The following is a 144,179-nucleotide window of genomic DNA, read 5'->3' as shown; positions in this document are numbered from 1 at the left end:
CTCATCAACCCAGCTGGGTCCCATGGTGCTGCTCAGTTCCAACAGGGAAGTGAAGGCAGAAAGTGGAGGACTGGTTGACAGCAGGAGCCATAAATCCTCCCCGAAGGTCTGTCCTCTAGCCTAAGACCCCAAAGTTCCAAAGCAGGGGCCTGACCCCAGCTGCTCTCTGCCTAGTGGCCAACCCTCCAGGCACCCTGCAGTATTCAGGGCTTAGATCTGAGCCAAGATTACAGCAGCAGGGGACCAAGCTGCTCCAGCAGGAGGGCAGGCATGAAAGCCTGAGGCGCTGGGTCCCCAAGAGCTGCCTGACCCCACAGGCATTGGTTGGGCACCCTCTCCCCTCATGACTCGACAGCTCACTTCTGGAGGTGCTCCCTTCTTTGGGTTCCATCCAGGCAGTGAGCCCTTTAGTGTTTGGGCTCACTTCCCAGGGCCAACTCAGTCCTGAGCTGGGCAAAGGGAAGAGGACGTCCTGGGCCCCAATCCCTTGTGGGGCCCTACCTGGCAAATCCAGACAGCCAGCTCCTTGCAACCAGCTCCCCAGACCTGTGCCTGGCTGCCTGCGTGCTGAATAGGCAGCAGAGTCCCCCAGGATTCAAAACTGTGTATCAGGGGTCAGCACGGGCTGTACCAAGTGCTGGCGCATGTAGGGGAGACCCCAGCAGGACAACAGGCAGGGAACTGAAAGGGCTCAGGCGGCCCCGAGAATGAAGAAAGAACAGCATTGGGAGGTCTGTGAAACTCCAAAACTAAAGACGTTCTTAACTTCTCTGGTTCTAGTAAACAGCCAAAAGTGGGGCCCCAGGGGAGAAGGGTGGCACAGGCTGTGATGGGCAGGGCAGACTAGGAGGGAAGGGCTAAGGTTCTAAAAAACATCACTGGCCTGGGAAGCAGCAGAGTAGGGGAGCCCCTATCTTCACACCCAGCAGCTCTTATTTTGCTCGCACTGTCTTCTGTGCCCCACAGTGGGTGCCCTCCCAAAACGGGGCCTCCTCTTCTGGAAGAGGCGGGAGCCTGGAAGGCGTGGGCAAACTCTGAGCTAAGCTGAGCCAAATTGAGCTCAGGCTCCACGCCAGCCCCAGACCAGGCGTTGGCAGGGTGGCAGGGTCAGAGAGCAGAGGTTTGCAGAAGTGGGGTAAGAAGGGAAGGACATGATTTTGACTCAGTTCCCACTTACTAACAAGCCTCTACCTTTTGGGGCTACTATCCATTCTGCAATGGGGCGATAGGTGCGGGCCTGTCGGAAGGTTGACAGAGATAGTGCTGCCAGGGTTCCCAGAGAGAGAACATCATCTGCGAGGATGGTCTCCGAGGCCCCTCAAACTTCCCATATAAAGTCCCAGCCACTGGAAGTGGGGGGGGGGGTGTGGGGGGGGTCTCAGATCTAATCCAGGCCAAGGCAATGAGCAATGAGCAGAGCAGAGAAGAGACGAGAACCTAACAGGAGGCAATTGCTGTCTCTTTTTGTTTTTTGGGTTTTATTTTTTGGTTTTGGGGCCACACCTGGCAGTGCTCAGGGGTTACTCCTGACTTTGTGCTCAGAAATCGCTCCTGGCAGGCTCGGGGACTATATGGGATGCTGGGATTTGAACCACTGTTGGTCCTGGGTTAGCTGCTTGCAAGGCAAACACCCTGTCTCTTACTGGAAGACAGCAAAGATCTCGCCACAGGGTGTATGTAAGGTGTATCTAAGATCTGTTAGAACGAGAACCTGATTCTCAGGTGCAACTTCCCCCACACTCCCCAGACATCAGGCCCCTAGGCTGCTGAGGAGGGATTCAGAATTCGGCAGGTGCTGACTCAAAGGTCTTCAACCACCACTTCCAACAGGAGAAGGCTAAGAGCCCTCAGCAATATTGGGTGCACAAGAAAGTCAGAGCAAACAGAACACCGCCACCCCCTTAGCAAGCCTTCCCAGGCCCTCACTGGACAGGATTGTGAGAGTTCAGCTATGATCTCCACAAAGACTGAGCAGGATCGAGAAGATCCAACTGTGGGCTGGTCCCCTCTCTGCTGACTGCTGGAAGTTGCCAGTTATAGCAACACATATAAACACACGCTTACATGCATATTCACATATATACTTGCATACATTTGGGCTGTCACATTCACATTCTCACACTCACTTTCATTTTAATAAAATGTTAATTCAATGAGTTACTGTTACAATGCTTTTCATGATTGGGTTTCAGTCATACAGTGTCCAACACCCATCCCTTCTTCACCAGTGTACATTTCCCACCCCCAATGTCCCTAGTTTCCCTGCCCTCCCATCCTCCCCCCCCCTGCCTGCCTCTATGGAAAACATTATTTTGTTGTTGGTTTTGGTTTTTGGGTCACACCCGGTCGCACTCAAGAGTTATTCCTGGCTCTGCACACTCAGAAATTACTCCTGGCAGGCTCAGGGGAACCATATGGAATGCCAGGAATCAAACCAGGGTGTATCAAAGGTTGGCTGCGTGCAAGGCAAATGCCCTACCGCTGTGATATTGCTCCGGCCCAGAAAACATTTTTCTTTCCTCTGTCTCTCTGTATTCCTTGTACTTATTTTAGACACTGTGGTTTACAATATTGACATACTTTCACACTCATATTCATTTTTGTTTGTTTGATTTTTGGGTCGCACCTGGCAGCACTCAGGGGGTTACTCCTGGTTCTACGGTCAGAAACCGCTCCTGGCAGGCTCAGGGGACCATACAGGATGCCGGGATTCAAACCACCATTCTTCTGCATGCAAAGCATATACCCTACCTCCATGCTATCTCTCCAGCCCATACTCATATATTCATATATACACTTTCATACACACATATATTCACATATGTATACTCTCAAATTCTTATTTACAGTCACACCCATATTCTCACTCATAATATTTCTCTCTGATTCTGTGTTTGTGTGTGTGTGAGAGAGTGTGTGTGTGAGAGAGAGAGAGAGAGAGAGAGAGAGAGAGAGAGAGAGAGAGAGAGAGAGAGATACCCTTCAGCCACTCCCCCCAACTCTAAAACCTATAAAACCAGGCATCTAGTCTGTTCATTTCTCTCCCTGCTAAGAGCTCCAGCAGATAGGGTGCTGGTCAGAGTTTTGAGTCACCATATCAAATACTTTCCCCCTCAAGGTGTACAGATCTTAGCTCCCTCAGTTTTTAGATCCTCTGGCTGACACTCTCCTGAGAAAAAGAATTTGGCGGAGTGCAGACCTTTGTCGCAGCATCTTCAGTGGCCTGAGCCTAGACAGTAGATGGATCACCCCCTATATGACCATAGGCTTGTGGGGAGCCCCAAAGCAGGGGTGAGACTTCCCTTAATCACAGGACCTAGGGGGCTCTCGCACACCCCACCTGCAAGCCCAGATCCAGCCCTCCAGGAGACACGCACATCACACTGCCTGCTCCAAATGGTGCAGCAGTTCCTACCAGTGTGGCAGCCAAACAAAGTGGCTGGAGCACATGCGACCCGCAGTAGCCCCAGTCTGACTCAGGCTGGCCCAAGGACAGCCCAGACTTCTGAGCGAGGACAGAGAAAACCAAAAGCAGGCAAACAGCAGCTGGCAAAGTCAGTGGGGCTCCCATGCTCAACTACCACTGGATGTACCCCACTGTCAAGATTCCAATGAAGATACTGCAAACCTGGGGTCCCTGGAGGAACAAGCTCCAACCTGTTAGGGAAAGACATTGCCACCAGCGAAGCAACTCATAACTGCCACCCCACTCCCATGCACACATCCCCCCATTCCTTCACACATGCCAAGAGTCCCCAGCACCATGCAATAAAAACAACACATGTGCAAAAACGCAACGCTGTCACAATGCACTTCCACCCACTTCACTTCTCCTGTGTGTGTTTGTGCGTGGGTGCATTCCCACCAAAGAGAGAGACCTAGCCCCTCCACCCTGCAACCAAGCCCTCTACCCCTATCAAGCCGATAGCCTCTTCCACCAAGGAAGCTGGGCTTTAGGGTGCAAAGGGTGCAGGCAAAGCCCCCACTTGCAGTCCCCCCCAGTGAACCAGTGACCCCGGTTTGAGAGAGCACAGCAGAGGGGGAGCAAAAGCACTCACTCATTGGCACTGCAGAGGCGGCCTGCAGGGTGGCTCGCTTCTTAAAGGGACCAAACTTGGCCTTGGGCTGGCCTGGCCCAGAGGAGGAATAGGATGCCATGGGGCCGGCTGGGGATGTCGGAGCTGCAGCAGCAGGGCCAGGCACGGCCACAGCTACATCCAAAGCCACATACACATCACATCCAAGTCACATCACATTCAGGTCCACATCCCACATCCACGGCCACGGCCACGTCCACTCCAGCTCTGCATCCGCTCCGCCCCTAACGGGATTGACTGCTGCAGGAAGCGTCGCCCGCCCGGCGGAAGCTGCCCGGGCCCCGATGCCTGCCTCCTGCCGTTGCCCAGGCAACAAGGGCGGTGAGGCCTCCATCCCCGCCCCAAAACCCTGCTCTGCCCTCCCCACCATCCGGGGTGACGCGCCTGCGGCTGTCTAGGCCGGAGGGAGGGAGAGACAACAATGTGGGAGAGTCCCAACAAAAATCTAAATTAAATTAAATTAAAATTAAAATAAAAACTGCATTCCCCCAGGGCTGCCCCCCTCACCCCTACACCCTCAAGGCTCCAGGGCACTGGAGAGAGAGGCAAAGTCCACACCCGCAGCTGGCTGGCTAGCCCAGGAAAAAACAATCCATCCGTTGCAGCCAACATGCAGGCTCCCCCAAACTCAGAACACGTGTCCCTGGGGCCAGCAGGGGTCGAACCCGTGGAGAGCCAGAGAGAGACCCCCTCCTCCTTAGGCTCTCCCCCACATCCCATCCCCAGCCCCTGGGGTGCCCCAAGGTGGAACTGAGAATCCCAGGCCGCAGGGAGGAGCCTTGGGGAAATTCCACTGTCCTATAGAGACCAGGAGAGAGGTCCCTGAGTCAGGGGCCACGTTGTGAGGGGGCTGGGGCCTGGAACCCCACGAATGCATGGCCCCCCCCACCAACTGCTTTAGATCTGCAGAACCCCCAGGCCTCTCCCCAGGCTCCACACCTCTCTCTGCACAGACTTACCTGAGTTCATGCTGCCAGAGGCCTGAAGGTCTGGACCAGGGAGGGGCCTGGCTAGGCTGTGCACAGCAGCTCGGGCTCCTCTCAAGTCTCTCTAGGGGTTCGGGATGGCACCCCAGGAGCTGCAAGGGCTGGAGAGGCCAAGCAACAAGTGGCACCCCACCTACAGCTCTTGCTCGCCAGCGCCTAGGAACTTCTGTCCTAGGCCCCGCCAGATCCCGGGAGGCCACGCCCACGCCAGGCCACGCCCATTCGGGACCACGCCCACGCCAGGCCACGTCCACGAGAGGCCACGTCGGCGATAGGCCACGCCCACTCGAGGGCCAGCCCACACCGCTTTCCACTCCACTGGGCGCCACGTGGGCGCCAGCAGCAGCTCTCATGGCCCTGGGGCCACCCGGGAAGGCAACACCTGGGAGGGTGGGTGTGTGCTTCCAGGAACCTGTGCAGGTCACGAATGGGTCACCCAGCTCGTCCCTTCCTCAAAGATATGACAGTGCAGATCAAGAGTTAAGCACCTATGCATGGCTACTGAAAGTTTTTATTGTCCCTAGATTAACTTTTTTTTATTATTATTCATTTTTATTGTGGCCCAAGTGAATTGCAAATCTTTCACAGTAATACTGAAGGTTCATAGTGACAATGCATCAGGGGCATTCCCACCACCAGGGTTGTCTTCCCTCCTCCACATTATTGTCCCTAGATTCACTTTTTTTTTATTATTATTATTAATTTTTATTGTGGCCCAAGTGAATTGCAAATCTTTCACAGTAATGTGTAAGGTGCATAGTGACAATGCATCAGTGTCCCAACCTCCACCAGTGTTGTCCAACCTCCACCCCTAAGTCTGCTCCCCTCCTAGAAGTGTGCACTGCAGTTCTTTCTGGCTCTCCAGCCCACATTTATTTCTATATTTGTTGGGGAAGAGCTCAGGCTCTGCAGCCAGAATTTGTCGGGTTCACATCCTGACTCCCACCCACCTCCTTCCTGAGTGACCTTGGGGAAAATGACTCTGACCTCACTGCACTCCCCCTGGAGCATGTCTCCCCAGGTCCTAGCTTGTCTGGTGGGTGTTAAAATCAAGTTGGCATGACTTAAGCGCTTGAAACAGTCGCTGGCCTGGAACTTTATTTATTTATTATTTTTAATTTATTTAAAGAAAATGCATCACGGGGCCGGGCGGTGGCGCTCGAGGTAAGGTGCCTGCCTTACCTGCGCTAGCCTAGGAGACGGACCGCGGTTCGATCCCCCGGCGTCCCATATGGTCCCCCAAGCCAGGAGCGACTTCTGAGCGCATAGCCAGGAGTAACCCCTGAGCGTCACCGGGTGTGGCCCAAAAACCAAAAAAAAAAAAAAAAAAGAAAATGCATCACATAGTTGACATAACGGATCATAATACATTTGTTTTAGGAAGACCAAAAGCGACATGATTTTAAAAGAGACAGAAAATTGGAAGAAAAACTAAAGAGATGGTGGGGCCGGAGAGAAAGCATGGAGGTAGGGTGTTTGCCTTGCATGCAGAAGAACGGTGTTTCAAATCCCGGTATCCCATATGGTCCCCTGATCCTGCCAAGAGCGATTTCTGAACATAGAGCCAGGAGGTATCCCTGAGCACTGCCAGATGTGACCCTAAAACCAAAAATAAATAAATAAATAAATAAATAAATAAATAAATAAAAACTAAAGAGATGGAAGAGAAAGGAATGAAGAAAAAGTTCAGTAGCAAGTATATTTTTGAAAATTATTGAATCACCAATGAACTCATTAAAGCACTAGCAGAAGGGTGGGAGAGAGAGCATGGAGGTAGGGTGTTTGCCTTGCATGCAGAAGGACGGTGGTTCAAATCCCAGCATCCCATATGGTCCCCCGTGCCTGCCAGAAGCAATTTCTGAGTGTAAAGCCAGAAGGAACCCCTGAGTGCTGCCAGGTGTGACCCAAAAAAAACAGGAAAAAAAAAAGGCACTAGTAGAAAGTTTAGTAAACTCTTTTTTCTTTTTTTTTAAAGGATAAGAGTTAAAAAAAAATACAGTAATAACGGTGTGAGAGTGGCAATTGTTGTTTGAGGCCTGGAACTTTTAGCATTGTGGCCTTGGTTCGTGTCCACACCCTCAGCCAAGATGTGGGTTTGGACTCTGAGGAATTCACAAACAGCACCTAAATAGTACCTCTATTTCTATGGGGCTGAAACAGAAATACCTAAAGGGAACTTGAGGGAAGTGCCTAAGTACTAGCAGTAGTTCTTTTCCTGTTTCCTATCTTAAGGGAGCCCTTTGTTCTCCCCACCACCCAAGGATACTGTTTCAGTACTAAACTGTTTTGTTTATCCAACCTCTCCCAACTCACCAACTCTATCTAAATCATATCCTTCCTAAACTACCTCCCCCAACGCAGGTTTTGAACCCTAAACTCTATATCTGCATCTGTTGCCTCCAGTGATCTGGGCCTGCTGCTCCCTCACCGTGGAAACTAAAAGCCCTGGTCTCTTTGAAGGGAGGAGAGGCATTTTATCTTACAAAGAATCAATATAACTTAAAAGAAAACAAGGAGACAGAGTGAGGGTTCAGAGAGATTAGCACAGCCGTAGGGCGGTAAGGCATTTGCCTTGCACTCAACAGCAATCCAGGACAGATGGTGGTCCGAATCCCTGCATTCCATATGGTCCCCCATGCCTGCCAGGAGCAATTTCTGGAAATTGCTACCCTCCCAAAAAAAAAAAAAAAAGGAAAGAAAGAAAGAAAGAAAACAAGGAGAGGGAATAGAAAAACAATACAGCAGGTAAGCCTTGCACACAGCCCACTCAGATTCAATTCCTGGCATTTCATATGATCCCCTGAACCCACCAGAAGTAAACCCTAAGCATAGCCAGGTCTGGCCTTAAGCCCTGCTCCCAATTAAATTAGCAAAGATTACAAGAGAAAAAAATAAATGCTAGCAGGCATTACTACATCCGTGTAGTGTGCGAGAGCATAAAACCTACTGGTTGGCATCACCCTTGATATCATTATTATTCTGGAATTACTTAAGTGAACTACATATATTCAAAAGTCTTTCAAGGGTTTGTAATATTTGACTCAGTAATTCCACTTACAGGAAATTTTATTGGGGGGGGCTTTTGGGGGAGATATACCAGTAGCTCTCAGGGGCTAGTCTTGGCTCTGTTCAAAAATCGCTCCTGGCAGGTTCAGGGGACCATATGGGATACCTGAAATCGAACCACCGTCAGTCCTGGGTTTGCCTCTTGCAAGGAAAACGCCCTACCGCTTTGCTATCTCTCCGGTCCCAAAAAACTGAGTTTTTTAAAAGAGCTACATGGGGCAGAGAGATAGTACTAGTATTAAGTTGCATGTATGCAGTCAACCAAGGTTTGATACACACACACACACACACACACACACACACACACACACACACACATACTCCCAGGCACTGCTGAGAGCAGGCCCTCAGCACTGTCAAGTGTGATCCAAAAACCCAAAGAAAAAAGAAAATAACTGCCCAGAGAGATAGTACTTGTATTAAGGTGCATGCATACAGTCAATTACAGAAAAATTTGTTATTTAGTGATGCAAGATAGTTTTTATTAAACAAAACTTGTTTAGAGGGACCAGAGAGATAGCACAGTGTTGGGGCGATTGCCTTGCATGTGGTGGACCCAGGACGAGCCTGGTTCGATTCCTGGCATTCCATATGGTCCCCTGAGTTTGCCAGGAGCAATTTCTGAGCACAGAGCCAGAAGTGACCTCTCAGCACTGGTGGGTGTGGCCCTAAAACCAATCAATTAATAAGTAAATAAATAAACTGCTTTAAAAAACTTGTTTAGAAAGTTGGGAGAGGCCCGGAGAGATAGCACAGCGGTGTTTGCCTTGCAAGCAGCTGATCCAGGACCTAAGGTGGTTGGTTCGAATCCCGGTGTCCCATATGCTCCCCCGTGCCTGCCAGAAGCTATTTCTGAGCAAATAGCCAGGAGTAACTCCTGAGCACTGCTGGGTGTGGCCCAAAAACCAAAAACAAAAAAAAAAAAAGTTGTGAGAGGAAAAAGAGGCGGCAAAACCATGTCCAAGGGAGAACAGAGACTTCACCAGGGTGGAAATAGCAAGCGAGAAAATAGGCATGCAAGGCACATGTTCAAGGGAGAATAAAAGAATAAGACTTGTAGAAAAATAAGAAAAATTGTTTTTAGGGTTGGTTTGGGTGGTTGGGTATTTATTTTTTATTTTAGGGCCACAGCTTGGGACTCTAAGGGTTATTTTTACTCATGGCTTTGCATTCAGAAATTACTTCTGGCAGACCCAGGGAACCATATGGAATGCGAGGGATCGAATCCAGATCAGCTGTGTGCAAAGCAAATGCCCTACTCGCTGTGCTATCGCACATTTTTAATAAAATGAAAGTGTTTATAATATAAAGTTAAGTGAAAAATGTATGTAAAATCTGTACATATATTATGGCCATATTGTGTGACATATTTTTAGAAAAAACACTGGTGGGGCCAAAGCGAACCGAAGTGGTGCCTTGCATGCTGCTGGCCAGAGACCGACATCCCTGATCTAGTTCCATCCTGGGCATCCCAAGCCTGCCAAGAACAATTTCTGAGCACAGGGCAGGAGTAATCCATGGATGTGGCCCAAAAACAAACAAAAAAAGGGAAGAAGGAAGGAAGGAAGGAAGGAAGGAAGGAAGGAAGGAAGGAAGGAAGGAAGGAAGGAAGGAAGGAAGGAAGGAAGGAAGGAAGAGAAAGAAAGAAAGAAAGAAAGAAAGAAAGAAAGAAAGAAAGAAAACACTCCTAAAATGGTGGGATTGTGCCTTTATTTTTTCTTTGTCCTTATTTTAAAAATTGTCTACAATTCACATTTATTACTTTTGTACTCTAGGGAAGAAAGTCTGTAATAATCTGTAATAGCTCGCACTCCCACCCACAACAAGACTTCCCCAGGTCTTAATTCCAGACTAAATTGGTCCTTGGGTCCTTTAGGCTTTGATTTGCATGTGTTTTGGGGAGGGGTTAGGTCACACGCAGTGATGGTCAGGGTATTCTCCTGGCTCTCATTCAGTTTACTCCTGGGACTTGTTTGGGCGACCATATGGGATGCTGGAGATAAAACTGGGGTTTTCGAGGCTGGAGTGATAGCACAGCAGTATCTTGCATGTGGACAGACCTGGGTTCAATCCACAGCATCCCATATGGTCCCCCGAGCCTGCCAGGAGAGATTTCTGAGCACAGAGTCAGGAGTAATCCCTGAGTGCTGCCAGGTGTGGCCCAAAAAAAAAAAAACAAAAATAAAAAATGAACTGGGGTTTGCATGTGCAAAGTACGGGTTTTAATTCTGTACTATCTCTTTTTCCACCCCACACCCCTTTTGAGGTCACTGGACTCTCAACAAGAAATAATAAAATAAATCTCAAATTTAAAAACCAAACTCAGGACTGGAGAGATAATACAAAGAGTAGGGCTCTTATCCTTAGATTAGCTAATCCAGGTTTGATTCCTGATGCTATATATGGTCCCCTAAGTCTACCAGGAGTGATCCCTGACTGCAGAGTCAGGAGTGACCTCAAAACAATAAATCAATCAATCAATCATAAATAAATAGCACCAGAGCTAAAGAGATAGTACAGGGATTAAGGTGTGTGTTTGTCTTGCATCCCACTGACGTTGGTTAGAACCTCAGCACACTTGGCCCCCAAGTGCTACCAGGGGTCCCTCTTGAACAGAGAGGCAAGAGTAATCTCTGAGCACTGAAGGAAGGAGTCCAAACCTCACTATCCAAAATTTAAACACAATGTAATCATATAAAATGAGATATAAATTCAGGGCCAGAGTGATAGCACAGTGGTAGGACATTTGTCTTGTACACTGCCAACCCAGGATGGACCCGGGTTTGATTCCTGGCATTTCATATGGTCCCCCGAGCCTGCCAGGAGCGATTTCTGAGCACAGAGCCAGGAGTAACTTCTGAATGCTGCCAGGTGTGGCCTAAAAACCAAATATATACATATATATATAAAATTATGATAAGATGCAAATTTTGGAGCTGAAGAGAGAAGGGTTAAAAAGCTTGCCTGGTGGTGCCACCTACCCTGGTGATTCTATTCCTACCCAGCATCATATATGGTCCCCAAGCACCACCACAAGTAAGCCCTAAGCATAGAATCAGGCATAGCTCCTGAGCACCACTGGGTCTTGGGCCCCTCAAAATTATGTAAACTTTTACATCAATTCCAGGAGTAGTGTTACGCAGTGGGCCTGCCTTGGTCCTATCTACTACCAATAAATCCATTGAACTAGTCAATAGGTGACAAGCCCTGCCCTCCCTACCCAGGCAAAGCAGTTCATAATGGTTTCATGCTCATTGTTAGTCCCATCTGAAACACCTGCACCCTGCCACACTCCTCTTTAGCATGTTGTTCTTACTAAAAACATCTGCTCTGAGGGGCCGGAGAGATAGCACAGCAGTAGGGCCTTTGCCTTGCATACAGCCAACCAAGGACCAAAAGTGGTTTGATTCCCGGTTTCCCAGGTGAGCCTGCCACCTACCAGGGGTCGATTTCTGAACCAAGAGCCAGGAGTAACCCCTGAGCACTCCTGGGTGTGACTCAAAAACCAAATTAAAAAAAATTTTTTAATACACAAAACATCTGCTCTGACTTTTTGTTTGTTTGTTTGGGTGATGCTCAGGGATTACTCCTGGCTCTGCACCCAGAAATTATTTCTAGTGTTCTCGGGGAAACATATGGGATATCAGGAATTGTAAAATGACACTCAGTTATTAACCCAAAACAGAGGCGTTCCTTCATCTTCTCCTCTAGCTTCACCTTCTGCAGTAGGCTGCTGAGGTTGTCTAGGACAGAAAGGCTTTGATTCTTGGACTAGAATCTGGGTGGGGAAACCCGCTCATTTCCCTGCTGTTAGTCCCCCTCAAAGGAATGCCTTTGGGGGTGTTAATAGTTGGGTGTCATCATTTTTTGGTTTTGGTTTTGGTTTTTGGGCCACACCCAGCAGTGCCCAGGGGTTACTCCTGGCTCTCTGCTCAGAAACCGCTCCTGGCAGGCTCAGGGGACCATATGGGATGCTGGGATTTGAACCACCGTTGGTCCTGGGTCGGCTGCTTGCAAGGAAAACACCCTACCGCTGTGCTATCTCTCCGGTCCCATCTGGGTATCATCCTACAGGAAATCAAACTTGGGTAGACCATGTGCCAGGCACTTACTATCCTTCTACTATTGCTATATGCCCTATCCTCTGTACTATCACTTTGACTCCCCCCCCCAAGTCTCTTCCTATTACTGCTAAGCATGTGTCCCCCCACCCAGCTATGCACCCTAGCAGAAATTTCACGGGGTGGTGACATTTTCTACATAAATCGAGTTTGAGAAATAAAGTGAATCATTCCCTGTTCTTTCGTTTTTCATTTCATGAGACACCTGAGTGTTGTCTTTGAGCTCCTAGAATCCTCTTATCACTCAACATAATTTCCTCACTTCCTAGGCTCTTCTGTATGATTTCTTCACCAGCATCCCTGACCCCCTGCTCTCTGTACCCCTTCTCCACTGAGTTCACTGAGGACAGCTCTCTTGCTTCTGACCTGCAATCACCCTCAAATCACTCACTGAAGATCCTTAGCCAAGGAAAAAACCCCAAACCAAACCCTTTCCCTAGATCCTTCTATAATCAAGCTGATCGTGTATTTCTTTTCTGTGGTGCTGCGGTGGGATGAACCTGTGGGAGAGATTGAACCCAAGCCCTCCCACATTCAAGGAACTGCTCTCCCACTGAGCCACATCCCAGAAATCCTTTTAGTTGTTTCTTAGCTTGTTCTAGCAGCCAATCTAGAGCCAACCCCAGCTAAGCAATGTTCATGCTGTCATAACACAGCTGTATCCATTTATACTTGGTTACACCTCCTCTGAGGATTTTAGACAAATTCTTAATCAGTATTCAGTGCCCCTGGCTGGCTAGCCCATTTTTTTCCTTTCCTATCTTCATCTCTTCATCCCTCCCTACATCTTTCAAGCCTTCATTCCAGTCCCTTTTCACCAGTCCTCCCAACAAACAACATCTCACCTCCACTGTGCTCCTGCCTTGCCAAAGCTCTCTACTTTATTTCTTTTATTTTTTAAACTTTATTGATTGATTGATTGGTTTTTGGATCACACCCAGTGGTGCTCAGAGGTTACTCCTATATTTGCACTCAGAAATCGCCCCTGATTGGTTGGGGGACCATATGGGATTAAGGGAATCGAACTGGGTCTGTCCTGGGTTGGCCACATGCAAGGCAAATGCCCTACCGCTGTGCTATCTCTGCAGACCTCTACTAACCCTCTACTCCTATTTCTATCATGGTTCTATTTCTCTGTTGAAAGTGTTGAAAAGTGTTGAAAGTGATGCATTTTATTTTTACTTGAAAGGGAGTGTCTTTGAACCATACCCAGTGATATTTGGGGGCTATTCCTGGCTCGGGATCACTTCAGTAATGCTTGGGAAACTGAAGTGCAACAGGACTTACTGCATGCTAAGCAAGTACCTTAACCCCTGTACTCTCAGGCCTGCCAAGAATCTGCACACTTGTGATGGCGCCTTCCTTTCTTCTGCTATAGGATGCATTAGCCTGACAGTTCTTATCTATCTCGGGTGGAGGTTAAGTTTGAAACAGCCCTGAATTTTCTGGCACCAGCACTCTGTTCCTATAACTGTTTCTCTGTGAATTTATTCCACCTCTTCCTTGGGAGTGAGATAATTTGTCATTCTTCACATCTTCCACACCACCACCATCTCCAATTCTATCTGGCACAAGCTTGTACCTACTACCTGTACCTATTACCACCACCAATGGGTGTAAGACAAATCCGAGGTGTTCCTGTTAAGTCAGGCAAGGGGCCAAACTGGTCAGGCAATGATGAGCTGCTTTTTCCTACATACAATCATTTGGCTTGGAAAACAGAACACCTGAGAGCTGGCTAACTCAGGGACCCATTTTTTTTTATTAACATGAAGCTTACTTTTCTGTGCTTCACTCATATCTAAAGTGAGAAATAAGTATGAGTCTAGGGGTTAGTAGCTGGAGACTATAAACTGACTTAAGATCTCTCAATTCTCAGATGGTTTCAATGGGCAAGATGCAGAATGGCCTACCTTCACTGGTAGCCATTCCAAGAGACTGGCCTTTCAACATACTTGACTTAAAGGACTGTTTTTATAATATTTCTATACATCCAAAAGACAGAAAAAGATTTGCCTTTTCAGTTCCTTCTCTTAATAACAGGGCTCCTATGCAGTGATTTTAATGGATGGTTTTGCCTCAGGACATGGCAAATTCACCCACTATGTGTCAATATTTTGTTGATGCAGTTTTACATCCAGCTTGTAAAAAGTTTTCCCAGGTATATTTGGTGCATTACATGGATGACATTTTACTGTCAGCTGCTTGCAGGATGCTTGTTTAACAATAGCCACAGGGAAAAAAATCCAGAATTTACCTCCATTTTAACACTTGAGCTTTGTATTGGAGTGCGTGTATTCAAGCACATCCCCAGAAAATTTCTATTTATCAGAAAAATCTAAGGACTCTTAGTGACTTTCAAAAACTCTTAGGTGCTATAAATTGGATCTGTCTCTCCCTTGGGATTCCAAACTCAGAGCTCACCAATTTATTTAATACTTTAGAAGGAAATATGGATTTAAATAGCTCCAAGTGTTTAACACAAAAGGCCCAACAGGAATTAGATTTTTTGTATGAACCGACTCCAAAAGACCTATCTTTCCAGGTTCATACCTGGTGAGAAGGTGTGGCTTTTAATTTTCGCAACGTCTTATTCCTTTATGGGTACTATTGCTCAGCTGTCTGGGCCTCTAGAATGGGTTTACTTACACAACAATCAACCTTGAATGTTTGTGCTCTACTTGGAATTGATCTCCGTACTTATCTTCAAGGCATGGCTCAGAGCAATTTCCTTGTTAGGTTTTGATTCTGAAATAATAGTCCTGCCTATTCCAAAAAGGAATAACCTCTCAGTGAGCCCCTTCAACAAGTGCTATCTAATTTTTCAGGAGAAGATTCCTCCCATTATCCTGCTGGAAATTTCTGGGACTTCTTTAAGAGGACACATTTTGTGATCTCATCTTTTATCCACTCCTCCCCTATACCTGATGCCCTCGCTTTACATTGATGGATTCAAGATTTGCTGCAGCAATTAAAGCCCCTCTGCAAAAATATTCTGAGCCAATATTATTGGCTATTATTATTATTATATTTTTTATTCTTTTATTTTAATCTTTATTTTTTTAAACCATGAAGCCTTTTTTCAGCAAAGTTCCCCTCCATCGATGTTGATTATTCCAAGGAAGTAGAAAACTTTCACCTGACATGCCGGCTTTATATTTTGAAGTGCTTTGACCCATTCCACATGGGTCAGTTTTTCTATGAATCAATCCTTTTGTCCGTCTGTGTGTGTGGTGGTGGTACCTCTATGCTTAATGTTTAGCCATATTATACATAATGTCTGTTTATATTGTAGTTAGCCCTTCTTTCTTGGATATGGCCATTTCTTTTCCCCGGAAAAAGGTCATGCCACCACTGGCACAGAAGTCAAACTGGTGCCTATGGTACCGCTCCAGTTTGTAGGATCTATACAAATCAGCCCAGCTGAACTTGCTTCAGACTGCCCACTGTGTGGAATGCGCTACTCAGGCAGCACCATTGGCATGTAAACTGCTCATGATCCTCTTCAATGGTTCATCCAACATGAAGGTCTGCTCTCTGTCATCACTGTGGCTGCTGCTGCTGCTGTCGGAGTCACTCGAGTCTTTTAACTGCGGGTCATCCTCAAAGAAGAAGGCAGGCACACTGCTGTTGCTGATATGTTCTTAGTAATGAATTTCTACCACTTCATTTCACCATAGACTGTTACTCACAACTACTTTCAGCTATTGAGAGATAGATCCTCGGATCCAGGATGTTTCCTGATCTGTGAATGCTATTTTCCAGACTCCACAAGACTGCGTTGCTGACTGCAGTTGGGATCTGGAATTTATCTACTCTCCTCAGACTATCTCAAAAGACTTAGGGAATATGTATAACCTCTTTTTACACTTCCTTTTTGTTGTTATTGTTGTTTTTGTTTTTGGGTCACACCAGGCAGTGCTCAGGGGTTATTCCTGGCTCTGTGCTCAGAAATTGCCTCTGGCAGACACAGGGAACCATATGGGATGCAGGGATTCAAACCACTGTCTGTCCTGAATCAGCTGTGTGAAAGGCAAACACCTTACCACTGTGCTATCTTTCCAGCCCCGTCTTTGTACACTTCTTAAGTGTATTTCTTTAACATGTATATGCTCTATGGTGTATTATGCTTTCCCTTTTTATTTAGATTTGCTAGTAGAAATTCTTAGAAGAGAGTAGAGCTAGTACTCATGTATTCTTTGTGCTTTTGATAGAACCAGGATAGGAACTGTTGGTTTATTATTTTCCCCTTAGGCTGCAATAATATCCTATGGCACCATTTCTTTTGCATAGGAGCATTAAAATTGGAAAATATTAGAAATTAAGAGGAGTTATTGTCCATTAGGGATGATGACTCAATAATTTCTTGTTACAGAGGGCCTTCCACTCTGAACATTTGCCTTGGTGACTTGACTTGGACATCAACCTTGGGTTCAGCATGGTTCACTGCTTCTACACCAGGAATCAACCATCTACCAGTACAGACTGGATCTGTACCAACTGGCCCCAGTCTGGTCTCTCTTCTCATTACCTAAAAAGTTCTGGAAATAGGACTCTCTCCCAACCCTGAAGAGGAAAGGGACAGATCCCCTTTTAAGACACTCCTACAGCTCAAAGTCAGCTTTTGGCTCATCATTTTGATTTGAACTTTGCATCTTTACATTGGCCAAGCCCAAATAACCCTGATGTTACAGGGAAGACCATAAAGGCAGGTTGGCCTAGGAAAATTGGAGATTGTCTAGGAATGAATGGAACTGTTTTACTTGCTCCAGAATGAGCTAACCCACTAACCTAGAGCGAAAACTGTGTTTTAAGAAAACCTTTCCTGGGACCTTGAAGAAAGACTATGGAGTTAGACAAATCAGTGTCTGATGCCTTCAGATGGTCCTAAGGCAGGATGCTTCATGGATAAAGATATCATTTTGTTTTTGTTTTTGGGTCCCACCTAGCAGCGCTTAGGGGTTACCCTGGCTCTATTCTCAGAAATCGCTCCTGGCAGGCTCGGGACCATATGGGATGCCAGGATTCAAACTACCATCCTTCTGCATGTAAGGCAAACGCTTTACCTCCATGCTATCTCTCCGGCCCCCAAGGATACCATTTTTAGGCCAAAAATTTTCTTCATATTTTCCCAACTTTTGCTATGCCTATGAAAAATATTGCCAATCTTTATCTCTTTATCTTTAGAGGCATATGCCATAATCTTAGAATAATGGATGTGAATTATTTTGGGATTTTTTGTTGTGTTTTTTTTTGGTTTTGGTTTTTGGTTTTTGGGCCACACCCATTTGACGCTCAGGGGTTACTCCTGGCTATGCGCTCAGAAAGCGCTCCTGGCTTGGGGGACCATATGGGACGCCGGGGGATCGAACCTTGGTCTGTCCTACGCTAGCACTTGCAAGGCAGACACCTTACCTCTAGCGCCACCTTCCCGGCCCCGAATTATTTTGTTTTTCAATAAAGTCAATTAGGGGGAGATGTTGGTTTATTGGTCCTACCCTAATCAATATTCATACTCCACCCTAGGGTATGATCTGGCAATGGAATAATGGGTTATTCCCTATTTGGTATTCTTTCCCATCCTAGGGTGTGGCCTAATTCTTGTTGATAAAAGCAGGGGTCTGAGGAAGGCAAAGGCTCATTCTTTGGTCTTCTTCCACTGAGCTGCATTCCTTCTTAGGAGCAGAAGGCTTGGGTGGTTAAATTCCTTGCTTGATTGCTGGATTTCCTGAACCTGTTCTTGTACCTTTTTACTGTGTGAATTATTTCCTGTGTTGACATTTGCTCCCAGACCTGTGTCTCACCAGATCCTCATTTTGGTGAGGGCTTCACTAGCTTCTGATTTTCACTAACACTTTGCATGTAGCCATCCTGTTTCCCTCCCCAGTATCAGGTAAGGTCTCCTGAGCCCCATCAGGAATATTTCTGAGCACAGAGCAAGAAAGAAGCCCTGAGGATTGCAAGGCATGGCCCCCAAAGTAAGAAAATAAAAATAAAATGAGAAAAGCAGGGCTGAGGATGTAGCACAGAGGTACTTGCCTTGCATATATGAGGAAGTTCTAAGTACCAGCCACTACAAACAATTTAAAAAAAAAGTTTGGGGGCCAGAGAGATAGTATAGAGATTAAGGTACCTGCCATGCATGTGCTGACCCTGGTTGAATTCTGGGCACCTCATATGGTTCCAGACAGTGGTCACTCCTGAGTACAGAGCCAGACTAGCCCATTGAGCACTGCTAGGTATGACTCTAAAATCTAATTAATAAATATGAAGTGAGAAAAGTCCCTAACTGGCCTACCTAGTTAACCAGGACACAGAATTTAATTATAACAATAAAGTAGAAAAGCTGCAAGAAAGGCCCTGGAGCTCAGGCTGAGGCAGGAGGCCCCTGGCATGACATGGCATAGCAAAGGGACTCAAGCAAACAGGCCACGCAAGGGCCAGAAGTTCCTCATTTCCTTTGTTATGAAAATGAGGTCAGAGAGCTCAGACAGAGGAGAAACAGCATTGAAGTTTGCAGAGTTGGCAGCTGAACAAAGGAAGCAGCTCAAAGGCAGCTGGTCCATGACAGGTCAGTGGTTCTTGTACCTTGTGCAAGAGCAAATGCCTCTGGGACTGAGCTGGAACATCTGCTGTCTTTCTTTGTGGTGGCATCTCTCAGTGATAGTTTCTCTACAGCACTTGGTCTGCCCCTTGACTAAGTTTAGGACCCAGAACTAGTGACTTCACGACCCTCAAATCTCAGTTATCTGCTGTGTAAGTTGGAAACAAGAACATTATCCTAGAATTATTGTGAGAAACAACCGTTAACACGTTGTCTGGCTTCTAGCTTATTCAACTGTGATGTGACACCCCCTCTAACTGAAGATAAGGGGGGTATCAAGAAAAATTGGATAACAGCAAAATATTTTCTGAATATAAAACAACCAGATATTTATTTAGGTTTTTGGGCCACATCCAGCAGTGGTCAGGAGTTACTCCTGGCTCTAAGCTCAGAAAACACTCCTGGCAGGCTCAGGGGTCCATATGGAATGCCAAGAATCAAACCCTGGGTCAGTCCCAGGTCAACTGTGTGCAAGACAAAAACCCCTACCACTGTGCTGTCTCTCCAGCCCTACAACAACCAAATTTAACTCAAAACCAGTGTGCCCTGAATCCAAGTTAATTTTGGCAGTGCTCATCCATGTTGCATTTCTGGGGTCGTGTGGGGGAGAAAGAGGGTCATGAGTGGGAAAGTGGAGCAGCACTGCTTGGTTCGGCCCAATCTCTGGCAGCCTCCTTTGCTCTGAAGGGCTCGTGTGGCTCCAACCCCAGTTCCACATACAGTGGTGAGGCAAGGACAGGGCTAGTGAGCTAGAGTTACCCAGATTCCAGAATAGGCTTAGTGGCTGACATTCACTTGTGTTTGCAAAGATCCATAAGACTTTGGATCTGGGAAACACTATCACTGGCAGCTACCTGCTTTTTTATCCACTCTGAGATGCTGAGGCCCCTGATTTCATAGCCAGGTCTCACTGAGATACAGAAGGCTCAGGAAAGAGTCAGAGTAACAGCATAGCTGAGACTACCTGAGAGGTGGAAGACCTAGGTATTCTCCACACCCACTTCTCAGTTTTGATGCCCCCCCCCCCCTGCACAATTCCAGTTCTATAGCCTCTCTGTGAACATAGTTGCATCCCTTCTTGGACTATGCCTAGACTCACCTGCAGTGTGGGTTCGATTTTTCTTTTCCAGTTTTGTCCCACATCTGGTAATCTCTCCCAACAGTACTCAAGGGAACTATGCAGCATTGGGAATTGAACCCTGATCTTCCTGAGGCAAAGCTTGTGCTCCAGCCCTGTTGACCATCACTCTAGCCCTCAACTGAAGACATTTGGAAATCTTCATGCCTAGCCAGAACTCCAGAATCAATTAAATCAGCTTGGTTTGGTTCTTTATATTTGGGGGGATTGTTTTGAGGGGGAGCACACCTGGATGTGCTCAGGGTTACTCCTGGCTCTGCACTCAGAAATCATTCTTGGCAGGTTAGGAGGACCATATGGGATGCCCAGAACTGAAACCAGATCAGCCATGTGCAAGGCAAACATCCTACCAGCTGTACTATGGCTCTGGTTTGTTTAAAATGCTGCAGGTGTGGGCCAGAGCAAGAGGAGAGTTGGTAGGGTGTTAAATCTTACATGCAGCTGATCTGGGTTTGATTCCAACACCCCATATGGTCTAGTTTCCAAATAGGAGCAGTTTGGTGTAAGAACAGTCCAAACTGCAGCAAGGTATTAACTGCCTGCTAAGTGCTTTTTACTCAGTGGAGTAGCTGGGCTGCCTCTGACTCTAGAGGGGCCTCTCTTCCCTCTCATACCCCTTTTCCCTCTTTCACCAGCCCTTTATGAATGATCCACTATGGCACCACAAGGGTGAGATAACTCAGAGCTGAGCCCTGACCTTCCAGGAAAGGAGCTAACTACCTATAGAGAATAGGTTTGTATCACCAAGTGCCCTGGGTAAGGCCAAGGCTAACAGCATGAAAGCTAAACACTCAGTGCTTTTGTTTGTTTGTTTTGTTTTTGTTTTTGTGTTACACCCAGGGGTTACTCCTGACTCTGTGCTCAGAAATCTCTACTGGCACACTCAGGGGACCATATAGGATGCCCAGATTTGAATCATCGTCCTTCTGCATGCAAGGCAAACACCCTGCCTCCATGCTATCTCTCTGGCCCCTGCTCAGTGCTTGTTTTGAAGCTGTTGGAGAAAACAGTTCTAATGTTCATAAGAAAGGGTGTTGTGGGGCCGGAGAGATAGCATGGAGGTAAGGCGTTTGCCTTTCATGCAGGAGGTCATCGGTTCGAATCCCGGCGCCCCATATGGTCCCCTGTGCCTGCCAGGAGCAATTTCTGAGCCTGGAGCCAGGAATAACCCCTGAGCACTGCCAGGTGTGACCCAAAAACCAAAAAAAAAAAAAGAAAGGGTGTTGTATATGAAAATATTTCCATAAGATTATCCTTTGCCTGTTGTCCCACCTTGACCTTCCAGGTGGGGCGCTGTTGAGAGCCAAATAAATAGCTTGGGTGCCAGGCGTTCAGGGTCTTTTGCCAGAGTGGGCTGGCTGGCTCGAGGTGTGTTTTGGAGCTAGCAGCAGGCTGACAAAGGAGTCTCTTCGCCCAACCTTTTATTCCTTAACCCTCCTGTCTGTGTGGATTATTTGCTGCGGATAAATATTACCAAGATTTCCCCCCCAAAAGGGGGCAAGAGGATGGGAATCAACTTCTTATTCTGAGAGCTCTTTGTGGATTCTCAAACAACCAAAAATGAAGTAAACGGGACCCAACAAAAGGGCACCCTCACCCCAAACAAAATCTCCCCTTGCCTGGGACCTGGGCTATACCAGAGGTAAGGGGCTTACCGTGCATGCAGGATGCCCCAGTTCCATTTCATGCATTCATACTCTGTCCCAGATTATCATGGGTGCAGCCCTGGAGTGTCCCCAGCACCTCAGGACAGCAGGGTAATCCTAGTTGCACTGTATCCTTGGGTCCTTGCGTTAACCCTATGACCCTTTATAAGGCTGTCCCAGCCACCCCCCAAATAAAATCAATTTCCCTGCCAAGACAGGCCTAGAGTAATGGAGAGTATATAGTGAAGGCTCAAGCCATCACAACCCAGTCTCTGAGACATCCTCAGCTGTGAGCACTGGGGCAGCTTCCTGTCTGGCTCCAAGGCTGCAGAAATTGAGCTCTGGGAGGACTCTGGGAAGGATGGGAGCGGGGGGGGGGGGGGGGGGGAGGGTTGTCTTATTCCAAGATCTCAAGATCTCAGGAACCCTCAGCCTCTCCAGCATCCAGCAGACCTTCCCTGAGCTCCAAGAGCACCACATCTCTCTGCCCTTTGTTATTCTGAGCTCTTAATGGGCTTGACCCATCCCAGGCTGCCAATCCCACACTAAGCAGGTCTTCTGCGGTGGGGAGCCTAGAGTTTGAGATTAGAAAGGAGCTGGATCCTGATTTACTCTTTTCTTGTCTTCCCTCTTCCCAGGTAAGAAACCCAGCAGGAGACGCTGAAGGCTGGAGGCAGAAGATGGGCAGTGGAGCCAGCGCCGAAGACAAGGAGCTGGCTAAGAGGTCCAAGGAACTGGAACGGAGGCTGCAGGAGGACGCAGCCCAGGAAGCCAAGACGGTCAAGTTGCTGTTGTTGGGTGAGTGCTGGGAAGGGGTACCTGAGATGAGGACCAGCACCTAGCACTCATCTTGAGGAGGAGGGATCCTGAGATGTGGGGATCAGAAGCTCATAGGCTGAGCCCCATGTCCCAGGAAGATGTGGGGTAGCATGGTCTCTAGTACTGTGAGGAATCAACAAGGACTCACCTCTGTTTAGACTTCACTAAACCTAACATCTTCTCTTTGGCCAGACAGCTGTGGAGAGCAAGACTGGTGAACCTGGATGTGCCAGCACTCTCCCACCTAGAATCTGTGGGGGTCAAGTACAGAGACTAGAACTAGCCCTTCCTTCCCTACCTGGCTGTGTCTTGCATTCCTCCCCCATTCCATAAGACATCCTTTAAAACATGAGTCAGGGTGATAACTCAGGTGGTAAAGCACATGGCTAGCAAGTGTGAAGCTCTGGGTTCAATCCCCAACACTGCGTGGCCCCCTGAGCAAATCAGGTATGGCCCCTATCAAAAAATTGTGAGTTGGGAGAGACAAATGATGTCTAGAAATGCTGGAATTCCTGCTTTGTATGCAGGAGTTCTTCATTCCACCCCCAGCAGAGCTAGGACTAGGCCCTGAGCATCATTAAGAACTCCATTCTCCTCCCAAGATTTTTTTTGAAAGTTCTTATCTTTTTTTATAATTTTTATTGTGACCAAAAGTGAATAAGAAATCTTTCACAGTAATATTTAAGGTACATAGTGTCAATGAATCAGGGCCATTGCCACCATCAGGGCTGTCCTCCCTCCACCCCTTTTCCCAACCTCCCAGGATTTTTTGTTTGTTTATGGGCCACACCTGGTGATGGCTCAGGGCTTATTCCTGGCTATGTGCCCAGGGATCACTCCTGGTGGGACTTGAGGGACCATATGGGATGCCAGAGGTCAAAGTCAGCAAGTGTTGGGTCAATATAGCCTTACCTGCTGTACTAGCACTCTGATTTCCCAAAATATTTTCTTGGTTTTGGGGTCACAGCTGGTTGCACTCAGGGTTTACTCTTGGCTTTGTGCTTAAGAATTATTCCTGTGGGGCTTGGGTCCATATTGGGTCCCAGGGAGTGAATCCAGATTGATCATGTGTAAGGAAAGCATGCTACCTGTGTACCAAGTACCAGCTCTCCAATCCTCCTCTTCAACATTTTTTGGGGGGTTTGGAGGCCACACCTGGCTATGATCAGGGCTTATTCCTAGCTAACGCAGGCATTACACCTAGTAGGCTCAGGGACCATATAGGGTGCTGTGTGAAGCCAGATCAGTCATCTGCAAGGCAAATGTACTATTGCTCTGCCTCACCTCCACCATATATATAGTTTTAAATTTTATTCATATTTTTTTCAACTAGGGAGTCCTAAGTGGGGAGAAATGGGACCTTTTGGGAGGAGTTTATGTCTCCAAGTGGTACCATTTCCAGAAATTCTTAGTCAACCAATTTAGCATTTCAATGCCAGGGCCAAATAGTACTGAGGATGGAACCCGGATCAGCAGCATGGAAGGATTTCACTGTAACCCCTCATTTCTTCAGTTGCATCCTTCAGCAGCCTTTTTCAGGGTCTCTTCTTCTTTGTGTGTGTGTTTTTGTTTGTTTATTTGTTTTACATTTTTAAATTTCAGGGTCTCTTCTAATGCCCTGACAGATGGCAGTTCAACGCCTGAGCACCAAAACTAATCATTGATCTGTGCTGGGAAAAGCTAAGCTCCTCAGTGGGTCTGTCAGAGAAACCCCCTGTTGCTGCAAATAGAACCAAGATTATAGTGTTCAAGGCCTCCTTACCGCTCTGCAGAGGAAAACATGGGGGTCCAAGGGTGGCTCTGGATCGATGAAGTCCCTAAGGCCCCTCCTCTCCAGTGGGAGTAGCACACTCAAAAAGAGCATGAATGTTGTGCCCAGGCTCCATAGAGCACAGGAGGCTATGGAAGGGAGAAGAAAGCAAGGCCGCCAGATAAGCTTTTCGACCTAAGCAGCTTTCTTTCTCAATCTGGATAAGCAGCTCAAGAAGTGAGGCACAGGCTGACCAGGAAGGGCTGGAGGCATCAGGACATGATGCCTGGGGAGCAGGTTAGTGGGCCATAAAAGGTCTGGAGGATTGTTTTTGTTTTTGAGGGGGTGGAAGGTTTAGGTTTCTGGACCATACCCAGTTTACTTTATGCCCTGGGCTCTATGCCCAGTAATCACTGCTGGTGGGGCTTGGGAGAGACACCAATTAAGATGTGGTTATTCTTTCTCGAGGGAGATCACACGCATACACAAAGACACAATGACAGACACAGGCACAGACAAGAGTGGGAAAAGGATTCCAGATCCAAATCCGTTTATTGAAACTCAAAGCCCCGATTATATACTTTTGGGGGGCACAGCTCCGCTCGTAAATATGTTGATAGGGGACAGATACATTGAACAGGCCAGATTGTCCAGATAACAGGTGGACAGATAACAGATAACTTCTCATCGGCAAGTGGGACGGAATGTACAGATCATGAGATCCATCTCCATCAGGCCAGGGTGCACTGATAATGGAACCCATCTTGGGCAGGTCGGAATGTACAGATAACGGGGGCCTCATAATTTAGACTCAGTTTTCCAGGACCAAAATTCTGTGCCTTCTTTGTTTCTGTACAAGCCTTAAATCTTAAATGTTTACATTTATTTCTTAAGACCATCTGCTTTTAGTACAGCTCTCTGTTGTTGCGGAGACCTGCTTTTAGCAAAGTTCTGTGTTTGTCACAAGGTCCTGCTTTTTAGCTAAGTTTTCTGCCCGTTATAAGGGCTTCCGTCAGGGTTTTTTGTCTCCAAGTGGTGCCACTCCCAGGAATTCTTGGTCAACCAATTTAGCATTTCAATGCCAGGGCCAAATAGTACTGGGGGTGGAACCCAGATTAGCAGCATGGAAAGATTTTACTGTAACCCCTCATTTCTTCAGCTGCATCCTTCGGCAGTCTTTTTGTTTTGTTTTTGTTTGTTTGTTTTTACATTTTTAAATTTCAGAGTCTCTTCTAATGCCCTGACAGATGGCAGTTCAATGCCTGAGCACCCAAGCTAATCACTGATCAAAATATATAGCACCAGGAATTGAACCCAGGTTGGCCATGGATAAGGCTGTGCTTAACCTCTGTACTATCTCTCTGGCCCCTGGTGGAGGGTCTTGAATGAGGATCAACAGATCAGAGAGAATATTGAGACATAAGCAGAAGTAAGATAATAGAAAAGCACTTTTAGTGACCCTGGGGTTCGCTCAGGTCCTTACCCAAGGCCACTCTCTGAGTATAAATGGGAGAAGGAGTCAGAAGACTTCCCCTGAACAGAAATGACTGCCAAGGAGATTTTTGTCTCCCTGGGGCAGATATTTGAGGACACCCCCTCATCTTCTTTTTGTTGCTGCTATTTTTGCAGTGATGAGAGTAGTTGATCTGGTTGTACTGCCCACACACATTTGGCTCTACCTGGAGCTTACACCTTTTGTTGCAGGGCCAAAGTCCTAAACAGTAGAGCTGTTAGCACCAAGGCCCCAACTCATAGCCTTGTGCTCCAAGTCTGTCCTTTTAGCTATTGAACCATCATCTCCTGGGGCTCTGGGAAACATTCTTAGCTAGAACTGGGGAGTGGAAGGCTACTGGTCTTTAGTAGGTAGAGATCAGGAGTGAAGGTAAACACTCTACAATGCACAGAACAAACCTCCAGAAACAAGAATACCCAGTATTACAGGCAGGGGAGCTTGCTCTGAATTCAGACTGGCTATCAAGCAAGACTGGCAGAAATGTAGGGCAGGGACCCACTTGTCCCTATGGAGTTTTCTTTCTCCCCCAGCACGTCCAAGCCAGCACTGGCTGGGTGGCCTCAGACCACCTGCTGTGGGCGTGGCACATGACTGCATATGAGAACCATGCAAAGTTGCAAATTTCTCCCCACAGGTGCAGGTGAGTCAGGAAAAAGCACCATCGTCAAACAGATGAAGTGAGTAGGAACAAAGTTCCAGAGGACAGGGGGGTGGGGGAGGTGGAAGATGGCATGGGGCCAGGAGGAGGGTAGAGGCTCTTTGGTGGTAATGAAATCAGACATGAAGACTATAATGGACCTGGTGCCTAATGTCCCTCATCTGCCTGCTTCTTGCCTCTCATTCCTCACTCGGGACAGCAGTAGAAATCACAATCATGTTGTTTTTCCCTGTTATTTGCTTCTCCTTTTTTGAGGTATACCTGGGGGTGGCTCCCACAGAGCTTTGAGGGACCAAACTTGAGCCTCCTGCATGCAAAGCTATGCCTCTCAGCCTGTTGAGCTTTTTCTAACCCAGATTCCCTGGGCCCACGGGGCAAGCTGAGGTCTGGTCTGTCCTTCCTCACAGGATCATTCACCAGGATGGCTACACACCAGAAGAATGCTTGGAGTACAAGGCCATCATCTACGGCAATGTGTTGCAGTCCATCCTGGCTATTATCCGGGCCATGACCACACTAGGCATCGACTATGATGATCTGAGCCATGTGGTATGTAGCTAAAGCATATGAGGGAGTGTGGAAGTAAGAGTGATGAGATGTGGGCAGGTGGCAACAAATCATGAAGAATCCAGAGCAATAGTATACTGGGTAGGACACTTGCCTTGCATGTAGACAACCTGAGCTGGTTTTTAGAGCCCCATATGATCCCCCCAAGCCATGTCAGGAGTGATCTGAGTTTAGAGCCAGGAATAAGTCTGGTCACTGTTGGGTGTTGTTCAAAACAAACAAACAAAACAAAACAAAACAAAAACAACAAGCAAGTCCTGATGAAAGAAGGTCAAATAGAGTGTGAGCTTCTAATCATCTTTTTTTTTGCTTTTGTTTTTATTTTTGGGTCACACCCAGTGGTGCTCAGGGGTTACTCATGGCTCTGCATTCAGATATTGCCCCTGGCAGGCACGGGGGACCATATGGGATGCTGGGATTCGAACCACTGTTCATCCTGGATTGGCTGCATGCAAGGCAAATGCCCTACCGCTGTGCTATCTCTCCGTCCCCTTCTAATCTTGATCATTCCTTAATCAATTCTTTCTATGATAGTGTTTGTAAAATTTGCTCTTTCTGGGACTGGTAAGGTGCTTGCAAAAGCCTTAGTTATAGCATTAAATAATTCATATATTCAAATAACTGGAAGAACAAAGGGATTGAGCTCCTGTCTTCCATCCTTGTCTATTTCATGAACAATATGCCCTCTTACTTTTTTTCTTAATTGTGAGGACCATAGTCAGCAATATTCAGGGAATCATGGAGTGCTGGGGACTGGGGCTGGGCCTTCTTCATGCAAGATATGTGCTCTACCACTAGAATCCCATTTCAGATCTCTAAATGTAGCCTTTGTTTATTTGTTTGGGGGCTACACCTGACTGTGAACGGACCTATTCTTAAAACTGTGTTCAGGGCTCATTCCTGGCAGTGCTAGTGATTGATCCAAGATGAGCTACATGCGCTTTCACCCCTGTATAATCTCTCCAACATGCAACAAAGTCTTTAAATTTAACACCATTGTTCCCACAGCAAAAGAACCCTCTTCTTGTGGTGTTAGACTTTGGGGTGAAAAGTAACATGGAGGAATTCCTCCCAGAACCTCAGCTAGCCTTGAGCCAACCCAAGGCTGGCTCTGTTGCCTTTCTCTGCCTCTCAGAGTATACTAAAAGCTTGCATACATAGGGTCTTGCTGGAGTCTACTACTCCCTCTGGCTGTGGTGGCAATGCAGACTGTTTCACTCTTGAAGTCTTCCCAGAATCCCTCCAGGATGGCCATGAGTCAGGTGTCATTTTCAACTAGGTTTCTATTCTGCAGGATGATGGGCGGCAACTCAATAACCTGGCAGACTCCATTGAGGAGGGTACCATGCCCCCTGAACTGGTGGAAATCATCAAAAGGCTCTGGAAGGATGGAGGGGTGCAAGCCTGCTTTGACAGAGCTGTAGAGTACCAGCTCAATGACTCAGCGTCCTAGTAAGTCTCTGAAGAGGACAGGGGTCGGGTGAGGTACATAAACTGAAAGAATTGAATATCTCAAACAAGGTACTCAAGAACATGCATTATCCCAGCTTGCATCAGGCTCAAGGGGATGGAAAGGTCATTACTTTCATTCATTATTTTGATTCTACATATAGCATTGAGACTCCAGGGTAGAGTTTGAAAGGCTCTAATGGTATAAACTAATGGTGCTCCTTCAGATGTTTGGCACCATTTGTAGGACAGACAGTCTTGGGCACGTTTCACGAGAACTAAAAAGTACCAGTGATATGAAAAGCTAGCGTGTGTGTGATGGTATAGAATTTCCATTCATTTGATCACAGTATTCACAAGAGAAGTAATTCTAATACACAGTAGCAGAAATGGGGCTTTGAATGTGTGGCTTTTATTTTACCTCAAACTAAATGGAAGATATGGGGTAATAAAATCTATCCCTACCCTTCAAAAATAAATAAAATGGCTGGGGCAAAAGAGTGGGTTTCAAGGGTTGATTAAGGCACTTGCTTTTCTGTGGTTGAAACCAGTTTGACCCCTGGCATCATGTGTGGTCCCTTGAGCACCATCAAGAGTCATCCCTAGGGCTGGTGAGGTGGCGCTAGAGGTAAGGTGTCTGTCTTGCAAGTGCTAGCCAAGGAAAGACCGAGGTTCGATCCCCCAACGTCCCATATGGTCCCCCAAGCCAGGGGTGATTTCTGAGCGCTTAGCCAGGAGTAACCCCTGAGCATCAAACGGGTGTGGCCCAGAAAAAAAAAAAAGAGTCATCCCTTAGCACAGAACCAAAAGTGAGGTGGAAGAATTACTGCCAGGTATTGCATCCAAATACCCCAAAATTAAATTAAGTGTCGGGGCCCGCAAGATGGAGCCCCAAGGACTGAACTGTTGGATAGGGCTTGAGTGGTTCTCTACTGTGCTTTGAAATCAATGCCCTTACTTTTCCCTTTCAATTTTTATTGAACCACCATGAATTACAAAGTCACAAGGTAATTCATGATTGAGTTTCAGACATACCATGTTCCCACTTCCCTTCACCATTCTCCACTTCCCACAACCAATGTCCCCAGTTCCCCACTTTTAAATTTTTATTGAATCACAGTTAATTTAATTCAATGACTTATGACAGGGACATTTGCTACAGTTCCCTTCTTTCCCTAATGCTTCACTGAAGCCTACGGAAGAGCCCCCTCCATCTCAAGTAGGAACTGATCTGATTATAAGCCCTAATCCCCATCCTCTGAGCCTGGCATGGAGCCACTTCCAGAACCAGGAGAAACCAGGTAGCCCTGCCCATGGCCCCTATCCTCAGACCTGCTCTTAGGTCTGACTTTCCTGCTGGTAACCTAGGCTCACTCAAGCTACTAACAAGTCTTATTTTTGGGGGGGTTGGGGGGTTGGGGCCATACCCGGTGATGCACAGGGGTTACTCCTGGCTATGTGCTCAGAAATCACTCCTGGCTTGGGGGACATTTGGGACGCTGGGGGATTGAACCTTAGTCCGTCCTAGGCTAACACAGGCAAGGCAGATGCCTTACCGCTTGCGTCACCGCTCTGGCCCCTAACATGTCTACTTTCTTCTAAGAGAGTGCAATAGAAGCCTTTGCTGGTTACTCATTCTCCCTTTCCCCTTCTCTCTTTTTTTGCTGTGATGACCAAGAGTTACACACATGGTCATGTTGTTCCCTTGGGCTGTGTACTTACTTGTTAGAGTGCTTGTAATTTGAGTTGTGGTGCTTGCATATTTGGTTGCAGGGCACCAGAGAACTCATACCTTGTGGCACCAGGGATAACAAACAGCAGTGCCACCAGGATTGCATTTAGCATTTGAAGCAGTAACAGGGACAGAATTCAGTCTGTGTCGCAAAGTGCTATATGGCACCTTCCATAGCTTCTTCAGTCAGGGGTGAAAGTAGGAAACAGAAAGCTGCCGGGGTAAATAAGGGAATCTGGTCGGGAATTAGAGAAAAATCAGCTTTATATAACTGGTTCCCCATGGGCCCAGAGTGATGGTGCAGAGGTAGGTCATTTGCATTGCATGAGACTGACCTAGGATGGACCACAGTTTGATCCCCCAGTGACCCATATGGTCCCCAAGCCAGGAGCAATTTCTGAGCACAGAGCCAGGAGTAATCCCTGAGCGTCACTGGGTGTGGCCCCAAAACCTAAAACAAAAACAAAACAAAACAAAAAAACTGGTTCCTCAAAGGAGACAGAGTTTACTAATCCTATCTCAATCAGCAGAGTTTAACCAACCTGTGATAAAGTCATCATTATTATCCTTGGAACACTGATAAAAAAATATTAAGATCCTGAGTGTTGCCAGAAATGTCAAATCATTTGAGATAATTTGCACCAAGGAAGACAGCATATTTTATTAAATCCCATTTAGGACAAAAAGCTGAGGTTCATTCAACAGAGTCCATTAATTTGTGATAAATGGCAAAAAGGCTACATTGGAATTGAGATCTATTTGACCAGAGTTAAGCCTTTTTTTTTTTAAATCCAGCACAATGCCTTCTGGAAAAGCTCTTGACTTTATTCTTTATCTGTAAAATGCAACATGAGGAACCAGAGCAACAGCACTATGGTAGGGTGTTTACCTTGCATGTGGCCAACTCGTGTTCGATCCTTGGCATCCCATATAGTCCCCAAAGTCTGCCAGGAGTAATTTCTGAGTAACAAACACCATTGGGTGTGGCCCAAACACCCTAATAAATAAAATACAACATGAAACTTGAAGGCTCATGATTAAATGAGAATCCACATGTGAAATCATGGACACAGAAGCCACTTGTGCTATTTTCTTCTCCTCTCGGTCATCTCACTTCATGTTTGCCTTCTTTTTTCCAAAATAAAAATCATTAAATAGGGCCGGGCGGTGGCGCTGGAGGTAAGGTGCCTGCCTTGCCTGCGCTAGCCTAGGACAGACTGCGGTTCGATCCCCCGGTGTCCCATATGGTCCCCCAAGAAGCCAGGAGCAACTTCTGAGCGCAGAGCCAGGAGTAACCCCTGAGCGGCACAGGGTGTGGCCCAAAAAACAAAACAAAAAAAAAAATCATTAAATAGATAAAAAAGAGAGAATGGTATTGCAAATGGCCTACCGTCTACAGCTAGCTACTCTTGTTTCATTTTATTTCATTCCTCCACTGGATTCATATGGAGCGGATTCCAGACATACTATTTCATCCTGAAATTTTTATTATACATCTCTAAAAAAGATGAACTCTTAGGAAATAACATCATCACAGCTAAATATTTAAGTATGCCTTCATGCCATTAAACATCCAAGTCAGTGTTCAAATATTCCCAGTTATCTCAATGCTTTTACACCCCCTCAACACAATCCAGGATACAGATAAGGCTCATGCATTGCAGAACCTGTGTTTTTGTTTTTAGTTTCTGAGCCATACCACTATTGGTGGTGATTGGAGATTGCCAGGGACTGAACCCAAATCAGATATTTGCAGGCAAGCTCCTACCTGCTATTGCTCCAGTCTCCTCTCATATCACTCTCATATTACTTTCTTTTCTTTTTTTGGGGGGAGGGGGGTCACACCCGGCAGTGATCAGGGGTTACTCCTGGCTCTACGCTCAGAAATTGCTCCTGGCAGGCTCGGAGGGCCGTATGGGATGCCAGGATTCGAACCACCGTCCTAAGGCATGCAAGGCAAACGCCTTACCTCCATGCTATCTCTCCGACCCCTCATATTACTTCCTTTTTTTTTTTTTTTTTTTTTTGGTTTTTGGGCCACACCCGGCAGTGCTCAGGGGTTACTCCTGGCTGTCTGCTCAGAAATAGCTCCTGGCAGGCACGGGGGAACCATATGGGACACCGGAATTCGAACCAACCACCTTTGGTCCTGGATCGGCTGCTTGCAAGGCAAATGCCACTGTGCTATCTCTCCGGGCCCATATTACTTTCAATCTACCTACTCCAGCTCCTTTTCATTGTGGTGCTGGTAAGGAGACCAATACTACCTGGATGGAACTGAGAATCAAAACTATTTTTGTTGTTGTTGTTGTTTGTTGTTGTTTTTGGGTCACACCTACAGCGCTCATGGATTAGTCTTGGCTATGCACTCAGAAATCACTCCTGGCAGGCTCAGGGGACCATCTGGGATGCTGGGAATCGAACTAGAGTCTGTCTGGGGTTGGCCACATACAAGGCAAACGCCCTACCGCTGTGCTATCTTTCTGGCCCCTGCCTGAATCTTTTGCCACCTATTTAAGCTACCAAGCTACATTCACAGTACACCCACAGCTGGGTGGGTGGGGTTGTTGAACAAACAATAATAACAACAAACTCAATAACAAAAATAATAACAACAGGGCTGGAGAGATGATAGCATGGAGGTAAGGCATTTGCCTGATATGCAGAAGGACGATGGTTCGAATCCCAGCATCCCATATAGTCACCTGAGCCTTCCAGGAGTGATTTTTGAGCATAAAGCCAGGAGTAACCCCTGAGCGCCACCAGATGTGACCCAAAACGCAAAAAAAAAAAATAATAACAATAAAAATAAAAAATCTTTTAACCAAGGTGTTTAAATAAAATATTATTAAAAAATTAAAAAAAATCTTTGTAGTCAGGAAAATTCTGAGGAAAAATGACTGAGTTGGGGCCAGAGCAATAGGAAACAGATAGGGTGCTTGCTTTATCCTATGTCATGGGGCTGACTTAGGTTTGAGCCCCAGCATCCCATCTGGCCCTCCTAGAACTGCCTAGAAATAATTCATAACCACAGAAGTAGGAGTAACCTTTGAGCATTGGAGAGTGTGGCTCAAAACCAAAACAGAAAATGACTGACTTGATTTAAATGAGACAAATCCCCCTGCATCCAGTGAGGGTGTCCACTAGTCCACTTTCACTTTATCCTATGAGGACAAAAGTTAGGGTTTGAGGGGCCGGGCGGTGGCGCTAGAGGTAAGGTGCCTGCCTTGCCTGCACTAGCCTTGGACGGACCGCGGTTCGATCCCCTGGTGACCCATATGGTCCCCCTAGCCAGGAGCAACTTCTGAGCGCATAGCCAGGAGTAACCCCTGAGCGTCACCGGGTGTGGCCCAATAAACCAAAAAAAAAAAAAGAAAAAAAAAGTTAGGGTTTGAAGAAAAAAATTCTTGTTCTTGGGCCGGAGCAGTGGTGCAAGTGATAGGTCATTGTGATAGCATGATAGCTATCATGTGATATCTTGATAGATATCAAGTGATAGCATGCGCTAGCCTAGAATGGACCATGGTTCGATCCCATGGCATCCCACATGATTCATCAAGCCAGGAGCAATTTCTGAGCATATATCCAGGAGTAACCCCAGGTGTGGCTCCAAAACAAAACAAAACAAAATCCTTGTTCAATCTATCCCCAAATTCACTGTATGTAAAAGGGCCTTTAACTCCTTGGGCTTTGGCTGAACAGTTCAGTCATTGATGTCCCTTACCTTCCTCCAGCTACCTGAACCAACTAGACCGCATCACCGCTCCCAGCTACATCCCCAATGAGCAAGACGTGCTGCGCTCCAGAGTCAAGACCACAGGCATCATTGAGACCAAGTTTTCTGTGAAAGACTTAAACTTCAGGTCAGTACCTGGTTCCCTTGGGAACACACACACAACATCCCCCAAAAGGACCTGGATGGGCTTTGGCACCCTCAGAGACACCCCATCTGAATGACAGTCTTTGTTTATCCTCTCCCCGAACACCCAAGCGCTAGGCCCTGCCAGCCTCAGTGGTAAGCACCCAATATTAGGGGCCTCCCTGTGAGAGCAGCTGCTTCTTCCCAGGATGTTTGATGTAGGAGGGCAGCGGTCGGAGCGGAAGAAGTGGATCCACTGCTTTGAGGGGGTCACCTGTATCATCTTCTGTGCAGCTCTCAGCGCTTATGACATGGTGCTAGTGGAGGATGACGAAGTGGTGAGTGACCTCTGCGCAAGAGCTCTAGCTTTTTCTCCAAGTTATGTGTCTCCTTACACACCAATTTGGTAGCTGTCAGCTCCCAGTAAGACACTGAGTCTCTCACCTCATTTCCTTCAGGTGGCCTCCCCTGTCTTATAGCTTAGCCATCTAGTCTCATATCATGGTTTCCCATCCCATTTCTATGTGTAGCGCCCTTAGAGTATCTTGGGGTCCATTTGCCCCTTGGCAGAGAAATGCTCTTGGATCCAACCAATCAGTATCTCAGACATACAATTCTTCAGAAACCTCTTTGTCAGACTCAACACATGCACTTTAGAGCTTTGGGTTTACTGAGCGTGACCTTGGTCTGAGAGTAGACAGTCAAATAGCATTTGGACTATATAAAACACCCAAGGAATATAGTACTAAAGGGACTATTAACTCTCTTCAGCAAAGCATCTAAACCTAGTTCCCTCCTTTAAGTTGCCTTTAGGAGACCAGGGGAGAAATGGCACCAAGAAAACAACACACATCATTGGTTACGTGATGCAACATCAGAGGGCTGAACTACTAACCTCATTTGGTAGCCTAAATATGAAATGTGAAGCAGCAGGACTGAGAGATGGGCAAGTTGGGGTTCTCATGTGCCACTCAAGCTGGCAGCTGGACAGTTCCCTGGGGTCAGTCTCTGAAGTCTGATTCTTTTAAGCCCAGTTCCATAGACAAAAGCTCTATAAGAAAATATTCATGCCCAGCAAGATACCTTAAGTCTGATTGATACCAAAGACATGGAAAACTAATATTACCTATCAGCTCCCTAATGGGGTTAGTCTTGGCTCTGGTCTTAGAAACCACACCTAGCAGGCTTGGGGGACCATATGGAATGTCAGGGATTAAATCCCGGTTGACCATGTTGCAAGGCAAATGCCCTACCCACTGTACTATCTCTCTGGCCCACGGGGTCTAGTTTCTGATGCAAAAATCTTGTGTCCTTTATTACTTGCTCCAGCTCTTCCTTCTCTTTAATAATACAAATTCACGGGGCCGGAGAGATAGCATGGAGGTAAGGCAGAAGGATGGTGGTTCGAATCCGGGCATTCCATATCTATCTACCTTGCCCATGCTACCCTAGGATAGACCATGGTTCGACCCCCCAGTGTCCCATATGGTCCCCCAAGCCAGGAGCGATTTCTGAGCGTAAAGCCAGGAGTAACCACTGAGCACAGCCGGGTGTGACCCAAAAAGCCAAAACAAAACAAAAAACAAACAAATTCACATGATCTTGTTTAAAAATAAAACTAGAGAGATGGGGCATACCCAGCTGTATTAAGGTTTTTTTCCCCCTGGGCTCTACATTTAGGGATCATTTCTGGTAGTGCTCAGGGGATCATGTGGAGAGCTAGGAATTTAACCTGGGTAAGTCGCATGCTAGAAAATTATCTTTCTGGACAGACCAACATTTTCATTTGAGTTGTTTTGGGAATCATACCTGGCAGCTCTCAGGGGACTATATGTGGTGCCGGATGGAGGGATGGAAGGAAGCAATATATATGCCTTGACCAACTAGTTAATACTCTCGACCCCTAGGGTCTTTTTTTTTTTGACTTTTCGGCCACACCCGGTGATGCTCAGGGGTTATTCCTGGCTATGTGCTCAGAAATTGCTCCTGGCTTGGGGGACCATATGGGACACTGGGGGATTGAATCATGGTCTATCCTAGGGTAGCGTGGGCAAGGTAGATAGATGCCTTACTGCTTGCAACACTGCTCTGGCCCCAAGGGGTATTTTTTGGGGGGATCACACCCGGCAACACTCAGGGGTTACTCCTAGCTCTACGCTCAGAAATCACTCCTGGCAGGTTCAGGGGACCATACGGGATGCAGGGATTTGAACCACCAACATTCTGCATGCAAGGCAAATGCCCTACCTCCATGCTATCTCTCCAGCCCTTAGGGGTATTATTTTTAAGTGAAGTGAGATACTTTTTTGAATGAAACTTATCTAGAAATATGTAAGGGAAAAGCATGGAAATATATGCGTAAGAGTATAAAGGCTTCTCCAGAGTGGAAAAAGCAGAGACAAGAGATAAGTGACAGAGGTAAGTATTAAAAGGAGAACCCAGGTTTGAAGAGGCCCCTAGACTACTTTATTTTTTTTTAATTTTTTAACTTTATTTATTTTATTATTATTATTATTTTTTTTTTTTTTTGGTTTTTGGGTCACACCCGGCGGTGCTCAAGGGTTACTCCTGGCTGTCTGCTCAGAAATAGCTCCTGGCAGGCACGGGGGACCATATGGAACACCGGGATTGACCCAACCACCTTTGATCCTGGATCGGCTGCTTGCAAGGCAAACACTGCTGTGCTATCTCTCCGGGCCCAAACTTTATTTATTGATTTGTTGTTGGGCCACACCCAGCGGCGCTCAGGGGTTACTCCTGGATCTGCACTCAGAAATTGCCCCTGCAGGCTGGGGGACCATATGGGATGCCCCCGGAATCGAACTGGGTCCCTCTTGGTTGGCCACATGCAAAGCAAACACCCTACTGCTCTCCTATCTCTCCACTCCACCCAGAGTACTTTTTTTTGTTTGTTTGTGTGTGTGTGTGTGTGTGTGTGTTTTTTTGGGGGGGGGTTCCACCCGGTAGCACTCAGGGGTTACTCCTGGCTCTACACTCAGAAATTGCTCCTGGCAGGCTCAGGGGACCATATGGGATGCCGGGATTCTAACCACCGTTCTTCTGCACACGAAGCAAATGCTCTACCTCCATGCTATCTCTCTGGCCCCTAGAGTACTTTTTAATACTTGCTAGTGATTGTCTAAAAGGCTCTCCATTTTCTTTGCCCTTTTTTGTCTGCCACATGCAAAGCCCTATTCACATTATACTATTGCTACAGCCCCCTATATCTTTTTTTAATTTTGGTTTTAGGGCCATTCCTGGCAATGTGCAGGGGTTACTCCTGGCTCTGTGCTCAGAAATTACTCCTGGCAGTGTTGGGGAACCATATGAGATGTTGGAATCAAACCCGGGTCAGCAAGGCAAATGCTCTACTTGCTGCCCTATCGCTCTGGTTCCTAAATCTTCTATTTTTGGGCCAGAGAGATAGCACAGCAGTAGGGCATTTGCCTTGCATGCAGAAGGATGGTGGTTCAAATCCCAGCATCACATATGGTCCCCTGAGTCTGCCAGGGCAATTTCTGAGCATAGAGTCAGGAATAGTCCCTGAGCACTGCTGGTGTAACCCCAAACCCAAAAATAATAAGCAAATCTTCTTCTTTTTTTTTTTTTTTTTGGTTTTTGGGTCACACCCGGCAGCACTCAGGAGTTACTCCTGGCTCTATGCTGAGAAATTGCTCCTGAGAAATCGTTTGCAAGGCAAACGCCCTACACCTCCATGCTATCTCTCCAGCCCCAAATCCTCTATTTTTAAATCTGAAGCTTTTGAGGTTTTAAAACCCTTTAAAAGGTTTTTGTAGGAAAAGGAGCAATGAAAAGAAGACTACATAAATTAGACTGTATCTTTTTTACTTGGTGAAAAGACACCAGAAGTCAGCTAACAGCATACTTCCAGTTCCTAACATCCTAGTCCTAGAAACAGGTCGGGCTACAGACGGAGCATGTCCGGATGCTCCCTGTGTCTTACCAATTCTCACCTGCTCAAAGTGGCCAGGAAAGGAGATGAGACAGTGCACATACTTGTGAGGAGGCACTGGGAGTCCCTGGAAGGCCAAGAATCTGTACTATGTTCCTGCAGAAACTGCAATCCCAGACTAATAGGAGCTTTCCAAAGCTGTCCCAGGAGGATGCAAGCTAACCCAGGTTGTTTCAATCCTGGATCAACTGCACTCGTGGCTGTCAAAGCTCTTACCTGCATTACAATTTTTATTCACCTCTATGTCTGCCACCATGCTGCATACATGATCTCATTAGACTTTCAGGGTAACCAGCTGTGACAGAGAAAAGACTCAGAAAGGCTCCCTAAGTTCTCCCCAGTTTCAAAGCTCTGCTAGAAAGATTAGAGGAAGTCAGATCTCTTGGGCACTATGCCAGCACACTAAAGAAGAGCTCACTTTTGTCCTATCTTTCTACATCTGGAACACTAGGCTTTCCACTGAGAACAAGGGCAGGGGGCAGGTATGTGTCACCACCAGCTCCAACTGATGTCTCTCATTTCCTCTGCTAGAATCGAATGCATGAGTCCTTGCACCTGTTCAACAGCATATGCAACCACAAGTTCTTTGCAGCTACTTCCATCGTCCTTTTTCTCAACAAGAAGGACCTCTTTGAGGAGAAGATCAAGAAAGCTCATCTCAGCATTTGTTTTCCAGAGTACGAGGGTAAGTTCTCTTCAGAGTAACTGGTGATGATCTCATGTCCTCTGGAAAGGAGGTATCAAGGAATTTGTCTTTTGGAAGAAAGTTGGGCCTTGGGCATTGGATTGTAATCCAGCTTTCCCTAAAACAAAGTAATCTTTTTTTTTTTTTTTTTGGTTTTTGGGCCATACCTGTTGATGCTCAGGGGTTACTCCTGGCTATGCGCTCAGAAATCACTCCTGGCTTGGGGGGCGCTTGCAAGGTAGACACCCTACCTCTTTTGTTACCTCTCCAGCCCAACAAAGCAATCTTTAAATGTAGGAATGTCCCTGATAGACCAAGAAAACCAAGGGTGGAGATGTAGAAATGCCTCCTTCCTCAAGTTTTGTGCCCAAGTGAGAAATGATTGGGATATTAGAGGAGGAAACCCTCTTTTATAAAATTAGGTTCCCTAGTACAGCTAACACTGAAGATCAAGCCAGACACCTAAAAAACACAGTAACTAAGAAGGGTTGATTTATCACACTTCTTCCCCATTTTTCTGGAAAAACAGGAAACAACTCTTACGAAGATGCAGGGAATTATATCAAGACTCAGTTCCTTGACCTCAACATGAGAAAAGACGTCAAAGAAATCTACAGCCACATGACTTGTGCTACAGACACACAGAATGTCAAATTTGTGTTTGATGCAGTTACAGATATCATCATCAAAGAAAACCTCAAGGACTGTGGACTCTTCTAATCGGCCCCATTTCACAAGAATACGATCAATAAGGCTTGAAATCCTTGTGATTCCAAGCAGAAAATTACAAATCAATACACTGTGAAGAATGAATCCCTTCTCCTATGAGTGACTACTAGAGGGCCTCGCGTTCACAAACAGGGTTAGCATATACTACGTTAGGAGTGCAAAACCTGGAGGTGGAGAGAAAGGACAGAGGGTAGGGCACTTGCCTTGCACACAGCCACCTGGGCAAGATCCCTGGCACTGCAGATGGTTCCCAAGCCCTGCCAGTAGTGATCCCTGAGCACAGAACCAGGAGTAAGCCCTGTGCCTGAGGTATAGCTCCCCAAAACAAAAAAGAGCGCAAAGCTAAGAGTTAAAAAACCCTGGGGCCGGGCCCGGAGAGATAGCACAGTGACATTTGCCTTGCAAGCAGCCTATCCAGGACCTAAGGTGGTTGGTTCGAATCCCGGTGCCCCATTATGGTTCCCCGTGCCTGCCAGGAGCTATTTCTGAGCAGATAGCCAGGAGTAACCCCTGAGCACTGCCAGGTGTGACCCAAAAACCAAAAAAAACAACAAAACAAAACAAAACAACAACAACAACAAAACCAACAAAAAACAAAAATCCTGGGGCAGAGAGATAGCATGGAGGTAAGTTGTTTGCCTTTCATGCAGAAGGTCATTGGTTCAAATACCGGCATCCCATAAGGTCCTCCGAGCCTGCCAGGAGCGATTTTTGAGCATGGAGCCAGGAGTAACCCCTGAGCACTGCTGGGTGTGACTCCAAAACAAAACAAACAAACAAACAAACAAACAAAGTTAAAGAACCCAAGAGTGGGGGTCAGAGCAATAGCACAAGAGGTAGGGCATTTTGTGGATTCAATTCCTAGCATCCCTTATGGTCCTCCAGACTTCCAGGAGTAATTTCTGAGAGCAAAGCCAGAAGTAACCCCTAAGCATTATTGGGTGTGAGCCCCCCCCCAATAAAAAACCAAGGCGCTTGGGTCCAGAGCGATAGCATAGCAGGGAGGGCATTTGCCTTGCACGTGGCCAACCCAGGTTTGATCCCTGCCTCATATGGCCCCCTGAGCACTGCTAGGAATGACCCCTTAGCGGCACCAAATGTGGCCCAAAAACCAAAACCAAAACCAAAAATCCAATGGTTCCAAAACTGCCTCTATGACCTACACATAAAAATGTGAATACGGGGGTGGAGAGGAGACGAAAAAAATGTGAATACATCGTTTTTTGGTGCCTCAAATTCTTTAACTGTAAAATAAAAATAACTTCTACTTTTTTTTTTTTTTTTGGTTTTTCGGGCCACAGCCATTTGATGCTCAGGGGTTACTCCTGGCCAAGCGCTCAGAAATTGCCCCTGGCTTGGGGGGACCATATGGGACACCGGGGGATGGAACCACGGTCCTTCCTTGGCTAGCGCTTGCAAGGCAGACACCTTGCCTCTAGCGCCACCTCGCCAGCCACAAAAATAACTTCTTTACAGGGTTGGGTTTGTTTTTTTTTTTCCTTTTGGTTTTCAGGTCACACTCGGCGGCACTTAGTGGTTACTCCTGGCTCTGCTTTCAGGAATTGCTCCTGTCAAACATGGGGACCATATGGGGATGCCGGGATTCGAACCACCATTGGTCCTGGGTTGGCTGCTTGCCAGGCAAACGCCCTACCACTGTGCTATCTCACTGGCTCCTACAGGGTTGTTTTGATGATCCCAAACATAACTGAAAGGAGGGCACATAGAAGTCGTGTGGTTAGTCAGTGGAATAATAATATCTAAACACAAAAGCTGCCATTTATTAAATTCAATACCTGGTATTTAGCAAACTACTACAAGCAAAAACAGTACTCTTCCTACAGTTTGCAAAAAATAAAAATAAAACCTCAATAAGCTTACGACTTTTTTTTATAACAGACCTATGAGCCTTAGCTCAGCAATGTGGCTATCGGGCTAAGATGTGGGTTTGTCATTTCTAAAGCATATATCCAAATAAAACACATTAAAAAAAATTTTTTTTTGGTTTCAGGGCTACACCTGGCAGTGCTTAACGGTCATTGCTGTCAGTGCTCAGTGTACCAAATGCAGTGCTGAAGATCAACTTGAATGGGTCATTTTCATTGGGGGGTGTAGTTGGCCCACCCACACAGTGCCAAAGGCTTACTCTTGGCTCTGAGGGATCACTCCTGCTGGGGCTGGGAACCATATTGCAGTGCCAGCGTTTGAACCAGGTCCAGGGGTCTAACTCAGGTCAAGTGTGTGCAAGGCAAACATCTTACCCACTGAACTATCTCTCAGGCCCCGAGGAAATCTGCCACATTCAAGACAAGAGCATTTCTTATCCCATGTACTGTTTTTAGCCATCCAATAGGATCTTTACTTTATTGGGGGTGGGAGAACTGGACCATAGCCAGCACTTCTCTGGGGCCATTCCTGAGGACACTCATCTTTTCTCTTTTTTGGGGGGGGCTACAGCCAATGCTCAGTTCTGTGCACTGGAATCACTCCTGGCAGGCTTGTGGGATGCCATGGATCAAACCAAGGTCGGCTACGAGCACAATATTGTACTATTGCTTGTCCCATGGGCACTCATCTTTATTAAGCATAGATTAATCCCTCTTTCTCCCCAGTAATTATTTCTCAGATATAGAGGATATTTTCTGAATAAACTTGGATGACACCAACATACTCATACTAGCAATATTCGTGATTTTATTGCTGCCAAGTCTCTTGCAGATTTTTAGAACAAGCAGGTAATTTTAATGTTCTCATTTCCATTGCCACGTTTTTTTCAGGAGCAACAACATAAAAGGCAGCTGATCTTCCCTGAGGCACTGCAAATCTTTGCAGCTGGGTTCTTGTGACGCTTGGCTGAAAACATCTCCCTGAAGAGGCCAAGTAAATTATTCCTTTGAAACGCCTTTAAGGGAAAATAAGAGCTTGCGTTTTTCCTGACAGGAGGTGATGAAGTCAAGTATAGACTTAGCATTTCCAACTACCAGTGAGGAAAAGCTCTTGGCATCCACGATCTAGTATCTAAAAGCAAGCATCAATTAAAATGAAAATCTGCTCTTTGCCAGAAACACACATTCACACTTAGGCTGCTACTGGCAATATTGATGCTCGAGAGCCATATGAGCTAAAATATAGTGAAGGAGAATCTGCAACTGCTAAAATTGGATTCATTTAAAAGTCATTCCAATTCCATGAAAAGAAATCAACTTAGGAGAATTGCCAGAAAAATAAGGAAACCACTCTTCCTACTGGAGATGGAAAAATAAAGCCTGCATGAGCTATTCAGGGACTCTCCTCAATGGCATGTTTTAATCACCACTATCGAATTCACTTGAATCCAAATGACACACTGAGTCCCTCAGGCATGTTGGTGAAACCCATAGATCTCTTAGCATATTTAAAAATGCATAAAATCCAAGATTGAGGGAGCCAGAGAGGTGGCGCTAGAGATAAGCCTCTGCCTTGCAAGTGCTAGCCTAGGATGGACAGTAGTTAGATTCCCTGGCGTCCCATATGGTCCCCCTAAGCCAGGGGTGATTTCTGAGCGAATAGCCAGGAGTAACCCTTGAGCATCAAACGGGTGTGCCCCCCCCCAAAAAAAAAAAAAGTCCAGGAATGACAAAGGAAACTATCATACTGACTGTAGCTCTGCCTTTAGAAGATTTCATTTGCTTGGGGCCACATCAGGCAGTCAGTGCTTAGGGGTCACTGAATATACTTGTCAAGTTCATTTCTTAGCCTCCTATTCTCCCTTTCAAACCAAATTCCTGTGGGTTTTTTTGTTTGTTTGTTTTGGTTTGGCTCTGTGCTCAGAAATCACTCCTGGCAGGCTTGGGGAACCATATGAGATGCCGGGAATGTTACCGCAGCGTCCTGGGTCAGCAGCATGCCAGGTAAACACTCTACAGCTGTGCTACCTCCAGTCCCACTCCTGGTTATTATTATTTTTTGGCCACACCTGGTGATGCTCAGGGGTTACTCCTGGCTATGCGCTCAGAAATCGCTTGTGGCATGAGGGACCATATGGGACACCGGGGATCAAACCATGGTCTGTCCTAGGTCAGACACGTGCAAGGCAAATGCCTTACTACTGTGCCACCACTCCAGCCCCCACTCCTGCTTATTATTTAAAAAAGGGGGTGTCGGAGAGCCCATAGGGGGTACTACTGATCGAAGGTCAGTTCTCTGTACCATCACTCACCCTCTTCTTCCCTAGTTATTTTGAGTTAAACCATCTCCAAGTCATAGATGCATAATAAAGTTACCACCAAATAAAAGTGTCTCAAGATGGATACCATATGTTAAGAAAAATATTGTGTATATCCAAAATAGGATTTCCTGGAGCTGGGGATATAAGCTCATGGGCCTATGTAAGGCCATAAATTTGAACTCTGGCACTATATAGCTTCCTAAGAACTGCAGGGCAACATTGCATTTTGGGACCTCAACATTGGTGTTGGTCCACTTTGAGAATTATTTGGGAATAGCCTTCAGGGTTTCATGAGAACTTCTTGGGAGGCCTCCCCACAAAATTAAGTTCTGCTGAAGCCAAAGACCACTAAGTACTTCCCTTGTATTGCATTCAGACATCGATGACAATAAATCAAATGTAAACTGGTAATAATACCCAGAGACAACAGAGATAAGACCAACCCATGATATGAAACTTACCACAAAGAGTGGAAAGTACAGTTAGAGAAATAACTACACTAACAACTACCAAGACAATGATAGAGAAATTCAAAGCCTATCTCAACAACAGGCAGGGAATGGGGGAGGAGGAAAATGGGGAACACTGATGAAGGGTGTGTGTGCATTTTATGACTAACGGCAAATTATGAACAGGTTTGTAATGGTGCTTAAATAAAAAAGAAATGAAACTATATACTTACACAAAGAAAGAAAACTATATACTTACAAAAGTGAAAATTATGCAATTTACTGTTATGTGGATCTGGAGCATACAAGCTGAGTGAAATCATTAGAAGGACAGACACAAGAATTTTAGAGCGGGGTTGGAGAGAGAGCACAGTGATATGGTGTTTGCCTTGCACTCAGTCGATTTAGGATCAACGGTGGTTTGAATCCTGGCACCCCATATGGTCCTGCCAGGAGTGATTTCTGAGCACAGAGCCAGGAGTAACCCCTGAGTGCCACCCAGTGTGACCCAAAACAAAAAATTTTAGAGGGACAGATAAGAGAATTTATCTTCCTCATATATGGCATATAAAGAAACAGTACAGAAATGACAAATGCCCAAAGTCAACATAAACTGAGAATTGTATAGTAGGAAACAGATCACTGATAGGAAGGAGAGGGCGGGGGGCAAGGACAGGTTGGAAGGAGCAGGATGACATTGGGACAACTATAGAGAAGCTGTTTTTGCTTTGCTTTGTTTTGGGGTCACATGTGGCAGTGCTCAGGGCTTCTCGCTCTGACTCTGGGATCACTCCTGGAGAGCTCTGGGGACCATATGAGGTCCCAGAGATTAAACCCAGGTCAGCTGCATCCAAAGCAAGCACCATATTCACTGTACTATCAATCAAGCCACTGCCTAAAATAATCACCATGAATTACAGAAAATAATTTTCTTTTAAAGCAAGTGCCAGCCTGCATGATGAAGGCGTTGCATGCTCTCCCTTCCCACATAGCCCCTGCATCAGATTCCTGCAGATTCCAGTGTAGGCTGGGATTGTAAGTGTGCCAAGGCTTCTGGTGGTCCTGCTGGGTACAAGTGGGATGACATTTCCGGAGCCATGCTACAGATTACAGAAGAGGACACTTTTTGGCTGTGGGCCCGGAAAAAAGTACACACTAGCACAAGCATAAATATAAAGGTTAAACAGACCTTGCCAGTTGCCTTCATCAATTTCGAAGCAATTTATAGTAGGAGTTATTTCAAGCTTTCAAAACATGTCAAGGGAAAGTGAAGCTGTGAAAACATCAGCCACGGTGAACAAATGTAAGCCTTAGGAGAGTACTCTTTGACACAGTGCTGCAAAACCTAGAATCAGAAAGAGTATTTCTGGGCTGAAAAGAGCTCAACGGACAGAGTGCATACTCTGCACGAAGGAAGTTCTAGGTTCAATTCTCAGCACCATGTGGTTTCCCAAGCACAGCCAGGAGTGCATCTAAGTGCAGTGCAAGTGGCCCCAAAACAAAACCAAAGAATGCTTTCTTTTTTTTTTTTTTTTTTTTGTTTTTGGGCCACATCCGGCAATGCTCAGGGGTTACTCCTGGCTGTCTGCTCAGAAATAGCTCCTGGCAGGCACGGGGGACCATATGGGACACCGGGATTCAAACCAACCACCTTTGGTCCTGGATCGGCTGCTTGCAAGGCAAACGCTGCTGTGCTATCTCTCCGAGCCCAAGAATGCTTTCTTTGCAAAGCCCTCCTAAATCACCCAATCCCAACCTCATATGACCAAGGTCTCAGAATCTACAGAGAGCAGCAAGAGCAGATAATTGCTAGCATCTTGTTAAGGCCACTGTCACTGTTTCATATAAAATATGCTAATTATTAGCAAATACATATGTGTATCAGTAAAAATCCCAATGGAACATGTGGTGTGCTGGGGCATTGGACAAGACAGTAGTAGACAGGTAAGTCAAAGTTTTTTTGTTTGCTTGCTTGTTTGATTTTGTGAGGTAAGTTTTACAGAATTTAATATTCCTGCTGTCAAAAGATCTGCAACTTAACTATGAATAAACACACTGAGACCTGTACCTCGGCAACATATTTGCTAACATTTCAGAAATAGAAAACGTTACCATTAGGCATAAAATTCAGTACTTGGATTCCTCAATTCTTTTCCTTATAACCTGGGATTATCAAGTTCTTTCAGGAAGGTTTTAGCACCAGATAGCTCCCAGTAAACCTCGTGCTATTTATTCACCAGCTCTAAATGACTATTCATTTTATCACATATACAGAATGTCAGAAGATTTTCTTTTATTTTTCTTTTTTTGGTTTTTGGGCCACACCCGGTGATGCTCAGGAGTTACTCCTGGCTATGCGCTCAGAAGTCACTCCTGGCTTGGGGGACCATATGGGACGCCGGGGGATCGAACCGCGATCCATCCTAGGCTAGCGCAGGCAAGGCAGGCACCTTACCTCTAGCGCCACCGCCCGGCCCCTTCTTTTATTTTTCTGCCTAAAAGCAGTGAAATAAATGTTTTAAGTTTCTTTTTCTGTCTCAACTTCTTTGTTCAATTTGGTTTTGGAGCCACACCTGGTAGTGCTCTGGGTTTACTCATGGCTCTGCATTTAAGAACCACTATTGGTGGGGTTTGGTGGGGGGGCTTATAGGGTTCCAGGAATTGAACCTAAATCAGCAAAGTGCTTTACTACAACTGTAGTTCTGTGTAAAAACTACAATGATTCTCCAGAGATAGCTCAATGAGTTAACTGAGCATACACACACTTAGCCACGGGGGAAGACCAGGTTTAAGCTTTGCCATCACTTGGTTCCTAGAGCACCACTGGGTATGTCTCCAAACCAAATCAAATCAATTAATAGCTACAACAAATTCTCAGTTAATATCACTCATAGATTCTTGTAAACTGCAACTCTGAGTTGCATATGTTGAAATATGTACAAATTTGTATAATATGTACAAAATCAGATTCTCAAAATATGTCAACATTTTTCTTTCTTTCTTCTTGGTTTTTGGGGCACACCCAGCAGTGCTGGCTTAGGGATTACTCCTAGCTCTAAGCTCAGAAATCACTCTTAGCAAGTTTGGGGACCATATGGGATGCCGGGATTCAAACCACCATCCTTCTGCATGCAAGGCAAACGCCTTACTTCCATGCTACCTCTCTAGCCTTGTCAATATTTTTCAACATCAGAATTTTGTTCAAAGGCCGGGCGGTGGCGCTAGAGGTAAGGTGCCTGCCTTACCTGCGCTTGCCTTGGATGGACCACGGTTCGATCCCCCGGCGTCCCATATGGTCCCCCAAGCCAGGAGCGACTTCTGAGCGCATAGCCAGGAGTAACCCCTGAGCATCACCGGGTGTGGCCCAAAAACCAAAAAAAAAAAAAAAAAAGAATTTTGTTCAACATCAACCACCATCCGTGTGTGTGTGTGTGTGATCTCAGCAAATAAAACTCAGTAGTTCACTAGTGATTTTTTGTTTTTGGGTCTCATCCGGTAGCGCTCAGGGGTTACTCCTGGCAGGCATGGGGGACCATCTAGGATGCCATATTTGAACTGGGGGCCTTCCTTTGCTGGCTGCATGCAAGGTAAACGCCTTACCGCTGTGCTATGGCACTGGCCCCTCACTAGTAATTTTTGAGTTTATCATCATCTATGTTTATCTTTGTTTCCAAATGTTGATCCAGTTATCCAGTTTAGGTACATCAGAACCTTACAAGGCAATTATTTAAATTTTTCTAATTCTGGGTTTTAGTATCTTATGTCTATAGTAACTCTTTAACTTCTTTTTCCACAGTGGTTCTAGGATATATATACACACACACATACACATATACACATATATATATAGGTTGACATAGTTTAACACTTCAGTGTTTTATATTAGACTTCAAATACAATGCTCAATATGGCAGTGCATTGACAAAATACTCTGACTTATCTATTTTTCCCATTTGATTGATTTTTCCCATTATAACCTAATGCTTATGTCCACAGAGACCACTGAAATAGGCAACTAACTGCACACCGTAGACTTTGGTTCCAGGCCCCATTCATTGAGTATGTTTTTGCAATTTATTATTTTTTTTAATTCAAGCTAGTTTACTATTTCATCATAATACCCACGTTGTCAGTTTGCTTTTAGGAAAGAAACCTGGACGCTTGAGACCAGTGGCCGTTACTTCATGCGGTATTCCTCTTACAGCGCTCACAACCATATTGCTTAATACTTTAGACATGAAAATCATGACTGTTTGCTCCATGCACAACCTAATCTTGGAATTTTGTTTTGTTTTTGGACCACACCCGGCGGCACTCAGGGGTCACTCCTGGCTCTGCACTTAAAAATCTCTTCCGGCTTCAATTTCTGAGCACATAGCTAGAAGTAACCTCTGAGCGTCACCAGGTGTGGCTAGTGACCAACAAAAAAATGAAATCTCTCCTGGCAGGCTCTGGGGGCCATATGGGACACGAAGGATCAACCCTGGGTTTGTCCTAGGTTAGCCGCATGCAAAGCAAATGCCCTATTATTACCTTGGCCCCTAATCCCGAAAGCTTTTATTTATATTTTTGGTGTTTGGGTCCCACTCAGCAGCACTCAGGGGTTAGTCCTGGCTTCATGCTCAGAAATCCCCCTGGCAGGCTCTGGGGAGCATATGGGATGCTGAGATTCGAACCACCGTCCTTCTGCATGTAAGGCAAATGCCCTACCTCCATGCTATCTCTCCGACCCCCCAGAAGCTTTTATTTAGCAAAGTTTACCCTCACCATTGATAAAATGCCTAGAAATTTGAAAACCTTCCCCCAGATGTACTGGCCTCATATTTTTTAAGCGTTCTGACTCATTCCATAAGGGTCCAGTTCTTTAACTACAATCTATGAATAGGTCTCCAATGTATCCCTATGTGGGTATGCATAATGTGTGTACGTGGAGGGACACCTCTATGTCTGTCTAATCTGTATTGTACATAATGCCTGTCTATGTTGCATATATAACATATATATATATGTTATATATAACCCCTCCTTCCCTCATGCCCCACCTACTACCTCTTGTACCATCTCAACCCTGATCCATTCTCTCTCCCTATTTCACTCTCTTTACCCAAAGTTCTCACCTCCTCAAGAACTGGAACCTTCCCTTGCCCAGCAAGCTGCCAGACAGCTCCCAAAGTGAAAGGACAGCCTCCGTGTCTTACCTTAGAAGCTGCAGCCACCGCTCCTGCTGACTCATTCTATATTGCCCTTTTCCTCCCACCTCCCCTCACTGTGAACTGTTGCTTGCTACCTGATTCGGCTAGAGACCCTCAGCTTGGGGACACTACCTGATCCCTGACTTCTGCGACCCATTTCTCAGACACAAGACCACTGCACAGGATGAAACTGTGCCCTGGATTTTATCCTGCTCCCAGACTATCTCAAAAGACTTAAAGGGATATCTATATTTCCTTTGTATATTTCTGTAAATGTACTTTCTTAATAGTTAATAATTATTAGTGTTTATTTCCATATGTAGAGGTAGCTTCTTTCCCCATCCCTTTTTTCCATCTCCTTAGTAGGAAATTCTAGTAGATAAGTCTCATTTGGGATCTGAGTTCATGTTAGAGATTGTTTAGCCTATTATTTTTATCCCCATATGCACCAGTAGTATCACGATGGCATTGTTCCTTTTTGCACAGGTACACTAAAATGGGGAAATCTTACGTCTAGATAGATATTCTAATCTAATAGGAATAGGAACTTTTTTTTTGGGGGGGGGACACACCCAGCAGCGCTCGGGGGTTACTCCTGGCAGGCTCAAGGAACCATATGGGATGCCAGGAATCGAATCCAGGTCCATCCTGGGTTGACCGCATGCAAGGCAAACGCCCTACCACTGTGCTATCTATCCGGCCCTAAATAAGTTTTACAGTATAGGGGAGTCTTTCATCCTAACATGGGGACTCGACATAGGCCTCAGTTGATCGGACATCAACTGTCCAACCCCGAACCTTTGACCCCACCCCTGGAACTGGCACAGTTTTCTGCACCTACAGTAGGAATCACACTCTTCTGGGGGTGGCCCTAATGCCGCTCTGGCAACAACTTGCTCCAGAGTAGGTTCATCGACACCCTGATATTGAGAAAACAGCAACTTGCCTAAGGGAAGGTTTCCCGGCCTCACCACCTATTGATGAGATGAAATCAGAAGATGCTCTGTGACAGCTGGGCTTGAACATGGGATCTGTGCAAAAACCAAGAGCTCTAATTACAGAGGCCCGACTGGCAACTGTAATTGAGTAGAACTTTTCCTGGGACCATGAAGACCGTGGGGGTGGACAACCAACATGCCCGGAGCGTTAGTCAGTCTTATGACAGTTGCTTCATGAGTGTTTCTTTAGACCAAGGGTATTTCCTTTCAAATTTCCCAAAATGCTTGCTGCACCTATGCAAATAACAAAACAAACAAAAACCCTGTCACACACACCCTTTAAAAATTTTTTTTGCCTTCCTGGGAGCCGGGAGTCTAGCAGGAGGAGGTTTGGCAGGCCCCCGCCATGCCGGAGGCCTGCTTGGCCAGGCCTAGGGGGGGTGCGGGACTTGGGTAACCCCAGCACCCCTCTGCCGCCTTGCTCCAGATCTCCAGGGCTTCCCCGGGCCACACGCCTGGGCAAGCCGGTGAGTTGGGTCCCTTGGTGGAGCTTGAAGGTACCCTAGGCCTTCCCCCACTATCCATGCGGCTCCTTAAAGAGGGTCTGAGTGGGGCTCTGAGCTTCTGGTCTCCCAGCTTCTTGAAGGATCTCTCCTTCCTGGGAGCCGGGAGTCTAGCAGGAGGAGGTTTGGCAGGCCCCCGCCATGCCGGAGGCCCGCTTGGCCAGGCCTAGGGGGGGTGCGGGACTTGGGTAACCCCAGCACCCCTCTGCCGCCTTGCTCCAGATCTCCAGGGCTTCCCCGGGTCACACGCCTGGGCAAGCCGGTGAGTTGGGTCCCTTGGTGGAGCTTGAAGGTACCCTAGGCCTTCCCCCACTATCCATGCGGCTCCTTAGGGAGGGTCTGGGTGGGGCTCTGAGCTTCTGGTCTCCCAGCTTCTTGAAGGATCTCTCCTTCCTGGGAGCCGGGAGTCTAGCAGGAGGAGGTTTGGCAGGCCCCCGCCATGCCGGAGGCCCGCTTGGCCAGGCCTAGGGGGGGTGCGGGACTTGGGTAACCCCAGCACCCCTCTGCCGCCTTGCTCCAGATCTCCAGGGCTTCCCCGGGCCACACGCCTGGGCAAGCCGGTGAGTTGGGTCCCTTGGTGGAGCTTGAAGGTACCCTAGGCCTTCCCCCACTATCCATGCGGCTCCTAAGGGAGGGTCTGGGTGGGGCTCTGAGCTTCTGGTCTCCCAGCTTCTTGAAGGATCTCTCCTTCCTGGGAGCCGGGAGTCTAGCAGGAGGAGGTTTGGCAGGCCCCCGCCATGCCGGAGGCCCGCTTGGCCAGGCCTAGGGGGGGTGCGGGACTTGGGTAACCCCAGCACCCCTCTGCCGCCTTGCTCCAGATCTCCAGGGCTTCCCCGGGCCACACGCCTGGGCAAGCCGGTGAGTTGGGTCCCTTGGTGGAGCTTGAAGGTACCCTAGGCCTTCCCCCACTATCCATGCGGCTCCTAAGGGAGGGTCTGGGTGGGGCTCTGAGCTTCTGGTCTCCCAGCTTCTTGAAGGATCTCTCCTTCCTGGGAGCCGGGAGTCTAGCAGGAGGAGGTTTGGCAGGCCCCCGCCATGCCGGAGGCCCGCTTGGCCAGGCCTAGTGGGGGTGCGGGACTTGGGTAACCCCAGCACCCCTCTGCCGCCTTGCTCCAGATCTCCAGGGCTTCCCCGGGCCACACGCCTGGGCAAGCCGGTGAGTTGGGTACCTTGGTGGAGCTTGAAGGTACCCTAGGCCTTCCCCCACTATCCATGCGGCTCCTTAGGGAGGGTCTGGGTGGGGCTCTGAGCTTCTGGTCTCCCAGCTTCTTGAAGGATCTCTTTTTCCTGGGAGCCGGGAGTCTAGCAGGAGGTTTGGCAGGCCCCCGCCATGCCGGAGGCCCGCTTGGCCAGGCCTAGGGGGGGTGCGGGACTTGGGTAACCCCAGCACCCCTCTGCCGCCTTGCTCCAGATCTCCAGGGCTTCCCCGGGCCACACGCCTGGGCAAGCCAGTGAGTTGGGTCCCTTGGTGGAGCTTGAAGGTACCCTAGGCCTTCCCCCACTATCCATGCGGCTCCTTTGGGAGGGTCTGGGTGGGGCTCTGAGCTTCTGGTCTCCCAGCTTCTTGAAGGATCTCTCCTTCCTGGGAGCCGGGAGTCTAGCAGGAGAAGGTTTGGCAGGCCCCCGCCATGCCGGAGGCCTGCTTGGCCAGGCCTAGGGGGGGTGCGGGACTTGGGTAACCCCCGCACCCTTCTGCCGCCTTGCTCCAGATCTCCAGGGCTTCCCCGGGCCACACGCCTGGGCAAGCCGGTGAGTTGGGTCCCTTGGTGGAGCTTGAAGGTACCCTAGGCCTTCCCCCACTATCCATGCGGCTCCTTAGGGAGGGTCTGGGTGGGGCTCTGAGCTTCTGGTCTCCCAGCTTCTTGAAGGATCTCTCCTTCCTGGGAGCCGGGAGTCTAGCAGGAGGAGGTTTGGCAGGCCCCCGCCATGCCGGAGGCCTGCTTGGCCAGGCCTAGGGGGGGTGCGGGACTTGGGTAACCCCAGCACCCCTCTGCCGCCTTGCTCCAGATCTCCAGGGCTTCCCCGGGCCACACGCCTGGGCAAGCCGGTGAGTTGGGTCCCTTGGTGGAGCTTGAAGGTACCCTAGGCCTTCCCCCACTATCCATGCGGCTCCTTAGGGAGGGTCTGGGTGGGGCTCTGAGCTTCTGGTCTCCCTGCTTCTTGAAGGATCTCTACTTCCTGGGAGCAGGGAGTCTAGCAGGAGGAGGTTTGGCTGGCACTGGTAATCTCTGTCCAGTCTACATTTTCAAAATCGCGCGGGGGCAATAGCCCCCGCGCGCACAAGAAACATTAATAGTACTCTCACAAGAAACATTAATAGTACTCTCACAAGAAACTGTAATAGTACTCTCACAGGAAACTGTAATAGTACTCTCACAAGAAACTGTAATAGTACTCACTATCATTGAATTATGTTTTTATGTATGCAGAATGTCCATTTTGTACTCTGCCCTTTTGCATACCCCTTCATAAGTTCATATTTTTCTTTAACTTCTTTAATCCTATCATCATTACTCCTTTTATACCCTTTCTAACTTAAGTACTGTTGAGTCCTAATTCACAGACCAAAGTGGTGCCCTAGAGTTAACACCCACCCAACTATTTTAAAAGGCATAAAAAGGACACATATCTTTTCAACATTTTATGGGTGTTTTCTTTGACGGCTATAACTTTTGCTACTTTCTTATACAGTGATGATTCCCCCCATGTTTTTTATCTTCTCTTTGTGAACTGCTCAATATGGAATTTGGTGTGAAAGAATCCCTCAGTTTAATACTTATGTTTGAACCAAGACATGGGTCTTGTTGGAAATGTTCTTATGCCCCCATATATCTGATAGCACCACGTGGCTTTATATCTTGTTTGCGTAGGCACACTAACATGGAAAAATACTATACATACCAATAAGTTCTTATCTAATAGAAATGGGAACACACAAATCTTGTAGTGCAATGAGACCTTACACCCTGAACATTGACATAAAGACCTGGCACAGGCCTCAGAAGAATGGGCATTCTCCATTCACCCCTTGATCTACAGAAGACATTTACAAAACATCCAAGGTTGTAAATAACATCACCTGGTGGCATTCCTGTACCAGGAAAGACCCTACAGCTGCTCTGACATCTACTCAAAAGAAACACCCCTTAACACTGAGAAGACAACAAGAACAAAGACCTGCTTACTGGACAGGGCTTGCTGTATTGCCCCTTAATTGTGAGGTTTGTCTATAACATCACCTGGAAGCAATCCTCTACCACGGAAGACCCTACCACTGCTCAGACATCGTCCTGCTCAAAAGAGACTTCCCTTAACACTGAGAAGACTTAACAACAACAACCTGCTTACAGGAAAGGGCTTCCTGCATTGCCCTTTCATGGTGAGGTGAAAAGAGAAGGCACTCCACATCATGACTTCAATGTAGGACATGCAGATTCCAGAATCTTTAATACAGAAACATGAGACCAACAACAGAGACTGTGTGAAAAGTGTGTTGGCACTACAGACAATGTCTTGGATCGAACGATAACTTTCCTGAGGCCTAGAGCTGGTCTTATGCCAGGTAACTTCAGGGGTAGGATCTCTTTGTATTTAGGCCAAGGTTATTCCTTTCCATGCCTCTCATATTTTGGTGGGCCTATGCAAACAACAATTGCCACTCTAACACCGTTTTTACTGTGCTCCTTTGACTCTAATCCTTAAAACGCACCCACTTAAAATTTGAGGTTAACTTAAGCTAATATGCATGTACATGGAAATGTAAAAAATACTATGCCTCTAATGTTTAAGGAGTTACGTAAGTTTGATGGCTTTAGATTGCCTTGTGTGCTGTTAAGAAATATTATAATGTGCTACAATCTGGGGACTTGAGGGACAAAGTAATTGCACATGGATTCTGTTTTATTTATCTTAACTTTCTTTGGTGAAAGTTCAAAGTTAAGATATCAGCAAGGGGACTTCTTCTGATAATTATGTTATGGGTGATTGTCCTTCCACTGTAACTTTACCTTATCCTCTTTCTTTGCATCTTTTGTTCTCATAATTCAAAATAAAAAAATTATAAAAAAAATTTTTTATCTACTAGATAGGGGGTACTGCCTTTTTCACAGAAACTTGGGACATGAATTACTTTGTTTTACTTCATATTTCTACATCCTTCTAGAAATTGAGAAAAGAAAATAAAAAATGAATGTAGCCCAAGGGCCAAGTGGTCTCAGGTGCATGGGATGGGAAAAAAAAAAGGGTCAGAACTAAATACCCAAGCTAGTTAACGAAACAGAATCAAGAGACCCAAACTATAACAATCTAAACATAAGATGGACCTGTTACAGTGGTAGACCAGAGGGCTCAGGGTGGAGGTATGGGATGCATGCTGAGTACTCTGGTGGAGGGAGGTCAACACTGGTGATGGGAATGGCCTTACTTCACTGTCACTATATGCCTGAAATACAATTATGAAGGGCTTGTTATTCACAATGGTCTCAATAAAAAGTTTAAAAATATTCTAATTCGGGGGGTCTGTCTCAAGTTAGGGAGGAATCTGTATGTTTATTTTATACCCCAATATCTAGAGCTGATAATTATTATACCTGAGATGTCAGATCTGGAATAGCAAGGAAGGAAAATCAAAGCTTGCTTTGAGGTATGCTCTCCTCAAAAGAAGCTAGATAAAGGTTACAAGAAAATGGAGGGTAGGGTCTTTAAAAAAAAATTTTTTTAAAGAGGAGTTAAAAAAAATTTTTTTTTAAAGAGGAGTAAAAGGAGTAAAAAGACAAGTAAAAAATCTCTCTTTTTTTTAAAGAAGGAATAAAGATCTGATTTCAACTTAAATCTTTTACCTGCATATAGTTGTAAGATCAACTTTCAATTACAGAACACTAAAGAGCCTCATTTCTCTTATGCTTGGATACATAAAGCTATGTTAAAAGCTGTTTCAGATCTGAGTTAGATCCCTGATATATACTGGGAAGCCTGAAGGACACAAAAGTCATTTAATAGTATTAGAAACTGAGATTATTTCTTTTTTTTTTTTGGTCACACCCGGCAGCACTCAGGGGTTACTCCTGGCTCTAGGCTTAGTAATTGCTCCTGGCAGGCTCGGGGGACCATATCAGATGCCGGGATTCAAACCACCGTCCTTCTGCATGCAAGGCAAATGCCCTACCTCCATGCTATTTCTCTGGTCTGGAAACTGAGATTATTTGTTCTTTTTTTTGGTTTTTGGGCCACACTCTGTGACGCTCAGGGGTTACTCCTGGCTATGCGCTCAGAAGTCGCTCCTGGCTTGGGGGACCATATGGGACACCAGGGGATCGAACCGCGGTCCGTCCTAGGCCAGCGCAGGCAAGGCAGGCACCTTACCTCCAGCGCCACCGCCCGGCCCCAGATTATTTGTTCTTAAAATTGGCATTACAGGGGCTGGAGAGATAGCACAGCGGTGGCATGTTTGCCTTGGAAGCACTGACCCAGGACCAATGGTGGTTCGAATCCCGGCATCCCATATGGTCCCCCATGCCTGCCAGGAGTGATTTCTGAGCAGAGAGCCAGGAGTAACCCCTGAGCACCACCGGATGTGGCCCAAAAACCAAAAACCAAAAAAGAGGCATTACAAAAAAGGAATTTCACAAGTAATTAAGTGTGCAGAGAGGGCTTACTCTGCATATGCACTTAGAACCACCAGGCGTGAAATTCAAGCACCGAGCCAGAGTAGCTCCTAAGTACTGCAGGGCTGGCCCCCAAACTAATAAAAGGTATTTTTTTGTTTGTTTGTTTTTGGGCCACACCTGGTGACACTCAAGGGTCACTCCTGACTATGCGCTCAGAAATCGCTCCTGGCTTGGGGGACCATATGGGACGCCGGGGGGAGGGGGGTGGGGGGGGGATTGAACCATGGTCCATCCTAGGCTAGCTCGGACAAGGCAGACGCCTTAATGCTTGTGCCATCTGCCACCGCTCCAGCCCCGAAAGGCAAGTTTTTTATTTAAATTAATGAACTGTAAATATAGAGTAAATTTCAGATTTATGCTAAGCAAATAAATAGAGGGATAAAAAATACTTGTTAGGCAGGACAGACAAGCACTGTAGTCGTCCCCCCCACCCCGGCCAAAAAAAAAACCCCACACATATTACAAACTAGAAAACAGTAACCTGGATATAAGAAAGTAAGGCGGGCAAATTAGATGATCCAGCTGTCATTTTTTTAATACTCTGAAATGTGCATATACTCACACTAAGAGAACAACAACAAAAATGAACAAGGTAAGTAAGCAATAATTTTTTTTTCAGTGCTGGGGATGAAACACAGGGCCTCATCAATGCTCCAGCACTAAGCTGCATTCTGACACAAGTAAACAGTTTATCTATTTACTTATGTGGTGCTGGAAACTGAACAAAGGTTGGCCACATGTAAGGCAAGCACCTCAACTTCACCACAAGTAAACCATAATTTAAAACTTTTTTGGTCCATCTCTTCTTAGAATATAGCACCCATGAAAAATATCAATCTATCAGTTTAAATTTTAATAAAAGTGATAAAAACTCAAATAAATGGTATCTATCCAAATGAAAGCATCTCAAGATTAAGTTCTTAGAATCTTGAGGTATTAGAAATAGTACAGTCGCCTTGTAATGTGGCTGACTGTAGTTCGATCCCAGTACCTGAGTGCAGAGTCAGGAATAGTTCTAAGAAATGTTGGATGGGTCCAAAAAACCAAAGAGAAAAGAAAAAACAGGGCCCGGAGAGACAGCACAGCGGCGTTTGCCTTGCAAGCAGCCGATCCAGGACCAAAGGTGGTTGGTTTGAATCCCAGTGTCCCATAAGGTCCCCCGTGCCTGCCAGGAGCTATTTCTGAGCAGACAGCTAGGAGTAACCCCTGAGCACCGCCGGGTGTGGCCCAAAAACCAAAAACCAAAAAGAAAAAAGTTCTTGGAAGTTCAATCGGGGCAATGAAATTTGAAGGAAGGCTGATTTAATAAAGGGAGAAAAGGATATGAAGCAGAATACTTGCATCTTTGAGTGAGCCTAATGGATGGCAACTGTATACACACAGCTCTAGGAGACTTAACACTCAAGAAATTAAGCTCATGCTGCAGTTCTTCCTGCTAGTGTTGATTTCCTGTTCCTAATCTAATTCATAACTTTTTATTTTGTTTGTTTTGGGGCCACACTAAGCACAGCAACCAGGGCTTACGCTTGTTTCTGTGTTCAGGAATCATTCCTTTCATTCGAACATGGGTCAGCAGTGTGCAAGGCAAATGCCCTAGCCGTTGTACTATTGCTCTGGCCCTAACCTTTCATTTCCTTAAATGTGATTTCTTAGATGTCCAAAAACTGGCTATCTAAATTCTGAAACATGATCCATCACACATCTCTAGCATTTTCCATAGGCAGACACAATTGACTATCAGCTTCTTCAATTACAAATACCATTTTTTTTCTGACTAGTAGGTATGATGGATGTATCATCCCCACATTCTGTCCTGACTAAAGAAAAAAAACAACTTTATTTCAAAACTCAAATTAGTGATGTACAGACTGATAATAAGGATCACAATTTGAAAATTCTAGACTGCCAGTCCAGCAGGGCAGAATCCAGATAAGATTGATCTCAAGGAATATCAGCAAACCACTGACTTAAAACCATGTCCCTCCATTTGAATAGAGGGGGAACGGCATTGATCTTCATGTAAATAGGACAAATGTAAAAGTACAGAGGTAGAAAAATGGTGATTCTTGATTTTCATTGACAGGGGCTTAAAAAAATTCTAACAAATAGACAGATTACTTAAAATATAAAATGCATTTCAAAATAAAATTATTCTCGAGTATCTGTTATTTTAATTATCAGCAGTACTATCCCATTAGCCCAAGTTATAGGAAGAATACAGTCAACGTATCTTTCCTCTAGTTTTCATTTCCAGATGATACTATATTATAAAAGAATACAATAAGGAAAGGATTATATTAAAAATAAACAAGAATTGTCAACCCTATTTACAGTGTGGGCACAAGCCAATCAACAATTAATGAGAGTAATTTTAATTCAAGTTTCCCCAAACCTTAAAAAACGTACTAGATAATGAAGTTAACCGTCTGCATCATTTCCAAAAAGAATAAAAAAAAATACCAAAAAAGGCACTGAATTGTGGCGATTTGTTTTCTGAATCAGCTTTGATTATTTTTGAACAACATATTATTATTTTTAAAAAAACTAGAGAAATCACATCTAGAGATGAAGTAGAATCCAATTCAAAAGGACTGGACCCCAAAGGCACTGATCAAAGCACTTAAGTGGAAAGCTTACATGTATTCTCTTTATTTCCCTTCCCCCTAAGAATCATTCAATATTTAATGAATTTGCTGTACATTGTACAAAAGGACTTGCAGGCTAAGTGAATATAGCTCTGCACACACCGAAAGGTAAATCTGGAAAATGAGTTTCGACTAAGTGTCACGTATACAGATATGACAACAGACACTCAGTAAGTCCCTTGACTTACAAACAACACATTACAGCAACGGACTAGACTTTCAGGAAATGCATCTATCTAAACTATCTCAAAGTTTAGATATCTATCTAAAAGATTGAACAAAAGCAGAGTCAGCGGAGGTATAAACAGAAGAAAACATTTCTAGAATGAGTGTTTACAAATAGGAACAAACCTGGACTTTACTCTCATCATTTTAATACTGCTGCCAACTATAACAGATTAAAATCTATACACACAACATAATGGAAAAATGACCCAAATGCAGTAATTTCAGCAAAAGGAGATACTGGCTAAGGATTAATACAATGAACACCGCTACATTTAAAAACGATGGCAAACAGGGACTTGGCACCATGTTCACAAAGTAAAAACATGCACTGTTAATATACTTCAATGTTTCCCAACAGAAAAGGCCATGAAAGATGGAAAACAAGGGCTTCTTTTACAACATCCCCTATGATTGAGACAAACAAGCAAAAATCTAAGCAGTCAATTTAGTAAGGTAACATGTAGCAGCAAAGTCACTGGTTCTATTTGGAAATTAGCAATTTGCCTAATTGACAGCTATCCTCAGTGTGTTTGTATTCAAGAAGCTGACTTGATCATATTACATCAACATTTATCTACTAATTTGGTATCAGCATAAACCAGGTTAACCTTGCATGGTAAGCTTATAAAAAGAGAGCTAGTATACGTCATACAAGCTCCCCAAGGTAAATACCGTTTAGAAATAAGACCAGTGATATTCTGAGCAGGACAGTACTACGAATTTCATCCTCAAAAGAGCCGTCACTGTAGTCTCAACTGTAAAGAATTAAGTGTTTGTGGAAATTATTATATTCTAACCCAACCAACATTTAAAAACGATGAGTTCCTACTAAGAGGAACCCTTAAGATGATCTGGTCAGATCATGTTCATAGTTAAGACGCTGTGTTTTAATAAAGGTTCTTTCGCAAAGAAGTAAAATTTAGTAAAGTTACTCTTCTTTCGATAAAAAAAAACTTTAAAAATGATGCATTGGTAGTCTGGAGAGAAGGGGAAAAGAGAGTAAGCTACATACTGAAGTTCTGGAACGCAGCACCTCAACCTCATATTTGCCTTACACATTTGCGGATATGTAATGCAACAGATGGCTTGCAAAAGTCAAACTTGACGGGCATTCCAATTCCAATATCTGACGTTAGCAACTCAGTTCAATGGAGAGTTCTCTAATACAAAGATTGTGCTAAAGAGTGCTAATATTCTGCATGCCACTGCCATTCCCTGGTCCCGTTCATGCTTGCAGCTGTGTCACGAGAACAGCAAAAGAAGTCTGGCAACACTCCACACCGCAATAACTAGAAAAGAAGAACATTTTTTGATTAGGAAACGTTCATAAAGGCAAGAGGCATCATTAAGGCTTACTGAAGCCAGGTGGGTGATTCAAAGTTGTACCTTTTACAAAGATCAACACTCTTCAATAAAGTCCACATTCCTTCAAGTTGTTTTTAATGATGACATCTGTAACAGCATCGAAAACAAACTGCACATTCTTGGTGTCTGTGGCACAGGTGAAGTGGGTGTAGATCTCCTTGGTATCTTTTCTTCTATTCAGGTCTTCAAACTGGCACTGGATGTAAGCAGCTGCTTCTTCGTATGTATTGGAACCTTAAAGACATTCAATATTTTTTACTTAAATTATAATAGTCACTGGGGTTGGAGGGATAGCATGAAGGAAAGGCATTTGCCTTGCATGTAAAAGAACGGTGGTTTGACTCCCGGCTTCCCATATGGTCCTCGAGCCTGCTGGGAGCGATTTCTGGGCGTAGAGCCAGGAGTAACCCCTGAGCGCTGCTGGGTGTGACTCAAAAACAAAAAACAACAACAACAACAAAATTATAATAGTCACCAAAGTTAGGCCATCACCATTTACTTTTATAGAGAGAATTAAGACCCAATTAAGTAAAAGAGTTCTGTATTTCTGTAAGAATCAGACTTTTTTTTTTGGGGGGGGGGGGTTACACCTGGCAGCGCTCAATGGTTCATCCTGACTCTATGCTCAGAAATCGCTCCTGGCAGGCTCCAGGGACCAGATGGGATGCCGGGATTCGAACCACTGACTTTCTGCATGCAAGGCAAATGACTTACTTCCATGCTATCCCTCCAGCCCCAGAATCAGACTTTTTCAAGACCAATGTGAATAAAATAAAATCACACAGAATTCCATGTGGATAAAAGTCCCTTCCACTTAGATTTTTCATTTAAAAAAATTCTAAAAAGGAAACTAATGGAGGAGGTGGCTGCATTTCTAGAAGAATACAATTATTTAAAAGTTGTCAAAGAGCCTGTGTGCTTTGCTGTAGTCTTGAAATAACTAACTTACTACAAAAGGCTAAGTAATGTTTGTTTTCAAAATCATCCCAGTTTTAAGGGGTGGTTACCTCAGTCTTTTGGCAATAATGTAAATAATCAAAGGTAAACCAGTAGGTTCAAAGGGAAAGAACCACTTGCTTTTATTTTTTTTCCCTTTTGCTTTTTGGACCACACCCAGTGACACTCAGGGGTTACTCCTGGCTATGCACTCAGAATTTGCTCCTGGCTTGGGGGAACCATATGGGACGCTGGGGATTGAACCCAGGTCTGTCCTGGACTGGCCGCATGCAAGGCAAATGTCCTCACTCTGGCCCCATGAACCACCTGCTTTTAAATGGTCAATATTATGGTGTATAAACTTTACCAAGAGCAATTTTTAAAATGAGAATACCAAAATTTGCAACATAGTCATTACCACTCTTAATACTTCCTTCCTACAACATGTCTACCTGCCAGTCTTTTGAGCACCCCTAGAAACTAGGTGCAGAGCCCTAAATATTCAACTATGACAAGTTATTCTTGTAAAGTAGAAGCTACCCTGCCCAAATCAACTACCGAAATAGAAAAATTGTAACAACTAGATATGCAAAGAAGACTAATAAAAAAGTCTAAAAACAAAACTTTTTTAGAAAGACTATTTTTAAAACAACTGATGGAAGATAGTTTCCCAGATCTGTAGACATTCTGTAATAAAAAAAAAAACACATGATTGAAATTGTATGGTAGAAAAACATAACATGAGATCATAAGAAAGTCAATACAAGCAAGAGATTTTAGAAGTCACCAAAAAAAAAAAAAAAAAAAAAAAAAGGAACATGATAGGGGCCGGAGAGAGAGCACAGTGGTAGGACGTTTGCATTGCACACAGCAGACCCTGGACCGACTTTGGTTCAATTCCCGGTATCCCCTATGATCCCCAGAGCCTGCCAGGAGCGATTTCTGTGCTCAGAGCCAGGAGTGACCCCTGAATGTTGCTGGATGTGACTCAAAAACCAAAAACAAAAGAAAGAAAGAAAGAAACATGGTATTAAGGATAGGTGTGTGGGGCCAGAGAGATAGCATGGAGGTAAGGCGTTTGCCTTGCATGCAGAAGGATGGTGGTTCAAATCCAGGCATCCCATATGGTCCCCCAAGCCTGCCAGGAGCTATTTCTGAGCATAGAGCTAGGAGAAACTCCTGAGCGCTGCTGGGTGTGACCCAAAATCCAAAAAAAAAAAAAAAAAAAAAAGATAGGTGTGTGATTCCAAGCAGGAACATTCACGTCATTTTGTTTTAGGGCACCGACAGCTGGCTGTGTGCAATGGCTTACTGACTCTGTACTCAAGAAATCGCCCCTGGAGGTGTGGGGGGAACAATATGGAATGCCGGGGATCGAACCTGGGTTCGCCAAATACAAGCAAACACCCTACTCACTGCACTATCACTCTGGCTTTCCTTTTACTTGTAAACGGTAATCCTGGCAGGCAGCAAGAGCTCCATTCTAGGTAAGAAGACAGCCAGACTAAAGCATTTCAACCTCAGCCGGGTCTGGATTATTTCTTATGTGACCCTGATTTGGATTTGTTCACCTGGGCTTGGAAATAAGGTGTGTGGGGTGTTTGCCTTGCACGCAGCTGAGCCAGGACTGACACTGGTTCGATTCCCAGCAGCCCATATGGTCCCCAGAGCCTGCTAGGAGTGATTTCTGAGCGCAGAGCCAGGAGTAACCCCTGAGCATGACCCCAAAGCACCAAAACAAATAAAGACTGCAGACTTTCACATGCTTGGTGCTGGTGAAACCAAATATCAGTAACCACTCTGTCTTATGTAAGTATAGACATGAACTGTTCACAACTAAAGGAATGTCAATGAAAGAATTTGACTTTGACTTTCAATAAAACCTTCCAGGACAGCTTACCTGTATATTCTGGATAACAGATAGTTAATGGGCTCCTCTTTATTTTTTCCTCAAACAGGTCTTTTTTGTTGAGGAAGAGAATGATTGAAGTGTCTGTAAACCATTTGTTGTTACAAATGCTGTCAAACAATTTCATGCTTTCATGCATGCGGTTCTAAAAAATAAAGGATGATAGGTCAATAAGAAAAAAGTAAAGTTCAATAACTATTAGCGAAAAAAACACATCAAGAAATTTAAAAGCGGGGCTGGAGAGATAGTATGGAGGTAAGGTGTTTGCCTTTCATACAGAAAGTCATTGGTTCAAATCCCAGCATCCCATATGGTCCCCCGTGCCTGCCAGGAGCAATTTCTGAGCCTGGAGCCAGGAGTATCCCCTGAGCACTGCCGGTGTGACCCAAAAACCAACAATAAATAAATAAATAAATAAATAAATAAATAAATAAATAAATAAATAAATAAAAGCGGAACATAGCATTTCTGGAAAACAAGTGGCAGCACAAAAACGCAGTTATCCTCACCATTGTTAATTCCTGAATGTGGGAAGAAATAGCTAACAAAAGGAATTTTACACCACTTAGTCAACATACTTTTTTTTCCCCTTGAATGGGTCTTCTGGGAGACTGCACCGCACATGGTAATACTAAGGGTGAACCAAGTGATGTTGGGGACCATGCGTGGTGATGGGGACTGAACGAGACAGCTATTTGCTTGCCAGGAGCGATTTCTGAGCGCACAGCCAGGAGTAACCCCTTGTCGTCACCGGGCGTGCCCCACCCCCCAAAAAGAATAATAGGGCAAAGAGATCTTAGCTTCATGCCATCATTTAAATATATACTCTAACTCTACAACAAGTGCATACCAACACAACAGACTTTTGTTATCATACTAGAATGTCCTTTAATAGTCATGTCATATCTTTAATCTGAAGTATTTTCTCTCTCTCTTTTTTTTTAAATGTATATAATATTGGACTGGAACGATAGTACGATCATTGCACGTGGCTGATCCAGGTTTAATCCCTGGAATCCCTGAGCCTATAGGAGTGATTTCTGACTACAGAGCAGGAACCCCCTGAGAACTGTTGGGCCTGTCCCCAAAATATGAAGTATACAATGTTCAGGTTGGGGAGAAAGGCATGGGGAAGGATGTTCAAACTTGATGCACTATTAACAAACTCCATTAAAAACATATAAGCAGGGGCCGGAGAGATAGCATGGATGGTTAGGCGTTTGCCTTATATACAGAAGGTCGGTGGTTCGAATCACGGCATCCCATATGGTCCCCTGAGCCTGCCAGGAGCGATTTCTGAGCATAGAGCCAGGAGTAACCCCTGAGCGCTGTTGGGTGTGACCCAAAAACCAAAAAAATAAAAATATATACGTAAGCATTATTAATTAATGTAATTAAAATTCAAGTAAGTATAATAGCATGAATGAACATTTTGAATTTCATTGATAGGAGAAAATTAAAAAGATTAAATTTTACTTCAACAAGCAAATGAACACACAACCTCTAAATATTATTTTCTACTTTCCAGTTGCATTAGACACGTTTTCTTTGTTTCTTTTTAAACAAGGAGCTCAAACATACCATCTCCTCATCCTCAGCCAGAACAAGGTCATAATCACTGAGAGCCACACAGAAGATAATTGCTGTCACTCCCTCAAAACAGTGAATCCACTTTTTTCGTTCTGATCTCTGGCCACCTACATCGAACATCCTAAGGAGAAAGAACAAATTCAGAAAGGTTTTCTCTCTCTCTCTCTCTCTCTCTCTCTCTCTCTCTCTCTCTCTCTCTCTCTCTCTCTCTCTCACACACACACACACACACACACACAAGAACAAATTCAGAAAGGTCTTTTCTCTCTCTCTTTCACACACACACACACACACCTTTCCCCAAGTTCAGTGAGGAAGTTCTCTAACCGAACTTCGATTGGCACGCGCGCGCGCGCGCGCACACACACACACACACACACACACACACACACACACACACACAAGAACAAATTCAGAAATGTCTTTTCTCTCTCTCTTTCACACACACACACACACACACACACACACACACCTTTCCCCAAGTTCAGTGAGGAAGTTCTCTAACCGAACTTCGATTGGGGAACTTCCCACTAGCATGTACTCTAAAATCCCTTTTATGACAGGAAAGACAAATGAGATAAAATTGTCAAAATAATGCTGGGAACATGAATAAGTAAACTTTAGAAATGCTCATTTTAAAAACACTAGCTAAGCTTCTCCCTTCTATGAAAGCTTGTATCAGACATGCCAAAAGCCAGCAGTATAAGCACTGAAATGTTTAACGAAAGAGGGAGGGGAGATGAACAGCTAAGGAATATAGATAATATAGTTACTGGTATGTAAGTGGTTCAGCATAATGCCAGATATTATGCTAAATATTAAGTACATTAACCCACTTTGTCCTAAAAATATTTCTCTAAGTAATACTACCTCCATTTACTAGCGCTTAATAAATGGGATGGAATCTGAACCCACACACTTTGACTCCAGCACCCAAATTCTACCCACAATGCTATCTGACCTCTCTAAATGGTTCACATTTCGACTTAGAACAAAAAAGGCTATGTCCACACTCCACACTCTGAGCTTTAAAGGCTTCTCCCTTCTGATTCAAAAAGCTTGTTTTTCCCACTTTGAGAAAGAGTGAGAGATTGAGAGGTAATTAAATGTAATTTTATAGAGAAAAATTAAATGTTTTATGGGAGGTACCTAAGAACTCAATATCTAGAAACGGAACACTTGTTATGACCCAATATCTATAAACATTGGCCCACTCCGAGGCATAACTAACTCTAATTAATAATAAATGTTCCACGTTCCGACTAAAAACACAGTTATGTTCCACTCAAAATTAATTTTATAGCACGAGTCCTATGCAACTTCATCAACTACTAAACTCTGTTAACATCTACCTCCTTATAACAAGAGCATCTACAATCCATAATTCTGTAACAGAGTGTGAAGTAAAAGGAGACGTGCGTGCAAATGGTTTCACTTTTAAAAGACTATTTTGGGGAGAAGGGGGTCACATTTGGTGGTTCTCAGGAGTTATCTCTTCATGAACTTTACTTTTTTGTTTGATCCTGTACTAACCTTTTTTAAACTTTGGTCATAACACCCGAGATAAAGTTCTCACAATTCTGCTTTAATGCAGGTGCCTATCATAGCTAATATTCCACCAGTAAGGGGAGCATCAATCACGCTAGTTAACTTTTCCATTTTCTTCATGATGGCCATAAAACTAGTAAGATACTGTGACATTCCAAAGTTGAGTTTTATACCACAATACTGACATTATCATTCACTAAAACATTAACATATTACAAACATTACCTCATAACTGAGAGGCAAGTAAGCAATTACACAATGCCTCGTATATAGTAGATGCTCAATAAATATTTGGATAAATGGACAGTAGTTTTGCCTAGAGAGAAGAGGAAAAGGAAGAAGTGATAGTACTTCATAGCAAGGTATCTATGTGTCAATAATAAAGTGGTACAGCACCTTAATTAGAACTGACTTTTGATCCTGATATAAAAAGACCAGTAGGATTTCCCTTACTGTACATCTACCTGTGACAACATAAACAAAGTTTCCCACAAGAAATAAGGTCACAGGGCCGGAGAGATAGCATGGAGGTAAGGCATTTGCCTTGCATGCAGAAGGACGGTGGTTCGAATCCCGGCATCCCATATGGTCCCCCGCGCTCCTGCCAGGGGCGATTTCTGAGCACTGCAGGGTGGGACCGAATAAAAGATTTAAAAAAGAAAAAAAAAAAAAGAAAGAAGGTCACAACATTAAATTAGAAAAAGGGCTGGAGAGATAGCACAGCAGTAGGGCATTTGCCTTGCATGCAGCCGACCTGGGGAGGTACCCAATTTGATTCCTCCTGGCATCTCATCTGGTCCCCAGCCCTCCTGTCAGGGGAGATTTCTGAGTGCAGGGCCAGGAGAGACCACTGAGCACTGCTGGGTGCAGCCCAACAAGCAATCAATCAATCAAATTAAAAAAGCAAACAGATTATTGTTCCTACAGCCTGTAAGAGAAAACTGTTCCACAGGACATAATCCATGGGGCATTAAATGAATAATCCAATTATCAATAGAAAAGAGAGTAGCTACGCTATTTTTAAAATAGCCAGCTACACTGTCATTTTTCTGTACCAGCTATCGAAATGATGTTGGTTTATTAAGATTCTAAGATCTCAACTGGTAATCTGGTAATATCTAAACGCTTGAATCTCACAAATGTGAAGTGGTATTTTCAAGAAAAAGAAAATAGTCACATGTACACGCAATAATGATCAATGTCACATTCAACAAACAAGTATAATGATCAACTTAAATGTATAGCATACATATATATGTACGTGTAAAATATATGTGCATATATTCAAGGGAGGGAATTTACTTATCTCAAAACCACACAAAGAATAGGAACTAAAATGATCTAATATTTACAGTGGACACCACAAAGACAAGCTGAAAACTACGAATGCTGGGGAGGAAACCTTCTGTGTGGAAAGCTAGAATTTTCTCTTTCTGAAACAATCCCTGTTTCTGTCATGATACCTTCCCAAATACTTCCACTGCCAAGTCAGCTTTCCATTTTAATCTTCTTTTATGAATTTGGCTGTGCATAATACTTTACAAAAACTAATCTAAAAGCCATGGCAATAAACTCTATTTTAGTAAACTTTAATAAAAATGCAATCTAGAGGCCGGAGAAATAGCACAGCGGTAGGGTGTTTGCCTTGCATGCAGACAGATGGTGGTTCGAATCCCGGCATCCCATATGGTCCCGCTGAGCCAGCCAGGAGCAATTTCTGAGCGTAGAGCCAGGAGTAACCCCTGAGCGTTGCTGGGTGTGACCCCTCTCCCCCCCCAAAAAAAAAAATCCCAAAAGAAAAATGCAATCTAGTTAGAAAGGGTCAACAATGATGAAAAAGCATTTTATTTTAGCATCAGAATAGCAGAACAAAGCTACATAACTAAGCCACAAAAAATGGTTTTCTATTCTTTTAATACTATTGTCACCCTTCTAAACAACAAACATTCAATACCTGTTTTGGTGATTCCAATAAAAAAGCAGCTGAAAGAATAAAATCAAAAATGAAATAAATTGGTCGCCCTGTGATTAGACCCAATTACATGACAGGTAAATTACAATTTAATTCTGAATTTACAGTCCTTTGAGTGGACAAAAGTATTTAATACTATATGGACAACTAAGAAATGTTTGGGGACCCATTCAGCTAAACAAACAAACAAAAAAAAAGATGGAGTCAGAGTAATAGCACAATGGTAGGTAGGTCATTTGCTTTGCACATGGCCAACCCAGGACAGGCTTTGACTCCCAGCATCCCATATGGTCCCACTAGACTGCCAGGAATGATTTCTGAGTGCAGAGCCAGGAGTAACCCCCGAGTGTGGCCCCAAAACAAACATACATACATACATACATTGTCTGATGAATGTAATGATGTTTATTAAACCAGTAGTTTTCAAAGTCATTTTACAAAACTGCAGATTAGCAGTAAATTTCAGCAGATAGGCACCAATCCATGGACTAATCCCTGAAAACCACTGTTTTAAACCAAGTAATACCACCTAGAGAAATTCTGCTGTAATTAAGAGACACTACAGGAAAGATAGGTGTTTATCACATAAATCAAAAGATTAATGACTTACTTGAAGTACAGCTCTTTGAAGGTGAAATGAGTTTCCACAATGCCCGTGGTCTTCACTCTTGTCCGCAGGACATCCTGCTGTGTTGGAATGTAGCTGTTTTGGGATATTCTGTCCAAATCATTTAGGTAACTAAATAAAACATACAATTTATCTTTACGTGGTGAAGCCAACCATGCGCACAGCAAATAACAAAAAATACTAGTTCCTTGACTAAAGTATACTTTTTGGCCATGCTAGCAATGGAACCCAGGATCTCATATGCAAGGTAAGAAAAGAACTATTGCTGAGTTACATTACTATATCCATGAAAAATAGATGCTGACCTTGATATCAGTGGGGGAAAAAAAGGGAATTTGGCATAGAGCAAGTAAGTAGATTTTAAATGCACTAAGTGCATGCTTTGTATGTAGAGGCCCTATTCAATCCCAGGTACTTCAAAGTTTGTCAAGGACCACTTAGACTGATCTTCAAGCAAACCTTGAGCCAGGAATAAGTTTTAAACACGATAGCAGGGGTCTCAAACTCGCAGCCCGCAGGCCATTTGCAGCCCTCCGTACAACATTTTGTGGCCCTGCCCTAGAGGAATCTTTTTGTTTTGTTTTGTTTTGCTTCAGTTGTTTGGGTCACACCCCTCAATGTTCAAGGCTTACTACTGACTTTGCACTCAAGGATCACCCCGACTTTGCCTCCTGCGGCCCCCAGATAAATTGAGTTTGAGACCCCTGCACTACAGGGTATAAATCGCCTCTCCCCCCCCCAAAACCCGAACAGATATAAATAAAATAACATAGATTCTGTAAATGCTATATACAGTGGTTTTAATTTCATAAAATTAAACTCTCAAGGCCAATTGGGGGGCACATAGAAACTTTTTTTGTTTGTTTGTTTTGGTTTTTGAGTCACACCTGGCTGCGATCAGGAGTTACTCCTGGCTCTATGCTCAGAAATTGCTCCTGGCAAGCCCAGGGGATCATATGGCATGCAAGGCTTTCATGTAAGTGTCAGAAAGATAGCACAGCAGTAGGGCATTTGCCTTCCATCCGGCTGACCCAGGATGGTTCTGGGTTCAATTCCTAGCATCCCATATGGTCCCCCAGCTTGCCAGGAGCGATTTCTGAGCATAGAGCCAGGAGTAACCCCCTGAGTGCAGCTGGGTGTGGGCCCCTCCAAAAAAAGGGGGAGCTTTTATTTAAGACTATTTCATCGTTACTGCAATTTTTAATTTTTTATATTAACAAAAAGGTATTTAAATTTGTTTTTAATTTTTCTGATGCAAAAAAAAAGTTAGGTAAAAGTTTTTAACTAGCTGTGGATTGGCATATTATAAATGTACTTCAGTCTCGAAGGCTGGTTGTTCCCAGCCGCTGTCTCCTGATGGCATCTCGCATTGCACCATTTGCTTTAAAATATTTTTTTGGGGGCCCAGAGAGATAGCACAGCGGCGTTTGCTTTGCAAGCAGCTGATCCAGGACGAAAGGTGGTTGGTTCGAATCCCGGTATCCCATATGGTCCCCGTGCCTGCCAGGAGCTATTTCTGAGCAGACAGCCAGGAGTAACCCCTGAGCACCGCCGGGTGTGACCCAAAAACCGGAAAAAAAAAATTTTTTTTTCCTTGTTTTCCTTGTCTAAAACCTATGTATGTCTTTTTTTGGAGGGGGAGGGTTGGATCACATGCAGTGGCGCTCAAGAGTTACTCCTGGCTCTGTGCTCAGAAGTCGTTCCTGACAGTCTCGGGGGACCATATGGGATGCCAGGATTCGAACCTGGGTCCGTCATGTGTTGGCCACGTGCAAGGCAAATGCCTTACCGCTGTGCTATCACTCTGGCTCCGTAAAAACCTATGTATGGCTTATGGTCAGGTGAGACTTATAGAGTGAAAAATACAATATATCACATTTCTAGTTTCCTCAACAATCTGGAAATCAATGCAAAGCTCCCATGCAAAGGGAAATTACAGAAGTGAAAGAGATCCAAGATCCAACAGATCTTATTCCTGTTCACTCGCTGATCATAAACTGCCATGGCAAAACTTTTATGGTGCCAAGTCTCTCAGGATGGACTCCGGTTCAAATCCTGGCATCCCATTTGGTTCCCGGAGCCTGCCAGAGACGACTTGTGAGCGCAGAGGCAGGAGGAACCCCTGAACACAGCCGGATGTAACCCAATGACCAAAAAAAAAAATTTTTTTTTATACGAGTCATACAAAACAACAAAGGACTCTACAAACCCTAATCTGAGATAATTATTAGATACTACAGACATCTAACAATGCTCCTTAAACCTTAGTGGGTCACCAAGTTATTTTCTGTTCTAGCTTCACAGAGAACATCACTACTAGGAATGTTACATTACTTACTAGGAAGCAGAATCATTGAGCTGATACTCTCTAGATCTGCTGAAGCACGCTTGCACCCCGCCATCCAGCCATAATCGCCTGATGACTCCGGCTAGTTCTGGAGTCATGACCCCTTCTTCAGCACTGCCAGCTAAGACGAATAACTGTCGGGCATCATCCTGAAAACAGCAGGAAAGATAGAGAGACAGACTGAGTTTCCATTTTATTTTTCTTTCTTTCTTTTTTTTTTTTTTTTTTTTGGTTTTTGGGTCACACCCGGCAGTGCTCAGGGGTTACTCCTGGCTCTATACTGAGAAATTGCCCTTGGCAGGCTCGGGGCACCATATGGGATGATGGGATTCGAACCAAGTCCCCTGCATGCAAGGAAACCTTACCTCATGCTATCTCTCTGATGGGCCAGAGCTATAGAGTACAGCAGGTAGAGTGCTTGCCATGCATGAAGTCAACCTGGGTTCAATCCCTGGACCCCTTGGTACTCTGATCCTGCCAGGAGCAATCCTTGAGCACAGAGCCAGGAAAAGCCCTTGAATACTGCTGAGTATGGGGCTCCCCTAAATCAGTGACTGAAGAAATATGAAATATGTGACCCAAAGTGAAGCTGGAGCGATAGTACAGTGGGTGGAGCATTTCCCTTGCATGTGGCTGACTTGGGTTCAATCCCTGGTATCTCATCCCCTGAACCCACCAGGATTAATTTCTGAAAGCAGAGCCAGGAATAACCCCTGAGCACCACCAGGTATAGCCCCTTACCCCCACCACACAAAAAAAGGTCAAACATGCACCAGAGAGAGCAAGCATGTCCCCCCCCATGCCTACCTTATACTGTTTTATCTATAGTCTGCACAGTACCTGTCCCTGAAATTTAACCTACATCATGCAGGTAATTATTTCCTTTTTTTTTTTTTTTGCAGAATTCCAACTTTAGAATCCTCAAAATCAAAAGAACTACTGCCACGTGTTTTTGCTATCCTGACCTTGTAAACAGTTTTAAAAACAACTTTTTCCTTACCACTTAATCTCCTTAACTGACCTACTCTTGTTCCCTCCAATAAATCCTCTTTAGAGGTCTATAAAAAGGATTCTCCTGGGCCTGAGAGATAGCAAGGAGGTAGGTTTGCCTTGCATGCAGAACAATGGTGTTTCAAATCCCGGCATCCCATATGGTCCTCGTGCCTGCCAGGGGCGATTTTTGAGTGCAGAGCCAAGAGTAACCCCTGAGCGCTGCAGCATTAACCCAAACTTCCCCCGCCCCCAAAAGTTTCACTTTATAATAAACTTCCTATCTCTACCCTTAAGCAGATAGAATAAAACAATCCATACCACACCCAGTTCTATTCTCTTTCATTTACTCTCTAACCAACCATAAAATACTAGAAGAGGATAAAAGAGTTATAAATAGGAATCCTTATACGGAGAAAGGAAAAAGTGGGAAACGTCTGGACTTTATATAGTACTACAGATTACGACAGACAAATGCCAGAAATGTTGTATTTCAAGAGACCTTAAAATAATTGATGTCAAATGCATCTGATGGTATTGAGTAGTAAGATTAATGACACGTATTTGGAGAACAAACGAAAAAAAGAAATGAGAGAAGAGATAAAATATTTTGAGAATGCATGTCCTCCCACAAAATCACATGGTGATTCTGAAATGGCATAACATCTAATGAGATGGTATCAGTAGGGAATCTTTGAAGGTGGTCATGAATGAGATTAGGGAAACCTTAGAAACCACTCCAACCATACAGGGAGAAAGGCAAACTAAACTGGCCCTCATAGGGCCCTGTTGGCTTCTATTGGCAGGTTTTCAACCTTCAGAACAGTGAAAATAAATTTCTCCCACGTATAAGCTGCCAAATGAATCTTTGGTGTATTGTTATAGCAGAAAATGCTGATTACATGTGGTGATAAAAAAAATGTTTGACATTGAACCGAAGAGATAGCACAGCAGTAGGACATTTGCCTTGCATGCTGCCATCCCAGGACAGACCTGGGTTCCAATTTCTGGCATCCCATATGGTCACCCGAGCCTGCCAGGAGCAATTTCTCTGTGCAGAGCTGAGAGTAACCCCTGAGTACAACTGGGTGTGGCTCCAAAACAAAACAAAACAAAACAAAAGACAAAAAAAAAAAATCAAGAATTCCTGACATATAATAACATTCCTATAGCTATTGTTCAATGTAGGATACGTATATAGTATTCTCTTGATGTTTTAGTTTAGTTTGGACTGGAGCGATAGCAGAGCGGTAGGGCATTTGCCTTGCACACAGATGATCCAGGATGGATGTTAGTTCAAATTCCGGCATCCTATATGGTCCCCTGTGCCTGCCAGGGGCGATTTCTGAGCATAGCGCCAGGAGTAATCCCTGAGTGCTTGCCGAGTGTAACCCAAAAAAACCAAACAAACAAAAAAAAAATTATTTTTCAGTTTATCACTAAGGTCACGTGTTTATAATGGTGTCCACACTTGTGTTTTTTTTTTTTTTTGGTGGTTTTTGGGTCACATCCGGCAGTGCTCTGGGGTCATTCCTGACTCCAGGCTCAGAAATTGCTCCTGGCAGGCACAAGGGGACCAGATGGGGTGCCAGGATTCGAACCGATGACCTCCTGCAAACGCCTTCCCTCCATGCTATCACTCCGGCCCCCACACTTGTGGTTTTGTGGTACAGTTATTGTACCTCACCATCAAGGTATACAGTATTCTTATTTCTTTGTTTTTGTTTTTAGGTCAAACCTGGTGGTGCTCCCGGCTGACTTCCTGACTCCTGGTGGTGCTCAGGGCAACCAACTATCTGTTATTTTTGAATAACTGAAAAATATGCCTCGACTGGTTTTGCCTTTAATCTCTACATCTTACAAAGTAGACCCTACCTATCACAGTGATCATCTCTATTATTCCAATGTGGGCTGTGCTAAGGATCAGACTGTTGCCTCACATAAACAAAGCAAGTGCTTCAAGACTAAACCACATCTCCACTCCTAGATTATTTCAATTTCAATGATCACTTACTAATATAAAAGTCAATTAAAAAAAAAAGTCAATAAGGGCTGGAAAGATAGCATGGAGGTAAGGCGTTTGCCTTGCGTCCAGAAGGATGGTGGTTCGAATCCCGGCATTCCATATGGTCCCCCATGCCTGCCAGGGGTGATCCCTGAGCGCTGCCAGGTGTGACCCAAAAGAAACAAACAAACAAACAAAAAGTCAATAAATAGTGCCAGGGCCAGAACAATAGGGTACATTCATGCAGCTAAACTGGGATTGAGATCCCGGCATTTTCTAGGTCCCCAGAGCACCACAAAGTGTGATTCCTGAGCATAGAACCAATAGTGAAAACAAAAGGCATGAACAAAGTCAAGAAAGTCAAAAGTCCTGTAGGAGAAGTGAAGAAAAAGTTATCACAGAAGCCAACCCAGAGAATCTTATTTCCTAAGCCTCTCTAAGAAGATAAACATAATTATCTCCTAAACTAATATTCTCAAGTGAATGCATAGTACTTTACTATATTTTATTTTACTGCTCAAATTATTTCCTTGAAAGACGAAGTAAGTTTTGTTCTTTATCAAGTACTGGAAAAGAGCAAGCGAGGAGAAAATAAGAAACACTTACTGCTCTGGCAGCTTCCCCAAAGTCAATATGCAGTCGTCCCATGGCTCTTATGATTGCAATGATAGACTGAATAGTATTACTGTAGACAACTACTTTATACTGTTTACATTCATCCTCTGAATAGCCATCCTCATGAATAATCCTTTGAAACAAAAGACAAAATCCACAAATTGTTAGCACAGATTTAAAAGGGATACTTTCCAACTTTTAAGCATTAAGTGGAAATGCATTCTTAAAAAAAAAAAAGCCATTTTCCAACTTACTTCATCTGTTTCACAATGGTGCTTTTACCAGATTCTCCAGCACCTGAAAGAAAACCAAACTTTGAATTAATCTGTAACCATATACGAAAGTATAAACTCAACATAATCCTAGATTAGTGGAAACCACACATTCTAGAGAAAACTTTGATAGAGCTTTCTATTAACCAGAAAAAAACCACTGAACTTCTTCCTAAAGTGCTTTATTTCCTTTATATAACTCAGCAACCATAAGTCACTTATATCCAAATACAAGGGTTCTAGGGCTTACTTGTATCAAAAAGACATTCTAAAGAGATACAGCAACATATTACCTCCTTCGTAAAATACAAATGAGACCATAATTTAATGCCCCCAAACCATCCTATAACTTTTAATTAGACATGAAGTCCACTAGCAATAAACTGCCCCCAAAGCACACCAAAGTGACCCCAGACAACTGTACCAAGAATACCCTCTGAGTACCAAAGAGGGCTGAATGGTTCCTAGCACCACCGAGCCAGAGCAGCACTACACTGCCACTCCAAGTACCAAATCTCAGAACTGTATTGCCTATGTGGCAATATATCAAGTACTGGAATATTGCCTATTCCCAGGAGAATCTCTGTGAGTAAACCTGGGCCTCAGCACCACTGGGAAAGTCAATTAAGACAAAACAAAAGGAGCTGAAGAGATAGCTCAATAGATTGAGTACATATTTCATAGCAGAGGCCCAGATTCAATTCCTGGCACCACACAAACTCCTCAAATACTGCTTAGTGTGGCCCCCAAACAAAACAACTTAAATTCCTAGCAGGCTTGGGGGGATCATATAAGGTACTGGGTTTGAAACCTGGTTCCCACCCTACCTGCTGTACTACTGCTTCATCCCCTAAGTAGACATTTTAAATAAAAACTGAAAACACACACACAAACACACACACACACACATGCAATCAAAATAAACTGGGCTCAATAGATAGTAAGTGGGTATTCTACTTATCTTGCATATGATATACTGGTGTTTGATCCTGGGTATCACATATAGTCCCATGAGCATCACCAGGAGTAAGCCCTGAACTGTCAGGTGTGGCCCAAACCTCTCTCACCCAAACGCTCACAGGAAAAAACCAACAAAATTTTTAGGACTTCGGTTAAACCTCCAACACTTTAAAAACAGGGAGGGCAGTCCTTTCTATTATAACACTAGAATTACCCAAGCTTTTACTAGACATCATTTGCAACTCTTCAAAGTTTGTATCTCTTAATACTGACCAAAGAAATAAATACAGGACTTACATCAGAATCAGTTCCATGGCACTTAATACAAATACAAAATGAATGACTTTCTACCAAAAGCTGTTTTAACTATTCAACTTCTAGATTATCAGGAAAAGTGTCACTATCTTACATGCCTTCCAACTATGAAACTTAAGAATCATCTGGAACTTATTCCCTCTTCTCTCCTTACCTCATACTGTAACAGAATCTTGTCTCGAATGCATTTCTCAAATTAATCCTTTCTACTTCTCCCTCATATGAGCCTGCCACTGCCTATATATATATATGTATATATATTATATGAAACTACTGTTATTTTCTCAAAAAGTCCTCTTCCTTTTCATCATTTCGAAACAGAGGAACTAGCCCAATAATTCCCCAATTCTCTGTAGTAAAAGCAGTTAATACCTTACCTTAGGTTTCCCCAAACTGCTTCCCATTGTTCACCTCCCTCCTCCAATATACATGGCTTTTGGAAAGTCCCTACTCTTTCCTTTATCTTTTACCTCTCTTCCTTCATTCCAAATTAAGGAAAGATGCATTTGCCCATGTTCATCCCACCAAGGTCAGGATTACCATTGGTCAGGATTACAAAGATTAATGATGGTCCCCCTTGAGCCTGCCAGGGGTGATTTCTGAGCGTGGAGCCAGGAGGGACCCCTGAGCGCTGCCGGGTGTGACCCAAAAAAAAACAAACAACAACAACAACAGGATTACAAAGATTAAGAGAAGAGCAAATGGGGCCAGAGAGATAGCATGGGGGCAGGGCATTTGCCTTACATGCAGAGGGCCGGTGGTTCGAATCCTGGCATCCCATATGATCTCCCGAGCCTCCCAGGAGGGATTTCTGAGCATAGAGCCAGGAGTAACCCCTGAGTGCTGCCGGTGTTACCCAAAAATCAAAAACCAACCAACCAAACAAACAAACAAACAAAAAAAAAACAAACAGAACAAGAGGTATATATGCAGTTAGCATATGTAATAATCATCAACATGGTTAAACAGACAATGATTCACTGGCACATACTCTACTACTGAATCAATTTCTTTTCTGAAGTATCTTCTTAATTTAAAGGAACTCCTTTGAGAGCAGGTACCATACCACAAGCCTTCCTACTTCTTTCCATACATCTACTACATAGTTAGTGGTCATAAAAAAAATGGTAAGTTATTTGCAAGGTATTTATAAATCAGAATGAAAAAGCTAATGCAAATAAATAATAAAATGAATAAAATCTATCCAGCTCACATACAGACCAATTTAGAGAGATAGTATACATTAGAATTTCTTGTTTCTGTGCAGTTAAATCCAGCCTGATCCTCAGTTTCACTCATTCATGGTCCCTCCAGCAAAAACCATGTGTGGCACCAAACCCCAGAATATATAAAAGCAAAATTAATCCTACAAAATGGCTGATACTCAGAAACTGGCTTTTGGGTTGTTCTAGACACAATGCCTTCTTTTTCTCATTAGCTTTGATGTAAAGAAAAGCAGTCTAAAGAAGATACCTGAACGTTCTAAGAACGTTCTGTGCTTTTAGACAGAACAAATTTCCTTCTATGTAGAACACAACAAGCCAACAAATGTTTAGTAAAGTGCTTGGCACATAGTAGGTTTTCAGTAAATGTTAATCAACTATTATTTCTGAAAACCATTTTCACTGTTTCTGGAATGCTACTGAGTAATGCTAAGGTCCAAAGAAAGAAAAATAAAAATAAAAAAAAAAAAAACCATCACCTTGGATATTAATGCTAGTTCAAAATCCTATTGGAAACAGGTTTACTTAACAGCTGTTTCACAATAATAAACCGTATAAATAGAATCTGAATTCACACACTTAAACAGAAGCTTATAACCTAACAGCTACAGCAAACTATGTCAAAGCATTAGTCATATATTCTCCACCCCACCCTGAAAACAAAAAAACCACTCTTTTCCTTAAATACATTTCAGTCTAAATACATTTCAGCCTACTCGCTCCTCTCCCACGCTCCTAAACATCTGTTTTTCCTTTGCTCCTCCCTGAAGTCCCTTACTGGTCTCTGCACTACTACCATTTGCATGGTAGCTATTTCACTGACAATGGAAATGCTCCCTTTCCTTTAAAAGATACGTTTCTACAGAGAAGTCTCAAAACTTTTCAAAACTTTTCAAAGTCCAGGGTTAGTTCCTTTTCCAGAGCTTTTGAGAACTAAGTGACTCTATGGCACTATTTTGGGATAACCCTCTCACCATTGATACATTGTCCCACATTTCTGGACGTAAGAGAATTTAAGACAAGAAGAGCTGGTTCTTCTACCACAAGGTGAAAAAGCCTGTTCTGTAAATAAATAGTTCTTTTCTAGCTTATTCTCACATTTTCTAGGTAACACGGACACTTAAAAAGCTTTTTTGGTTAATGACAGACACTATGCAGTCATAAACTGTGAAAGAGGCCATTTCAGTCTTAAATCTACCACAACTAGCTGTGACCTTGAGCAAGTCACAATGCCTGGCTCCTGGTACAGAAAATGTGAAGAACCTTGGCCTAGACACTATTTGAAGACCAAAATTATTACAATGCAACAAGCAGCCTAACTCTGCAATTCTGACTTCAAACAAAGCAAGAATCTCCTGTAAACCTAAGCAGTCACAATAGCTAAAGGGATCAACATGCTTGCTAATCATGTACTCTCACACCAACAGGGTCTAAAGAGGAAAAGGAATTAAAAGCAGGGAACAATAATAAAGAAGTTTTCTGGAAGACAACTTTTTTTGGGTGGTGCTTTGGGAAGAGGGTGGCAGTTTTGCTCTGCACTCAGAACTGCTCCCAGCAAGCTCGGGGGACCATATGGGATGCTGGGATTGGAACCACCATCCGTCCTGGACCAGCTGGGTGCAAGGTAAATGCCCTACTGCTCTACAGACCTTGATTCGATCCCGGCGCCCCAAATGGTCAGTCCCCCAAGCTAGGAGCAATTTCTTTTCTTTTTTCTTTTTGGTTTTTGGGTCACTCCCAGCAGCGCTCAGGGGTTACTCCTGGTTCTACACTCAGAAATCGTTCTTGGCAGGCTCGGGGGACCATAAGGGATGCCGGGATTAGAACCGCTGTCCTTTCACATGCAAGGCAAATGCTCTACCTCCATGCTCTCTCTCTGACCCCATAGGAGCAATTTCTGGGCACAGAGCCAGCAGTAACCCCTGAGCGTGTCCAGGTGTGGCCCCAAAACCAAAATAATAATAATAATAATAATAATAACAACAACAATAAATTTCAGGTCAGATAGTTTAACGGGCTGAACACTTGCTTTGCATGTAGATAGTCCAGCATAGCATAGCTCCCAGCCCCCAGAACAGAGATGGCAGTAGACCCTTAAACAAACAAAATATAATAGCATTTCTGTCTCCCTAATTCCTTTTTACTGACATGTGTAGAGTTAATAGAGAAAAAATTCAGATGAAGGTAAAAATGAAATTTTTAACCATAATGCTTTTTCAAGGAACCATAATTAATATGAAATCCAGCTGTTTCCTAATTCAGTACAAGAAAGATTAGACTAATGATCATGAAATGGTGGAATGTCACAAAGAAAATAAAACTTGTTATTCTATATGTTTTATTGGAGGGGCTCTGTTTTTAAACAAACATGACTCCAATGAGACCAGGGCCACCAAGAGACTTCAAATACAAATAAACTAAGAATTTATTCGAACAAATGTAGTAGATCTCACAGGATGAGTCAGATCTATTTTTCTTATGAAATTAGAATGGTTCCTTAGTATAAAACATCAGAACCATTTATTTACCAACCCATTGTTCCTTAAATGTACCCTGCCTCTATATAAACATTCTTGACAATTCCATTCAAATCAAACTTCAGTTCTGCTGAAACTGTCTTCATTTCCTCAGAGCAGTTATTGCTCCTGTCCTGAGAGCTGAAAATGGCTTATTCATCCCTTTTTAGCATTAGTTCCAGGAATTCAATTCCAAGACTAAATCTCAAACTACTTTTTCCAACTACCTCACCTCATTTTATCTCTAGTCAACTTCAGCTACTATTTTTTAATACCATGATTATGATATTGTTAATTTGGCTACTCTTTAAAAATTATTTTACTATGGGGCCGGAGAGATAGCATGGAGGTAAGGCAATTTGCCTTGCATGCAGAAGGACAGTGGTTCGAATCCTAGAATCCCATATGGTCCCCTGAGCCTGCCGGAGGCGATTTCTGAGCATAGAGCCAGGAGTAACCCAGGGGCGCTGCCAGGTGTGACCCAAAAACCAAAAAAAAATTATTTTACTATCATTTCAGCTCTTAATTTCCGCATGTTTCTTTAACTGGTTTTCTCAATTCTGATTTCAATGGAATGAATTCCTGTTGGTACAACCTGAATGCAAATCCTCTGACACAATAGTATTTCTCTCCAAGGGCTGGGTCTGGCCCTCAATGCCAACACCAAAGCACTGCAATTATTTGGGTCTGTTTAGGACATCTCTGGTCCTGAACATGAGCTCACACATTTCTTGAAAGCACAACATAGTTCTTTCTTTTTGCATCTCTATTCCCCCACCCCACCCCACCCCACCCCTCCCCCAATTCTGGACCACAATCTAGGGCAGAGTAGGCATATAAAAACTGTGGGATAAATGAGTTGAGTTTCTGTGTGATTTGGGAATTGCCTAATCATATTTTGCAAATGCCAGTTGCAATGGATGGAATTTCCAATGTGGGTAGTTAAGAGAATCAAATTCCTCCGCTCTTTACTCAGTCTCACCCCCATTCCTGGCCATGCCTTCAACTCTCACCCCACAATTCTACTGATAATAAATTCAAATTTACTCACAAACCCTGTCTCAGCTGCTTGTACGTGATACCAACTTCAGTAAAATAAAGTGCATGAAAATAAAAACTGATCAGACATGAATACCAAATCCAAAGTCAATGACAACAGAATCAATCCCCAAACTACAACAAGCTGTATAGGGAGTAACAGTTGCACTAGCATTACGGGGGTAAAGGAGGGAGATGTGGGATGCATGCTGGAAATAGGGGTGGAGGGAGGACAACACTGGTAGTGGGAATGCCCCTCATTCATTGTCACTATGTGCCTCAAAAATATTACTGTGAAAGAATTGTAATTCACTTCGACCACAATAAAAAAAAATAATGAAGTGCATGAAACATAGTGAATACTCATTAAATATTTTAGTGGATAAGTGAATTTTAAAGTAGGCCCCATCCCCAGTAGTGCTCAAGTGCTATTTACCTCTTGTACTCTCCTCTCCTCCAGCCTGAGATATGTCTCTTACTACATCTTTTTTTTTCCTTCTTTGCAGTGCCTGGGTCCTGAAATCAGGTTTTCTCCATGCACCTCATCCCTGAGCCAAATCTTTGATGCCCTAAATATCTTAAGTTTAAAGAAAAGGCTGGAGCAATAGCAGACCGGTAGGGCACTTGTTTGCACGTGGCCAACCCAGGACAGACCCTGGGTCAATTCTTGGCATCCCATATGGTCCCCAAGCCTGCCAGGAGTGATTTCTGAGCGCAGAGCCAGGAGTAACCGCTGAGCGCCACCGGGTGTGAACTCCCTTTCCCCCAAAAAAGATTAAAGAAGTCAGTGAATTGGGACTTGGCCAGACAGAGATAATGGGTCTTGTTCTGAATAACACTATTTGTGGAAGCAATCAGCACACAGAAGAAAAATTGGAGGGGGGGTGTGATGTTGGAATAACGGGGTTTCATCCTATTCAGGATATGCCTGTTACTTACTAGTCAGAAGAAACTTTGGATGGAAGCAACCTTTGGACTGGTGCTTTAGACCACCTGTTCTCCACCCTTCGGGCCATCCAAAGGTGCTCCTACCCGACCACAATCTACTAAGGGATTCAATGGACAATGACCTCCATGACACATGCTCCACGGCCCTCCCTGTCTAAGTCAGGAGCAAAGTACATTGACACAGGACAAGTGGCCCAGTCAAAGACTGATTGATTGAAGGCCTACACCCTGTGCCGCAAGCTGCAAAGGCCGAGGACCAGTTAGATTATCCATGGAATCTGTACTAGGAGATACAGAAAACTTAAACAAGATTGCTGAGTAATAATTCAGACTACCAATGCAAAACTTCATGTCACAAACGTCAAGACTCAGAGGAAGTTGGTCTGGAAATACAACTGTGTGGAGAAACTTGAAGCTAGTGAGAAGGGAAGCACGCAGAAAGTGAAGAAAAAGAATGGGCTGGGACCAGGCAGACTAGAAAAAGACACAGACAAGAAACAACTGAAGATAAAAAAGGAAAAAGAGGCAGAAACAGTGAAGACAGTGATAAAAAAAGAACAGAGTTTAAAGGCAGAGACAACAGATCAGCCAGCACAACAGCGGTCCTGGCTCTGATGGCACGTTCTTCCTAGAAGGCCCTTTATGCCCATGACTTTTGTTTTGTTTTGTTTTGTTTTATTGGGCATACCCATTTGATGCTCAGGGATTACTCCTGGCTATGTGCTCAAAATCACCCCTGGCTTGATGGGACCATATGGAATGCTGAATGGAATCGAAGTCCGTCCTGGCTAGTGCTTGCAAGGCAGGTGCCTAGTTACCTCTAGCACCACCGCTCCGGCCCCTATGCCCACAAGTCTTTAATGCTCCTTTGGATGTACTGTCTGATCCATGTGTCCCCAACAAAAAAGAAAAAGTGTGAATGTAAATAACTAGGTTCAAGTTAACTGGATCAATTAACTTTTAGCCCTTAATTTTAATCAATACTGGATACATGAAAGAGAATGATTTATTTATAACATATGTAATAACAAAATAAACAACTGTTCCTATCATCCAACATAAGATAATTAAATGCTACTGGTAGCCTATGAAGCCACCCACGTGTCCTTCCCCAGTATCAATTGCTTGTTCATTAACCCAGAAGGTAAATAGGCAGAGAGGGAGGGGGAGATGCACAAAGCCTGGACAACTAAAAGAAGGCCAGTCTGCATAGGAGTGTGTGGTTTCTTTCACATCTTCCATCAATTACAAGAGCCTGATCCTACCGTTTTACAAGCCATCTAAACCATAAAGCAGAGAGCTGAGAATTGTTTCACATTCATAAATCACCTACAGAAAGGGCCTATTTGATAATATCAAACAGCATACTTTTTTTGGTCACACCCCAAGATGCTCAGGGGTTACTCCTGGCTCTGCACTCAAAAGTCGCTCCTGGCAGGCTTGGGAGACAATATGGTATGCTGGATTCAAACCAGGGTCCATTCTGTGTTGGCCACATGCAAGGCAAACACCTTACCACTGTGCTATCGCTCTGGTCCCTAAACAGCAGACTTAGCTCAGGCAGCTCTATTAGGTATCAGCAGTTGAGAACATGAACAAAATCATTTGAGTGCTGCTAAGAAGTATTCATTCTTTTTATACAACAAACCAATTAAGAAGTGAGTTTCTAGCAACTCCTGTTAAGATTTACTAATGAGATAGTATATTTTCTTAACCCACTTGACAGCTGCTAGACATTAATATAATGGACTTTGAATTTCAATCTGTAAAGCATGTGCAAACATTTAATGTCTGAAACTTAGAAAAATATTTTCTGAACACTGCTTAATAAAAACTTTTATTCTGAATCATTGTTCTATTAGTGTAACATTTCAAGTGACTTCAAAGAGAGTTTTCAGACTTCCAGATTAAAATCATGTTGTAATGACAAAAAAAAAAAAAAAAAAAAAAAAAAAAAAAAGAAGTGAGTTTCTGGGGCCGGATCGATGGTGGGAAGTGGTAAGGTATCTGCCTTGCCGGTGCTAGCCTAGGATGCACTCAGGGGTTACTCCTAGTTCTGTGCTCAGGAGTCGCTCCTGGCAGGCTCGGGGAACCATATAGGATGCCGAGATTCAAATCATCATCCATCCTGTGTTGGCTGCATGCAAGGCAAACACTTTACCACTGTGCTATCGATCCAGTCCCGTTTCAAATTTTTCTTGACAAAAATGTAAAATATTGTTAATATGCAGATACACACCCAACACAATAAATAAATGTTTTGGTGCTTAGAGGTCATTCCTGGCAAAGCCAGGTGCCTGGGATCAAACCTACAAGCAAAGTAATTGCCTTGCCCACTGTACAAGGTCTCCAACCTCTATACATTAAATACTCTACTAGTGAGTCATACCTCCAGCCCCAAATCAAACATTTTTGACGAGTTACATTTTAAGTAAAAGAAAATGAATGCACAAATAGTATTTATACAAATTCATGCACATAAATAATAAAGACTACCTTTAACCCAGATCATTATATGTGTATGAAGAGATAACCCCAAAAGTTAACTGTAATGCTAAATTCATTTATTAAAAATCCTGTTCCTCAAATTTTTATAATTAAGAATGCAATAAGAGTCCTGCAAGACAGGAAAAGATTACAGACATTCAAAGTACAAAATTTACACTTGAGTGCCAAGTGTAAGATATAGTCAGGTATCCAACTACCCAAGAGCTGAGTATTACTTGGAAAAAAACACAACTCCTTGTGATAGTTTATATACAGCAACATAATGGTCACAAGAAACAGCCAGAAGGGAAAATCTATCTTCCACCAAAGATGTTTTTAAATAACTAAGTTTTGCTTTATTTTTTAGTTGTTGGGCTACACCTGACAATGGTTAGGGCGTACTGCTGGCTCTGTGATCAGGGAACCACACCTGGTGTGGTTCAATGCACCAAAGCTGGATGGGGCCACATGCATGGCAAGCATGCATATCTTAGGCATTCTACTATCATTCCAGCCCATAAATAAAATTCACACAGTAAATAGTTGTGCTTTGTCACAGGTCCAACAGAAACCTCAGAATATAATCAATAAAATTTCCAAAATTGAACTTCTTAATACACTGGTGTCTTAAGGTGAGAATTCAGCTGAGTAACTGTGAAGATAATTAGGATACTTGTCATACTCAACATGTATGTTAAAATGCAAAGAGGGAAAAAAATAATCTGCAAGTCAGGGCCATTGTCAACCCAAAAGAGTAAAGTCTGACTAAATGGAAAAGCTCTCATTTCTTTTAAGGATTTTATTTGAAGTTAGACAAAAAAAAAAAAAAAAAAAAAAGGGTTTTAAATAAATAGAAATATTAAAATGCTAAAATCATATCCTATCTACTTGAGCCAAAGTGACAGTACAGTGGGTTGGGTCTTGCCTTGCATGCAGCCAACTTGGGCTCAATCTCCAGCATTCCATACAATCCTCTGAGTAATCCCTGAGCACAGAGTCAGGAGTAAGATCTGAATATCGCTGGGTGTGACCACAAAAGAAATACAATAAACATAAATATTAGAGGGAATCAGAGAGTATAAATGAACTTTCTGTTCTAACCTTGCATCTTATTATAAACTGAAAATTATTCCAAAATAAAAAATATTTGAAAACATTTTAAGTAGTCTAAAAAACTTAAAGAATGCAAGTATTGATGAGAAAATTAACATAGATTTTACAACTTCCATAGACAGCAATATCATATCACAAACAGAACTACATCATGAGGCTGGAGCGATAGCACAGTGGTAGGGCATTTGCCTTGCATGTGGTTGACTGGGACAGATCCAGGTTAGATCCCTGGCATTCCATCTGGTCCCCTGAACCTGCCAGGAGCGACCCAAAAGAGCAAAAACAGAAAAAAAAAAAAAAAAAAGGAAAGAAAGAAAGAAAAAGAAAAGAAAGACTATGTAAACCATGGACATAATATTAACATCACATCAAAACAACATCACGGGGCCGGAGAGATAGCATGGAGGTAAGGCGTTTGCCTTTCATGCAGGAGGTCATCGGTTGGAATCCCGACGCCCCATATGGTCCCCCGTGCCTGCCAGGAGCAATTTCTGAGCCTGGAGCCAGGAATAACCCCTGAGCACTGCCGGGTGTGACACAAAAACCAAAAAAAAAAAGAAAAGAAAACAACATCACATTGTTTGGAAGTGAAGGCAGGAGGGATAGTACAGAGATCAAGGTGCTCACCTTGCCACAGCGGTCTCCAGTTCAATCCCCAATAGCCCTCAGCACAATCAGGAGTAAGTCCTGAGCATTACTAGATGTGATCTCCAAGCCTAATAACCATAGTAAATAAATATGTTCTAACTCTTCAAGAAAGAAAAGTTCCATTAAAAGGAAGTCACTTTAAAACAATTATTTTTTAAGGGGTCAGAGGCTGAAGATCTGAGATGCCTAGAAATCCTTGGCCAAGTGGCAATTCAATGGGCATGAGGGCATGAGGATGAGACTGCTCACACCACATGGTAGCCAGGATTAACTGGGTCACCACTACTCTGGTGCTCAGGGGTCCCAGGCCCAGACCTAGTCTGGCCAGAGCTGGGGAAGATAAATGCTGCCAGGAATCGAAATTGAATGGGCTACATGCAAGGCATAACATTTAACTTTTTTTGTTTGGGGGTCACACCTAGTGGTGATCAGGGGTTATTCCTGGCTCTTCACTAAGGAATCAATCACTCATAGCAGGCTCAGGAAACACATGGGACACGGGATAGAAATTGGGAAAGCTGCATGCAAGACAAGCACCCTACCTGCTGTACTCTATCTTATGCCCTGTCTTATCTCTTCTGTTCCACCTATGTTTAATCTAAACACAACACTCAAAAATCAATTTTTGGTGTGAATAGTAAAACTGCCACCTGAGAATCATCAGACTCGGTGACAAAAAGAGGCCCAACTGCCAAAGCAGTAACTGAACAGTGAACACTCAGATAATTTTTTTGTCACATCTGGCGGCGCTCAGGGGTTACTCCTGGCTCTATGCTCAGAAATGACTCCTGGCAGGCTTGGGGGACCATATGGGATGCCGGGATTTGAACCACCAACCTTCTGCATGAAAGGCAAACACCTTACCTCCATGCTATCTCTTCGGCCCCAGATAATTCTTAATCTTCCTTAAATCTTTAAGTATCTTCTTCTTTTTTGGGGTTTTTTTTTTTTTTTTTTTTTTTGGTTTTTGGGCCACACCCGGTAATGCTCAGGGGTTACTCCTGGCTATGTGCTCAGAAGTTGCTCCTGGCTTGGGGGACCATATGGGACACCGGGGGATCGAACCGCTGTCCGTCCAAGGCTAGCGCAGGCAAGGCAGGCACCTTACCTTTAGCGCCACCGCCCGGCCCCAAAGTATCTTCTAAGTCTAACATGAAATCAAAGAAATTCAGGTCTAAAGACTAGACCCTCCTGATTCTATTTTTAACATCAGGTACAGGTACAAGTTTAAATTTTTAGGTAGTCTTTTTTTCTTGGTTCATATTACATATATTAATTTCTATAACATTACAGTTCCAGGACATAAAAAATAGGGTATGTCACATGCAAAGAGTGCTTTAACAAAATTAGAAAATTAAGCATTGATCCTAACACAATGTTATTCAGTTCAAGCATCTTGAATTACAGAAATGATACAGATAACTGCTAAGCAGGTAACAGGATAGCTTGCATAGATAAAGTCCTTAAGAAAACTCTAACTTGTTGAACACATAAAAAGGACTAGCCCAAAATGAACAGTTAAAACCAGAAACCAAATACTAGAGCTATTTCTATTTTTTCTAGCATTTCTATCATGAATACTATGAATTTTTATGGCTTTCGTGCTTTTAACTATCTTCCCAAGCAGCTTGTGTTAAATTAATTTTAAATTCAAAAATAAAAGAAATTAACCACATAAAAGTAGCACTTCTTATAACTTGTCAAAATATTCTATTTGGGGGCCAGTGTGATAGCACAGTGGTAGGGCATTTGCCTTGAACGAGGCTAATTTAGGACAAACCCGGGTTCAATCCTTGACCTCCAATATGGTCCTCGGAGTCTGCCAGGAGCGATTTCTGAGCAGAGCTCAGAGTAACCCCTGAGCACTGTCAGGTGTGGCCCAAAACAAACAAACAAAAAACAAATTCCATTTGACTGACAGTATTCAAGCAAGGAACCCCTGAAACTGGACCTCAATGTTTAGAACAAAGAAAATGATGCTCAAGCTAGAGGACAGCTCATGGGAAGGACCCAAGTGAATGCTATGCATGTAAAAGGCAGATGGCTCAATCCCTGATCATATACAGGGTCCCTGAGTAGCTCCAGGAGTGACCCTTAAGCAATGGGCCATTAAATAATTCACAAGTGATGCCAGGTGTGGCCCCCCCTCCTCAAAAAGGAAAGAAAATAATACTCAGAGATAAGGACTAATTGACCATCTTTAAATTTCTGCTCTTTCTCTGCCTTATATTACATGATATTTCCTATCAGTGAGTTCAAAGCAATGCATTTATTAGTATTAGTCTAACTTACTTTAAACAAATTTAGCAACTACTGCCTTAGACTTTTTTTTGACAACCATTTTAATTACATCTGTACTATCTCTCCAACCCCCAAGCCAGGCCTTTTAAACTAGAGAATTTGATCCATCCAGTCCTTGAAAGCATCATCTTATGAAACTTATGATCCCACAAACCACTTACTAGATCATGATTGCTAAGATTGGCTCCTCATCGCCCAAAAGCCCTTCCAAAAGCAGAATATTCCTATTTGGTAGGCTATTTAAGAGATCAGAGACTGTTTCAATGTTTCCCTATAAACACTAATAAAATATGCCCAGATCTAAACCCAAAGTAATCTAATGAACGTTATCAAAGAGGTATTATCTACTTTGGGATAGTAGAGAAATTCCAGGAACCTGGAATGGGAGTGCTAGGTACCTGAGTCAGGGGACAAGAAGCACTTGTCAGTTCGTGGATCAAAGAAGGTGGAGAGGGGTGGGGAGAGACAATCTGGGGTAAAGAGTCACGAGCAGATGGAGTTGATCCTCCGTATCTAATGGTGTGCGGAAACTAGAAAATGCTCCACATCAGCCTGACTTCGAAAGAAATGCATAGAATCCAGAATCTTTAAATATAAGAACCTGATACCGGGCCCGGAGAGATAGCACAGCGGTGTTTGGCTTGCAAACAGCCGATCCAGGACCAAAGGTGGTTGGTTCGAATCCCGGTGTCCCATATGGTCCCCCGTGCCTGCCAGGAGCTATTTCTGAGCAGACAGCCAGGAGTAACCCCTGAGCAATGCCGGGTGTGGCCCAAAAACCAAAAAAAAAAAAAAAAAAAAAAAAGAACCTGATACCAACAATAGCTAAAGTGTGAAAAAGTTTCACCGGGACCACGGAGAATGACTCGGGTTGGACAGACTGGTATGCCTGGAACCCAGAGTCGACCCTATGCCAATAAACTTCTGGGGTGAGGCCTTCTTGTAATCAGGACAAGGATTTTTTTCCGTTTTCCCCATATTTTGGGGGGCCTATGCAAACAACGGCGATTGCCACTGTCACACCTTTACTATATATTTTTTTTTACTCTTATCCTTTAAGAAAAAAAAAAACTTACTGAACTTAAAAACAAATAACTATAGTAGAATGCCTGTCTCGAATACAGGCAGGGGATGGGAAGGGGGGAATGTTACACTGGTGAAGGGAGGTGTTCTGTTTGTGACTGTAACCCAACTATGATCATGTTACTTAAATAAAAAATATATTTTAAAAATGTTTTAAAAAAAGATAAATTCAAAAAAAAAAAAGAGATGAACTTAACCAATAAGATGAAGTTGAACCACTGCTCTAGAAAAAATGGAAGGAGAGGAAACACTTCAAAACCAGGCATGTATAACTTGTTCTATTTATCTATCCAGGGCCTGAGACAGTACAAGAGATAGGGCACTTGACTAGAATGCAATAGGCCTTGCTGAGATCCATGGCTCCATATACAGCTCCACGCACTGCTAGGAATGGTCCCAGCGCACCACCAGGAATGGTTCAACCCCTCCTGGTTCACTCAAAAATAAATGAAGAGCACTTATATATCCTGATAAAGGATGCCTAATGCCTTTGAAATTGCCCACTGTGTATTTTCAATAACTATTTTCTTGACAAGAACGAGTATGAGTCAATTTCTGTTTCTAATAGGCAAAATACATCAGCAAATGTACTAGGCCCAGTAGTGTACATAAAGATGGGAAATACCTAGTTCTGTCTTTAAGAGCCATATAATAAACTAAATATACAAATAACCATACTAGAAAGCAGACATAAGAGGCATAAAAGCTACCCTATAGTTTAAAGAGAAGGACATCTATCCTACTCAGAACATCAAAAAGGTTGCAAGCTACAGTGATGCTACAGCAGATGGGTTTGCTTTGCATGCTGCCGACCCAGGTTTGATTCCTGGCATCCTACAATGTCCCCTGAGCACCGCCAGGAGAAATTCCTGAGATCAGAGCCAGGAGTAATCCCTGAGCATTGTCAGGTGTGGCTCCAAAACAAAAAACATTATAGAAAATAAAATTTATGGACCATTATAGGAAATAAAAATAAAACACTATAGGAAAATAAAATGTCAGTCAACCACAAAAAATTAATTTGTGAGGTCCATGAAACATGAACTACAGTAATAACTGTGTTACAATACTTGGCAACTAATAATTTACAAGTCTAAAGAGTTGTTTTTTAGGACTGGAGAGATAGTACAGAGGATAAGGAGGATGCTTGTACGCTGAATAGTCTTTTTCAGTCTAGAAGGTCAGTGATGCCAAAGTTCACAACAGCTGGATTTTGGAGAGAAAAGTGAGATGGGAAGGAAATTCTGTTTTTGGATACAATGAATGAAAGTATCGAGAGTTTATTAGTGCATTGAAAGCAATTAAGTACACAGATTTCCAATTCCAACTAAAAACTCTTTCCTATAAAAGATTCTTTATGGCCCAACATGTGGTTTAGTCTAGCTGGGGCAGTTGGGTGAGGGAGTGAGAGAAGGGGAAAAAGGGAGGAATGAGAGAAAAGAGAAAAGAATAAAAAATTTTTCACAACACCTAGTTTCCTCCTCCCACCATTCTGAACATTCCATTTTTGCCTAGCTACTCATTTTTCTGGCTAAAGACAAAGGGCTTTACAGAATGGATGTTAGGTGCTACTATAGAGAAACTGATGAAAAATATAAATCTTCTCACCACATATTCTGCTAGCATTTTAAAAGTATAAGGATCTAAAAAAATGTATAAGGATATTCTTTTTTGTTTGTTTTCTGGGTCACACCCGGTGGTGCTCAGGGGCTACTCCTGGCTCTAGGCTCAGAATCACTTTCGGCAGGCTCAGGGGATGCCGGGATTCGAACCACCGTCCTTCTGTATGCAAGGCAAACGCCTTACCTCCATGCTATCTCTCTGGCCCCATATAAGGATATTCTAAAGCTCTAACATGCACAAGCACCCCACGTTTAAAAAATAAAGAGGAAGTATCTGCAAAGACATCCACCCTGTTTCCACTCCACAATGAAGCTGCATACAGGGGTGGAGGGAGTGGCAGAGAAGGCAGTGTTCCTGGTTGCATCAAACTTCCCTGAAAGAGGAACTACTTTTATCAGAGATTACTGTCCCTAAACTAAGACTTTTTTTCTTAATAGTGCAAATAAACTGGAAAGGTCTAAAATGACTTTTGGGGGTGGAGGGGCTATAGTGATAGCACAGCAAGTAGGACACTTTGCCTTGCACACTTCAACTCTAATTCAATCCTAGGCACCCAACCCTCTGAGCCCCACCAGGAGTGATCCCTGAGCACAGAGCTAGAAGTAAATGGCTCAAAAACCAAAAAAATAAAATAATATACAACGTTTTGAAGAAACAAAAGTTGGGCTGTGACTAAGAGATTACAAGTCTTGACAAATCTAATTCTAAGCATGCTACTCAGTGCTGTTCAAACTACAAAATTAGCATACTCTGCAGGTAAAAGGCTTTTGCCTTGCAGGCACCCCATATGGTCTTCTGGGCACTGAAGTATGTGGCCCAAAACAAAAAATAATACTACAGGGCCAGAGAAATAGCACAGTAGTACAGTGTTTGCCTTGCACACAGCCAATCTTGGATAGATGGTAGTTCAAATCCCAGTATATGGTCCACGGGGCCTGCCAGAAGCAATTTCTGAGCGCAAGGCCAGGAGTAAGGAATAACCCCTGAGTGCCACTTGGTGTGATCCCAAAACCATAAATAAATAAATAAATAAATAAATAAATAAATAAATAAATAAATAAATAAATAAATAAGTAAGTAAGTAAGTAAGATAATACTAGCATATAGCATTATCACCCCTGAAAAGGATCAGGTTTTCTAGCTGCAAAAGTGATGAATACATTTAAATTTGAAAAGACACACAAAGGATAGTGCTTTTATATACAACCTATTTTGGCAATGTCAAATTCTTTCTTTTTTGGACCACAACTGGCAATGCTCATGGCTTACTCGTGGTCCTCATAAATGGTGCCAGGGATCAAACCCAGGTTGGTCAAGTACAAGACCTACCTGCTGTATTATATAGCTCTGGCAATATCAATTTCTTTTCAGTTATCTGGGGGTGGGAGCGAGTCCCAAGCAGTGCCCCAAATGATTGCCCTAAGTTTTGCAGTGACAAGGACCACCTGGACCACACCAGAGATGCTTAGGAGAGGAGGTCAGGGCATGTGGCAATTGGAACTGAACTAGGAGGGTCCCAAGCACTGTTCCCTTCAATAGTGAACTAGCTCCTGAGCCGAATTTCTATTCTTCATGACATTTTTTTTCTCACTTTTGCTCACATAAAGATGCGTTAATTAAAATAACACCGCTGAGGGGCCAGAGAGATAGCATGGAGGTTAGGTGTTTGCCTTTCATGCAGAAGGTCATTGGTTTGAATCCCAGCGTCCTAAATGGTCCCCCCGAGCCTGCCAGGAGCGATTTCTGAGTGTGGAGCCAGTAGTAACCCCTGAGCACTGCCAGGCGTGACCCAAAAACCAAAACAAACAAACAAACAAAAAAGAAAACAAAAAAAAAAACACTGCTGGAAGACAAAACTTTACTTTTCAAAGTTCAAGTTGAGGCTTTCAGAAGAAATGAACAGAGTTCTAATTAGAAGCATTCCTATCTGCCCTAGTGCCTGAGTCCAGCTTACATGAATTCAGTGGGTTAAGTATTTTTGTGTTTGTTTGTTTTTGTTTTTGACTACATTAAGCAGCGCTCAGGGGCTTCTCCTGGCTCTGCACTCAGAAATTACTCCTGGCAGGCTTGGTATCTGGGGATAGAACCCGGGTTGGCTGTGTGCAAGGCAAATGCCCTAACCACTGTGCTATCACTCTGGCCCCAGGCAGAACATTTTTAACAGAGGCAATAAACATGTCAAACTCATTACTCTGAGGACATATGACAATTCCTGACATCCCAGCAAAGTAAGATAGTAAGTGTTTTGAATTTGAGACTTTTTCTCTGAGTCAAGAGCCATTCTAGGTATAAATATGTAAATTAAGGGACAATTACATATCCAGCAATTTGGGTTTACATGGATGTTGGGTTCTTGTCTTCATAGAGGCAGAGTGACCGACCTAGTTTCCCCATACAGATGGCAGCAGGGACCTGTGAGGCAGAAGGCTGTAACTGAAAGCTTTCCATAACCTAAGGGAAAGTTTTCTTTGATGGCTAACTCAAAAACTGCAGATTATGCACAATTTTATTCCAAAGATACCAAAAAGGTATTTAACAATGACAAGTCACATATAACCCCTAAATGGAAAGCACTCTATAGATTATCACAGGGCTGGCAAAAGAACTCAAAGAGCTAAGAGTATTTCTTACGTGTCAGAGGCTCAGGTGTGACCCCTTGCCCTGAATAGTCAGTCTCCCAGCACTGTCAGTAGTCTCCCTGAGCTCTCGGACTGGGTATGATCCAAAAATCAACACACACAGTATCATGTGGGGAGATTACAGACACACACCGCACCCACACAAAGAATATCATGTGGGAAGATTATGATAGTATATTTATAACCAGTAATATGCAGGTACTTAAATGTGAATCAATGATCTAGCATTTCAAAATCATAAAAGTTTTGCAGATCTATACAGCAGTCTTGTCAGGAAACACAATTATGAAATAAAAATGACTTAACGCTACAGTCATGTAACACACACTGACATTTTAGTCAACAGACAGCATACAGGAAGAGGCTCCAAACGGCTACACCACAAGGCTGAGGTCTGGTGTAGGGTGGACCCTCCAGGTCTGTGTGATGACACTCTGGGATGTTCATATGCCACGATCACCTAATGACAGATTTTCTAGAACATAATCTATGACACATGACTACAATCAATAGGTATTTTTTGAAGAGAAACAACAAGATAATTTCACTCACACACACACACACACACACACACACACGCATATAAAATTCTAGCAAAAACATCTGTCTATGCAACTTATTTGAATTTGTTGGTTGAACTTACATACAAATAAAAAAAGTTCGCAGTCTGGAGTTTTTTTTGTTTGGTTTGGTTTGGTTTGGTTTTTTTGTTTGTTTTTTGTTTTTGGGTCACACCCGGCGGTGCTCAGGGGTTACTCCTGGCTGTCTGCTCAGAAATAGCTCCTGGCAGGTACGGGGGACCATATGGGACACCGGGATTCGAACCAACCACCTTTGGTCCTGGATCGGCTGCTTGCAAGGCAAATGCCGCTATGCTATCTCTCCGGGTCCGCAGTCTGGAGTTTTAATATAACAGGCAGGGCTGTTGCCTTGAATGTGGCTGACTGGGTTCAATTCCCAACACCCCATATGGTCCTCTGAGTACCACCAGGAGTGATTCCTGAGCACAAAGCCAAAGAGTGTGAGCATTGACACACACACACACACTGCCTGAGCATCACAAAGTGTAGCCCCAAATCCACAAAAATGAAAACACAAATATAAAATATTTTCCTTTGTTAAAAAAAGAATGAAATTGAAAAAAAAATTGAAAGCAAATGTTCTAGTACTTTGATTTTTAAATAAAACTTTTCAGTTTCCCTAAGTAATCATGCATTTAATTTAGTATTTAATTAAAGGCACTATTTATAAGTTCTGAGCAAAGATTTTTCTAGTTATTTGAAATAGTTCTGCTGCCAAATCCTGCCATTTGGAAGAAAGCCTCAGCGCTTACAAATGTAGTTAAAATAAAGCTAATGTCCTGAGGGAATCTTCCTCTGGTCAATATTAATAGAAACATTCACAAAAGATGCGAATACATCTTAAATGTTATAGGCAATCAAGAAAATGCTACTGCCTGAGTGTTGGGGTTGACAGCAAACTCTTAAAGGCACCAAGGACATATCTAACTTAATAATTTACAGCAAAATTTTCAGGACACCAAGTCGAGGCCCAGGACCCTGCTCATCACAACACCTGCCATAAAGAGTGGCAATTCAGACCTGCAGTTTGAACTGACGCCTCTAAAAAGATCAGGTAGTCAAGATGAAAGCTTACACTCTAGTGATAACTTTAACTTCCCCTCTATCCAGTTACCAAGGCAACTCACTCCAAACTACAAACAAGAAAGCAAGATAACCCAGAGACTAGTAGGCAGGCAGGCAGGCAGGCAGTACCTCTGCCAGCAGTTGAATTTTTCTGTCCTCGGAAGCCTTGGATTATTGATTATGTCCTGAAAATTTGATACTTTCCTCAAAGCATCTCCTTTTTCTCAAAGATCAATGGCCTTGAAAAGTTTCATAGTTTATAAAAGCCATTACCCCTCCTTCACTATTCCCTAAAAGGGTCCTAGAAAGAACAAACAGTAAAAGCTCTGTGGCTTGTCTTTTGGCTGGATTAGTGAACACCTAGGAATTAAAATTCACTGAGTCTCAAAATTTTTCAAAGAACACCTACTGGAAAATGCATAGGATATAGAAAAGCCACTTCAAGGGTGGCCAGTCAGTTCATCAGAAATTTCTTTACATCTGCTGTTTTGTCTAAAGTGACCAAAAGTCAAATGAATAAAAGACAGCTAGCCAGAACTGTTTCAGCTTTGCAGGAGACACACCCAATTCCCGTGTCTCTTCTCAGCTAACTCCATTTCCACACAATCACCATCCTGAGGTTTTTCCAGCAACTCCCAACAGACTTAACTACAGCCTGATGTTTCTGTGCCACAAACTTCACAGTCCCTCCCCCCACCCCTTTATAACCCCCCCCCAAAACAAGAGCTACAAAACCGTGAGAAGCTAGAAACAAGAGGAACATCCTATAAACAGGAGGGCCCGATCGCTCGCCACGGTTTCCGACATAGCAATAAAATTTAAAAAATAAATAAATAAAAATATAGGAGACGCTGGAGCGACTATTGTAGAATGGGCATGTGTTTGCCTTCATGCATATGGTTGACCAGGGTTCGATCTCCATCCAGCACACCAATTTGGTCCCTCAAGCTCTTTCAGGAGTGAATCCCGGTGTGCAAGGTCAGGAACAAGCCAAAGGCAATATTCTAGAAATAGACAGTCTCTGCACCCACCGCCCCAAAATCCTTGCAATCTTTATCTGAAAACAGTGTCAATGAATCTCAGCCACCCAGCTTCACTCTTCCTTCCGTTTAGCAGCCATTTAAAAATGCCTAATCTTGGGGGCCCGGAGAGATAAAATAGTAACAGCAATAGGGCATTTGCCTTGCACAAAGCCCAAGATCCAGGACAGTGGATGGTTCGAATCCTGGCATCCCATAGGGTTCCTCATGTGCCTGGCAGGAAAGATTTCTGAATGCAGAGCTAGGAGGAACCCCTGAGCACTGCCCAGGTGTGACCCCAAAACCAAAAATATATCAAATAAAAGACTGAATGCAGAGCTAGGAGGAACCCCTGAGCATTGCCAGGTGTTACCCTAAAACCAAAAAATATAAAATAAAAGACTAAATGCAGAGCCAGGAAGAACCCCTGAGCACTACCTGGTGTGACCTCAAAACCAAAAAATATAAAATAAAATACTGAATGAAATAGCCAGGAGGAACCCCTGAGCACTGCCCAGGAGTGACCCCCAAAACCAAAAGAGTATAAAATAAAATACTGAATGCAGAGCCAAGAGGAACTACTTGAGCACTAGTGGGTGTGACCTCAAAACCAAAAAAGTATTAAAATAAAATACTGAATGCAGGGCCAGGAAGAACCCATGAGCACTGCCCAGGAGTGACCCCCCAAAACCAAAAGAGTATAAAATAAAATACTGAATGCAGAGCCAGGTGTGACCCCCAAACCAAAAAATATAAGACTGAATGCAGAACCAAAAAAATAAATAAAATAAAATGCTAAATGCAGAGCCAGGAGGAACCCCTGAGCACTGCCAGGTGTAACCCCCAATTCCAAAAAATACAAAATACTGAATGCAGAGCCAGGGGTTCTGGGTTCGGGGCTTCCTGAGCACTGTCAGGTGTGACCCCCCCAAATGCAATCAAATAAAACAAAGATGTGCAAGCTGGAAGCCAACGGCGACAGGGTCCTGGGCCGACGATCCTCGACTCGGTTGGGGTTCCTTTTCCTTCTGGACACTCTGGGGGCCCCCAGAGTCGGTCCTGCGGGCGAGGAACACACCCAGCCCGGGCGGGCCCCTCCCTCACCGAGCAGCAGCAGTTTGACTTCCTTGGCCGCCTTCTCCCCGTCCACCCGCAGGTCGCGGTCGATCATCTTGCTCCGCTCCACCGCCGCCTTGTCCTCGGCGCTCAGCGTGCAGCCCATGGCGGCGGCGACAGACGGCACCGGCCGGGCTCGACTTCAGCAAGCGCGTCGCGTCTCTGGGGCGGCGGCCTGGCCTCTCCCTCCCTAGGTCCCTAGGTCTCGGCTCTAGGAACCGGACGTCCGGTTTGCGACACTTCCGGAAACGCCCTACGGCTCTGGGGACCGGATATCCGATTTGCGACACTTCCGGAAACGCCTTATTACAGCCGGCCCCGCCTCGCCTCCCTCGGGCGCTCCACGCTCGCTCGAGGCCCGAGGGGAGAGGCACGTGACCGGAAGCGGAAGTGGTTTTCTTTTTTTTTTTTTCCTTTTTTAAGGCCCGCGCCTTAGGCAGGTAGGTTCTGCATTATGAATTGTTGCTCATTTTCTCAATCTCCCCCTTTTCAAGCCTTTTTTTTTTTTTTTTTTTTTTTTTTTTTTTTAGGGCGCTCTAGTAGGCTCAATGAGGAGAAATGGGGAGCTGCCTCTCTCTCCCAACCGTTGACCCACATTCCAGATTTGAATGAGGGCGAGAAGAGAAACCAAATTTTATAGGTTTTGGTTTTGGGGGTCACACCCAGCAATGCTCAGGTGTGGGGTTCCTTCTGGCTCTGCATTCAGTATTTTATATATTTTTGTTTTGGGGGTCTCACCTAGCAATGCTCAGGGGTTCCTCCTAGCTCTGCATTTAGCATTTTATTTTATTTTATTTTATTTGGTTTTGGGGGTCTCACCCGGTAGTGCTCAGGGGTTCCTCCTGGCTCTGCATTCAGTCTTTGATATTTTTTGGTTTTGGGGTCACACCTGGCTCTGCATTCAGTATTTTATATTTTGGGGGCTTCTCTTTGAAGAAGAGAAAAAGAAGCCATGAAAAGAGGAAGAAGGAAATGAAGAAGAGGAGGATTAGAAAGAAAAAAATGAGGAAGTAGAAGAGGAGGAAGAGGAAGATGTAGAAGAAAAAAGAGGAGGAAGAGAAAGGAAGAGAAGAAAAAAGAAAATGGACTGAATATTATTTTATTATTATTATTTTGGTTTTTGAGTGACACCAGGCACCATGTGGGATGCTGGGATTCGAACCACCGTCCTTCTGCATGCAAGGCAAACGCCCTACTTCTATGCTATCTCTCCAGCCCTATTTTTAATTTTTTCCCTTTTTTTTTGGTTTTGGGGTCACACCCAACAGTGCTCAGGGGTCACTCCTGGCTCAACGCTCAGAAATCGCTCCTGGCAGGCTCGGGGGACCATATGGGATGCCGGGATTCGAACCACTGTCCTTCTGCGTGCAAGGCAAACACTTTACCTCCATGCTACCTCTCCGGCCCTATTTTTAATTTCTTTTCTTATAATAGTGTCTTTGTTTGAGCACCATGGTTATAAACATGTTTGTAGTTGAGTTTCAGTTTCAAAAAAAAAAAAAGAAAGAAAGAAAAGAATGAGGGCAAGAAACTGGGGATTACCCAAGTGAACTCCCTTGTTATGCTGGAATTTCTACCGGGAATTTCTCATTAGTCAGAAAGTACCTTTGATCTCCTGCAGTGGAGCTTCCTGGCACCCGTCCCAAGAGTGGGAAATTTGGGGCCAGAGAGGTAGCACAGCGGTAGGGCGTTTGCCTTGCATGCCGCCCATCCAAGATGGACTGTGGTTCGAATCCGGCATCCCATATGGTCCCCTGAGCCTGCCAGGAGCGATTTCTGAGCGCAGAGCCAGGAGTAACTTACCCCTGAGCTCCCTCAGGTGTGATTCAAAAACAAAAGAAAGAGTAGGACATTTTCCATGGAGTCTTCGCTGCTTCAGCCTGGCCCCAACCACCACACCTGTGAGAGGTGGAGGAGAATTGACCTCATCTCACTGCCTCCCCTGCTCCCAAAGTGTGCCTTGGACTTTGTACCACCAAGGATGATGGGTATTGAATGTCGGGGCTTTTGGAAGTTGCCCAATTCCTGAACGGGTAAAAGGCCCCTTGGAATCACCACAGAAGCCCTTTCTACTTGACAGAGGAACCAGTAGTTCCCCTAGTCTAGAACATCGTTTTGGTGTGCCGGTTGTGACCCCCAAACCAACCCCCTTTTGTTAGTTTTGACACTTCTAGCCCCCACAGATAGGCCTGTGGTGTTGAATTTTGCCAGATGAGTTGATCTCAACCCACCCAGTGACAAATCATTTGTTTTTCTTTGTCAGTCTAAAACGCCATCTCTTGAACAACCACACAGAAAGGAGGTTGTGGTGCAAATGTCCACTCCAGTCTGAAAATAATGCCTCCCCACCATAAGGGTCCTGTCTTTTTAAGCTCAGTCTGGGTGCTCTTGTCATGGTGACTTCAATGACCTTTTCCATTTTTTGCCAACGAAAACTACATTTTGAGGCCAGAACGCTAGTACAGCCGGTAGGGTGTTTCCCTTGCACACAGCCGATCCAGATTAGATCCCCAGTAATCCATTGGTCTCTCATGCCTGCCATCCCCCCCAAAAAAATATTTTATATTACAGGGCAAGGCTATTCAATGTTGTTTCCCAAATAGAATCTAAATCTTAAGAGTTTTCCAAGAGTGTCTGGGAACCAGTCTTTAGAGGTCTTCTTGCGTGTCACCTAACCATTTTAAACACCATTTCATCCACTGTTCTTCAAACTTTGGATGCCTATTCTTCAAAGGTTAAAACATCTTAAATCGGGCCCGGAGAGATAGCACAGCGGTGTTTGCCTTGCAAGCAGCCGATCCAGGACCAAAGGTGGTTGGTTCGAATCCCGGTGTCTCATATGGTCCCCCGTGCCTGCCAGGAGCTATTTCTGAGCAGACAGCCAGGAGTAACCCCTGAGCACCGCCGGGTGTGGCCCAAAAACCAAAAAAAAAAACACATCTTAAATCATTCCCAAATGACTGTTTTAAAGAGGACTCCTTGGGGCCGGAGCGGTGGCACAAGTGGTAGAGCATTTGCCTTGCATGTGCTAACCTAGGACAGACCGTGGTTCAATCTCCCTGTGTCCCATATGGTTTCCCAAGCCAGGAGCAACCCCTGAGTGTCACCAGGTGTGGCCCAAAAACCAATAAAGAAAAAAAAAAAAAAAAAAGGACTCCTTTTCCATATTCAATACTTATGGGGGAAAGTGGGAAAGAGAAGATAACCCAATATTTATTTAATGTATGTTGTTAGCCAGGCACAGCTGAATTCAAGTCCCCTCTCAGGGCCTCACAACAACCCTGTGAGGTAGGAGATGTCATCCTCATTTTCACAGATGAGGGAATCCAACTCAGAGAAATGAAACATCTTTCACAAATTCAAAAAGCAAGCAGATCCGATGTCCAGTAAAGCCCTTTCCTACCTTTTTACTCTAAGATACTACAGGTAGAGTGCTAACCACTGAAGGTTTTCATCTAGGGTTGGGATTTATCCCACCACCACCAGGGAGCAGGGAAATGTGACAGGACTGTGCGACTGCCTCATCTTGTTCATTCTAGTAGGTTAGAGAAGGAAGATCCCATTTCATCCAGTAGCTGCAACTCAGCCAAGGATTACCTACTTGTGAACTTCACCAGGTGACACCAACGATTAGAATAAATTTCCAAAAGGTAGTCTTGACAGAAACTGATGGAAAAGTTCTCCAAATAATAGAAATTTCCTACTACATCCACTTAAGAGAGGGAAGAGTAAATGACCAGTGCACCCATGTATGTCAAATGAAGAAATGAGTGCCCCAAGATCAGTGGTGGAAAATTTCAACCTAAATTGAAGATGCCTTTGCACTTCAATTTAGCTCAAAGGGCTTTCTTCTTTGATGTATGTGAAGGAAGGGTTGTTTGAGTGCAAAAGTCAAAAAAAAAAAAAAAAAAAAAAGGCAAGATAAATTGACAAGATGGCAGCAAAATAATATGTGATTCCTTCCCCCTCCCCCATCACATTCTGTCTCCACTGAACCCACACTGCCATCTGCTGGCTACATTTAGGGCCTACCAACTTGATCACTGATGTTTAGAAGCAATTTCCTATCTAGAAATGAGGGTCCTCCATTCTGAATTTATCTTAAAAGGGAGGAGAGAAGATTTGTCTCTAACAAAGAAGACTCTCCTCAGTGTATTTACTATTAGAGATATCCTCATGTAACAGGCACTATACTGGAGTAAATAGAGTGATAGAAAACAGAAGCCTCGGTATTTTTCTTAAATTTAAAGGAGAAAGCTGTTTGATAGGTTTTGTTTAATAAATTATTTTAACTAGAATTACATATATAATCCCCACACTTTCCACAATCCTCAGGAAGTCTCTGTGTAGGCATCTTGTTACAATGGACTGAATTCTTTGACACTCAAACCATCTTGCATATTCTCCAATAAATTTCCCAAACACAGGGGCCCAGAGTGATAGCATAGTGGTAGAGCATTTGCCTGGCACGTGGCTGACCCAGGATGAACCCAGGTTTGATCCTCGGCATCCCATATGGTTCCCTGAGTCTGCCAGGAGCGACTTCTGAGTACAGAGCCAGGAGAAACCCCTGAGCACTGCAGGGTATGGTTCAAAAACAAAAAAAGTTCTCAAATACAGCCCATACTGTTTTCCAGTTATAAATTAAATGCTCATAACAATGCAAGGCATCTGATCAAATTAGACCATAAACTCCTTAAAAATAATGATCATAGTTCTTTGGGTCCCAGAGAATATTGGGTACTCAAATATTTTGTACTGGGTTAAACTAAAAGAATCAGTGGTGATAAAGAATCACAGTGGTGATATCAATATGACTTTCTATATCAAAGTATTTATTGGCTGTTCAAGGGGAAACCTTTTCATTTCCATCAGCCCATCCTCTCCTTTGATATCTGATAAGCCAAAGATTTGTTTAGTTACAAGCCACACCACTCTCTGGTCCTGCCTTGACCCTTAAATGATACCTGATTCTATTAAGGGGACTGACTTGGACAGTGGCCTGTCCAGAGACTGCAGTCATTCCTCTACCTTGTAAATACCACACTTTTACTAACCAACAAAGTGCCTGCAGGCTCAGTAAGTGGATAACAAATTCCTGTGTTCTCTCTCAAAATTAAGGCTGCTGACAGGAGAGAAATTTTAGATCTTTGTCAATATCAAAGCTAATTTTGAGAGCAATGTTTGGGAAGAAGGAGGCATTTAATGGACTATGGAAACCCCATCCTTTCTGTACTCAACCCATAGTCTCTTGTACCTGATTATCTGGGACAGGGGGATGAAGGTGGATCTACCACTAGGAGAGAAATCAGGGAAGCCAGACCTGGGGGGGGGGCAGAATTTGCAATATTATTCAGGTAAATTACTCAGCTTCTTTTTATCTAAGTTTCAGAAATTCAAGTGGTAATCTTCACCTATCTAACCTCCCATCTTTATATTCCATCCTAAAAGACAAAGAGAAAAGCACCATCCCACCTTATTTCTGCTGAGATCAAGCTAAAGTGATCTCCATGTGCTAGAGAAAGGCAGAAAATCAGAACAGAAGGGTTGTTCCTGCATGATGGGAAAGCCAGCATTACAGCCAGATTCCCTCTCTCCTCTTCCCCTTGCTCCTGGCCAAACTTAGAGAAGGAACATATCCAGTCGGTCTTCTCACCTCAACGAGCTCTCCAGAAAACTAGGGAAAGAATCTATTGATTCTGTTGGAAATACTTGGGCTGCAATCAAGTTCGTTTTAAAACCAGCAAGGAAATGAGAAAACAGTAATCATTTTCTTACCTTGCTTGGGTGCAATTACTTCACTGGACCATTCCAATGAGAAAAGATGTAACCTAGGGTCCCTGAGTGCCCAAGGGTCCCTGGAGTAACTCCAAACCTTCCCAGTCACTCTATATACTCTAATATGCTCCCTGAGGCATGGAAAGTGCTGTGGCTGGGAGGCATCATCTCACCTTTGTAACCTTTTACTCTCATCACCCACTATCTCACCAGGACCCCTGCCCCAGTGGTCAAACATCACGGCCATGTCCAAAGCTTTGGCCACATGTTCATTTTGTTCCTGACTCAGAAAACACCAAGTAAAAGCTAAATGCAGAGACTCAGCCCCAACCAGTTGGGAATGTTTGTTCCTACAAGGTGGTCCTTGCAGCCCTAATTAACTCGATCTTCCTCCATGAGTCTGGCAGCCCCATCATGACTCCAGTCGAGGTGAGGGGGCCGGATGGAGGTAGCTGTCCGACATGATGATGTCACTGGTGAGTTGCTGCTCCAGAAACTCAGAGGTCTCCTCTGCTATCTGGCCGGGAATTCGAAAGTCAACAGCAGGTGGCTCCTGTTTGGGGCTGGGCAGGGGTCGGGGAACCCAGGATTCACTGGGACAGCCAGTTCCCTGAAGGAACTGCAGGAAATTCTCCTCGATGGAACCTTCCCGGCTGGGTAACCTCAACTCCTCTTCTGGCGCTGGCTTGAAGAAGCAGACAAATTGCTTGCTGAGCTCCCCACGAATTTGCCGGTTAAGACACCCATAGAAGAAGGGGTTGGAAGTGAAGCAGAAGTAGCCAATCCAGGTCACCACGCTCTCCACCTGCCCCATTGAAATAGGCTGAGCACTCAGAGCCACATAGAGGTGGAAAGAAAAGTAGGGCAACCAACAGAGTAGAAACTGGCCCCCCACAGCTAGGAGGACCACTGCTGCCTTCCCTCCTCCAAACGTCCGGTGTGGGGTAGTCTGAGGGGCCCCCGAGCTGGTGACCATGGTGGAGCGACTGCTGAGAGACTCAGAGCGTTGGCGGGGTGTCTCCATCCATGTGGGCAGGGGCCCGTGTTGCAAGGCAGCCACACGGGCCACCCGGAACATGCTGCAGTAGACCACAAGGATGAGGATCAGGGGCAACAAGAAGTAAAGGACAGCAAAGACCACCACAAAAAGCTGACAGTAGGCACTGTGGCTCCATTGGAGTGAGCAGCCTGGGGGGGCGCTGGGAGCCCCCTCCTCCCAGGAGACCCTTCCCAACACTGGCACAGAAGCCATCGCCAAGGCCTTCACCCACACACCCACCAGCACAGAGGCCACCAGCCCCAGTGTCATGCGGACCTCATAACGCATAGGGTGGACCACGTAATAGTAGCGTTCTACATTGATGGCCGACACAGAGAGAATGGCTAGGCTGACAAAGCATATGCTGAGGAACAAATAGAGGCGGCAAGCCACCTCTCCGAAAAGGTCATGGTCAAAGAGGGCAGAGCTGGAGAGCATGGCCAGAGGCATGAGGGTCAGGGCAGCCAGCAAGTCCACCAGGCAGAGGTGGAAGACAAAGACAAATTTGCGGAGGGCCGGGGTCTTGGCGATGACAGCCATCACAGCGGCATTGCCAGCCACGGCGGTCAGGTCCAGCAGGAGCATGAAGAAGAGGGCCACAGATTCTGAAGCCACGTCCTGCAGCCCCACTTCGGGGACCCCACTGGCAGTCGAAGGACCTGGGGTTTGAAGGACCCTCCCCAAAGTAGAAGAGTTCCCTGATGACTGGGGGCTGGGTGAGGACTCCATGGGGCCGAAAAAGGACACCCAGGGCACCTCCTGTTACAGGCCCATCCCCCATCCTAGTCCAGTGACCCTGAGGTCCAGGCTTCCCAATCTGGGAGGAGGTGACAAAGGGGCCTCCTGTCAGAGCCTTCAGGGCAACAGACCAGCAGCTGAGGGCTCAATAGCTCATCTCTCCAGAGGAAGCTCTAGACGGGTCCACCTTGTGTCTGGGCCGATCAGGAGACAGAAACAAGCCTTACACTCTCAACATTCCATCTTCTAAGGAGTCTCTGGCTTCCATTCTGCTTCTGCCTTTTCTTCTCCAGGGCCCATTTCCCTTTCAGACACTGTGCTCCAGAGATTCAGGGACCTCTGTCTCCCTTTCCCAGGATCCTACTGAGCTTCCAGACAGAGCCCCCGTTTCAAGGCAACTTCAGGTAAATTCCTTGATTTCTTGTCACCTCAGAAAACAGGAACTGGCTGAGTAGGGACACAAAGTTTGATTTCTAGTCTCAGATCCAGCGATGAATTACTCTGTGACTTTTGACCTTGAGGCTTCTTATAAAGGTATCTGTAAAGGGAAGGGAATAAAGCTGGCTTCACAACTGCATTTGGAGGATCCTGTGAGATTTATTTACAACAAAACTGACAGTAATCCTTATTATAACATTTATATAAGATTTTTCACACTATCCTAAGCATGCAACAAAGATGAACTCTTTTTTGTTTTTTTTGGGGGGGGCCACACCCAGTGGTGTGGAACTCAGGTTTTACTCTGGCTTTACATTCAGGAATCACTCCTGGTGGTACAAAGGATATCACATGGAATGTTGGGAATCTAACCTGGATCAGCAGCATGGAAGGCAAATGCCCTAATGCTGCTCTAACTTCTGTATTTTCCATTCCCAAATGATGAACTCACTTTAGATTTCTCACACCCTAGGAGGTCAATATTATTATTATTATCCCATTTTTCTTTTCTTTTGTTTTTGGGTCATACTCAGTGGTGCTCAGGGGTTACTCCTGGCTCGGGGCTTAGAAATTGCTCCTGGCAGGCACAGGGGACTATATGGGATGCTGGGGATTGAACCCAGGTCCGTCCTGAGTCATCCATGTGCAAGGAAAACACCCTACCACTGTGTTATTGCTCTGGTCCCTTTATTCCATTGTTTTTGTTTGTTTGCTTGCTTGTTTGTTTTTGGGCCACTCTGGTGACACTCAAGGATTACTCCTGGCTATTCTCTCAAAAATTGCTCCTGGCTTCGGGGACCATATGGGACACCAGGGGGATTGAACCACAGTTCGTCCTAGAGTAGCACATGCAATGCAGATATCTACTGCTCATGCCACTGCTCTGGCCCCTTATCCCATTTTTCTATCAATAGAACTGAGGCTGAGGATCAGAGAACTGGGCAAGAATGTAGTCTCATCTGTCTACTTCTGATTTGTTACTCATATAAGGCATTTGCCTTGCATGTGTCCCATTCCAGTTTGATCCTGGGAACCTAAAATGTTCCCTGAGGAAACCCACCAAGAGTAATTACTGAGCACAGCTTGATGTGGCCCCAAGCCCTATCCCCCTACCCGCAAAAAAATCCGAAAACCTAGGGGCCAGAGAGATAGCTCAAAGGGCTAAATGTATGCAAATCATACTTAGCATGTGAGCGACCGGATTCAGTTCCCATCATATATGCCTGCTCTTCTAAGCATCCCTAGGCTCGACTCCCATGCACTATTGTGTGTGGCCCCCAAACAAAACAGGGGCTAGAGGAATAAGGCCATACTGATCTGGATTTGATTCCAGATGCCATATATGTTCTCCTGAGTCCCACTAGTATAAGTAAGCCCAGGGCACTACCAGGTATTGTCCAAAGAAAAAATATCTGCAGCTTTGATACTCATCCTTCGAGTAGGTGAGTAAATGTAGTAAAACTCTCGCTGCTTATCAATGATAGGGTCTGGTGTACATCTGATTCTAGAGCCAGTTTTCTAGCTTCATCCTGTCCATACCATGCTGTGCTTATAGGAGTCCTCCATGGTAGTGCAGTAGAATTCAAAGGAGTAGAATGTTTGCCTTGTATGTGGCTGGCCCAGGTTTGATCTCTGGCATTCCACATGATTCCCCAAGCAACCCCAGGAGTTATTCCTGAGTGCAGAGTCAGGAGTAACTCCTGAGTACCGCCAGGTGTGTTTCCCCCAAATAAAAACCCAAAACAACTCTTTTAAGTCAATGAGTTTAAACCAGCTATAAGAATGGCTTTGTTACTGATTTTGGGCTAGCACTGAGAAGAGAAAAGGGGATAGATGGTACTTTTTATTGCCTCTGACAGAACTGCCACTTTGGGAGGGTTGAGAAGGAGCCTTGGCAGTTAAAGATCCTGACTTGAAGAAAGCTGGGGGATCAACTCCCTCTGCCTCCTTTGTCCTCAAAGCTGATAGGACATGGGACTGGAGTGTTAGCACAGCAATAGGGCATTTGCCTTGCATGCGGCTGACCAGAAAAGATCTGGGTTTGACACCCAGCATTCCATATGGTCCCCCAAGCCAGCAGCAATTTCTGAGTGCATAGCCAGGAGTAACCCCTGAGCATCACCGGGTGTGGCCCAAAAACCATTTTTAAAAAAGCTGACATTTAAAAAGTTAAAGTCTTAGGGGTCATGAGGCTGGAAGGTAGCCATTGGTAGGGCACTTGCCTTGCACACGGCAGACCTGGGAGGGACACTGTTCAATTTCTAACATCTCATATGATCCCCCATGCCTGCCAGGAGTAATTTATGAGTGCAGAGCCAGGAGTAACCCCTGAACACTGTCATATATAGCCCACTAATAAAAAAAAAAAACACTTTAAAAATGTCCTTGGGAGCACAGTGGTGGGACATTTGCCTTGCATGCAGTCGATCCAGGACAGACCTGGGTTCAATCCCCGCCATCCCATATAGTTCCCTGAGCCTGCTGGGAGTGATTTCTGAGTGCAAAGCCAGGAGTAACCCCTGAGAACCTCTGGATGTGGCCCCAAAACCAAAATATAAAATTGCCCTTCTCAGGGACAGAGTACAGTGAGTGGGTAAGGTGCTTGCCTTGCAAGTGCCCAACCCAGGTTGGATCCTGGAACCCCATATGAGCTCTTAAGCACCATCAGGCATGATCCCTGAGCACAGAGCCAGGAGCACTGCCGGCTCTGGGTCCCTTCCTTGCAAAAAGAACCTGTCTTTCTGAGGCTAGAGAGAGAGTTTAGGAGTAAAGATAAAATAAAATAAATATAAATAAACCAAAGTTCTAAGTCACAGAGATAACTCAAAGAGCTAGAGAGCTTGTATCCCATGAAGGAAGCACAAGTTGTATCCCTGACTGGCACCAAATCAAGAGTAGCTCCTGAGCACCACCATTTGTACGTAGTCTAAATGAAAAAATAAAACTCTTCTCTAGTTAGGAAAATAGCTCATGGCAGAGCACATGCCTAATATGTGAGGCCTTAAGTGTGACCCCTCCCCATGTTCAACATATCCTTCACCCCAAGAGCTATTAGTGGATCTGGTAGCCCCTGAACATTGAGTCATCAGGTCCTGCAGCTGAGCACTTGGGTGGGGGGGGTAGATTCTGCCCTGCTCTTCTCATTCATTCATTAATTCCTGCACTCCCTCTCTCGTTCCCCAATCTTAAGTTCCTTTATCTGTTGTTTTGTTTTGTTTTGTTTTGTTTTGTCTTTTGGGGGTCACACCCGGCAGTGCTCAGGGGTTACTACTGGCTCTATGCTCAGAAATTGCTCCTGGCAGGCTCGGGAGACCATATGGGATGCCGGAATTTAAATCACAGTCCTTCTGCATGCAAGGCAAACACCTTACCTCCATGCTATCTTTCCAGCCCCCCAAACGTAAGTTCCTTTAAAGGTCATCTTCACCAAAGCCCACTTGAACCTAACCAGTAAGCATGACACAGAGTAGGAAGAGGATGCAGGCAGCTATGGTGATGGTGGTTAAGTCTAAATGACTGATGTGGAAGTGGGAGAGATCTAAGCAGAGAAGAAAGTGGGAAGCAAATGGGAGAGGAAGAAGTCTTATGTTGGCATCTCACATTTCTCCTGATTAAATTGGCAGGACTAATCTGTCTACATAAAACTAAAATAAAAATAAGGGCTGCAGAGATAGTATAGTGAGTTAGGCATGTAATCACCCCAGGTCCCCTCCCTGGTTCTTGAGCACCACCAAGAATACAGAGCCAGGAATAAGTACTGAGAACATCTAAGTATGGCCTCTTCAACCTGCTCCCCAAATAAAAACAAATCTCTTATTTTGGGGGGTGGTCACAACAGGTGGTACTCAGGGCTTAGTCCTGACTTTGTGCACCAGGGGTCACTCCTAGTGTACTTCGAAGACCATATGAGGTACTGAAGATAGAACCAGCCACCAACCTGGGTTAGCCATGTGCAGGAAAGTGCTCTACCTGCCATATTTTCACTTCAGTCCCCCAATAAATCTCTTATGTCTTATTCTCCACGTCAAGTTTGGCAGATGGTGTCCACACTCCTATGTGGCTTGTAATGAGAATCATGGTCTCAGTTTCTTCCTCTGTAAAATGGGAGAGTTCAATTGAATGGCCCTTAAGTTTCCCACATCTGAAATCAATGACTTTGTGAATCTCAAGGTTCCGATAGTCCAACAACAATCAAAAAGGACACGGGAGATGGGCCCTAACCTCACAGCAGAGTTGCAGTCTTACTATCAACTTTGGTTGTGGCATAACCACCAATCTGGCATTAATGCAACTTTTAACACACCATGCACTCAATACATGCTTAGTACGATTTTGTGAACTGACTCAAACCTCAGTCTCATCTGTGGACTCTTCAACCCACCCCACCTCAACTTCTCATATGTACTCCAGGAAAGCTCAGTCACTCAGCTTTGTGCTGGCCAGGAGAATCTTCCAGAAAAGGTTGGCCTGGCTTCTGGACTCAGAGCAGCCCTCACTTTAAACACCTGTCTAGAGATAAGCAAAAGTTCATTTCACAGTGAAGATACTACAAAGTGTGGAGAGAGAGAGAGAGTGCCTTAGCATGTGGAGGCATCTGCTACATATAAGACAGAATCTGGGGAGTGAGTAAATATGCAGAAAATAATGCTAGTAGAGGCATCGTAGCTCCTTACTCTCTGAGTCACCACTGCCCCCAACTCTTTTTGTTTATTTGTTTTTTGGGGTCACACCCGGGATGCTCAGGGGTTACTCCTGGCTCTGTGATCAGAAATGGCTCTTGGCAGGCTTGGGGGACCATATGGGATGACAGGATTCGAACCACTGTCCATCCTGGATCAGTTATGTGCAAGGCAAATGCCCTACCGCTGTGCTATCTTTTCAGCCCCTGACCCCAATTCTTATAGCAGTAAAGTATAGGACCCAAAGACGTGACTCCGAGACACTAAGAACCAGAAGAGTAAGCCGCCCCCACCCATGTCTTTCTATGGACATCAGGGGTCAGCCAGCAGGGCCCACCTGTAATACCCAGCAGAGGGAAGCAGATGAGAGGTTCCCCCTAAAACTTGACAAGGGCTGGCATCCCTGATAAAGCCCCAGGCAGGAAGATGTTTGTCATGTCTCACTTTCCTAGTCCCTCAGCCATATACCCTGACTCCAATATTGCAGGATGCCAACTTTTTTTTTTCCAGAAGACAGCCCCAAAAACCTGCCGGCCTGCGGTTCCTCACAGAGGGGCTGGCTGTGATGGAGAGACTGGTGCTAAAGGCCTCAGGAGGAAGCCCCAGACAGACGCCTCCCTCCACTCCCAGCTCCTGCCATCATGCTCCCCCCCCACCCCCCAGGCTCTTGTCCTCCTACTGCTTCCTCTCAGCCAGACCCACCTCACCTCCAGGCCCTCTCAGAGCTGTCAGGCTTTGCCACCAGAGGGGTTGAAAGCTGGGCCCTCCTAGGAGCCGGTTGAGTTACAGATGTCCTTCCTTGTCTCAGATGCCCAATGGATATAAGTGGCCACCCCAAGGCCATAGGGGTGTGGCTGGGACCCGCATGCACCTGTCTCCCAACCCCCAAGTCCCAAGAATAGTCTATCTTTCCACCAGGACATGCCCCTCCAAAGCCAGGGGAGATTTCCATGGGGCCCCCAAGGCTGGTCCCCAGCAGAGGTGTTCATGTCCAGGGACACAATGGCCCAATGGCCAGGATGCCTGAGGACCGTTTCAAAACTGCAGGCAATCCATCGCTAGGATCAGGGGCCAAAGAGATGCGGACCCCTGTCTGCCTGCATGTGGGTACTCTTTCCAACAAATATCAACCCCCATCTCTAGGTTTCACAGATGCCCACACCCTTTACTGCCTTGGGGATCGGTGGCACCCCCTTCCTTGATAAAAACTGCCCACCATCTGATAAGGTGGGCTGGCTGGGGGAATGCAGGGCTGCCTTCTGTGTGTTATCTTCGGGCTTCTCGCCAGGCCCTATATCTGGGCCCCTTCCCTGGCCTAGTCAGCAACTCCTACCTTTGCTGAGCAGCTCCGGGCTCCCATGTGATAGCTGCTCTCAGCTGATGCTTCTTCAAGGCTGCTGAAGCCTGAACCACTGCAGTGAGCTGTGAGAGGCAGCCGGCAGAGCAGGATGCTCCAAGCTCTTCTGGGTCCTAATAGCCTCCTGCTTTTCTTACAGCCCCTCTGAGCCAGATCCTGGGTACCAAGTTCCACACCTAAGGTGAGGCACCTGGGAGTGAGTCCAGACAAGCTCCCTTCTCTCAGGTTTCTGGAGGAGCATCTTAAGTGTCTCAGGGGTCCGAACAAAAGCCAGCAGGGAGACCCTCTGGCCACGCTGATGGAGCCAAAGAGGCACTCAGAGAGCTCATCTCTACACAGACTAGTTGTGTGATCTGGAGTGAGCTACTTTCCAAGGCCCAAAGCCTTGACTTCTGGGGAAATCTAACGACTGAATGATGCTTGAGGTTCCTAATGGCCTTGCCCAAGCCTGATTCTGTGCACGGCAAGTCTGAGATGCTATGAAGCAGGCCTCTTGGTGAAGATCTGGTAGGCCCCAGGTAAGGGCCTAGGCTCCAGGGTGCAGGTGCCTGTGGTGCAATCTCTCTTCCAAATCTTGATATCTCCAAGGGTCATGTTAGTGGTCAAGCTTGAAGGGTAGCCAAAGATTTCATCTTCATTTTGACCATGGTTCTAAGGAAAGCACTTTCTTCCCTAAATTATGTGTTTGTGGTGTTAGGCTGTGGAAAACAGGGAACTCTGACATTTTATGGAGCCACTCCAGTGGGATCTAGAGGCTCAGGAACATTCAGGTTGGGGTGATTCTGTAAGCCGGGACATCCCTCGATGAGGGTCCCAGCCTGTGCAATAAGTAGAGGTGAACTGAAGGAGCAGGGCTCTGCTTATTACCACAGATCTGAAGGAAACAATGCCCATAAATCCCCATACATGAATAAGAGCTGAGAAGAGATTTCTGACATTTATTTTTATTTATTTATTTATTTATTTCTGGTTTTTGGGCCACACCCGGCGGTGCTCAGGGGTTACTCCTGGCTGTCTGCTCAGAAATAGCTCCTGGCAGGCACGGGGGACCATGTGGGACACCGGGATTCGAACCAACCACCTTTGGTCCTGGATCGGCTGCTTGCAAGGCAAACACCGCTGTGCTATCTCTCCGGGCCCCTGACGTTTCTTTTTTGTTTTTGTTTTTGTTTTGCTTTGTTTTTGTTTTGGCGTCACACCTGATGATGCTCAGGGCTTACTTCTGGCTCTATGCTCAGAAATCACTCCTGGCAGGCTCAGGGGACCATATGGGATGCTGGGATTCGAACCAATGACCTTCTGCATGCAAGGTAAACGCCTTACCTCCATGCTATCTCTCCTGCCCCTGATTTTTGACATTTCTAAGAGCTACAAGACAAGGCTAGGAGATGACTAAAGTTAGAATACATGTCTGACCAGTATAAGTTCTGAGCTCAATCCCCAACACCACACATCATAATGCCCCCTTGACTCCTGGTACTACTAGGTCTATGTCCCTGGTGGCCTCATAGGACTTGAATAACTAACAAGGACACTAACAAGACAGCCACACTGTCTCTGGGTTCTTTTTTATATTGTGCTGTATTGGGGCTACACCCACCAGTAATCAGGGCTCTGCACTCAGAGATCATTCTGGGAAGTGCTCGGGGGACCATATGTGGCTCAGAGAATCAAACCCAGGTCAGATGTATGCAAAGTAAGTGATCTGGTCATTGTCCTATCTCCCCATACTTCTCTGTTATTTTTCCTTAAAGAGCCATTAAGATATTCTATAGACCGAAGCATCCATATTTCTGAGAGGTAGAGGGGTGAAGAGATAGCCCAAGACATGCAGTACACAGCCAGGTCCCTAGACAAAAGACTCAGGTATGTTCCCTCTCTTGAACCTTTTGTCCTTGACACCTGCCCATCTCAAAGCTATGTCTTCCTAAGAGTGGGAGGCAGATCCTGAAATTTTCTCCCAGACAAAACAAAGCCCAAAACAGTGACTGACTCAAGTCATCAGAGGGACCTCAGTTCTCTCGGTCAACCACAAAGAGGTTCATGACCGGGCAGAAATGACCTCAGATTTCCTCTATCCCCAGCCCCCCATTCTTAGAGATCTTAAGAGCAGCAATCAAGCCTCCTGATATGTTAGGTTCACTCCTTATACCATTCTATGAGGTGACCATTATTCTCCTCACAGAACTAGCTGGAGCCACAAGCAATATTTGATTAGAAGGGCCAGACAATGCATAGGACACTTATGTAGCATACAGTCCACCTGAGGTAGATCTCCAGCACCCTATATGGTCCCTAGAGGACCACTAGAAGTGAATCCTGAGAGCAGAGCCAGGAGTAATCATTGTTGGTTATAGCCCTAAAACAAACAAAAAGCCAATATTTGAACCCAGAACTGCTTGAATATAAAGTATTTCCTGTTCTAATGATCTTCCTGAGGCCTGCCATAAAACTCAGGCTCAAACTGACTCAACAGCAGGGCAATACTTCCACGTGAAAGGCCTGGAGTTCAGTCTCCAGCACTAGAAAAAAAATTAATGTTTAAAAAACATTGGAGGGGAGTGGCCGGAGAGATAGCATGGAGGTAGGCGTTGGCCTTGCATGCAGAAGGACGGTAGTTTGAATCCCGGCATCCCATATGTTCCCCTGAGCCTGCCAGGAGCGATTTCTGAGCAGAGAGCCAGGAATAACCCCTGAGAGCTGCCGAATGTGACCCAAAAACCAAAAAAAAAAAAAAAAAAATTGGAGGGGAGCTTTTCTAGCTATGATGGCCTCCCCTTGAAAAAATGCATACATCTTCTCCTTCAAGGATCTCCTTCACCCCTCATTGGAGGAGGAGAAGCAAAAGCACAAGAAGAACTCTTACTTCATGGGCATCAAGAGCCCAGGATGTTATAAGATCACCATGGTCTTCAGCCATGCACAGATAGTACTTTTGTGTATGGACTGCTCCACTGTCTTCTACCAACCTACCAGGAGGAAAAGCAAGGCTTACAGAAGGATGGTCCTTTAGACAGAAGCAGCATTAAAAGCTCCCTGAATCAGGATGAATGGAAAACCATCCCAATAAAGGTGTTTTGGATGAAAAAAAAAATGGAGGGGAAAGAGGCCGGAGAGATAGCACAGCCGTAGGGCGTTTACCTTGCATGCAGGACAGATGGTAGTTCAAATCTAGGCATCCTATTTGGTCCCCCGAGCATGCCAGGAATGATTTCTGAGCACAAAGCCAGGAGTAACCCCTGAGCCTCACCAGGTGTGACCCCAAAACAAAACAAAAAGAATTGGAGGAGGTGGAGCAGTAAGACAGCAAGTAGGGTGTTTGCCTTGCACATGACCTATCTGTGTTTGATTCCTGGCACTGCATATGATTGCATATTCCCAGACAGGAGTGATCCCTGAATACAGAGCAAAGAATAAACCCTGAGTATCGATGGTTGTTGCCCAAAAAGCAATAAAACAAAATGGGATTCCATCACGAGTTAATTCAAAGGGTCAGAGCATGTGCTTAGCATGTGGGAGCCCAGGCTTCAATCTCTAGCACTGCCAGGGATATCCCCAGATCTCCAGCACTGTCAGTATTACCTCCAAGAAAAAGGGCTAGGAATATGCCCCAAGTATCTCTAGTTATAGCCACAAAACAAAAAGCAAACAAGCAAGCAATCAAACAGAAGCCCCAGATTTCATATAAAACAGGCCCAAACAGGGCTGAGCTGTGAATACGTACCTTGCAAGGGGGAACTTGGGTTTGATTCCCTACATTAGAAAAAAAAAGAAGTCCCAACTCACAACCAACTTATATAGGGAAATAATTTGATAAAATGCTGTAGAGAAGCTGTTTTCAAAGTCCCAGAGAGGCCGAAAAGACACTACAAGGCTGTCTTGTACAGGAACCTGTCTTGTATGCAATGACTCCCGTTCAATCTCTGACACTGGTCTCCCAAGGACTACCAGGAGTTATCTCTGAGCACAGAGCCAGGAATAAGCCCTGAGCACCTCCAGGTGTATCTTGAAACATCAAAAAATAAAATAAAGGGGCCGGAGCGGTAAGGCATCTGCCTTTCGTGTGCTAGCCTAGGATGGACTGTGGTTCAATCCCCCGGCATCCCATATGGTCCCCCAAGCCAGGAGTGATTTCTGAGCGCATAGCCAGGAGTAACCCCTGAGCGTCACTGAGGGTGGCCAAAAAACTAACTAACTAACTAACTAAAAAATAATAAAGCCCAAAACTACTGTGAATCCTCTTTCTTTCCCACTTTGTAATCTATGTGGCAAAAAAAAAAAAAAAGACTTTAGCTTATTGGTTAGCCAACAGTATCTGGTTCTTTCATCTATCAAAGATTAAAGGGCACAGTTTTCTTTTTCTTTCTCTTCTTTCTTTTTTCTTTTATTTCTTTCTTTCCTTCCTTCCTTCTCTCTTTCTTTCCTTCCTTCCTTTCTCTTTCTTTCCTTCTTCCTTCCTTCTTCCTTCCTTCCTTCTTTCTTCCTTTCTTCTTCCTTCCTTCCTTCTTTCTTTCTTTCTTTCTCTCTTACTCTCTTTCTTTCTCTCTTACTCTTTCTTTCTTTCTTTCTTTCTTCTCTCTTACTCTTTCTCTTTCTTTCTTCTCTCTTACTCTTTCTCTTTCTTTCTTTCTTTCTTTCTTTCTTTCTTTCTTTCTTTCTTTCTTTCTTTTCTTTCTTTCTTTCTTTCTTTCTTTCTTTCTTTCTTTCTTTCTTTCTTTCTTTCTTTCTTTCTTTCTTTCTTTCTTTCTTTCTTTCTTTCTTTCTTTCTTTCTTTCTTTCTTTCTTTCTTTCTTTCTTTCTTTCTTTCTTTCTTTCTTTCTTTCTTTCTTTCTTTCTTTCTTTCTTTCTTTCTTTCTTTCTTTCTTTCTTTCTTTCTTTCTTTCTTTCTTTCTTTCTTTCTTTCTTTCTTTCTTTTTCATGATCAGCAAATCCAGCTTCAGTGCTGACTGGCTGAGGAGTCAGGAGTAGATTGCTCCAGGGAAGGAAGGGGATAAGCAGGGTGCAGATCTCTGTTAGCTCCAGGGGGCTTAATTTTTCACCTTATGTGTAAAAGTACTGTGAAGTCCAGAGTCATACATGATCTATTTATTAAGAAAATTCATCATCACTGCATCATTCCTGATGCTAATCTAAATAATCACATTTCTTTTTATTATTTTTTAATAATCAGATATTTTTTGTTTTGGTTTGGTTTGGTTTGGTTTTTTTGGGCCACACCCGTTTGATGCTCAGGGGTTACTCCTGGCTAAGCGCTCAGAAATTGCCCCTGGCTTGGGGGACAATATGGGACACCGGGGTCACGGTCCTTCCTTGGCTAGTGCTTGCAAGGCAGACACCTTACCTCTAGCGCCACCTCACCGGCCCCAATAATCAGACTTTTAAAAAATGTTTGGGCTACACCTGATGGCACTCAGGGGTTACTCCTGACTTTGCACTCAGAAATTGCTCCTGGAAGGCTCAGGGGACTATATGGAATGCTGGGGATAGGACTCAGGTCCATCCTGGGATGGCTGTGTGGGAGGCAAATGCCCTACCACTGTGTTATCACTCAGCCCCCCCCCCACTTTCTTTAATAATCAGATTTCTTTTTCTTTTTTGGTCACACCCGGCAGCGCTCTGGGGTTACTCCTGGCTCTACACTCAGAAATCGCTCCTGGCAGGCTCAGGGGACCATATAGGATGCTGGGATTCGAACCACTGTCCTTCTACATGCAAGGCAAATGTCTTACCTCCAGCCCCAATAATCAGATTTCTTCATTAAAAAAGAACACCCAGGCCCGGAGAGATAGCACAGAGGCGTTTGCCTTGCAAGCAGCCAATCCAGGACTAAAGGTGGTTGGTTTGAATCCCGGTGTCCCATATGGTCCCCCGTGCCTGCCAGGAGCTATTTCTGAGCAGACAGCCAGGAGTAACCCCTGAGCACCGCCGAGTGTGGCCCAAAAAACCAAAAAAAAAAAAAAAAAAAAAAGAACACCCACAAAATCAAACCTATTGATGACAATTGAGATTATAAGATCTAATGCTATGTGTTGTCCATCTCATTGTGGTGTCCACCACACCCTTGGGCATCAGGAAACATGTTTCTGGGTAGGAGCCACATCTTTCCCTCCAGCTGTGGTTCAGACCGACACAGGACCTTGCCTTCAGGGGGGGTCATTGCCACAGTATCTCTAGAGAAGGAGCATGGGTGTATCCAGAAAGCTGCCCTCGGCTTGGAAATGGCTCTATTGCTTGGAATAAGATTTTAGCCTGGGGCCAGAGAGATAGTATGGAGGTAAGGCGTTTGCCTTGCATGGAGAAGGATGGTGGTTCGAACGAATCCTGGCATCCCATATGGTCCCCCGAGCCTGCCAGGAGCGATTTCTGAGCATAGAGTCAGGAGTGACCCCTGAGTGCTGCTGGGTATGACCCAAAAACCAAAAAAAGACTTTAGCCTGGGGTCAGAGAGATAGTACAGTGAAAAGGGCACTAACCTTGCACGTGGCCAACCCAAGTTCAATTCCCAGCATCCAATATGGTCCCTTGAGCTCTACCAGGAGTGACTCCTGAGCACAGTTAGGGATGACCCCTGATTGCAAGTTTTGGCCCCAAATAAGAACAAAGACTTTAGCTTATTGGTTAGCCAACAGTATCTGGTTCTTTCATCTATCAAAGATTAAAGGGCACAGTTTTCTTTTTCTTTCTCTTCTTTCTTTTTTCTTTTATTTCTTTCTTTCCTTCCTTCCTTCTCTCTTTCTTTCCTTCCTTCCTTTCTCTTTCTTTCCTTCTTCCTTCCTTCTTCCTTCCTTCCTTCTTTCTTCCTTTCTTCTTCCTTCCTTCCTTCTTTCTTTCTTTCTTTCTCTCTTACTCTCTTTCTTTCTCTCTTACTCTTTCTTTCTTTCTTTCTTCTCTCTTACTCTTTCTCTTTCTTTCTTTCTTTCTTTCTTTCTTTCTTTCTTTCTTTCTTTCTTTCTTTCTTTCTTTCTTTCTTTCTTTCTTTCTTTCTTTTTTCTTTCTTTCTTTCTTTCTTTCTCTTTCTTTCTTTCTTTCTTTCTTTCTTTCTTTCTTTCTTTCTTTCTTTCTTTCTTTCTTTCTTTCTTTTTCTTTCATCTTTCCCACACCCGACGATGCTCAGGGGTTACTTCTGGCTCTGCGCTCAGAAATTGCTCCTGGCTTGGAGACCATATGTGATACCAAGAATCGAACTGCAGTCCATCCAAGGTCAGCCACATGCAAGGCAAATGCCCTACTGCTGCGCCACCACTCTGGCCTCTCTTTCTTTCTTTCTTTCTTTCTTTCTTTCTTTCTTTCTTTCTTTCTTTCTTTCTTTCTTTCTTTCTTTCTTCTTTCCTTCCTTTCTTTTTTCTTTCTTTCTTTCTTTCTTTCTTTCTTTCTTTCTTTCTTTCTTTCTTCTTTCCTTCCTTTCTTTTTTCTTTCTTTTTGTGGATGAGGTACCCATTAGTGTTTAGTGGTACTCCAAGTTCTATGCTTGGGGTCACTCCAGGTGGTGATCAGGAGACCCTGTGGTACACGCGGGATCCAAAATCAGACCTGATACTTGCAAGGCAAGTGCTCTACCACTGAGATGCCTCTGGGCCCTCTTCCTTTCCTTCTGATTTTTTTTTCTGAATAGAAAGGTTTATTGGAAAATAAAAGGGAAAATAAAAGGAAATCCCCAGCTGAGCAAGAGTTTAGTATAGAACTAAGTTATCTTTTTGAGTTTTTATTGATTTATCACTGCTTTTAAATAGTATAGAATTTTAGGGGCTTCACGTCACGTCACACCTTTCGTTGTATAATTGGTACACGTGTATAATTGTCATACTGTAATTATCTCTGTGTGTAATAGTCACACTATGTGTTAATGTGCAATTGTCCCACTGGGTGTAACTGTCACTTTGTGTAATTGTCACGCCAGGTAAAATAGTCTCTGTGTAATTGTCACACTGGATTTAATTGTCATACTGGGTGCAAATGTCTCTGTAAATAACTGTCACACTGCATGAAATAGTCTCTGTGTAGTTGTCACACTGGATTTAATTGTCACTGGGGTAACTGTCTCTTGGTGTGTAATTATCACACTAAGTGAAATAGTCTATGGGTATATGTCACACTGGATTCAAGTGTGTAGGGTGGTAGGGTGTTTGCCTTGCACGTGCTAACCTAGGACAGATTGTAGTTCAATCCCCCAGCATTCCATATGGCCCCCAAGCTAGGAGCAATTTCTGAGCACAGAGCTAGGAATACTGAGCGTCACTGAATGTGGCCCAAAAAACAAACACAAAAAAAAGTGAAGAAGGTAGGAAGATGAAAGCAGAAACCCACGCCCCATGAGGTCCTCAACACACCTGCTGTATGCCTACCAACAAGGATGCTTCCCCAGGACTGGCTGCTCATTACTTCATCTTGGACTTGTTACCTAATAAGGCCCTTCTCCACTTGGTCTCCAGCATCTCTTGAGGGAGCAGTATCCACCTGACCCCCTCTCTGCTCCCTCAAGGAGAGGTCATGAGGTCAAGCTAGTGTTTGGCTAGTCATCCCAGAAATCAGCACCAGAGCCTCCTCCTGGACACTGCCTTCTACCTCAAGCTCCTCTCCTGTCCTCTGCCTCTGTACTGACTGCTCTCTGCAAAGAGACTAATAAATCCATTCACAATGAGCACAGCAGACTCTGCTCTCACTCCCAAAAAGATGAACAATTTCACAGGGAACAAAGGGAAGAAGCTGAATGTTGGGATTCCGGCAGCCACAAGGGGGTCCCTTCACCCCACATCACTGACTGTCTGCTCAACCTAGACTCATCCCAGAGATGCAAGCATCATATGGACATCCCAGATTCTGGCCACCTAGAGCTTCCTGCCCATCTGAGACATGTCTGCTCCTTCAGCCTTCCATGACCCATGATGCCCCAGTCTCGGGGGGAGTCCTGAGGCTGAGGAGGGAGGCAGACGAGGCAGACATGAGAGCCTCTCCATTCTCTTTATTCCCCCACAGTCTGGCCTACACCCCCTGCCAGGAGCCAGGAGCCAACGGTATATTCAGCCTGCAGCTGCCACTGGTCATGTGAGCCCATTGCTAGGTTACAGGGACCCAAAAATAAACCTTTCCCAACCAGATTAGAAGCTGGGGGCCTCGGATGAACTGGGCTCAAAAGCATGGCGAAAACGCCCACAGTGTGTGTGCAGACCAGGCCTGCAGGCAACCAGAGGCCTTCCCCAGCCAGCAGCTGAGCTCAAAGATGGACCCCCAAAACAGATGCCCAGAGAGCTCCTGAGTTCTTGACACATGTAATACATAGTCCTACAGGTAGGGTGGCCCTCCTTACACCTCTCTCTGTCTTGGATAGGACCCTCCATATGTTCTTTCATCCAGCCCCTCTATGACCAGTCTCTCCTGATGTCTTATTTTGCTTCCACTGTGCCCAAAAAGCCTTGTTAGCCCTTTGCCCTGAGTCGGGGTGGGGGTGGGGGGTTATCCCAGATTTTCTTTTTCAGGAGAGTAGGCGAGCTGGTCTTGGACAACACCCTGCTGTGGATGCAATTTGTCCATGGAGACCATGGACATAGGCCCAGCCATGGGCACAGACCCTGCTGTGGGTGCAGACCTGCCCATCGATGCAACTTGACCATAGACATAGATCCACTCATGGGCACAGATCTGGCTGCAGCACCTAATATTTCCACCACTTTTGCTGAGTCAATGTAGTATCTGCACTCCCAGACTTGAGACTGAGACATGAAACTGAGATCTGGTTCTCCAAGCTTTCTTTCTTTTATTTGTTTGTTTTTGGGCCACACCCAATGGCGTTCAGGGGTTAATCCTGGCTCTGTGCTCAGAAATCCCTCCTGGCAGGCTCCGAGAACCATATAGGATGCTGGAAATCGAACCCAGGTTGGCCTCGTGCAAGGCAATCGCCCTACCCCTGTGCTTCAGCTACCTGTCTCACTTTCTGAAGGCATAGGATTAAACAGCTGGATGCAAACTCAGTCTAGGGAAGGGCTAAGGAAGAGGAGGGAGGTTTGGAAAACCCTTCTTTTATTTTTCTTGTTTTTGTTTTGTTTTTGGGTCACACCCGGTGATGCTCAGGGGTTACTCCTGGCTATTCGCTCAGAAATTACTCCTGGCTTGGGGGACCATATGGGACGCCAGGGGATTAAAACACGGTCTATCCTAGGCTAGCGCGGGCAAGGCAGATGCCTTACAACTTGCATCACTGCTCCAGCCCCCAGAAAACCCTTCTTTAGAGTTTGATGACTGGATCCTCTTCTAGCTCTGAACTGGGGGCTCCTGGTCACTCATCTCCACATACTTTATCCCAGACCCAGCTGACCAGGACACACACATTCTTCTCCCTGCCCAGGACCCTATTTTCTGAGGACACTAACCAGGACCTAACTGGGGCTCCAAGGTGGTGGGATAGAAAGGGAAATTAGGAGTTCCCTCTGAAGAGCACCTTCCACTTCTTTTTTTTTTGGGGGGGGGGGTCCACACTGCAGCGCTCAGAGGTTACTCCTGGCTCTATGCTCAGAAATTGCTCCTGCCAGGCTCGGGGGACCATATGGGATGTCAGGATTCAAACCACCGATCTTCTGCATGCAAGGCAAACATCTTACCTCCATGCTATCTCTCCGGCCCCAACCTTCCATTTCTGAGCCTTCTCTGTGAGTCAGACCAGTTGGACAGGTACCAGCTAAGAGGCTTGGACTCAGAAACTTCCCCAAGGCAACAACTAAGGGTAAGGAGAAGAGGCCAGAAGCCTCCAGATCTCTACTCCTCTTGCCACCCAAGTAACGTTTATGATCACAAACAGGTCAGTGCTAGGACTCATTGATAGAATAATGCCTGTGTTTCATCTTGGCCCTGCCTCCCCCAAAAAAGGAATACAGACTGTTGACATTGAGGTCAACCTGTGATCCCCAATTCAGTATCCATTATTACCACAGTATATCTCCAAGGCTCTAGACAACTTGTTTTTATCAGTGATGTGATCTCCCCCTCAGAATTTTGAGGGTCCTACACACTGCTTCTCAGACAGGTCCTGATTTCCATCCTGTGCTTCCGAGTAGCCCAAACTCACCCCTTTTTTTTTCTCAGCAGCCCAAACTGCATACTGCACATCATTCAAGTCAAATTTATTGAGAAGTGGTGCAGAGTGGTAAGGTGTCTGCCTTGCGTGCGCTAGCCTAGGACGGATCACGGTTCGATCCCCTGGCATCCCATATGTTTCCTCAAGCCAGGAGCGATTTCTGAGTGCATAGTCAGGACGAACCCCTGAGCGTCACCGGATGTGGCCCCCCAAAATAAAATAAATAAAAAGGAGAAGCTACTATAGGCTTTGAAAGTGATAAGAGAGAGGAAGACAAAGACTAAACAAATATAAACCATGAAGCCAGAAAGATAGTACAGGGGTTAAAGCACTTGCAACCCACCACAATTTTACTCCCAGCATTACATAGGACCCCAGAGGACTATGAGGAGTGCAGAGCCCTGAGGAAGCCTGAGTACCAACAAACGAGGCCCCCAAATAAAACTTTGTCCTGTTGCAATGTTTTATAATCTAAAACGGGACTGAGACCGGTGAGAATTTTAAGGGGGAGTCTAATTCTGGGGAGATTCAAAGCAAAAGTAAACCTACCCTCTCAGGAAATCCAGGAGGCTTCTAGAGGACGTGAATGCATTTTAAAGAAAAGACAGGATTTTTTGGTTTTGTTTTGGGACCACACCTACTGATACTCAGGGTTGCTCCTGGCTCTGTGCTCACGTATCACTCCTTGCAGTATTGAGAGGACTATATGGGATGCCAGGAAATCCAAATGAACCCAGGTCAGTTGTATGCCAAGCAAGTGTCCTACCTGCTGCACTATCTCTCTAGCCCGACAGGAGTGTGTGTGTGTGTGTGTGTGTGTGTGTGTGTGTGTGTGTGTGTGTGTGTGTGTGTGTGTTTTGGGCCACACCTGGCAGCGCTCAGGAGTTACTCCGGATCTGCGCTCAAAGTCATTCCTGGCAGGCTTGGGGGACTATATGGGATTCGAACCACCATCCTACCTAGGTCAGCTGCATGCAAGGTAAATGCCCTAACCCTGTGCTATCTCTCCAGCCCCTGACAGTATTTTTTTTAATGGAGTTTTATAGAGGTCCAGAGAGATTGCACAGTGGTAATGCAGTTGCCTTGCATGCAGCAGACCAGGGTTATATATCTGTGCACCACCAAGAGTGATCCCTGAGAGCAAAATCAGGAATAAGCCCTGAGTACTGCTGACTGTCCTTCCCTAAACCAAAACAAAAAATGAAATTTTATTAAGACTATTTATTGTTCTTCTTCCCTTTGTTGTTGCTGAGGTGGTAGGGGATTGCATACATATGTGGTAGTGGGAGAGCACTGTTTGTTTGTTTGTTTGTCTGTCTGTTTGTTTTGGGGGGATCACACCCAGCAGCGCTCAGGGGTTATTCCTGGCTCTGTGCTTAAAAATCACTCCTAGCAGACTCAGGGGACCATATGGGATGACAGGAATCAAACGAGGGGCCAGCCTGTGTTGGCAGTGTGTAAGGCAAACACCCTACTTCTGTGCTACTGCTCTGGCCCCAGAGCTGGCACAACTTTAATTGTGAAGCTCACACATGGTTGACAAGGGCATTGGGAGATATACATTCTGTCACAGGTGCTGGTCAGGGTCTCAGAAAACAGAACTAGCACCATACTTGGCCCCTGTGGGCAGAGAAGTCAACTCAAAGTTGCATGCTTGCAAGGTAAGCATGCAACTTTAGCTCTGAGCCATCCCTGGTCCCTGAAGAGAAAGATAAGATTTGATTTGATTTATTTTTAGTTTTGGGGCCACAGCTGGCAGTGCTCAGGCCTTACTCCTGACTCTGCACTCAGGGGACCATATGGGATGCCAGAAATCAAACCTGGGTCAGCCACATGCAAGGCAAATGTATTACCCCTTGTATTACCCAATTGTATTAACCATAGCTTTGGCTCCAACAGGAATGACATTTTAATTTATTTTTTTAAACTTTATTTATTTATTTATTTATTTTGGTTTTGGGGTCACACCCGATGGCGCTCAGGGGGTACTACTGGCTCTATGCTCAGAAATCGCTCCTGGCAGGCTTGGGGGACCATATGGGATGCCGGGATTCGAACCACCTTTGGTCCTTGTTTGGCTGCTTGTGAGGCAAACGCCCTACTGCTGTGCTAAACTTTATTGATTGATTGATTGATTGATTTTGGGCCCACACTCAGGGCCAAACACGGCCACACGCCCGGCTCTGCACTCAGAAATCACCCCTGGCAGACTGGGGACCATATGGGATGCCGGGAATTAACCGGGTCCCTCCCGGGTCGGCTGCATGCAAGGCAAAAGCCCTAGTACTGTACTATCTCTCCAGCCCAGAGATAATATTTTAAAGGAGAATAGTAGGAAGGTAATAGTCGGCAGAGAAGAGTCCCAGAACAGGCCTTAAATCCACATGGACGGGTAAGAAGAGTATGGGCCCAGTGAGCTGTCCAACTTGACTAAAAAATGCTTACATGTGTGGGAGAAATGAGAAAAAAGAGGTAGATGAGCTGGACCTGGACGGGCGTTTTCAGCCAGACGGAGACAGTCAACACAGCAGAGAGGGCCGGTTCAGGGAAACAGGGAAATGCAGGCCCAGATGTTCCCGCCTGCTGTCTTTCAGTGAGTCAGCCAATAACTATTTACTTAACCCGCAACTCCCAGAGCAAGAGAGGGGACTCCAGATTGGGAATTTCCCTGGCTGCTTGGGCCCAGATGGAAGTCAAACGCCCCCCGCAAGGCTGACAGAGAAAATGAGGCGCTGTGAGCAAGGAACAGTGAAGTCAGGAGGGGCAGGGGGCAGGGAAAGTGAGGTTGAAGATCCTAGCCGAGCACCTCCAGACAGGGAGCACTCCCCAACAGAACCAGGTCTCTGGCTCTGGTCTCTGGCTCTGGGTGGGCACCCCTGCTTTCTACCTCTGGGACAGTCACCCTCACACTCTCAGTCTAGGCCCTGCAGCTCCCTCAGCCTAGCAAAGTCATCCCTTCCTTCTGCAGGCTACACCTCTCCCCCAACCTATAAATACACCCCCATCACTAGACATGGGACACTGGCCCTGAGGCCTCTTTCCCAGCTATTCCTCTTTTCTCCAAAGATGACTGTTGTTGTTGTTGTTGTTGTTGTTTGTCTTGAGCCACACCATGTTCAGGGAATATGCCTGGTAGTTCGCAGGAGACCATATTGCAAGGATTTTTTGTTTGTTTGTTTTTTGGGGGGCATCACACCCAGCAGTGTTCAGGGGTTACTCCTGGCTCTCTGCTCATAAATCACTCCTGGCAGGCTCAGGGGACCATCTGGGATGCCAGGATTCAAACCACCGTCCTTCTGCATGCAAGGCAATCCCCTTACCTCCATGCTATCTATCCGGCCCATATATTGCAAGGATTGAACCAGAATTGGAAATATAATTCAAGGCAAGTGTCTTACCCCTATACTGTCTCTCTGGCCTGTTCTTCAGTGGTTTTCCTCTGAGCTGCAGATTCACCTAGAAACCAAACCAGAGGGCCAGACATCCCTACCCAGGGCTTTTAAGGCTCAAATGAAGCTTGTGAGGGGGCCCTTATGCAGGACTATGTTCCGCCCTGCTTTCTTTTCCTAGAGAATCATATCAGAGAAAACTCGATGTGTCTCCCGCAGAGGGTCCAATTTAGTTATGCCATAGGTCAGAAGTCCTAATTGGGAGGATTTGGGTGAAAGAGGGAGGAACCAATCATTTCCATTCCAAGGCTTGCAAGTGGCTGCGACAACCAATCGCCACAAGAGGGCAGTGTTGCCTCAGAACTGCAAAGTGTCGCCTGGTGTCCCAAGAGACAGGTTTCTCTTTCTAACCAGCTACCTGCTTTGTTTGTTCTGGGATGCTATGCAGTCCTCATCTTTTACCCTTCCTCAAGTCTTTGTTTTTGTCTTTGTGCTTTTTGGGTCACACCCGGCAGTGCTCAGGGGTTACTCTTGGCTTTACGCTCAAAAATCGCTCCTGGCAGGCTTGGGGGACCATATGGGATACCGGGATTCGAACCACTGTCCTGCATGCAAGGTAAACGCCTTACCTCCATGCTATCTCTCCGGCCCCCTTCCTCAAGTCTTGACTGAGAGGACCAGGCAGGAGGGCCAAGATGTCCAAGGGAAAACCCCTCCCACTCCAAAGGGTAGGTTGGCATCTGGGAAGGAGTAGGAATTCTCCATTTCTGTGGGCTCCAGTCTCAAATGAGGAGGCCAGATGAGAATTGTTTGTTCTGTTGGGTGGCCACACCCAAAGTGACTGGTGTTGGAGATACTCCTAGTTTGGTTTTGAGGGATGTCACTCCTGGAGGTGATCAGAGGACTATGTGGTGACGGGAATTGAGCCTGGGCCTCCTGCATGCAAAGTCTGTTCTCTGACCATTATCTGAACCATCTCCCAGGCCCAGGTGGTCTGTGGAAGCTCTAGATTCTGAGTGCAAGTTGACAGACACTGTCCTTTAGAGTGGCCGAGTGTTTCTAGGCTCTAGACAAGCGGGAAGATGGCGTGAGGTGGGGTGAATGAAATAGTAGCAAAAAAGTAGGTCACTCCTCCAGGAGTTGCTGTCAGGAGTCAGTCCTGGGAGGTCAATGGCTTCGAAAAGACTCTTCAAAGGGGCCTCTGGAGGGCTATGGCTCTGCATGGGGCACTCGCCTTGTTTTTGAGAGGTCTTGAAAAAAAATAAAAAATAAAAAATAAGAGGAGAACCCTGGGACTGCTTTGTGTATAACAGGGTACATGACAGGGGGTTCCAGCTGGCTCAGATGGGTTATCACTGGCTGCTAGGCCCAGAGAACTAGTTGAGGTTGTCCCAGAGTATAGCCAATAGAAAGCTGAAACTCTCCCTCTTGTCCCTTCACCCCTGACCCCCTATAATCATCTTCAAATTCTTCCCTTCCCACATTGCTCTAATTCTTTTCCAAGTCCCTACTGAGGCTCCCAGAAAGCTAAACATTTCACCCAACCCTATGCCCTGTGTGGCTGTGATCCAAAACCCTCTCCAGAGCAGGCCCTAGTCCCAGCACCTCTGAGTTCCTCTGGGGCCATGAGATCAGGCTCCTGGGACCTGACCCCAGGCCTGCCTCCAATTTGTCCTCCTTTTTTCTTCCCTTGTGGCCTCATTTCTCACTCTGCTTCACCCAGTGAATGCTCCTGGATGCTCTGTGTCCTGTTCTCTCTCTCTCTCTCTCTCTCTCTCTCTCTCTCTCTCTCTCTCTCTCTCTCTCTCTCTCTCTCTCTCTCTCTCTTTCTCTCTCATTTTTGGGCCACACCCTGCAGTACTCAGGGGTTACTCCTGGCTCTGCATTCAGAAATTGCTCCTCCTGGCAGGCTCGGGGAACCATATGGGATGTCAGGGATCAAACCTGTGTCCATCTCAGGTTGGCAGCGTGCAAAGCACAGCCCTACCGCTGTGCTATCTCTTCGGCCCCATCTGTGTCCTGTTCTCAGAACCTCTTTCCTCCCGGCCTCCCCATATACTTCTCCCCCCTCCAGCTTTCCACCCTCACTTCCTCCTCTGCAGTGAATCCATGGAGAATCTGATCCCGCCCTCCTGGACTGAGGGTATAAATAGCAGAGGAAGCTGCAGGGCCAGGAGCCAAGCTGCTCTAGCCTCTTCCCTACAACTGGGGGTAGGCACCCACAGATTGAGCTGAGGCAGCCCCTGGGCAAGGCACACCCAAGCTGGCAGGTGGAGACCAAAGGCCACTGGACAATGACAGACCCAGTTGCAGAGAGAGGGAATGACAAGTAGCAAAGTCTGCCCCTTTCCATGCAAGATCTGCTAGAGAAAACTCTGGGCCAGAAGAAACACACACACACACACACACACACACACACACACACACACACATACACATACACACACACACACACACACACACACACACACACACACACACACACACACACACACACACACACCCTCATCCTCAGCCCCCTGCAAGGCTCTGCCCAGCCTCCAGGGCACAGATGCCTGGGCCCAGGTGACAGTAGTCCAGACAGCAGCTGGGGACAGGAGTGGAAGTGGTGTCCTCAGGAAACAGGCCATTCTGTCCCTCCAGCCACTCAGAGGCCTCATTAGAGACCGGAACGGGGCATTGATTGTCCCTGAGCTCATTATGTCACAGCTGGGGAACAGCTGGCCAGTTTTTTCCAGGCCATTAGCTGCGCCATGAAGTGGAGAGAGGGAGGGGTGTGAGTGAACAGGATCAATACCCTGTCTGTCTGTGGGGGGTTGGTGGGGAGCTGCCTCCTGTCTGTCTCTCTCCCCAGCTGCGCCCACCCCAGCACAAGTTGCCAAAAAGCAATAGCATCTGGGAGTTCAGCCAAGAAAACCCAGCGCCTTCCTCTCCAGGCTGACCGGACCTGGCCACAGGGGAGTGGGGAGTATCCTCCCTCCAGAAGCAGAAGGTCTGAAGGGCAGGGAGGGGCTTTGGGTTGCCACTCTGGACCTCAGGAGACCCTCAAGGCCAGAACTATCCACCCCAGAGCAAGCTGACACTTAAAACAGCCGATCCTGGCCACTCCCTGTGCCCCTGGGCAGCCAGTGGATCTGGTTTCAGGTTAGGGGTTCTGCAGCCCTTGGGAGGCAGTGAGGAGGGAAGAGAGAAAAGAAGACAGTCCTGCTCCTTTCCTCTCCCACCCCAGAAACGGATTTAGCTCCCACCCAGCTATCCCTAGGAAGCACCATCAGGGTATGCTCAGTACTACTTAATGAACTGGCTTCCCTAGCCTCGCTTCCACCCACAGCACAGAACTCTCATACATCCTGTATGTGCTGGAGCTACATCCTCAAATTGGCTTTTACATTTTAAAATAAAATAATTTAGGGGCCGGAGCAGTGGTGCAAGCAGTAAGGCATCTGCCTTGCCCATGCTAGCCTAGGATGGACCAAGGTTCGATCCTCGGCATCCCATATGGTCCCTCAAGCCAGGAGCTATTTCTGAGTGCATAGCCAGGAGTAACCCCTGAGCATCACCAGGTGTGGCCCAAAAACCAAAAAAAAAAAAAAAGGATTTATAGGGCCTGTGATAGCACAGCAGGGAGAGCGTTTGCCTTGCATGTGGCTGTCCTGGGTTCAATCTCTGGTAACCCATGTGATCCCCTGAGCCTGCCAGGAATAATTTCTGCTATGTGATGCTGCGTGTTTGAACTAGACTTATAGGTGATCTAGCTGCACTCAAGGCAAGTGCCTCCACCTCCTGAACTCTCTTGGGCCTTTTGGGGGAGTGTTTAGAAGAGGCCGTGCCCACATCCAGCAGTTTCAGGGCTTACTCCAGGCTCCACATTTAATAATCACTCCTTGTAGGGCTCAGGTTTAGTACTGTGGACTGAACCCTGGTCAACCACAATCAAGACAAGCACCTTAGCCTATTAACTCAGTACCCTAATTTCGACTCTCTCTCTCTCTGCTTTTGATTTTTGGGCTACACTCAGCCGGGCTTAGGGGTTTGCTTGGTTTTACACTCAGAAATACTCTTTTTTTGGGGGGGGTCACACACCCGGCAGTGCTCAGGGGTTACTCCTGGCTCTGAGCTCAGAAATTGTCCCTGGCAGGCACACGGGACCACGTGGGATGCTGGGATTCGAACCACCATCCTTCTGCATGCAAGGCAAATGCCTCACCTTCATGCTATCTCTCTGGCCCCTCAGAAATGCTCTTGACAGGCTCAAGGGATCATATGGGATGCTGGGTATCGAACCTGGGTTGGCCATGTGCAAGGCAAACACCCTACCTACTGTACTATCACTCGGGCCCCTGAATTATTTCTTTAATGACATGAGTTACAAAGTGTCCAGATAGGGGATTTGTCTGGATGCAGCATGGAGGAGACAGCAAGATTGAGAGATGGCTAAGAAAGAAGGTACTATGCAGGGTTATAATATAGGCCACACAACTTGGCCAGGGCAAATAAAGATGTTACCTCTCTGGAAAAAAAGTGTCCAGGTAGAGGATGGGCGATAGCACAGTGGTAGGGCATTTACCTTGCATGCAGACAACCAGGGACAGATCTGGGTTCGATCCCCGGCACCCCATATAGTCCTGGAGCCTGCCAGGAATGATTTCTGAGCACAGAGCCAGGAGTAACTACTGAGCACCGCCGGTGTGATACAATAACAAAAACAAAAATGTGCAGGCCTCCCTCACCATCCCTCACACTCCCAAGACCACCTCGAGCGATAGCATCCATGGCCCAAGGCAGCTGCTGTGGAACTAAGGAGTTTGCTCCCTGGAGTCTCTACTCCCCAAACTCCCCACTATGGCCTTGCCCTCCAGGAGCACTGAAGAGAGTCAAGATGGTTCTGTTAGTGAAGAGATAGATGGTGGTCTCACAGCTCATTGGAGGGAACAGAATGAGAGGCTTCATTTGTTTTTGTTTCTGTTTGGTTTGGGGGCCACACCCGGTGACACTCAGGGATTACTCCTAGCTATGCGCTCAGAAATCGCTCCTGGCTTGGGGACCATATGGGACACTGGGGGATGGAACCTCGGTCCATCCTAGGTTAGCGCGTGCAAGGCAAATGCCCTACTGTTGCGCCACCACTCCAGCCTGTTTTTGTTTTCCTTTTTGTTCTGTTTTAGGGGTCATACCCCGCAGTGCTCAGGGTTTATTCTTGAAAATGCACTTGAGGATGACTCCTGGTGGATTCGGGGCCAGGGATTGAATTTAGGTCAGCCACGTGCACTCTTACCTGTTGTGCTATATAGCTCCAGCCCCCTTTGGAATGTGTCCTGACAGGAATGATGGCTTTTATTTCCTCCTCCCCCAACCAACATCAGCTCATCCGTGAGATGCAGAGTCAGCACGCAGATTTCTGAGACTGCTCTGTATGTGACACTGTGTCCACATAGATTTCTGCCAAGAGTGACAAAAGCAGAGGGTTTTTTTTTTTTCTTCCAGAGGAGACTCCCCAGGCGGCACCAGCAGATGCTGCTGAATCACAAATGGTGTTCATCAGAGCCCATGGGGTCTCTCTGCTCACAGATCCATGCATGCACACAGATGCCTGCTTCAGAGGACGCATACCCATGCACCATGGCACAACTTGGAGACTTTGCCTTCACCTGCCCTCCTTTCTCGAATCAGGTGCCAACCGTTCTCAGGGCAGCCGTTGGATAAGCACATTGCAATGGTTACTGATGAAGACAGACAAAATGTCTGGACTGAAGAGCTTTTGCTTTTGCTCGATAGTTACAGCTTTCTGGCTGGGAGAAGCTACTATGAATTATTTCTATTTGGTCTCATGAATTAGGATTTACAAAGGACTGTCACACATTTTATCGTTTGAGTCATAGGAGAAGAATATAATTCATCTGAGCCTCAGAGGGACAGAGTCCTTTTGTTTTCCAGACACCCCCCCCCCACACACACACCTGGTAGGAGACAGGATTTGGACCAATCTAAGTCTTTTATCCCATATTCTGTTCTTGTCCGGTACTGCTTCTCCCCTCTTGTCAACGTCCAAATCCCTTTTTAGTTTGTTTGTTTGGGGCCACACCTGGCGGTGATTAGTGGGTACTCCTGGCTCTGCAGTCAGGAATCACTTCCGATGGTGGTGCTTGGGGGGCTGTATAGGATGCCAGAGATCAAACCTGGTTGGGCCTCATGCAATGCAACTGCCTTATCTATGGTAATATCTTTCCAACCCCATCAATCTCCAACTCTCCTCAGACTTCTTTCCCGGCTGAGTTCAAAGGTAGTCTGGATCTTATTTGGTCTATGTTCTTTATTATCTTTTCCTTTATTTATTAAAGCTTCTTTATTGTCTGATTTTCTTTTTATTATTTGATTTTGTTTTTTGGGAAAAATTTTGACCCCCCCCAATTTTTTTTTTGAGCCATACCCAGTAGTGCTCAGGGTTTACTCTTAACTCTGTGCTCCGAATTTACTCCTGGCAGGCTCAGAGACCATATAGGATGTTGGGGATTGAACCCAAGTTGGCCACATGCAAGCATGCAAGGCAAATGCCCTACCCTCTGAACTCCCTACCTTCTGCACTATGGCTTTGGGGCCCCTCTTTTTTATGGTTTTGGGCCAGACCCACTGGCGCTCAGGGGCTTCTCCTGGCTCTGTGCTCAGAAATTGCTCCTGGCAGGCACAGGGTTGGTGGTGGGAGGGGGACCATATGGGATGCCGGGATTTGAACCACCATCTGCCCTGGATTATCTGCGTGCAAGGCAAATGCCCTACCGCAGTGCTCTCTCCAGCCCCATGGGCAACACTCCTTTTTTTTTAACTTTGTTTTTGGACCACACCAAGTGGTGCTCAGAGATCACTGCTGGTGGAGCTCAGGGTATTACATGGGATGCTAAGGATTAGACCTGGGATAGGGCACATATGAAGTAAGCATCTTGCATATTGTACTATTGCCTATTTTTCTTTTCTGTTTGTTTGTTTGTTTTTGGGTCATACCGTCAGTGCTCAGAGGTTACTCCTAGCTCTGTGCTCAGAAATTGCTCTTGGCAGGCACGGGGGACCATATGGGATGCCGAGATTCGAACCACTGTCCATCTTGGATTGGCTGCATGCAAGGCAAACACTCTCCCACTGTGCTATCTTCCCGGCCCGCCCATTTTCTTATGTTATACTCAAGCTAACAGTGGAATGACAAAGCAGAAATCCTTTACCCTATTAATAAATTCAGAATGAAAGATAGTAGGACAGATCCTGCTGGACTGTTTACTAAAATAATTTTCTTTCTGCCTGGGCTCACAGCCTGACCACATTTCTCAGCAGGCTATGTGATGGATGCAGGTGAGACATGAGGACAAGGGGCCAAATCCACGTTCAGAGTTGGCCCTGGCACTTCTGCATGCTTCCCACTGCACTGAACACAGAGGACACAGCCAATAATTCTAAAGCACATAGCAGATAGCAGAGCCACTGAGTGACTGTGCTAAGCCCCTAAGTCAGGTAATGGAAGCCCACCAACCAGACATCTACATGAAAGAGCTGTAAGAGGGGCCCGGAAGGTGGCGCTAGAGGTAAGGTGTCTGCCTTGCAAGCGCTAGCGTAGGATGGACCGTGGTTCGATCCCCCGGCGTCCCATATGGTCCCCCCAAGCCAGGAGCGATTTCTGAGCACATAGCCAGGAATAACCCCTGAGCATCAAATGGGTGTGGCCCAAAAACCAAAAAAAAAAAAAAAAAAAAAAAGAAAGAGCTATAAGAGAGAGATGCAGATTTCTACTGTGATAAATCCCAGAATTTAGGGATTTATTTATTATTAGTCCCATCAGTCAACTCAGCCTGGCTAATAGAGAAAGTAACTGAATTGGTCTTGGTTTCCCTTCCTGACCACCAAAGCCTAATGTTGAATGTGACTCTCTGACCTGCCTAAGGTCTCTACCCTGAGTAAAAAGACTGACTTGTGGAGTCACCTATGAGCTGGGGAGGCTGTAACCCCAGTTTTCCTATATTTTGTTGCTCTGAAATGGATATTTGCAGAAACAGAACCCAAGGGGATAAGCACATGCTTGGCAGCCAGCAGATCTGGGTTTAATCCACCTGATCTTCCTGAATGTTAGCTGTCGTGCCCTCCAGCACCAAGTTGGGTGTGGCCCAAACCAAAAAAAAAGGGGGGTTATGGATTGACTTTTTGCTCATTAGCCCAAGAATGAAACTAGCCCCACCTTTTCTCCTTTCTGGAGGAGAACATTGTTGGGATGCGGGGGGAATGCTATTTCATAGATTTTTCCTCATCAGATAGAAAGATCTGATTGTTGAGGCTACAGCAAATTGGGAGCTTGCCTTGCACAGGGCTGACTGGGTTCAATCCCTGGTACCTACCACATAAGATCCCTCAAACTCCACCCAGGAGTGATCCCTGAGAGCAGAAATAGGAGTGAGTTTTAAGTAATGCCAGGCGTGGCCCCAAAATTTTAAAAAATCCAAAACTAAAATTTCTGTGTAGCTTAACAGCTGGTCTCTGACAGCCTGAGGTAGTTCTTGCCTTGTAGAGGTGTATCTCCCTGTAAGAGAGGACAGCTCTCAGGTTTCTCCCAGGAATGGTGTGCATGTGCATGTGTGTGTGTGTGTGTGTGTGTGTGTGTGTGTGTGTGTGTGTGTGTGTGCTCTTTCTCCCAGCAGACTAGCTCACCCCCACATCCCCACCCCACCTTTTTATTTCCAGTTGTTTCTTTTTTTTAGGGAACGAAATTGACCATATCCAGTGGTGTTAGGACTTACTTCTGACTCTGAGGTCAGGGGTCATTCTTGGTGATGTTATGTTAGGGAACCCCATGGGGCCTAAGATCAAACCCAATTAGTAGCATACAAATGTAGTTCCTGCTGTTTTATATCTGTCCTACTCCACATTCTGTCTCTTTTTCGTTTTTGTTTTTGTTTTGTTTTTGGGTCTTACCTGGTGATGCTCAGGAGTGTCTCCTGATTGGGCACTCAGGAATCGCTCTTAGTGGAACTCAAGGGACCAAATGGGATGCTGAAGACTGAACACAGGTTGACCACATGCAAGTGTCCTACCTGCTGTACTATGGCTCGGCCACACATCCTGGCTTTTCTTGTTTTTTGTTTGTTTGTTTGTTTGTTTGTTTGGGGGGGTTGGGTCACACCTGGCAGCAGTTAGAGGCTACTCCTGGCTCTGTGCTCAGAAATCGCCCCTGGCAGTCTCAGAGAACCATATGGAATGCCGGGATTCGAACCACCGACTTTCTGCATGCAAGGCAAACACCTTACCTTCATGCTATCTCTCTGCCCCTTTCTGGCTTTTCTTAAGGAAGTAACTAGCTACCAGTTCCACCCAGGCTGCTAGAGATTTCAGTCCTTCTCTAGATGGTTTTCATCACCAATCGCCCTCCTAGCAGGTTTTTAAGACAGAGTTAGAACAATTAAGTTAAGTGGGAGGGGAAGATGGGGTGCAATACAGGATGAGAGATGGGAACCTGAAGAGTGTGGAAAGTGTTCTTTTTTTTTTGTTTTTCGGGCCACACCGTTTGATGCTCAGGGGTTACTCCTGGTTAAGCACTCAAAAATTGCCCCTGGCTTGGGGAAACCATATGAGACGCCGAGGGATCAAACCACGGTCCTTCCTTGGCTAGCGCTTGCAAGGCAGACACCTTACCTCTAGCGCCACCTCGCCGGCCCCAAGTGTGGGAAGTGTTCTTGATCCCAAAGTCTATCTAGGAGTCAATGTTCTGACATCTTCTTTGTAGAGTTAGGCCCCATTCTTGGATTTGAAATGACTCTGAATTTTCTTTTCTTTTCTTTTCTTTCTTTTGGTTTATTTTCTTTTTGGGCCACACCCAGTGACGCTCAGGGTTACTCCTGGCTATGCACTCAGAAATCTCTCCTGGCTTGGGGGACCATATGGGACGCTGGGAATTGAACCAAGGTTCATCTTAGGCTAGCATGGGCAAGGCAGACACCCTTACTGCTTGCGCCACCACTCCGGTCCCTGGATTTTCTTTTCAGACCAAAGAAACACCTCTACTGGCTGCCAGAGAGGGATTCAAGGAACAGTGTAATTAAGGTCATGGCCAAGGTCATAAAGGGGACTCTGGTAGGCTAGAACCCAGCCTGCCCCAGCCTAGGACCAGCAGTTTGACCATCTCCCCCCCCCCCCTGTTGATTGTACTGCTCGGAACCACTCTAAGCTGTGGGTCTGGCAGATGTAATTAGGATACTAAGTGCTGTGCATCGAGATCCCTGAGGACCCCTTTCCCCATGTACTTGGCCGCCCACCAAGCCTCCCAGAAAGTCTTTGCCTTTTTCTCAAGGCCATTTCCCATCCCAGTGAGGGCCCCGCCCCAACCCTCTGTCTAGAACTGGAGTGAGGCTTTTCAACACCTAGGTGAAGCTAAGCAGGGGCATCTCTCAGATCTGTGGGGTCTCTGGGACTGGCCCATGTCTTCTGGCCTGGAAAGACTTGAAATTTCCCTGCACCCAGGAGCAGGCTTGGAATCCTGTCAACTGCTGCATCACCGCTCTAGCACGGCCTTGTTAGCGAGGCAAGCCGCAATCAGGAGATAATTAGCTTGCTGTTATTTATTCCCTGTACTAATCAGCGGCCCACTGCTGCACAGTGCTGAGGGTTCCCACCCCCAGAGCTGTGGGGGGTTCGCAGGGACCTTTAGTTACCAGCCAGGAAGCAAATATCGAAAGACAAAGGGCTAGAAAGAGAGGAAGAGGGAAAGGGAAGCCTGATGGAGACCTGGGCTAGTGTACTGGACACAGATCCTAGGGAGCTAAGACCTGGGAACCCCAGGACTGTTGGGCACTTCTCCACTCTTCTTGGTTCTGTTCTTTAGGGTTGGGGTTAGGCTCCCAGGTCGATAATGGGCGGCTGGTTTTCAGCTCAGTGTTCTGCCTCACTGCAGTCAAATTGCCTTTTTCCAAGGTGACTTTCAAAAAAAAAAAAAAAAAAAGATGACATTTATCAAAGGCTGTTTCGTAATGACCTTGGTCGGAGGGCGAAGAAACTCTGGAAGCTGGCAAAGAAAAAAATGAAGAGAACCTGTAGGGAAGGCAATACTTTCAGACTTCAAAGTTTATGGGAAAAATCACACAGCAGTAGTTCTAGTTTGGAGACAGCCACCTGCTCTAGTCCCTGTCTTTCTCCTCCTCAACTGCCTTTCAGCCCAAAGAGGAGGCTGAAGCTTATGGCCAAAGGGCTGTTTGGGAAGGGCTCAGGCCTGTGATGCATTATGAAATACAGAAAATTAGCAATAGTAGCAGTTCTAGGATTTCTCTACATGAGAAGTAAAGGGACTGACATTGGTTAAAAGGAAGGGGAACAGAATGATGTGCCCTAAAATTATCTAAATAACAAGCTCATTCAATGTCAGTGAGTGAGAGAAGTAGAATGCCCATCTCGAATACAGACAGCGGGTGGAGGGACATGGGGGACAATGGTGGTGGGAATATTGCAGTGGTAAGGGGTGGTGTTCTTTTTATGACTGAAACCCAACTACAATCATGTTTGTAATCAAGGTGCTTAAATAAATATAGTATTTTAAAAAATAACAAGCTCATTGCTGTTACTTTTGGGTCCTTTTGCACATGTGTTTTGAAAGACATGGATTTGGCCCTCCCAAGCTTTTTCTTTGCCCCAGTACTGGGAAGGTAACAGAGTGGGGAAGAGAATTGACACATCATCTGGTCAACTTTTGATGCAATGAAGGACTCCTCCACTTACTCCCTGCTCCTAGTTCCCTTGCTACAGGGCTCTTATATTTCTATCACCAAGCAGTGTGAATCTGTCTAATCAAACCATTGAACTAAAGAACAGAGGCTATATTTCTTATGCATCTATTGTTTTATTCCATTTTTCTAACTTTTGGAAAATGAAGGCTACCCCAACAGTCTTCAGGGGACCAATGGTACAGGGGATCTAACTCAAGGTCTTGAACATACTCGGCATATGTTCTCTCACTTGAGCTCCTTGACTGGTTTCTTACCCTACTTTTCTATATTTGAACACTCATAGGAACTTTGTGCTATGTGAACATCCAGGTGTGAAAGAAAGAATGAATGAAAAAACAGATGACGAGACCTTCTTGCAAAGAAAATATCCAGCCCCTGCTTGAATGCTTCCTGTAATGGGGGAATTCTTGACCTCCTGATGGAAAAGTTCCTTGAACAGACAATGGAAACATTAGAAGATAGATTCTCTTACAGGTCTACCCAAAAGACTAGGTCATCCCTTTAGAGGCTATAAAAGAACAGATGGGCCAGTGAGATAGTACAGTATAGGGCACTTACTTTGCCCATGGCTGATCTGGGTTTGATTCCCAGCACCCCGTAAGGTTCACCTGACCCACCAGGAGTGACCTCTGAGTGCAGAACCAGAGTAAGCCCTGAGTATTGCTGGTTGTGGTCCCCCAAAAAGAATAAAAGTGCCCAACTCAGCACTCCAAAAATAGGCCATAGGAAGCCCTGTCTTCCCAAGAAATGTATGTAAAATAATGAATGGGCCTGTATTGTCAGGGGCATATACTTCAATGGTTTCAGAAAAGGGTCTGTATGATCAGAATTCTTTTTCTTTCTTCTTTCTTTTTTTTTTTTGGTTTTTCGGGCCACACCCGTTAGATGCTCAGGGGTTACTCCTGGCTACGCGCTCAGAAATTGCCCCTGGCTTGGGGGGACCATATGGGACGCCGGGGGATCGAACAGTGGTCCTTTCCTTGGCTAGCGCTTGCAAGGCAGACACCTTACCTCTAGCGCCACCTCGCCGGCCCCATTCTTTCTTCTTTCTTATGAAAATACACAAAAGAGCAACCACAGACCTCAAAATAAAAGTTTTTTTATCTTTCTGAAAAAAAAAAATAACACCCCAAGAACTTATGTATCTTGGGCCAAACTATGTATTCTAACCATAGATAAAGACATACAGATTTTTTTTTTTTTTTTTTTGGATTTTTGGGCCAACCCCGGTGATGTTCAGGAGTTACTCCTGGCTATATCCTCAGATATTGATCCTGGCTTGGGGGACCATATGGAACGCTGGGGGTATGAAACTGCAGTCCATCCTGGGTCAGCTGCATGCAAGGCAAATGCCCTACCACTGTGCCATCACTCTGGCCCTAAACACATAGATTAATGCTAAATGCATGTCTGCTTAGATAAGACAAACATGAGGGGGGCCGGCGAGGTGGCACTAGAGTTAAGGTGTTTGCCTTGCAAGCGCTAACCAAGGAAGGACCGAGGTTCGATCCCTCGGCGTCTCATATGGTCCCCCCAAGCCAGGGGCAATTTCTGAGTGCTTAGCCAGGAGTAACCCCTGAGCATCAAACAGGTGTGGCCTGAAAAACAAAACAAAACAAAAGACACACATGAGGAATCAAAGGAAAGGGCATGATGGGAATTCTGCCCAACTTTGAATGAGAGCAATCTGACTCTTTCATAGAAGTTTATTGGGGATGTCCACAAACTTGTTAGTGGTACTCCCAGAAACTGGATAGCTCTGGATTGCAAGACTTTCTGTCAAACTACTACTTTAATCCTCCAGGTTTGGAAAAATTTTGTGGATATTCAAGATATATATATATATATATATATATATATATATATATATATTCAATATAGCTGATAAAGAAACTCCTCAATGACAATAAATCTCTGTGAAGTCCTGTAAGAAACCTCTCTTTCTGAAACATCAGATAGGGTTATTCTTTGCAGTTGAATAGACTTTACTTGATACACAGATCTTCAACTTTCAGAAGTACTTATTACCACTTCCTCCCAACGTAACATCCTATGTGCTGTTATCCTTCCTATAGGAACTACCAAAGCGTTATTTATGGACATTCTCATTTAATCCACACCAAAATTCTAGATGTTTGTTCTCAAATTAGTGAGTACAGAGAATGACTTAACTTCATCTGAACCACAGCTTTTCAGGCCTCATTTCAATGAATGCTATGGGGTGGATCTCAGAGTCCTTTCCCAGCAAGATTGCTTGGAGATCTTGGTATAGACTGTCTGAGAGTCACAGTAGGAGAATTGCCCTGAAGAAACCGTTTCCCCACACCCTGGAACATTAAAGAGCTCTGCATGCTCCTAAGAAAATTCTCATTCAGTGAATCAGAAGCTATGGGGTACATACCATGAATGGGGCAGGCATCACAACTTCCATTATATGTTTTTGTTTGTTTGTTTGTTTTTGTCTTTGGATCACACCGGGCAGTGCTCAGGGGTTACTCCTGGCCCTACACTCAGAAATCGTTCATGGCAGGCTGGGGGACCATATGGGATCCTGAGATTCAAACCACCGTCCTTCTGAATGCAAGGCAAAAGCCCTACCTCCATGCTATCTCTCTGGTCCCATAATTCCATTTTATATTCTAAAAAACTAAGGTCCAAATTGTGGGTAAGAGTAACTCTTAGGGGACCGGAGAGATAGCATGGAGGTAAGGCGTTTGCCTTTCATGCAGAAGGTCATTGGTTCAAATCCCGGCATCCCATATGGTCCCCTGAGCATGCCAGGAACAATTTCTGAGCGTGGAGCCAGGAGCAACCCCTGAGCACTGCCGGATGTGACCCAAAAACCAAAAAAAAAAAAAAAACAAAGAGTAACACTTAGATCACTGAGGTGAGATAAGAACCAACCATCTGGGGCCAGCGAGGTGGCGCTAGAGGTAAGGTGTCTGCCTTGCAAGTGTAGCCAAGGAAGAACAGCGGTTCAATCCCCTGGCGTCCCATATGGTCCCCCCAAGCCAGGGGTAATTTCTGAGCGCTTAGCCAGGAGTAACCCCTGAGCATCAAATGGGTGTGGCCCGAAAAAAAAAAAAAGAAGCAACCATCTACACTCAATCTACAATTCTTTCTGACTGATCACAAAAATTGCACCCCTTCCAGCAATCCTGACTACAAAAAACAAAAGGGCATTTGCCTTGCACCTGACTAATTTGTTTGATCACCAACATCCTATCTGTTCCTTTTAGTCCTGATCCTTAAACTAAGAACCAGGAGTAAGTCCTGAGCACCATTGTGTATGGCCCCCCTCCCCCCCCAAAAAAAAACCAAGCCAAAAAAAGAAAAGAAAAGAAAGAAGACAAATGAAAGATGTTTCTTAAATGAAATGGGGTCCACAAGCTGACTTTTTAGATTCTAGGGGAAAAACTTTTTTGTTTTGTTTTGGTTTTGGTTTTTGGGTCACACCCGGCAGCGCTCAGGAGTCATTCCTGGCTCCACACTTAGAAATCACTCCTGGCAGGCTCGGGGGACCATATGGGATGCCAGGATTTGAACCACCAACCTTCTGCTTGCAAGGCAAACGCCTTACCTCCATCCTACCTCTCCGGCCCCTAAAAAAACCCTTTTTACTAATGTGATTTTGGGGCCACACTCAGTGCCACTCAGAGGTTACTCCTGGCTGTGCACTCAGAAATCATTCCTGGCAAGAGCAGGAGACCATATGGAAGGTTTGGGATTGAACCCATGTCAGTCCTGGGTTGGCTGCATGCAAAATAAACAGCCTATCTGCTGTGCTATCACTCTAGCCCGAAAACCTATTTTTATTTGTTTATGGTTTCTTTTTTTTCTCTTCTGTGCTGAGGATGGAACTCAGGTATGTAAATGCTTTGCTGCTGATCTATATCTCAAGCAAAAAAACTTTTTCTAGGGCATATTTGCATTGTGTTTCACCCAGCCTCACCCTAAAGCAGACAACATAGTGATCTATTCTATGGACACAAGAGCTGTTTGCAAGAAGCCTTATTGGGTATGATTAGTCTACTCTGCTTCAGCAGTTACCTCTGGCTGAGCCCCAGGCTGGTAATAAGCTGCCGAGAACTGAACACTTCTCCAGCTAAGGACAGAACCAGTAAAAATTCCTCTATACACAATTTTATTTCTTTATTTTTGGCTTCCCTAGTGTTGTCAAGGGCCTGGGGTCTACTCCCTAAGGCTGTGTGGACCGACAGCTCAGAGTTCAGGCCCCGCAGTATTGGGGAACCACTCCTGGTAGTGGTAGGTAGGGGCATATGGTGCCAGGAATCACACTTGGGGTCTAGTGTACTCAAGGCAAAAGCTCCAGTCCCTTGAGCCTTCCCCCAGTCCTATCCCTGGTCTTGTTTTTATTTAGTTAGTTGTTAGTTGTTTGTTTCTTGGGGGGAGGGGGCCCACACCTGGCAACGCTCAGGGGTTACTCCTGGTTCCATGCTCAGAAATCGCTCCTGGAGGGCTGGGGACCATATGGGATGCCAGGAACCAAATCAGGGTCTATTCTGGGTGCCACATGGAAGGCAAATGTCCTACCACTGTGCTATCTCTCTGGCCCCAGTTTTGTTTGTTTCTTTGTTTTTTAGTTTTTTACAGTGTCAGGGGTAAATATCAGGGCATTGCAGCAAGTGAAACATGCAGACTGCCATGGAGCCACATCCAGTCTGCCCATAGTTTTATTTTATTTTTCTTTATTTGGGTCCCACTCTGTGGGGCTCAGGAACTGCTCTGAGCTCAGTGCTTGTGGTTCACTCCTAGAGGAATAGTGCAGTGCCAGGGATTTAATCTAGGCCTCCTGCAGGCAAAGCATGTGCTTAGCCCATTGAGCCTGATCATAGTTTTAATTTTACTTATTGAGGCACCATCATTTACAAAGTTACTCATGACTGAGTTTTAGGCTTATAATGTTCCAACACCAATCCCTTCATCCTTCCTTTCCCTTTACCACTTCCCTCTATGATTGTCCTCATACTACTGGTTTAAACAAACCATTTGTTTCTTCTACTTGCCCTTTTTGCTGGGCTGGGGGCTGGTGTGTGCCTTCCATTTCAAGAACTGACAAGAACTTGCCATTCTATTCCTGGCTTTGAATCTTCCACAATGTTAGCCTTAACGTTGTTGTTTCTTTTGTTTGGGAGTCATACCATCTATGTTCAGGGCTTCTGGCTCTGTGCTCCAGGGTCACTCCTGACCATGCTCACGGTCCCTATGGGATGCTGAGGATTAAACTTTGGTGAACCACATGCAAAACAAACACTCTATTTGCTGTCTTATTTCTTTTGTCCTCTTCTTCTGGGCTTCCTAATCCTTTATCCCACTCATCGACACTGGAACTCTGCGTTGTCCATAATCTGGGGGAAAACCAGAGGAGAGAACAGGCCATAGATCACAGATTTCCCTTAGTTCTAACAGGTTTGCACTATCCCTAGAATGCCAGGGCACATTTAAAAGAACCCTGAACGAGGGTGAAAGACACAGCCACTTCAATCCTCCATAGTGCCACTCCACCATAGTGCTCTATGGTGCTTAATGTGTGTTAGCATTCATTAGGTGTGTGCATTAATGCCTCATAGCCAACCTATGGAACAGTAATCTTGTTTTGTTTGTTTGTTTGTGTTTTTGGTCATATCAGGCAGCACTCAGGGGATACTCCTGACTCTGCACTCAGAAATCGCTCCTGGGGGGCCGGAGATATAGCACAGTGGTGTTTGCCCTGCAAGCAGCCGATGCAGGACCTAAGGTGGTTGGTTCGAATTCCAGTGTCCCATATGGTCCCCCCGTGCCTGCCAGGAGCTATTTCTG

At 45.1% G+C, this 144,179-nt stretch overlaps 4 protein-coding genes and 1 pseudogene across 6 annotated transcripts in view; 2 read left to right on the top strand and 3 right to left on the bottom strand.

The window, feature by feature from the left end:
• AMPD2 (adenosine monophosphate deaminase 2) overlaps window positions 1-5,219 on the bottom strand; it is an 11,640-nt gene extending 6,421 nt beyond the window's left edge. For 2 of the 3 annotated variants that reach the window (XM_049765678.1, XM_049765679.1), the window contains exon 1: window positions 4,059-4,286. In XM_049765678.1, the coding sequence (XP_049621635.1) occupies window positions 4,059-4,158 (100 nt within the window). In that variant the 5' untranslated portion in view covers window positions 4,159-4,286. Of the gene's footprint in view, window positions 1-4,058; window positions 4,287-5,056 lie in introns of those variants that run through there. The other variant, XM_049765680.1, reaches the window with a different exon arrangement.
• Window positions 5,220-22,338: 17,119 nt separating this feature from the next.
• On the top strand, window positions 22,339-39,383 carry GNAT2 (G protein subunit alpha transducin 2). Its single transcript, XM_049765779.1, has 8 exons — window positions 22,339-22,456; window positions 26,375-26,417; window positions 26,806-26,947; window positions 28,260-28,417; window positions 33,881-34,009; window positions 34,214-34,343; window positions 38,510-38,663; window positions 39,193-39,383. The coding sequence occupies exons 1-8, from the start codon at window positions 22,339-22,341 to the stop codon at window positions 39,381-39,383; spliced, it is 1,065 nt and encodes a 354-aa protein (XP_049621736.1).
• Window positions 39,384-59,036: 19,653 nt separating this feature from the next.
• GNAI3 (G protein subunit alpha i3) lies at window positions 59,037-98,350 on the bottom strand. Its single transcript, XM_049765764.1, has 9 exons — window positions 98,121-98,350; window positions 75,440-75,482; window positions 75,177-75,318; window positions 71,567-71,724; window positions 69,211-69,339; window positions 65,072-65,201; window positions 63,482-63,635; window positions 60,667-60,879; window positions 59,037-60,569 (listed from the first exon to the last, which is right to left on the bottom strand). The coding sequence occupies exons 1-8, from the start codon at window positions 98,236-98,238 to the stop codon at window positions 60,689-60,691; spliced, it is 1,065 nt and encodes a 354-aa protein (XP_049621721.1). The 5' UTR covers window positions 98,239-98,350; the 3' UTR covers window positions 59,037-60,569; window positions 60,667-60,688.
• A 5,161-nt stretch (window positions 98,351-103,511) lies between these two features.
• On the bottom strand, window positions 103,512-112,191 carry GPR61 (G protein-coupled receptor 61). Its single transcript, XM_049765749.1, has 2 exons — window positions 112,138-112,191; window positions 103,512-106,225 (listed from the first exon to the last, which is right to left on the bottom strand). The coding sequence occupies exon 2, from the start codon at window positions 105,676-105,678 to the stop codon at window positions 104,323-104,325; it is 1,356 nt and encodes a 451-aa protein (XP_049621706.1). The 5' UTR covers window positions 105,679-106,225; window positions 112,138-112,191; the 3' UTR covers window positions 103,512-104,322.
• Window positions 112,192-114,946: 2,755 nt separating this feature from the next.
• Window positions 114,947-115,190, top strand: LOC125997153 (40S ribosomal protein S27-like; annotated as a pseudogene).
• The last annotated feature ends 28,989 nt before the right edge of the window (window positions 115,191-144,179 follow it).

This window comes from Suncus etruscus, chromosome 19 (assembly GCF_024139225.1).
Source record: "Suncus etruscus isolate mSunEtr1 chromosome 19, mSunEtr1.pri.cur, whole genome shotgun sequence".
In the NCBI taxonomy this organism is placed as follows: domain Eukaryota; kingdom Metazoa; phylum Chordata; class Mammalia; order Eulipotyphla; family Soricidae; genus Suncus; species Suncus etruscus.
This window is presented reverse-complemented; position numbering and strand designations above follow the sequence as displayed.

Excerpts from the sequence above, each read along its gene's own strand:
- GNAT2 (XM_049765779.1), top strand. The coding sequence starts at position 22,339 with ATGGGCAGTGGAGCCAGCGCCGAAGACAAGGAGCTGGCTAAGAGGTCC. Across the intron at positions 28,418-33,880 it reads CTCAATGACTCAGCGTCCTA|CTACCTGAACCAACTAGACC; the intron begins GTAAGTCTCTGA and ends ACCTTCCTCCAG. Across the intron at positions 38,664-39,192 it reads TTGTTTTCCAGAGTACGAGG|GAAACAACTCTTACGAAGAT; the intron begins GTAAGTTCTCTT and ends CTGGAAAAACAG.
- GNAI3 (XM_049765764.1), bottom strand. The coding sequence starts at position 98,238 with ATGGGCTGCACGCTGAGCGCCGAGGACAAGGCGGCGGTGGAGCGGAGC. Across the intron at positions 75,319-75,439 it reads ACCATTGTGAAACAGATGAA|GATTATTCATGAGGATGGCT; the intron begins GTAAGTTGGAAA and ends TTTGTTTCAAAG. Across the intron at positions 63,636-65,071 it reads TGGCTGAGGATGAGGAGATG|AACCGCATGCATGAAAGCAT; the intron begins GTATGTTTGAGC and ends TTTATTTTTTAG.
- GPR61 (XM_049765749.1), bottom strand. The coding sequence starts at position 105,678 with ATGGAGTCCTCACCCAGCCCCCAGTCATCAGGGAACTCTTCTACTTTG.